At 41.5% G+C, this 144,179-nt stretch overlaps 6 protein-coding genes across 8 annotated transcripts; 3 read left to right on the top strand and 3 right to left on the bottom strand.

Moving 5' to 3' along the window:
- Positions 1-5,012: 5,012 nt before the first annotated feature.
- On the bottom strand, positions 5,013-8,550 carry LOC108709047 (olfactory receptor 52D1). Its single transcript, XM_018248675.1, has 2 exons — positions 8,480-8,550; positions 5,013-5,991 (listed from the first exon to the last, which is right to left on the bottom strand). The coding sequence occupies exons 1-2, from the start codon at positions 8,548-8,550 to the stop codon at positions 5,013-5,015; spliced, it is 1,050 nt and encodes a 349-aa protein (XP_018104164.1).
- Positions 8,551-24,932: 16,382 nt separating this feature from the next.
- LOC108709046 (putative gustatory receptor clone PTE03) lies at positions 24,933-25,862 on the bottom strand. Its single transcript, XM_018248674.1, has one exon. The coding sequence runs from the start codon at positions 25,860-25,862 to the stop codon at positions 24,933-24,935; it is 930 nt and encodes a 309-aa protein (XP_018104163.1).
- A 7,751-nt stretch (positions 25,863-33,613) lies between these two features.
- Positions 33,614-34,555, bottom strand: LOC108709045 (putative gustatory receptor clone PTE03). The gene has a single exon (XM_018248673.1). It carries the CDS (start codon positions 34,553-34,555, stop codon positions 33,614-33,616), a length of 942 nt encoding a protein of 313 aa, XP_018104162.1.
- Positions 34,556-49,179: 14,624 nt separating this feature from the next.
- Positions 49,180-50,525, top strand: LOC108705138 (olfactory receptor 51I2). The gene has a single exon (XM_018241939.2). The coding sequence runs from the start codon at positions 49,258-49,260 to the stop codon at positions 50,242-50,244; it is 987 nt and encodes a 328-aa protein (XP_018097428.2). The 5' UTR covers positions 49,180-49,257; the 3' UTR covers positions 50,245-50,525.
- A 15,879-nt stretch (positions 50,526-66,404) lies between these two features.
- LOC108709044 (olfactory receptor 52D1) lies at positions 66,405-67,394 on the top strand. Its single transcript, XM_018248672.2, has one exon. The coding sequence runs from the start codon at positions 66,405-66,407 to the stop codon at positions 67,356-67,358; it is 954 nt and encodes a 317-aa protein (XP_018104161.1). The 3' UTR covers positions 67,359-67,394.
- Positions 67,395-87,815: 20,421 nt separating this feature from the next.
- On the top strand, positions 87,816-141,104 carry slco2b1.S (solute carrier organic anion transporter family member 2B1 S homeolog). 3 transcript variants are annotated; one of them, XM_018250456.2, is made up of 16 exons: positions 87,816-87,896; positions 94,549-94,688; positions 107,210-107,313; positions 116,531-116,668; positions 119,139-119,301; positions 120,953-121,174; positions 122,318-122,416; positions 124,945-125,075; positions 132,287-132,389; positions 135,287-135,451; positions 136,206-136,404; positions 136,864-137,023; positions 138,212-138,372; positions 138,458-138,522; positions 139,228-139,348; positions 140,560-141,104. In XM_018250456.2, the coding sequence occupies exons 2-16, from the start codon at positions 94,685-94,687 to the stop codon at positions 140,714-140,716; spliced, it is 1,992 nt and encodes a 663-aa protein (XP_018105945.1). In that variant the 5' UTR covers positions 87,816-87,896; positions 94,549-94,684; the 3' UTR covers positions 140,717-141,104. The 3 variants fall into 3 exon arrangements, with proteins under 3 accessions (XP_018105945.1, XP_041440588.1, XP_018105946.1); XM_041584654.1 differs by lacking the exon at positions 87,816-87,896 and having other exon boundaries at positions 94,439-94,688; XM_018250457.2 differs by lacking the exons at positions 87,816-87,896; positions 94,549-94,688 and adding an exon at positions 100,346-100,478.
- Positions 141,105-144,179: the final 3,075 nt, after the last annotated feature.

The following is a 144,179-nucleotide window of genomic DNA, read 5'->3' as shown; positions in this document are numbered from 1 at the left end:
GATGAAGGGGTTTGATACTGGGGATGAACTATAGGGAGCCCTATACATATGTCCTGGCTTAGGTGCCATACTAGGTGCAATTAGTAAATGGTCACTGGTGTTATTATAAATGAGGGAAAGTTGACTCAAGCGCATTGTGCATGGAATTTCAATGGACATAACTCTGCAATGTCAGTGTCAAACAACCTATATGAATTTAAAGGTATTATGATCATATAGTGGCACCCAAAATATCCAGTGTGCCATAACCCTAAACCCATGTCATACCTTGGGGTAATATAGTTACATAGTTACATAGTTAAGTTGGATTGAAAATAGACCAAAGTCTATCAAGTTCAGCCCCTCCAAATGAAGCCCAGCCCCATACACACACCCCTCCATACACTCACATAACTATATATATATATTCATACACCAACTATAGAGTTTAGTATCACAATAGCCTTTGTATTATGTCTGTCCAAGAAATCATCCAAGTCCCTCTTATAGTCATTAACTCAGTGATCCCCAACCAGTAGCTCGTGAGTAACATGTTGCTCTCCAACCCCTTGGATGTTGCTCCCAGTGGCCTCAAAGCAGGTGATTATTTTTGAATTACAGACTTTGAGGCAAGTTTTGGTTGTATAAAAACCAGGTGCACTGCCAAACAGAGCCTTGGTGTTAGCTGACAATCCACATAGGAGCTACTTAATGGCCAATCACAGCCCTTATTTTGCACCCAGGAACATTTTTCATACTAGTGGTGCTCCCCAACTCCTTTTACTTCTGAATGTTGCTCACGGGTTCTAAAGGTTGGGGATCCCTGCATTAACTGAATCATCACCCGGCAGTGCATTCCCCAACCTCACTTTCCTCACTGTGATGAACCCCCTACTCTGCTTCTACTGAAAGTTCTCTTGCTATAGTCTACGAATAAATGTCCCCCGCTATTGGTCTATAATGCCCTCTAATGTACTCAGGGGTGATTCTGGCGTTTATGTTGCCTGAGGCGAAAGCATGACAATGCGCCCCCTTGCCACGCCCCAAGCCACACCCCCATGTCACGCCCCCACACACCATGCCTTATAAACTACATTACACTACACAAGACTGGGAAACATTCATTAAATAAAATAGAAGTCTTATATTGCCCTACACATGTGCCCACTGTTTAGTTTAGGTGCCATATGTTAGGAAATGTAGGGGGGGGGAGGGTACCCCAAAAAATTTATAAGAGCCAGTGACATCATCGGCGTCACGTAAGCAGCCAGGGAGCAGGGGAGTGCAGCGCAGAATGTTACACACGTCGTCACGTGACACACTGACTGGCACCGCACTCCGCACATCCCAGCGGACAAGTCAGGGCCAGGGGCAGCAGCCAGTAGGAGGGAACTGACTGGAAGGTGAAGGCACAAGAGCATTTTGCCGCCTCAGGCGAGATTCTCTGTCGGCCTCATTATAGCAGCGCCCCTGAATGTACTTGTATAGAGTAATCGTGTCCCCTCGCAAGGGCGCCATCTTCTCGTTTGTAATTTTCGGGAAGAGAGCGGCGTTTTGGGGGATGCGCAGTTGGTGCAATGTGCCAGCCCTGAACAACTGTGCATATGCCGAAAGCCACTGAAATTGCTGAAGCACCAGAAGAAGACCCGGAGATTACAAAGAGAAAAAGATGGTGCCCTGAATCTGCAACGAGGGGTAAATAAAGAGTTAGGGGCATTTACCCAGGGTAACACCTAGGCTGGGGGGGGGGGGCAGGGAGGGGGTCTATGTAGGGTAGGGGATTTTAATAAAAAAAGGTTTGGTTATCCTTTAAGGACTGGAGCCAAAACTGCCCCCATACTCCAGATGAGACCTTACAATGGGACCTATAAAGAGACAGAATTATGTTTCATCCCTTGAGTTAATGCCCTTTTTTTATACAAGAACTTTATTTGCTTTAGTAGCCACAGAATGACACTGCCCAGAATTAGACAACTTGTTATCTACAAAGACCCCAAGATCCTTCTCATTTAAGGAAACTCCCAACACACTGCCATTTAGTGTATAACTTGCATTTATACCCCCTTGACTGTCTCTTCTCCAGTGTAACCAATCACAACTTGCCTTTCCCCATAACTGATCCTTTCCATTCCCTTTATCAGCTTAGTCGCTCTTCTCTGTACTTTCTCTATTTCATTACTGTCCCGCCTTATATATTCTTATTCCCCTTATATATTTATATATAGTGAGCATATCCCCTTATATATTTATATATAGTGAGCATATCCCCTTATATATTTATATATAGTGATCATATCCCCCTTATATATTTATATATAGTGATCATACCCCCTTATATATTTATATATAGTGATCATATCCCCCTTATATATTTATATATAGTGATCATATCCCCGTTATATATTTATATATAGTGATTATATCCCCTTATATATTTATATATAGTGATCATATCCCCTTATATATTTATATATAGTGAGCATTTCCAATTTTCCAGTTTAACCAATCCCAACTTGGCCAGACTTTTAGGCGCTTTTCCTTGGATGCTCTCTGGTGCTTAATAATGGCCAGTGGCATTGCAGCAATTTATTAGGCTTATGGTCAGTGTACCTATAGCTATTCAATAGGAGCACTTAAACATTGTTTGTAGTAACATTCCATATATGGTATGATTAGCTCATCATGCTGTTTTTAAATGTCATTCTCATGGAGCTCTTTGGCCCAGTTCAACCCAAATTAATTATATACAGTAACTACATATGGGGGAAAGGAAAACTCTCGTTCTGAGGCTGTTAATTTTCCCAAATCTCCCTAATCTGTGCAAAACTCAACAATTTTTCATATCATATGAAGAATAGGTTTTTCGGAGGAAAAAACTATACCAGTGTCTGTCTACTAGTGATGGGCGAATTTGCGCCGTTTCGCCGGAAAATTCGCGAATTTCGCGCGAAATTCGCGAAACGGCGAAAAATTCGCGAAACGGCGCCGGCGTCTCGTTTTTGACGCCGGCGCCCGTTTTTGACGCCGGCGACCGTTTTTCCGACGCCGGCGCCCGTTTTTGACGCCGGCGTCCGTTTTTCGAAAAAAAAATTTGACGCCGGCGAATTTTTTTCCGCGAATTTTCGCGGGAGATTCGCGAATTTATTCGCTGGCGGCGAATCGCGCAAATTCGCCGCGAATTCGCGCCTGGCGAATAAATTCGCCCATCACTACTGTCTACTCATTATAAATGAAAAGAGGTCACAAAGTAAACTCACCAAGTATAGGAGGAGGTTTAGGTGCAAAGCCCTGAGCAGATCCAAAGCGTAATGTAGTTGAGCAGGCACTCAAATGACCATTCCTCCACACAGACATAATAAAAGTCAAGTTTATTTATTTGGTTCTTTGGTTTCGGTTCGTATCTCAGCAGATACTTAATCATAGCCTATTAAATATCTGCTGAGATACGAAAGGCCTTGCCTTAATAGAATCTAATAATCTGTCTACCGATCATCATCATCATCATCACATGTGAAACATTAAACACCAAATAAAATGTTACTGATAATAATATCTATTGTTCTAATTAATTCAGATGGGAAATTATACATTAATGCTAATAGTCTTGTAAGCCTTGTTAATTACTGTGATGGATTGATAATGATCAAACATGAGATTTAGGGCTAGTCCACACGGGGAGATAGCGACGCGTTTGCGGTCGCGGCGACAAAGCGCCGCGACCGGCGCAGGCGACAGTTTTGTATGGGCGCCTATGTAAATACGCCTGTGCTAACCACACGAGGCGATGCGCTTTTCAACAGTCGCCTGAAAAAGCTTGGCGAGGCATTTTCAGGCGACTGTTGAAAAGCGCATCGCCTCGTGTGGTTAGCACAGGCGTTTTTACATAGGCGCCCATACAAAACTGTCGCCTGCGCCGGTGGCGGCGACTGTCGCGGCGCTTTGTCGCCGCGACCGCAAACGCGTCGCTATCTCCCCGTGTGGAATAGCCCTTAATGCTCAGGTTCCTTTGTCAAATGACATAAAAACATCAAACACAGGACAGTGTCAATATGTTATAAACAGGGAAAGGGGCAGTTGCACAGGTCCCACCATTAGACCTATTATCTGCTATAACTTTTGTCTAAAGCAGCCCCCACAAATCGCTCTCGTGGCCTTCCATCAACTGGAGCAGTACTCGTTTAAACTAAACAGTGGGCACATGTGTAGGGCAATATAAGACTTCTATTTTATTTAATGAATGTTTCCCAGTCTTGTGTAGTGTAATGTAGTTTATAAGGCATGGTGTGTGGGGGTGTGACATGGGGGTGTGGCTTGGGGTGTGGCAAGGGGGCTGTAGGGATGCACCGAATCCACTATTTTGGATTCGGCCGAACCCCCGAATCCTTGGCGAAGGATTCGGCCGAAAAGGGGAAGGGGAAAACATTTTTTACTTCCTTGTTTTGTAACAAAAAGTCACGCGATTTCCCTCCCCGCCCCTAATTTGAATATGTAAATTAGGGTTCGGATTCAGTTCGGCCCGGGCAGAAGGATTCTGCTGAATCCGAATCCTGCTGAAAAAGGCCGAATCCTGGCCGAATCCCGAACCGAATCCTGGATTCGGTGCATCCCTACTCGTTTCCAAGTAGCACTGTCTTGAGAATTACAAGTAAAATATTGGACACATAGTTCAATAGTTGCTTTCTTTTGGAAATCAGAGGCCCCTTTCTCTTTCTAATGGTCACTGGAACTTCACGAAACACCCTGTGAGGTTTTTACTTATAAAGGTCCAATAAAGAGTCTCCCACCAGTGACCTCATCTCCTTCTGCTCCTCATTGATTTTTTTATCTTTCACTCGTTCAGTGTAATATTGGTGCCACATCTCGGATGGGACAAATACCCTATGGCCAACAATGTATATATCCCATTATTTCTGTGTTCTTATCCTTGCTTTTAAATGGTTTGTCTTAAGCAATGCAACGGAGATCAAAAAAACTGAATAAAAAGATACCCAGTAGCTGTTGTCATCCAAACAGTCCCTTGAGGGTCATCACATTCATAGATTATTTTTTAAATCTGTGATTTGTTTTGCACCAAGCATCTGGAGCACCCTTAGTCTAATCTCCCTTAGTTTATAGCCATAGATAAGGGGGTGAAGAATGGGTGCTATGACAAAGTTCTGCACTGACATGAGGATCCTGAGTCCATAGGGCAACATGGTACTTGGAAATCGAGGCAGTAGTATCTCAAAAAGTATGTCAGCTACAAAATAGGCGAGAGTTATGAGATGTGGGGTGCAAGTCTGCAAAGCTTTGGCTCTGAAAACCTTAGAGGACTGCATGCACACCCACAGAATCCGAGCATAGGAGACCAAGATAAGCACTGGTATTATGCCAATAATAGCTCCTGTAATAAGAAGCCCATATACATTGTTGACTGTTGTGTCTATGCAGGAGAGTCTCACCACTGACCAGTTGTCACAGTAGATCTTCTGTATGACTGAGCTACACAGGGGCAGGCGGATGGTCAACATCACGAGGATAGTAATGAGGATGATCACATACAACCAGGCTGCACTAATCAGCTTTAAAACTGTGGCTAATGACATGATGCTGTTGTATCTCAGAGGGTTACAGATGCACACGTACCGGTCAAATGACATGACCGCCAGAATTGTGAGCTCACAGCCAATGTAAGTGTGATTGCAGAACACCTGTATTATACAACCGACATAGGAAATCACTTGGGTTTTGGAGAGAAGGTTTACAAAGAGAATAGGGTAAAAAATCAGGCTCCCGTAGAGTCCATTGAAACACAGAAAAGCAACGAAGATGAACATTGGTTCCTGCAAACTCCTGTGCATCATTATGGCACTGATTACTGCACTGTTGGACACAACAATCACCACAAAACAAAGTAAAACCAAAGCACTGTAGAAATACTTGATTTCCATCATTTGCCCAAAACCGAGGGTCAGCAGCGAAGGGTGCGAGTATGAGGAGTTCTCCATATTGGTACCTCTCCGGTGTTGGCTGCTGCATAAAGATAGGAAAATGCATTAGTCCTATTGATGATGATTATTTTTTTCTATATGAGCGCTAGACACAGCTCACTTATGTTTCCATTACTACAGAGTAGATACTCAAGAGTATTATTATTTCTTCTGTGTTTACAGGGAAATGTTTTGGAGGAAGGTGCCTACTTGTTACTTTCTCAATATACCTTTCCAGCTTCATTCTCCATCAGTTTGTAGATATAGAGGGTGCCATGTATTACAAAGGCAAATTAATCTATTTCTACATCATCCATCCTTTTGGGGGAGGAGATTTGTTTGGGGGTACTGTTAAGGGCAGGGAGGGCCACATGTCATATGTTCAATATGGTACCAGTATTAAATGTATGTTTACAAATGCAATGAGTCTGACTGGTAAAATGGGAGAGCTGGAGCTGCTGGTGATGGAAGGAAAATATGATGTGATTGGCTGAAACATGTCAGAATGAGTCACATGACTGGGCAGTAAATATCAGTGGCTATACTTTGTTTCCCAGGGACAGAGGCAATAGAAAAGGAGGAGGGGTATGTCTGTTTGTTAGGCAGGATTTAAAAGCTCATATAAAGGAGGAGGTTATGTTAGATAATTTTATTGGAGGAGTCGCTTTAGACCCCCTAATGTAAGTGAGGAGAAGGAGGCGAAGCTCCCGTTGCAACTAGAAAAGGCTGATAGTTTGGCTAAAGTAATGAAAATGTGGGATTTTAATTAGCCAGATATTGACTGGAGCAACAGTACTGCCAGATCAGTTAATGGGAACAAGTTTATAAACTGTTACATGACAATTTTATGGCACAGGTTGTTGAGGAGCCAACCAGAAAAAATGCTATTCTGGATCTAGTGATCTCTAATGAGCCAGAACTTATAGCAAATGTGCAAGTCATTGAACCCCTGGGTAATAGTGACCATAATGTTATATCATTTAATGTTTGGTGCAAAAAACAAAAATATACTGGGGCAACAAAAACCAAGAATTTCAGAAAAACTAATTTTAGTACCTTAAGGGTTGCCCTTCAGAGCATTGATTGGGGCATTAAGTTTTCAGCTAAAAACACAGAGCAGAAATGGTTGTCAAGAAGCACCCTATGTGGCTTAATATAGAAGTACATAAGTTAATAGGAAAGAAGAGAAAGGCATTTAATAACTACAAGTCTGTTGGGACAGAAGCTGCATTTAATGAATATAAACACTATAATAAATGTTGTAAATCAGCAATTCGGAAGGCAAAGATAGGAAATTAGGAGCACATTGCAGCAGAGGCTAAGACTAACCCCAAAAAGTAAAAAGATGTGGGTTGAGAGTTTAGCGCCTTTAAATACTGATACCAGAATACAGAAACAGAATACAGAAAAAGGCAAATGTGCTAAATCAGTTATTTTCTTCAGTGTATACAACAGAGGAGTCAGAGTTCCCAGATTCACTTCTTAGCTGCAATGTTGGCTCAGATCAATCTAGTGGCTAACTCAAGATATGATTCATAAACCTTTAATAAATACACCCCCAGGTTCTAAGAGAGCTTGGTTTAGTTTTAGACTGGCTTCTATTTCTGATTTTCTAAGATTCACTTTCATCTGGTATGGTACATATGGATTGGAGGACACTTGATGTCATTCCAATATTTAAAAACGGATTATAATCTCAGCCTGCCAATTATAGGCCAGTGAGTTTGACATCTGTGGTGGGCAGATTATTTGAAGGCTTGTTAAGGGATCACATTCAAAATGTTGTCCTAGTGAATGGCATTATGAGCAGCAATCAGCATGACTTTATGAAGGATAAGTCATGTCAGACAAATTTGAATCAGTGGTACAGGCTGATATATTAAATATTAGGCATTAAGTATAAGAAGGGGTTGGATGGTGTTTAGCAAGTGAGGGAATACAGGGATATGGGAGAGAGCTCATAGTACAAGTTGATCCAGGGACTGGTCCCATTACCATTATGGAGTCAGGAAGGAATTTTTCCCCCTCTGAGGCAAATTGAAGAGGTTTCAAATGTTTTTTTTGCCTTCCTCTGGATCAACTGGCAGTTAGGCAGGTTATATATAGACTTAAAGGGTTGAACTTGATGGGTATGTGTCTTTTTTCAACCTAACTAACTATGTTACATTACTTTATCTCCATTTAATGGGAAAAGCAAGTAAACTATAGCGTGTATGAAAACGTATTGTATAATTAGGAAGGTCTCCTATCAGCCCATTTGGTGGAAGTTGGAGAAGTCATTAGATTTTTGGACAACTACTGTAGGAAGGAAATAGTAGAAAAGGAAGGAAGACTATCACAAAGAAAAGACATTGAGCAGAATGTTAGACTGTAAAGGTTGGAAATTCCTTGTATAATCATGTATACTATGCTGAGATAGTGTAATGGCATCTCTCTGTATGTAAACCACTGTACATAGTGATCTTCCGAAGCTCCATCATGACTCATGAGTACTTATTCAGCTGGTCCTTTCTTGAATGACACTAGGATACAAGCCATATTCGGGCTTCTTGAAGGAGAATATAACTTCAGGATGGTCATGAGCAAGGATGTGGCCAGACATCCAGATTTGATAAATTAGGGCACTTATTGTGTAAAAGTTTTAGGACCACTTATAAAAATAGTGTCTGCAGCACAATGTAGGTATGTGGAAAAGCTTGAAAGTCAAAGAGATATATCGCTTTCTGCTTAGTGTGGCTGTCTCTTCTACCAGCAGGAAAATCATTTACTAATTTCATGAGGATGAGAGATCCATGCGAACTTGTAGGACTCTTGGGCCCTTAATCTGACCCTAAATGCATCGATCAGGAACAATCACTAACAAAATAACTGTACAGACCATTGACCACAGAACACTGACCACCTAATATCTCCATTAGTCAAATACCAAGAAGAAGTTGAGAAAATGTCAATCTATAATTTATATGCATTTTACATACAACATTTTAGTTCAACATTCATAACAACACCAAACCCATCATCATTTCCCCTATTTAGTGAGTCTCATTGCCTAGAACATTCCAGATCAGGAAAAAGAAGACATGACCAGAGGATATATATATATATATAGGTTGTATAATGCACCGATGAGCTTTTCCTTTTCTGCATTTATGGACAGAGCCCTTGGTTCTCATTTAGCTGAGATTTTACATTTAAAGAAGAACAAATGAAATTTACTGTATAATTTGTGGAACAATCCCAGGGAATCATCAATGAAATCAGTAATTGTAATGAAACTGCTGGAAACGCAAAATACTCACTGATAGAATCTGTTACTGTGGTCCCACTGACTGGCCACAGAGTCCTCTAATTTGTAAGGGGTTTTATAGTTCTGTGCTGGGTTCTCAGCTGAATTTTTCAGTTATAATTAAAGACCAATCATAATCCAGCTTGGTGCCACAATGCTATTACCTATGGAATTACACATGAATGGGAATTAAGAATTTAGTACCAAAGGACCAATTATTGTTACTGATGTGTCTGTTAGAGGCCATTAGGAGTGTTTTTGGGAAATGGAAGGCAGGACATTTGCCCTGAGACCTAAACATCCGTGGTCTGTCAGAAGGAAAAATACATATAATTGTTACACATTTTAAATTTATACTTCAGTAGCTGTATGTAGTTCATCACATCTGATGTCTTGCAGGTTGGGCACAACTGATTGATGTCATATTTTGGTGCAAATGCATGATTGCTCACTTTTTCATTATGGGGCCCACAAATGCACCACCTTCTAATGAAGCTTCCCAAGCTTTCACTTTCTGCCTCAGCCAAGACCCATCATTTTTATCTTATTTCCTGACAGTCCTAATAATGTTTGATTAAACCAACCCCATGTAGGGTTAGAGCTGAAGGTTAGCACTAATGGTTAGTATTGACGGCTTATGAGTGTTAGAGCTGAAGGTTAGGGCTGAGGGTTAGGGCTGATTGTTAGAGCTGAAGGTCAGTAATGGTGGTCCAGATCGATATTATACTTCTATCTGTTGAAATAACTAGAACAAGTGGAGAATGTTCAGTGAACCCTGTACAAATGATCTACTGTGCAGAATATTGCATTAAATCAGTGTGTATATGTAGATATCTAGGGGCCCATTCACTAAGTTTGAGTGAAGGAATAGAAGAAAAAAAAACGTCGAATTTCGAAATGTTTTTTTTGGCTACTTCGACCATCGAATGGGCTACTTCGACCTTCGACTATGACTTCGACTTCTAATCGAACGATTCGAACTTAAAATCGTTCGACTATTCGATAGTCGAAGTACTGTCTCTTTAAGAAAAAACTTCGACCCCTAAAAGCTACCGAAGTCCATGTTAGCCTATAGGGAAGGTCCCCATAGGCTTTCCAAGTTTTTTCTGATCGAAGGATAATCCTTCGATCGATGGATTAAAATCCTTCGAATCGTTCGATTCGAAGGATTTAATCATTCGATCGAACGATTATTCCTTTGAACGTTCGATTGAACGAATTGCGCAAAATCCTTCGACTTCGATATTCGAAGTCGAAGGATTTTAATTCGCCAGTCGAATATCGAGGGGTAACTAACCCTCGATATTTGACCCTTAATACATCTGCCCCTTAGTGTCTACTTCCCATAATATAGAAGCATAGAAAAGTTTTAAAGTTAACTTTAAAAAAACGGAGCTTTTTCCATTGCGCAACTTGTATAAATGGGACTGAGCAGTACAGGTGGGGAGGGCAGTGCAATAAATTAAAGTACAAAAGCCAAAGCAGTAGGTCCCCAACCTATTTTACCCATGAGCCATCCTCAAATGTAAAAAAGAGTTGGGGAGCAACACAAGCATGAAAACGTTCCTGGAGGTGCCAAATAAGGACTGTGATTGGCTATTTGGTAGCCCCTATGTGGATTGGAAGCAGGAGGTTCTCTTTGGCAGTAGTTTTTTGCCTCCAAATCATGAATTCAAAAATAAGCACCGGATTTGAGGTCACTGGGAGCAACATCCGAGGGGTTGGTGAACAACATGTTTTGGTTGGGGTCTTCTGTCACAGAGCTTACAATTTATCTGTAATCTGAACGGTAAAATCTCCACCTGGAGGAATCAACATCATATCAAACTCCACCTAACAAAAACTAAACTCATCTTTCCACCATGCCCTTTCAAGTTGGTATATTGTCTGGGGTAACCTTTCACTCCTCTCTCTCCTTCTCTGACCATAGCAAAGAATAACTTACAAACTACTTCTCATAACCTTCCCTTCATTGCTCTGCACCTCACTCCATTTCTTCTCTTGCATCTCCCCAATGTTCTTGGCCGACTCCTCCGCTCCTCTCAGTGCAACCACTTGGTTACCCCCCTAAACTACTGCTGCTTCCCACCTCAACTCTCTCTGCCTTGCTGCTCCTTACATTGGGAATTAAATTCATGAATTCTTTTGGAGAGATTCCTCCCTCAGTCTGTCCAGAACTAAACTCAAAGACTCCCTCTTGGGGCCCTCACATACTGAACTGGGAACTGGCACTTGTCTTACAGTGACCTCCAGCATTTAATATCCTCCAATTTCTGTCTGTATGTTACCCATCCACTTAGATTGTAAGCTCTATAGGACAGGGACCTTCTTCTTGTTTCTTTTACACTTAGTACTTAATCTTTTATGTAACTATACTTTGTATTTATTATTGTAATAACCCCTCTTTGTTCTTTCATTTATCCTTCTGCTGCACAATGCTGCGATATATAAATAACAATATACACATATACAAGTAGAGGTGGCATAGAAGTGACTAATCCTGTTGGCATCTGAGATTTTAAACGTTTAAAAAACATTTTAAACGTTTAAAAAACAGCAACCAATCGGATGATAGCTTTTGAACAGCATACTTTTTAATCATCCTATGGAACTGGGGCAAACCAGGAATCTGTTATGTTATCTCCACATCCAGATGCTAATGAGGTCAATCTACATAAAGGGAGAAGTGGAAGGAGAAGACCTAATTTTCAAGCCTGAACCTTGAATCCTTTGGATGAATCTTTTTAGCACATTGTACATGGAACATTTCTCTTGCACTGATATGCACCAGTCCAATGACCCAGAACAGCCAATCAGATATTTTCCTACAATTTCCTACATGCAATAAATAAAATGTGAATTGATAACTAGTTGTGTCTGTTACATTTTTCTATGTGTAAGTTTTGACCAATTAGTTGCTATGAATAATCTGTAGTATAAGGAGGTTTGCTCTAAGCCTATAGCGTTTGCCCAGTATGGCACAAATCTGCTTGGCCCTGTAGGAGAAAAGTGTTATTAGGGGCCATATGGAGGCAAATTCCGTGCTAGCAAGTTATCCAGCATGCCATTCATATAGTATTTACATCATACTTTGCAGTAATTAGAGGCTGCCTGCCTTTGAGTATATCAGGGAAAAATAATTTGAGGTCTACACTTTAGATTGCAAGCTCTAATAAGCAGGTCCCTCTTTGTCTATTGTATTGGTTATTGGCTGTATGTTTGCATGTAATCTGTGTTTCCATTGTATAAACTAGTGATGGGTCAGGAAAAATTCAACCCGCAACTAACCCTGACCCGCAAAACCTTAACCCGCACTCAACCCTCAATTTCAAGACAAACCAGTTCAACCGGTGGTCAACACATGGATCCCCACGAGTTTTGGGCCAACCTGCACATCACTACTATAAACCTTTCTACAACACTTCTGAATATGTTGGTGCTTTATAAATACATGTTAATAATAATATTAGACAAAAAAAGCATTTCTTCATCACAGTGGCCATCATACCCATAACTAACTTAGTCACCCCAACTGCCATTGGATTAACCTCATGTAGGGACCCTGAGATTTGGGTTAAATCACTCAGGCAGTTCCCCTTTAGTATTTGGACACCGAAGGGTCCTTTAGTTAACTCAGGCAGCTATGTCCCTTGCTGGGTCCACATTAGTTCACAGAGATTGTCCACTAGATGGCACTGTTTGTCAATATAAAGGGGTTTAGCACCATGCGGTCTGGGTCTGTCCTGGGACTTTGCCTCACTGAGAGGTACTACAGGTCCAGGTCTGCCGGTGATGTTAGTTAAGTGTGGGTTAGTGATAGTGAATACAGTAATAGTCGCTCTAGGAGTGAGAGTCAGCACAGGGTAGCTAGTGAGCAGATGTGGCTCCAACGAGGAGAAATAGTGGGGTTGAACCACTTGAGCAGGGACTACAGTGGGTGAGTTGAGGACCAGATAGGGCACCAAGACTCCAGGCTGAATACAGTGGGTGAGGTGAGGACCAAGTCTGGTGCCAAGATACAAGACCCCAGGCTGAGAAACCCATGCCTTAGTGCTTCACCAGAGGGATAGTGCCCAGTGAGAGTGGTAACTATTCCCCAAGTCTATTGTTGCTGTAACTTTGAGATATATTGAATACCAGCCTGTTTGCTGTACCTTGTACCCCCTGGAGGCAATATTGCTGTTTGAAGCTATTATATGATATATATGTTGTGAACATCAAAGTGCTTGTGAACTACTACCTTGCCACTGTTCTCTGTTTAATAAACAAGTTTATTTTACTGCAAAGAGACTGTCTGGCTGAATATCCTGCTGTATTTATTCACACCAGGTACCGGGAGTTGCAGGGAGTTGCACGGGTACACTGGGGGTCTGGGCACACTACAAGCAGTTTTGGCCTGGTCACACACAGCCTTAATACACAGCAAAAGTACACTCAAGGGTGTGCCACACTCATATAAAGAGATTCATCTTTGTAAAGAACCCTGATTGTCCCATTCATTCCTATTTGCCAGATTATACCCCGTGTAATGCAGTTCCAGGCCTCTCTAATAACCCAGCAGTTATAATGATATTAAACCCTACATTAAGATATTAGGATGGAGAATTGAATCGTTAAGTGATTTATCATTTTGTAATCACTGCATTCAGACGTACGTGCGTTATTATTTCATCCGATTAAAGACTTTCATTTCAGTATTACAGTACATGTGTCAGTAGGCAGAGCCGTTCATAGATCAAAGCTTATCCTTTTCTGGCTTATGAATGATTAGGGACATCAGTAATTGCTGCGCTAATTAAGGCAAACGCTAATGATGATCTTTTTCTTTTTTATTACAAGTAAACAGCTCTAATGAGTTTGCTGAATGTGCATCATGGCTGGTAAGTGGGAATCATTAACAATTGCTTCATTCAGACCTATGAAATAAATGCTGGGGATGGTTTATGTCTCCTGCTAATTGTCTGGATATACAACAATACCCCCAGGTACTCAGGGACTCAGAGGATTGAGGTGGCACTTACTGCTTGGCATAAGCTAATTAACCCACTGAGTCCTTGTGTCACACATGATACTGTAATCAGCTGCTTAATTGTTCTGCTAATTAGCACTAAATGATGACATGTAAAGTTCTCTTAGAAATTGTTCATAGTAATAGGATAAAAGGAAAGGTTTCCCATGTGGGAGTAAGAGGCTTGTTATGTTGAGAAGCATTTAGTGTATCTCTAATTAGGATCATCCTGGGAGAAATAAGACAATATTCTAAGCTACAGATCTAAATGCATCTATCTATGTACATGTCCCTTCCAAGTAACCTTTGCATCTGAAATTAAAGCACATTATTAGAGATGTAGTAAATTAAAAAAATGTATGTATTAAACTGTTTAACGCATTTGCAAATCCACCCCTAATAATTAGTGATGGTCGAATTTATTCGGCAGGCGCAAATAAATAAATAAATTTGCGAAATGCCCACGAAAATTCGCCGGCGTCAAAAACATTTTTCGCCGGCGTCGGAAAAAACGGCGCCAGCGTCAAAAACGAGACGCCGGCGCCGTTTCGCAAATTCGCAAATTCACCCATCACTACTAATAATTATAAAACCCAAACTAACCTAAGAGTTAGGGTTTGTGAAAAGCATTAGAGTCAGTGGCATTTCCAGAAACACATTGGCACCGACTGAGCTGGAGGAGGCAGAGGATCCAGGGGATGGATATATTTATTTATTCATATTTATGTATCTTGGCACGTTCATAAGGAAAAGCAATAATAACTACTCCAGCTCATCTGGATGGTTGGAAATGATTATGCCCACCTTAAAGACATGACCCAGGGTTATGGAGAAGTCAAAGCCTGCAGAAAATGTTAGTGTTATACATGGGACCTGTTATCCAGAATGCTGGATACCTGGGGGTTGTAATCTGGATCTTCAAGGCTACTAGAAAATCATATAAACATGAAATAAAGCCAATAGGCTGGTTTTGCCTCCAATAAGGATTAATTATATCTTAGTTGGGATCAAGTAAAAGCGACTGTTTTATTATTACAGAGAAAAAGGAAATTATTTTTAAAATTTTGGATTATTTGATTTTAATGGAGTCTATGGGAGGCGACCTTTCCATAATTCAGAGTTTTGTGGATTTTGGGTTTCCAGATAATGGATCCCATACCTGTACTGGGATAAAGGACATGTCATATGGTTGATATGAATGTACCATTAAATCCTGTTCTTTCTACATATACAGTATAAAGTAAGTTGGCTTCATCTCAGGAACACAGTTCCATTGCTAAATACTGATTCAGGGATTTACTGTCCCCTGTTTCTTAATAAAACTCAACCATGGGGCATGAAGGACTACATTGGCTTTTGTGTACAGGAGTTCTGTGCATGTATGACCACCTTAAAGGCATAAACTAGAATTATGGAGAAGTGAAAACCTGCAGAAAAGGGTTTTACTGGGATAAAAGGATATGTCTTTAAGCTGTGAATTTGTGGAATTCTCTTCCTGAATCAGTGGTAGAGGCTGACACATTAGATAGGTATAAGGAAGGGTCGGATGGTGTTTAGCAAGTGAGTACAAGCTCATAGTACAAGTTGATCCAGGGACTGGTCCCATTGCATCTTGAAGTTAGGAAGAAATTTTCCCCCTCTGAGGCAAATTGGAGAGGCTTCAAATGGGGATTTTCGCCTTCCCCTGGATCAACAGACAGTTAGGCAGGTTATATATAGACTTAAACGGTTGAACTTGATGGACGTGTGTCTTTTTTTAATCTAACTTACTATGTTACATGTGGTTGAACGAGGGGGAGTTGCGGCCACTTCTGATAGAGCAGATTACAAAACTGATCCTCTGGCCAAAGGGCTTGCAGCTATGGAGCCCAAGTATTTTGGGCATCAGGATTTGCACCCCTGGGGTGCAGCAAAACCATGGTAATTGCACTGTGATTCTTTAATCCAGCCTGTTGGGCACTGAGGTTGTACAGTTGTACTTTTACAAAGACATTTACTTACCGTATATACTCGAGTATAAGCCGTCCCGAGTATAAGCCGAGGTACCTAATTTTACCTCCAAAAACTGGGAAAGCTTATTGACTCGAGTATAAGCCTAGGGTGAGAAATGCAGCAGGTTCTGGTAAGTTTCACTCAAAAAATTGAGGGTTTCTGCTCCCATTGGAGGTGCAGGCGTATCGTTTTTGGATGCCGGCGACCATTCTAGGACGCCGGCGAATATACTTGGAGACTATTTTTGGACACTGGCGACTATTCTTGGATGCCGGTGACTATTCTCGGACGCCGGCGACTATTCTTGGGCGCCGGCGACTGTTCTTGGGCACCGGCGACTATTCTTAGATGCTGGCGACCGTTTTTGCGCTTGACCCGAGTATAAGCCGAGGTGGAGTTTTTCAGCATATTTTGGGGGCTGAAAAACTCGGCTTATACGCAAGTATATACGGTATTCATTCTTTGAACTTTATTAGGAGTCACTTTGGCACTTTGATACAATGGTGCAATAGATCTCCGGGTCAAAGCACAGATCTAAGGGGGGATGTATTATCATTAGGCTCCTTTCCCCTGAAGCCTGGTTCAGCAGTGGGTGAATTTGTTGTTGTGACCACTTTGTTTATCCTATTGCCTTATAAGTCTTAGGGCTGGAGGGGGAAGGACAAATTGACCCATAGTCTTGCAGCAAGAAGACCATTGACTCCTGCAGGCCTTTTTGCCCAGGGCTTGGGGATAAATGGGCCTGCCCTAGTTGTTGGACAAAGACAGGTCCAAAGACTCATTTCTGTGCCTTTTGGTCAGGTGGCCACAGACATTTTGGCCTTTTTAAAGGGCAAGTCACTGCACCCTAGATTAAGTTACCGTACCCTAATGCATTTTTTGCACATGGGAGATGGAGCTCACTTGAGCTTCAGTTAAATAAAAAATAATGTGTATGATCAGTAATTTGGAGGCATCATAATAATGCTGAGAAGAGTGTGGGGCCACGTTGGTACAAACTGCCCCCCCATAGAGCATCATAGTAGATCTGTAGATCAGTAGATCTGGCTCTGTGTCTCTTGTTTTGGTCAGTATGAAATGTATGGTCTCTAACTCTTCTATTGTAAGCAAGAAAAATATGGGCACTATTTACATGAAAAATCACAATGTTTTTTGAAAAAGGTTTTCGCAAAATTCCACCATAATTGCAGACATGCATTAATTAGAGGCTACTGTTATGTGCCAGTATTGGTGCAAAGTGGTTGTGGTCCACGCGTGTGTCACTTCTGGTACACCAATGTGTTGGGGTGCTGTTAATAATGGTATTAGCGCCCAATTCAGCTGGCATTAAGAATTTATATCTGGGCATGGCACCCACTAAGGAAAAACTTGTTTCCTAGTGTTAGTGTGTTATTGCACAACTGATCAGAGCAGTTAGAGGGGGGTTTCACTCCTTGTACAAGTTTCTATTAGTGTGCTTAGACACAAGAAGCTTTGGAAACTCAGTTGTATTTCCATTATTAACTTTCTGATTTTGATTAATGTGTATAAACCCTATGATTAAAGGCCCCAATAATAAAAGCTGTGAGTTTTGCGGTCAGGGCATCTTTTGATCTAGATCCAACCTAGCTGAGAGACCCCCAATGTGGGATTGGAGAAAATTGTAGACGCATGAAATAAATAAACTTAATATCAAGATTTGTAAGAAATTGCAGGATTATTATACACACCTACCCGATGGCTAACACTGACCAATCTTTCGTTAGGAGCACAGACTTGAAACTATGCAAATAACGGCAATATCTGTTTCTCACAATCAATGAGAAGAACCAAGCATGGAGTCTGCAGGCATCAGAGGGGAAGAAGGGGGCAACATTGTATAAAGAATTGGCTTCCGATGGCACCCCTTCATGCAACCCCCTTGTAGTAACCAAGTATAGCAATGGCTCAGATACAGTCACATGTCCTGTCTTCGATACATTGCAGAATTCGTGGACTTTGAGACCAAGGAATTGACTAATAATGAGGCAAATCCATAACCTAAATGTCTGGACCAGGACCTGGGTATTTATATCCCCAACATGTACCAAAGATGCTCAGGAAATAGAGCCAACATGGCAGCACGGTGTTCTTGAAAAAAGTTCCCCAGGCAGGTGCAAGGTTTGTGGAAGAAATTTGGACTTGCCACAAGATTAACAATTTGCCTTACTAGAAGGTACCCAACATATTGGTTCCCCAATGATTTAACATTTAGTTTTTCTTTAATGGAGGCCAAAGATGTTTTACCAATTTTCAGGCCCAGTTCTACTACCAGAATTTAAACTCTTTTTCATTGTTTATGAAAAAGTCTACCCCTTTTGAATACCCACAAATTTAAGGTTCTTTGTTCCACAGTTTCATTTTTAGGGGCTTTAAACAGATACTCATCTTTTTTTAGGCATTGAAACTATGTCTGCCAACCCCCCCACCAACATTGTTTCTTCAGTGACTACAGAAATAACTTGGTCAACAGAGAAAGTCAATCTCATCAGTTTTGTTTGTTGGCGCCAATGAAAAAAGCAGATACATTTCTAGATACTTCAAGTCCCAAGTTCTAGATAATTCAAGTCCCAAGTTCTAGATACTTCAAGTCCCAACATTTAATATGAAAAATTTGAAACAAGAAGCTGAGCCAAATTTACTCCTGGCTTTATATTAATGTCCCTTAGAAAACTTCTATTGTCTTCCCACCAGATTAAGGATAATGGCACTAAGAGTATTATGTCTTCATCTCAACAGAACCCTGAATTACCCTTCCAGAGACAGAAATGGTGCAATTGGGATATCCATTATTTTCTTTAGAATGTTATGTGGGAGGTTGTAATACGTTTTCGCAGATGGATGTAAAAGATTTTCAAATTTTAGTTCTTTCTCTTGAGTCTGAGTTGAGACTTTGCCCAATCGGAACCCAATGAATGTTTAGTGCAGCCGCTGCTTCAGAGAAATGGGAAATTCACTTAAGAAATCAACTTTTATATGATTAATACTAAGGGGCAGATTTATAAAAGGTCAAGGTGAATTTTCTAATTCAAAAAATTAGAATTTTGAGCTATTTTTTGTGTACTTCGATCAGGGAATAGTCCAAATTCTATTCGAATTTGAAAAAATGCAAACATCGAAATTTATCATGTACTGTCTCTTTAAAAATTTGACTCCGACCATTCGCCATCTAAAACCACCCGAATTGCTGTTTTAGCCTATGGGGGGGGCTCCTAGAACCCATTTGGAGTCAATTGGTGGACTTTGAAAAATCGAAGTTGTCATTGGGAAAAACTTCTATTCGAATTCGATCCTCGATTCGTACAATTCTAATTCGGCCGAATACAGACCTATTCGATCGAAAACCTTTGACTTCATTTTGGTTGGTCTTTTTGAATTCGAATTTCTTCGTTCTGCGACAGGAGGGCGTGCAAAGAATATAGAATCTAGCTTTACGTGCTAATAAATCAGACAATTTCTGCATCATTTCTTGTGTGGTGCACTGCTTGTCTCCTGGAGATCTCTGGATCCTATGTGAGGAGCTCCAATGGCGTGGCAACTAAAGGGCGGTCAAGAACCCAAACCCAACAGCATAAGAACCATGATTTTAAGCATATTCCTACAATTATTCATGTTAAATGAATGTCAAATGCTTAATCCAAGGAATGTTTCCGATCGCCACTGGGGTTAGGAAGGATTTTTTCATAATTGGCAGTGGCTTCAGGCTGGGTTTTTTGCCTTTGTCTGGATCAAAACAGTGGATATATGAGAATGTATTTTAAGTTTTTATTTGTCAGCGGTAGGACCTTGCCAGAGTTCTGCACAGGTAAATTTAGAAGAGGGAGAAAGGAGGCTCTCACCTGTGACTGCACAGTGAGTTGATTGATACAGACGCTACTACTGCTTGTACTAGAGAGTTTGGGGCCATCCTCTCTGTAGGCAGAGACAGCCTAATACTCAGTGGTGGATATAATGACATAGTGCTGATCTCAAGTGAGGAGCGGCAGAGCATAGTATCGATCCCTTATGGAATTCTGGCTTTGAATATTGCCTTGGGGTGAGGCTGGCAAAGTCCTATTTATTTGATAAAATATGTCTGGCTCCTGGTGTTTCATTACGGTATGTAACAATGGGGTTCAATGGGAAGGCTGAAGGTGAAGGGTCAATTGAGGAGTCCCCTTGTCAAAGGGTGTCACCTTATTTTATACAGATCTAGGCCCTCTGTAGCCCCCCTTTTTTTATTATTTTGAAAGTGATGAATATTTTTAAATATATTAGATGTTGTCTTGAAAACAAGAATTGAAAAGCTCTGACTTTTTCATTGGAGGTTTATGCTTTTAAAGGGGACCCATCACCAAAAAAAATTATTCAAAATCCTATTTTATCACATTAGTCAAGCAAAATGAACTTTAATTACACTATTTAAGTTATTTGAATCTTGTTTCCTTCAGTCTGGGAATTCATAATTATAACAAGCAGGCAGGAGCCATTTTGTGGACACTGTTATTAAGACAAATCTTGTATCATCTCAGAATCTTGTTTGTGCACCAGAATGGGGGACCTGATGTCCATCCCCATGTCCTGGCTACACAAATAAATGGTGAAGAGATTGGGGGGGATGTGGGGAGAGCAGTGACATGTAGGAAGTGCTGAATGGAAAGTGAAAGTAATTGCCTAAGGCATAGAGGAGGGGCAGATCATATTTGATTGACAGCTGAGATTTCTAAATGAGCTTACAACAGCTATGAATGCTTTAATTAAAAATAGAAATCGGATTTCTTGTTTAATTTTTAAAGGACTTTTATTATACAGATTTTTGTGTCTGGGTGACGGGTCCACTTTAATAAATCTTGAAAATGCCTTCCTTTCATTCCTTCTTACCTTCTTTTATTTCCCTTTCCATTTCCTTCCTTTCCTTCCTCCCTTCCGGCTGAGCTGATGGTATAGTTTGTCTGGACTTGCTCAGGGCCACTTTAAAGAAAAACTTTGCCCCCAAACAATGCAGGTCTCTAAGAAATATATCACATAAAACAGCTTATATGTAAAACCCGGTTTTATGTAAATAAACAATTTTCATAAAAATGTACTTTTTACTAATATGTGCCATGGGTAATCCTAAATAGAAAACTGCCAACTAAGGGCCACCCCTTGGAATTCCCACACAGACAAACCAAGGGCACAAATACATGTTTGGTCACATGAGACAATTACTGGACAAAGTTCTGTCTTTTGTTCCCCAAAGATATTGTCAATTTCACTAAGTATTAAAGGATATGTGGCCTAAGGAGATGTAAGATCACTACATCCCTGTGTATCACATGATAATTCATTATCTGCTGAATAGTGATGGGCGAATTTATTCGCCAGGCGCGAATAAATTCGCGAAACGCCCGCGAAAATTTGCGGCAAAAACGGGCACCAGCGTCAAAAACGGGCGCCGGCGCCGTTTCGCGAATTTCTCGTGAAATTCGCAAATTTTTCAGCAAATTTTTCAGCAAAGCGAAACGGAGCAAATTCGCCCATCCCTACTGCTGAACTGTTCTGCTAATTTCCCCTAAATAAGAACCTGTACAGTGACCTCACATTTGTTCTTTATAAAGGGCCTTCTATGGGGAACAAACACTGTCTGGTCTTTCATAATAATTAATTTAATTTCATAATATTGCTATTTGATCCATTTGTCTTAAATATATGGAATTGGATTGTAGCTTCTTATGGAAACTATTAAACCAGAATAGTGTTTTTTAATATAAAAAACACTTTGCACAAGCAGGGTGACTGTTACCCCAATGTTTCTATATATCTGTAACCTTGTTATGAGCTAAGGGGGCCCAGTCTGAAGGTCAGTTAGGGGGAGATTTGGGGTGAGTGATTATTTGTACCCTGGGTACCCCTGGAACTATAGCAGGGTGACACCCCAATGTTTCTATATATCTGTAACCTTGTTATGAGCTAAGGGGGCCCAGTCTGAAGGTCAGTTAGGGGGAGATTTGGGGTGAGTGATTATTTGTACCCTGGGTACCCCTGGAACTATAGCAGGGTGACTGTTACCCCAATGTTTCTATATATCTGTAACCTTGTTATGAGCTAAGGGGGCCCAGTCTGAAGGTCAGTTAGGGGGAGATTTGGGGTGAGTGATTATTTGTACCCTGGGTACCCCTGGAACTATAGCAGGGTGACACCCCAATGTTTCTATATATCTGTAACCTTGTTATGAGCTAAGGGGGCCCAGTCTGAAGGTCAGTTAGGGGGAGATTTGGGGTGAGCAGGGCCGGCCTTAGGCCTATTGGACCAATTTGGCCCAATAGGGCCCCGCACCTCTGGGGGCCCCGCACCACAGGGCAGCACAGATAATATTTCCCTCAGCACATGATGCTGCCTGGCCTGCCCCCAACTTTGAGAGTCCAGCCCATCCCCAAATCCATAGGTCCAGCCCACCCCCAACTCTGATAAGCCAGCCTATCCCCCAACTCCATAGGTCTAGCCTGCCCCCAACTCTCATAGGCCCAGCTTTCCTCCAACCTTGATAGGCCCTGCCTGCCCCCAATCCAACCAAACCTGCTCCCAAGCTGAATCGGCCCAGCCTGCCCCAAACTAATTGGCCCAGTCCACTCTCCTATTTCCTCCCTCTCTCTCTTACCCTGTGTGCCCCTATTATGTGCCCCTATTTCATCCCTCTCACTCTCTTACCTTGTCTGCACCTTTCCTTTCTATTTTGTGCCTGTATGCCCTTATTTTCCTAAATACTTGGTGTGTCAGTAGCCAGCAACACTTTGTCTAGGGGCCCCGCCAAAATGGTCCCAATTGGGCCCCACATTTGATAGGATCAGCCCTGGGGGTGAGTGTTTATTTGTACCCTGGGTACCCCTGGAACTATAGCAGGGTGACACCCCAATGTTTCTATATATCTGTAACCTTGTTATGAGCTAAGGGGGCCCAGTCTGAAGGTCAGTTAGGGGGAGATTTGGGGTGAGTGATTATTTGTACCCTGGGTACCCCTGGAACTATAGCAGGGTGATACCCCAATGTTTCTATATATCTGTAACCTTGTTATGAGCTAAGGGGGCCCAGCTTGAAGGCCGTGCTACCTATATACATATAATTAACATAATAAATAAATTTTTCATAACTTTGGAAAGTGGTTTGTTTTGTTATACTTTAACCAAGATCAAATACAGTCTGGCCATGCTCATGTTATTTACTCCTATGATTCTAAATATTCTCAAACTAAATATACCATAATCATTGGTGAACCACGAAATACTGCAAATTATAAATATCTTATACCTTACAAGTGCCTCTGTACTTTTTTATTTGTATTAATTTTTTTGTGTAACAGTAGAATATGAAGATACCTGATTTCTGGTAATGATGTGGGCCATACATATATAAATAACATTATGTATGTTTATTAGTACAGGTCTGATGGTTTGCTCATCCCAATCTATACATTTACTATGGATGTCAATCAGTTTGGGGATTAAGTTTTGTCTTGTGATGCACCATGTTGGGCAGTTGATGGGACATTCACAGATGAGGAGCTGTGGCATCGCTTCAATTCCGATTGTTTGGGCTTGTTGCCTGAAAAAGCAGAACAATAAAAAGTTGGCCTTATTGTGTGTGGCCCCTTATCCACTCTCAGACCCTTCAGCCAATAGGGCTGTGTATGGCCACCTTTACATGTGTGGGGCTCGGATATTAACAGTGTTAATTGTATGAGGCCTTAAACAAGAACTAAACCCCCTAAGCAAAGCCCCAAACCACTGTCCTCCATTGCCTCCCCTCTCTGCAGAATCTATTACATGAAAAAGTGCAACTTTTTGTAAAGTTGACCTATTGATGCACGGTAGAACAGCAGAATTTTTAGGCCCCATATTTGTGGATCCTCTTCTTACACTTTGTAAATCTACAGAGCTTTTTGGCGAGTGGACAGTTGGTATTAATCCTCGACTGGCTCCAATAGCTCAGAGGCGATTGGCAAACCCTTAGACAAAAAAATCTGAAGATTCAGAGGATGGCGTCTGAGAACTCTGCTTTGCTATTCTCAATCTATTGGTCAGCTTTACTAACAGGGACACTTTTCAATTCAATAGATTCTGTGGGGAGGGGTATAAAGGAGGGCAGTGGATAGGGGCTTTTGTCAGTAGGGTGGGCTTGATTCTACAAAGTTTAGAAAATCAGAGTGAATGAGTATACATAAGCTGATCAATGGCCCACCATTGCCCCTAGTTAGGCTTAGCAGACCAGAGGTGAGGTGAGGAGAGAGAGGTGAAGTTTACTAGAATTTTTCTGAGGCATGTGGATGGCACAGGGTGATGGCTGGGTGTGGCCTGTGGTGTTGTGATTTTCTTTTTCATTTAATTATGTGATCTTGACCAATATTTCACCAAAACTACCATCAATTCCCTGAGATGGTCGATGAAATCAGTAATTAGACTGAGGAGTCTCTTAGTCATGCCAAAGAAGACCATCAGCTGATTGCAAATTACTTTCTGAAGAATCAAAACTGAAGCAAATTCATCAATATCAAAACTATGAGTTGGGGGGCACTGAACAGCATTAGCTGACCAATGACCAGTCAGACCAGGGACCAGTCATTCTTTGTCAGAAGGAGTCATCAGCAAATCATAACGGATTCTCCGTCTGGCTATTTTCTTCTACAGAACCCTTTGATATTCAGTGGTCCCACTCTTTCTGTCTCTTAACTTTTTTTAATATAAAATATATGACCTATTTTTACTCTTATTTCTCTCATTTTCAGTCCATACATTAGGGGGTTTAGAAGAGGGGCTAAAACATAAGCTTGCACAGATATGATAATCTTTAGTTCATACGGCATGGTATTAACAGGGAAACGAAGCAGAAGTATCTCACAGAGGATATTTGTTGCAAAGTAGGTGAGAGATACAAGGTGGGGGGTGCAGGTCTGCAAGGCTTTAGCTCTGACATCTTTAGAAGACTTCGTGCACACCATTAGAATCTTCACATATGAGATAAAGATGCACCCTGGCAGCAAGCTAGTGACTGATGTTATAAGTAGGCCAAATATATTATTCAGGGTGGTGTCTATGCAGGAGAGTCTGACCACTGACCAGTTGTCACAGTAGATCTTCTCTATGACTGAGCCACACAAGGGCAGGCGGATGGTCAGTATCACGTGGATTGTGATTATGATAATAATGTACAACCAGGCGGCACCAATGAGCTTGAACACATTGCTTGAGGTCATCAAGCTGTTGTATCTCAGAGGGTTACAGATACACACGTACCGGTCAAATGCCATGGCAGCCAGGACTGTTATCTCACACCCAATATAAGTATGGATACCAAATATCTGGATTAAGCAGCTGATATAAGAAATGGTTTGGATTTGGGAAACAAGGTTAACAAAGAGAGCGGGAAAGAAGCAAATGCTGCCATAGAGTCCATTCATGCACAGAGCGGCAATAAAGATGTACATTGGCTCGTGCAAAGTCCGGTGCAAGATGATGGTGCCGATCACGGTGCTGCTGGACACAGCGATCATCAGGAATATGAGAAAGACAATGGCTCCATAGAGATACTTCACCTCCGTCATTTGCCCAAAGCTGAGCGCCAGCACTGATGGGTGTGAGTACGTGGAATTGGGCATCTTTATTCTTGGGCTGTAATACTGGGTCCTGCAAGGACAAGTCAGGGGAACCCCATTATATTGCTCTGTGCTGCTGATACTGTTACACTTTAACCAAACCACATGCACAGATACTTCTAGTTTTATATTTCTGTACAGAATATTGATATATTCTAAAATCCTTCCTTTCATCATTTACTGGTTTCCCCTGCCCAGTAAGGTGCCATCAGAAAGCTCATTTTGGCCTAATACAGGTATGGGATCCATTTTCTGGAAAACAGTTATCCAGAAAGATCAAAATTACAGAAAGTCTCCCATAGAGTCAATTTCCCTTTTCACTGTAAACATCCAACAGAACCTTGTCCTTGATCCTGTAGTTCAGTATTCTGATGAATATTTTTATAGAGGATTCAGTATTTGGCTAAATCTAAAAGTTGTGGAGTCAGTGTATCCCTGAATCACATGTAACTGTAATATGAGTGTGTGCCAAGTCCTACCCATGTGCCACCATCACAACTGTATTTAAAGCCTGTTTGGGCCCAACTGGGCCAATCTTGGATCCTTCTGTATCTGGTGCAGAATTACACTGAAACTCTAAGAAGGAATTTTGCATTATGGGTAAACCAATGTATAGTGTATTGTGCCAATTTCAATCTGCCCCTTTAGTAAAGGAGGCCTTTTAAAGTGATATGAACAGATACCATGATCCTGTGATAGACACCCAGCAATACAGCCAGGGGCAATTAAATCAATATATTCATAACATTAATTTACTGTAGGTACAAGGGCTATTCTGTGTTTCATTTGTTAAGAGACATATATACAATACAATGAGAAAAGGAAATCTAATTCTAATAGTCAGTGGGTACAAACTACAGATTTCCCCTTGGTGCCAGATACTACAAATTCCTTATAATGTAACTCTCTATACCTGGAGCAACAATTCTTACATTGACAGCTCTACAGAATGAGTTTTGGGGCAAATACTTACAGAGATGTGAACAAGTGTCTCAGTGCCGTGCAGGGAATCTGCTATTTATTGTTGGTTTCATCAGTTTATATAGTTGGATTTCCCGGCAGTCTCCAAGGGACCACAGTTTGGAAAGTACAGTGAGTAATAATGATGCTGTTTATAGACAGATTTCCGATGGGAACCCGACTGGTATCCTGAGGCTCCGATGGAAAGGGCTAAATTGTATTGAGTAAAGGAGTTGTGACTCTAGTAAGTTCCAAAGGTCTAAATGCTTATTGTTGACAAATAACAAATGAGCAGCTTTCTGGCTTCACCTCAAAATGTGTTCTCTTCCACCATGAACTCCACAAATGAATTTACTGTGAATACACCCCACATCCAGATCTTTGCCTCCTGTGTGGGTCAGTTGGTATGTATTGTATGTCCTCTGACTACTGGAAACTCTTGGAAAGCAGTAGAAGTTTAAAGGTGGCCATACATGGGCTGATAAAAGCTGCTGACAGACCGAGTCAGTAGCTTATTGGCCTGTGTATGGGGCCCCCCGACGGGCTTCCCCGATCTAGATCTGGCCGAAAGTTGGCCAGATCTCGATCGGATGGGACTAAAAATCCCATCAGATCGCGGCTGCATCTGTTCGTTGATGTGGTCCCGCGTTCCAACTGCCCATTACAATGTAAAATCCATGAATTCAAAATTCGTTGAGTAAAAGCTGTCAAGGTTATGTAGCAATCAATGGAAGCCGTCCATCTTCTTGCAAAGATCTTTCTTTTGTTGGTGATTGTAGAGGTTGTCTTAGATCCTAATGTTTTCCTACAAACATTATTCTTAAGATTTACTCTTGGTCACATCTTGGTGAGCACTGGGGAGATACTTCATAGTTGTGCTAATCTGGAATTTGTTCACATGTATGACATTGAAATCAAAACCAAGGGGTTAACATGCTATAAAAGATGTCAGCCAACAGAATCAAAAAAAAAAAAAAAGAGATGCATATTTTGTACTTGCTCCCCACTGATGTCCAACTCAAGAGAGTCCACCAGATTTCATGTGAAGAACCTTCTATATTTGTTGTCTCATCTGTATATGTGTTTTCTGCCAGGGGCCCACCAGAAAACCTTAGACCGTGGGCCCACTTTCCAAACTATTACTCTTCTTCTCCTCACTCAACCTCTTTATTCTCCTAGTCTTTTATATATACTTTCAATATTCTTCCATTATTACGCATTTGTTCCCATAAAGAAATAGGGATTGACCATGAAATAGGCCAAATGGTTAGAAGCAAAAGGTCCCACTGACACCTGGGCCCATGGGAGTTTTCCTGGTATCCCGGTGGGCCAGTCAGACACTGTGCACTACTGAAGTATTCTTAGAAAAAAAACATTTGATCTGCTTTAACCCTTATATCCCTTAATCAGCCCATAAATTAATTGTTTTGGAATTGGTAAAAAAAAATAAAGCTTAGGATATAATAATTCTCATTTGAAAGGAAAGTGTTAATGGGGAAGCAATTCAGAATGAAATTGCTTAGGCTGATGATATTAGACGGGAAGAGCGGGGCTGAAAGGCTTTGGCTCTAAAATCAGTTCATGGATACTGTGAGTATCTAATTTCAATAAGTTTTTTATTGGGGTTTTTTCAAGTTAAATTACAGCTTTTGGTAAAAGCCTAATAAATACTTTAAGTAAAAGTTTTTACATTAACACATAATGACATTAATAATCACATTAATTATTAAAGTTTGTATAGAATTGGTCACAAACAATATGTTTATACAGTATTCTAGTAATATACTGTGAGTATCTAAAAATATGAGAGCAAGATAAATCCAGGCAAAAAAAAACAAAAAAACAAAAAAACATGCAGCCATACATGGATACAGCCAGGCTCCTCTGGCAATGAGTTTGAATTTGGGATTATTAAAAAAAACAAATAAACTCAATCTCTTAAAAAAAACTTGAAATTTTAAAATGCAACCCTCAATTAGTTTCACCTGAACTCATCAGTTCTTGCCTTACCTATTTGCCATCTTCCATTCCTCCTTCCATGTTTCACTGCCTTCCTCCCCTCCCTCACTCAATCCCTTCCTTCCTACAACAGCATTGAGGTAAGTGTTGGGTAAATGGGTAAGTTAAAGGGATAATGTCATGGGGAAAATTTTTTTTTTCAAAATGAATCAGTTAATAGTGCTGCTCCAGCAGAATTCTGCACTGAAATCCATTTCTCAAAAGAGCACAAAGATTTTTTTTATATTCAATTTTAAAATCTGACATGAGGCTAGACATTTTGTCAATTTCCCAGCTGCCCCCAGTCATGTGACTTGTGCCTGCTCTTTAGGAGAGAAATTCTTTCTGGCAGGCTGCTGTTTTTCCTTCTCAATGTAACTGAATGTGTCTCAGTGGGACCTGGTTTTTACTATTGAGTGCTGTTCTTAGATCTACCAGGCAGTTGTTATCTTGTGTTAGGGAGCTGTTATCTGGTTACCTTCCCATTGTTCTGTTGTTTGGCTGCTGGGGGGAAAAGGGAGGAGGGTGATATCACTCCAACTTGTAGTACAGCAGTAAAGAGTGATTGAAGTTTATCAGAGCACAAGTCACATGACTTGGGGCAGCTGGGAAATTGACAATATGTCTAGCCCCATGTCAGATTTCAAAATTGAATATAAACAAATCCATTTGCTCTTTTGAGAAATGGATTTCAGTGCAGAATTCTACTGGAGCAGCACTATTAACTGATTCATTTTGAAATTTTTTTTTTTCCCATGATAGTATCCCTTTAAGGGCAAAGCATAAAACAGGTCAAGCTGAGCTAATGCTAAAGTTTAGTTGGACTTGGCGAAGCCTTTATTGGGTCCACACACTCATCAGGGCCACTTTAATTCTGACTGGAAGTCTAAGATATCAGAACACCAAACTGCAAGCCAGACTGACTAATTATTACAGTGATTAAAAGGATTCTGCAGTTAATTCACAGGAAAAGTACAGTAATTTGTCTCTTAAAATGATACAATACAGCACAGTGTCTTGGAATCCATTAGTCTTATATAGTGGATCAGACAAGTCCTTCCCCCTGTTTGTCTGTCTGTGACATCATCCAGCCCGGTTACAGGCAGAAGAGCAATCCGATTGGCTGGGTGCCCCAGTGCATCCTTGGGAGAGGAGGAGGAGCCAGGGGAGTGCCTGACTTCAAAGCCAAATGCACAGGGTTACAGACAGAGCTGATGAAAGAGACCCTGTTGCAGTAGCCAGAGAGAGGCTGAGACAGACAGCAGGGAGAAACAGGGAGAGTGCAGCATATAGTGTGACAGAGCTGCAGTACTAAGTGAGACTGTGTTTGTATTCAGCGGGACAGATCTGAGTTTCATCCGAGAAGGAAAGGTTTCCATTCAGGGTTGGATGCCAGTTGCACCCCTGTGTGTCCCCTGTGTGAAGACAGGGTGACTGTTACCCCAATGTTTCTATATATCTGTAACCTTGTTATGAGCTAAGGGGGCCCAGTCTGAAGGTCAGTTAGGGAGAGATTTGGGGTGAGTGCTTATTTGTACCCTGGGTACCCCTGGAACTATAGCAGGGTGACACCCCAATGTTTCTATATATCTGTAACCTTGTTATGAGCTAAGGGGGCCCAGTCTGAAGGTCAGTTAGGGGGAGATTTGGGGTGAGTGTTTATTTGTAAAGGTCAAAGGTCAAAATGTCTTCATACAATATAAATATATATATAAATGATAAAATGGATTGCAGGTCTTTCTATTTTATATATATATATACGCTCTCAAATGAATCAGCAACACAGGGATATTTTTCATGTTCGGCTGGAACATGCTTCACTAAATACACTTTTTTACGTTGAAAAATATCCCTGTGTTGCTGGTTCATTTGAGAGTGCATATGTGATACTTTAACTGTGCAACTGGGTGAAGTTGAGAAGCGGAGTGCTACCCACCCTACCACTATATATATATTGTAACAAAGCAGCTGGGTTAGTTATAGATGGTGCGATATGTTTCTCCCAGGGTGTTATATATAATACAACACCCTGGAACATGGATTAATTAATACAGACCAAAGTTGCAAGGTAATTGCTGCAGCTAAAGTACCTGACTGACCTTGGGAGGAGGGACCCCTCACACCTGAGAGTGAGAGCAGGAGCTGCACTGCACAGGGAAGGTACTGATTATCAGATGTTTGTATTATACAGGTATAGGATCCCTTATCCGGAAACCCGATATCCAGAAAGCTCCGCATTATGGAAAGGGCTGTCTCCCATAGACTCCATTTTTTCCGAATAATCCAAATTTTTAAAAATGATTTCCTTTTTCTGTGTAATAATAAAACAGTGCTTTGTACTTGATCCCAACTAAGATATAATTAATCCTTATTGGAAGCAAAGCCAGCCTATTGGCTTTATTTAATGTTTATATGATTTTCTAGTAGACTTAAGGCATGATGACCCAAATTACGGAAAGATCCGTTATCTGGAAAACCCCAGGTCCCGAGCATTCTGGATAAGGGGTCCCATACTTGTATTTTGATTCTTTTGTTTTAAGTTGGTGTTGGGAAAGTCGCCCAACTGTAGTTAGGCTGCCAACTGTGTTTAGCCAGCGCTCTGGTGAAAGGGTTTATTTTTCCTTGTATTGATTTCTTGGTGTGTTTGTTACTAAAGACTGTGTAACAGAATAAACTGCAGGCCCTTGCCTTTAAGAGGAGCGACTACTGTCACTGTTTTTACCCTAAAAGACTGTGGAAAGTGGCCCCAAGACACTGACCCAGGTACCCCTACAGGTCTAGTTGTCACAATATATATATATATATATATATATATATATATATATATATATATATATATATATATATATATATATTGTATTAAAATAATAATAGATTGTTTCATAACTAGGCAATGCACTTTGTTTATTTACTTTAACCAAGATCAAATATAGTCTGGCCATGCTCATGTCATTCATCCTATGGTTGTGCATATTCATCGATGAACAACTTAATACTTCAAATTACGAATAACTTATATGAAACTGGTGCACCTGTACTTTTTACATTTTTTATTTATATATTTTTTATGAGTTTGTGTAACAGTCGCATATGAAGGTAAATGGTATCTGGTAATGATGTTTGTCATACACATATAAATAACATTGTGTGATCTGTAGCATACCTCCCAACATTTTGGAAGTAAAAAGAGGGACAAAAAAATTTTTTCAGCACATAGCGCAGCATTTTTTTTTGACCACACCCCTTTATGTGGCCACACCCCCTAATTACCATGTTTGTTTTACAAAATTTGGCAGGTTATGAAAGTTTGAAATATTTGAAAAGATTTCTCCTTATCTAAACTGTGTTTTTGTGTCTCAAAATTGTTACAAAGTATCTTATTTGCACCTGTTAGCTGTTCTGGGCTCTCTGCTAAAAGCCAATGAAGTGAGAAACTTTGTTTCTTTTTCTGGCTGTTCAGTGCAGAGAAAAGAAGGACTTTCCAGTACAAATGAGGGACTGCGGGTTGAGCTGTCAAAAGAGGGACTGTCCCTCCAAAAAAGGGACAGTTTGGGGATAAGGAAAGATTTGTCTTCTGATGCACCATGTTGGGCAGTTGATGGTTTATCCACAGATGAGGAAATAAAGAGGAGCTGTGGTTTCTATTCATTTCTTTCTGTTCCAATTGTTTGGGCTGGTTCTCTAAATGATCAGAACAATAAAAAGTTGGCCTTACTATGTGTGGCCCATCTCCGCTCTCAGTTCCTTCAGGCAATAGGTCTATTGTTCTGACACCCTACACAATCATCTTGTATATGGCCGTTTTTAGATGTGTGAGGCTGGGATGTTAACAGTGATACTGTGAGGCCTTAAAGGAGAACCAAACCCCTTCATGCAAAGCCCCCATCCACTGTCCTCCATTGCCCCCTCCCTGCAGAGTCTATACATGGACAAGTGCTCTTTTTTGTAAAGTTGACCTATTGATGCCGAGTAGCAGCAGAGCTCATAGACGCCATCTTCATATCCTCTTTGTACACTTTGTAGATGTACAGAGCTTTCTGGTGTGTGGCCAGTTGGAACTAATCCTGGACTGACTCCTATTGCACATATAGTACCAGAAAGCTCAGATTTGGGGAACCATTATAAAAAAATATAAAGATACATAGGAGGGCTTCTGAGAACTCCGCTGCACTATTCTCCATCTATTGGTCAGCTTCACAAACAGGGACACTTTTCCATTTTATAGATTCTGAGGGGAGGGGATATAATGGAGGGGCTTTTTTCAGTGTGGGGGGGGCAAAGTTTAGAAAACTTGTTGATGAGTATACATAAGCTGGTCAATGGCCTATCCCATATCCCACTATTGCCCCTAGTTAGGCTTAGGAGACCATAAGAGGTGACGTTTACTTGAATTTTGTTGAGGCTTGTGGTTGGGACAGGGGGTGGCCTGTGGTTTTGTGAATTTCTTTTTCATTTGATAATGTGATCTTTACCAACATGACAATATTTCACCAAAACTACCATCAATTCTCTGAGATGATTGGTGGATCCATTCATTTGATTGAGAAGGATTCCCTTACACATGCCAAAGAAGACCATCAGTTGATTGCATATTACTTTCTGAAGGATCAACACTGAAGCAAATTCATCCGATTCAAAACTATGAGTTGGGGGGCACTGAACAGCACTGGCTGACCAATGACCAGTCAGACCAGGGACCATTCATTCTTTGTCAGAAGGAGTCATCAGCAAATCATAACAGATTCTCAGTCTGGCTATTTTCTTCTAGAGAACCCTTTGATATTCAGTGGTCCTGCTCATTCCCACATCTTTCTGCCACTTAATTGATTGATCTGACTGATTTTTACACTTATTTCTCTCATTTTCAGACCATACATTAGGGGGTTTAGAAGAGGAGCAAAGACATAAGCTTGCACAGATATGATAATCTTTAGTTCATACGGCATGGTATTAACAGGGAAACGAAGCAGAATTATCTCACAGAGGATATTTGCTGCAAAGTAGGTGAGAGATACAAGGTGAGGGGTGCAGGTCTGCAAGGCTTTAGCTTTGACATTCTTAGAAGACTTCATGCACACCATTAGAATCTTCACATATGAGATAAAGATGTACACAAACAGCAAGCTAGTGACTGATGTTATTAGTATGCCAAATATATTATTCACGGTGGTGTCTATGCAGGAGAGTCTGACCACTGACCAGTTGTCACAGTAGATCTTCTCTATGACTGAGCCACACAAGGGCAGGCGGATGGTCAGTATCACGTGGATTGTGATTATGATAATAATGTACAACCAGGCGGCACCAATGATCTTAAACACGTTGCTGAAGGTCATCAAGCTGTTGTATCTCAGAGGGTTACAGATACACACGTACCGGTCAAATGCCATGGCAGCCAGGACTGTTATCTCACACCCAATATAAGTATGGATACCAAATATCTGGATTAAGCAGCTGATATAGGAAATGGTTTGGATTTGGGAAACAAGGTTAACAAAGAGAGCAGGAAAGAAGCAAATGCTGCCATAGAGTCCATTCATGCACAGAGCGGCAATAAAGATGTACATTGGCTCGTGCAAAGTCCTGTGCAAGATGATGGTGCAGATCACGGTGCTGCTGGACACAGCGATCATCAGGAATATGAGAAAAACAATGGCTCCATAGAGATACTTCACCTCCGTCATTTGCCCAAAGCTGAGCGCCAGCACTGATGGGTGTGAGTACGTGGAATTGGGCATCTTTATTCTTGGGCTGTAATGCTGGGTCCTGCAAAGACAAGTCAGGGGAACCCCATTATATTGCTCTGTGCTGCTGATACTGTTACACTTTAACCAAACCACATGCACAGATACTTCTAGTTTTATATTTCTGTACAGAATATTGATATATTGTAAAATCCTTCCTTTCATCATTTACTGGTTTCCCCTGCCCAGTAAGGTGCCATCAGAAAGTTCTAATTGGTAAGAGAGACATATACAATACAATGAGAAAATTACATTTAAATTGATAGTCAGTGGGTACAAACTATGGATTTCCCCTTGGTGCCAGATACTACAAATTCATAATAATGTAACTCTCTATACCTGGAGCAACAGCGTTTAGATTGACAGCTCTACAGAATGAGTTTTGGGGCAAATAATAACAGAGATGTGTTGCAGTGCCGTGCAGGGAATCTGCTATTAATTGGTCGTTTCATCAGTTTATATAGACTGGAGTTGGATTTCCCAGCAGTCTCCTGGGGCCACAGTTTGGAAAGTACAGTGAGTAATAATGATGCTGTTTATAGACAGATCTCCGATGGGAACCCGACTAAGAAGAACTGGTATCCTGAGGCTCCGATGGAAAGGACTAAATTGCATGGTGGGAAGGAGTCTTGACTCTAGTGGGTTCCAAAGGCCTAAATGCTCCTTATTGACAAAAACAAGCTGCCTTCACCTCAAAATTTGTCCTATTCCACCATGAACTTAACAAATTAATTTATTGTGAATACACCCCACATCCAGATCTTTGCCTCCTGTGTGGGTCAGTTGGTATGTATTGTATTTCCTCTGACTTCTGGAAAGCAGTAGAACTCTAAGGGGCTGATTTAAGAAGTTCTTTTTACAGATTTGGGCTGCGAATTTTTTGCCAGACACTGTCAAAGTTTTCTAAACTTTGCAGAGCTAACCCCCCCACTAACAAAAGCCCCTCCATTATACCCCTTCCCCGCTGAATCTATAAAATGGAAAAGTGTCCCTGCTTGTGAAGCTGACCAATAGATGGAGAATAGAACAGGGTCCTCAGGCGCCATCCTCTTCAGATTTTTTTGTAAGGGTTCACCAACTCTGAGCTTTCTGGTATGTGCAATTGGAGTCAGTCCATGATTAGTTCCAACTGCCCATGCACCAAAAAGCTCTATACATCTACAACGTGCATGAAGAGGATCTGAAGATACAAAAGATTGAGTCTATGAGCTTTGCTGTGCTACTCGGCATCAATAGGTCCGTTTTACAAAAAAAAGTGCACTTTTCCATGTAACAGACTCTGCAGGGAGGGGGGCAATGGAGGACAGTGGATGGGGGCTTTGAATGCAGAGGTTTAGTTCTCCTTTAAAGCCTCACACCATTATCACTGTAAACATCTCAGCCTCACACATCTAAAGGCGGCAGTGTCAGAACAATCAACCTATTGCCTGAAGGGACTGAGAGTGGAGAAGGGGCCACACATAGTAAGGCCAACTTTTTATTGTTCTGATCATTCAGAGAACCATCTCAAACAATCAGAACAGAAATAAATTAATAGAAGCCACATCTCCTCTTTATTTCCTCATCTGTGGATATACCATCAACTGCCCAACATGGTGCATCAGAAGAAAAATCTTTCCTTATCCCCAAACTGATTGACATACAGATCACATGATGTTTATATGTGTATGACAAACTTCATTCCCAGATATCAGGTACCTTCATATACTACTGTTACACAAACTCATAAAAAATAAATAAACAAAAATAAAAAAAGATGCACCAGATTCATATAAGTTATTAATAATTTGCAGTATTTAGTTGTTCACCAATGAATATGTACAACCATATGAGTAAATGACATGAACATGGCCAGACTATATTTGATCTTGGTAAATAAAAAAACACAAGGCCTAGTTATGAAACAATTTATTTGATATATTAATACATTATGTATATATAATCTGCCCCTTTGGACTGGTTGTTAAAAGTTAAGATCTGATGGCTACCTCTTGTCTGGTCTATCCTCAACCCTGCTCATCTTTAATATACATTTTAATGAAATTCAATTAGTAAGCATAAATAATCCTTGTGTGGTATGTAGGTTTTTATGTAAGACATTTTGTAGGTACCTTGGTTCTCAATTTTCATTCATTTTCCCCTCTAAAAAACCCAATGGTTAGCTCTTTAGAACATACTTTGGAAGGTCTCCTGGTTTTAGCGATCTCTGAGTTCCAATTATCCCATCATGGACTCCATTTAAAATGTGCTGGCACTTTATGGGCCTTTGAAGTCCATGATTTGGACCACTAGGATGATGTTGTGCGTATAAAATTGTGATCAGCAGATTGACAGTATGGAATTACCCTTGTGATGGAGTATGGCCACCAAAACATATGAAATCCTATGAGCACTGGAATTTTTTTATCAATAGTTTCTTGATTGATGTATAATGTATTAATGTCTCTTAATGATTTTGCCCCACAGTTTAGGAATAAAAGTCTCCAGAAAGATTTTTCAGTATCTGCCTTTTATACTTGTTATACCTTTTAGTAACATAGATATATCATTGGCTTTCATCCGTCCTACATGGTTTATATGATCAAAACTGCCAGTTACATTAGATCTTTGTATTCTAACTGCCATCTCTTCCATGAAAATTAATCTGTTTTGGGGGAAAACTGTCCACAAGGCATGGGACATTGTAATGGCACTAGGGAAGTTAGCTAATATTAAATATCTCCGTCAATATGACATACCCTGAAATCTATGTAGCCCACATGGAGTCAATGCCTTGAAACTGAAAGGCCTCCTGTTGGGCATCTCTGCTTTAATGGGCTCCCTGATGCTAATCTTTCTAACAACGTTTGTAATTTAGTATTGGCACACTGCTATCCCTTTGAAAATAAGAAGGAATTAAGATACTAGGGATTAAGGAACAGCCAACAGTCCAGTAGATATCAGGCACAGGTCTAGGCAAGCAATGATCAAGAAAGTGAGGAACAAACCATGAGTCCATATCTAGAACATCAAATAACATATACAGAAAATAGGAACTTAAAGTAAAACATTCTATGAACCTGGACGTTTATATTAATTTAATCACAAAGCACCAATACACTTTTTTTTTGGCTATTATTCGTCTTTCTCTCTTTTCCCTACCTTTGCTGTTGACCCTAACCTATTAAAACAAACCACCTCAACAAACTCCATGCCAATAGAATGATAACATGTAAGACATTTCATGATAGCATCTGGGGTACGGCAGAATAAAAACAAATATGGCAGACGTGGATAATTATCTTCACGATGGCATGGAAAAGTGTGTAAATTGACTTATTTGGAGATTTTGAATAAAACTTTTGGTTCCACTTTTGGGATAAGGCCACTATGATATAAGATTAACTACACATGGCAGCTCTTCAACTGGGAAAGAGTATTGAGCTTTACTCACACTTACACGAGTGCAGATACTCATGGGTGGTGCTGTTTTCTAGATGAACGGCCAAATCACAGTAATCCAGTAAACTTCTTGCTGTGCAATTCTTGTTTTATTGTGACAGTTTTACCATCATGTCTCAAGAGGTCTACAATTGATGAAGGGAGGTGTAAAGCCCCCAAAACAAGTATTGCACAGCAAGAAGTGCTGTTTTCTGGAAGCATACTGAATTATTCTGGTTTGACACTAAACCCGTTGGTCCTAAGCCGCAATTGTTACAAGTCTCTGTTTCAGTAAAACCTGCTCCATCAGGTTAGGGTAATGGTGGCCATAGATGCAAAGACGCACAAATCGAGGATTCGTGCGATTTTTGGACCGTGTGTGGAGAGTCCTGACATTTTTCGTCTGGCGGAGATCGGTCGTTTGGTCGAACGGACAGGTTTTGTCCCGACCGATCCCGCCGTAGCCCATTTCGCTTTCATCATAATCTGATCGTTTGGCCATAGGGCCGAACGTTCAGATTACCCCCAATATAGCCATGCCCGTTAGTGGCATATTGGGGGAAAGATCGGCTCGTTTGGTGATGTCGCCAAACGAGTTGATCTTTTCGTCTATGGCCACCTTTAGGGTTAGTACGGTTTGGCAGATAATGACCAATTTGATCATCTTTTGTGGATGTTTTACAAACAGCTTCACATATAAAATAAAAGAAAACATTTAAAGATTAATACACAATATATCAAGACTGTAATAGGCAATAGCAACGATTCATCCCTTACTTTAGTTATTAAATACAGTACAGTAACTGAAGATGATACAACGTTTTACTTTTGTTTTACATTTGTTCACATTCAATTTGTTGTTGCTGAAATACTAGAAAAGGCAAACTGTAATTTTACACATTTTGTAATTGGATCTCAGTGATGATGCTTTTTTTTATTTGTGTTTACTCAAGAGCTTACATCTCTAGTCAGTCTGTTTCTTTGTTCTTCGTAAGTGACTGGGAACCACTCGTTCAAGCATTAAATCAATATTCATGGGGATAATTTATTTGTACTGTAGTCAACTGTGTTTTGATATCCCTAATGTAACTTTACCCAGGAGATCTACATCTGACACACTCTAATTACCCCCCAGGGTCCTTGTGTCACACATTCTACTGTCATCCCCTACTTAATTGTTCTTCTAATTAGCACTAAATGATGACATGTACAGTTTCCCTACACAATATTCAGTGTAATCATTTTGGAAGGGAAAGGTTTTTCTCCTGGGAAACATCAAGAGATGAGATCTTTACTTTGGCTAAAATAAATGATATGATATAGAGAAACATCTGCAGAAACCACGAAGTGATAGAAAAATATGATATTATACAGAATTGCATTGTACATTATAAATAATAAGAAAATGGATACATGAAGGCATAATTGATAAGTGAGTGTTATTAACCACAGGTGCTTTTATTTCTCCCCCAAATCTTTTTTTCAAAAACGAGATTCAAGATTTGAATTAAGATGTGTTCAACCCTCCAAAATGAATTTACTGCTATGTGCGTGTTTCCCCCTTAGCTTATAACAAGGTTACATATCTATAAACATTGGGGTAACAGTCACCCTGCTATAGCTCCAGGGGTACTCAGGGTACAAATAAACACTCACCCCAAATCTCCCCCTATCTGGCCTTCAGGCTGGGCCCCCTTAGCTCATAGCAAGGTTACAGATATATAGAAACATTGGGGTGTCACCCTGCTATAGTTTCAGGGGTACCGAGGGTACAAATAAGCACTCACCCCAAATCTCCCCCTAACTGACCTTCAGACTGGGCCCCCTTAGCTCATAACAAGGTTACAGATATATAGAAACATTGGGGTAACAGTCACCCTGCTATAGTTCCAGGGGTACCCAGGGTACAAATAATCACTCACCCCAAATCTCCCCCTAACTGACCTTCAGACTGGGCCCCCTTAGCTCATAACAAGGTTACAGATATATAGAAACATTGGGGTAACAGTCACCCTGCTATAGTTCCAGGGGTACCCAGGGTACAAATAATCACTCACCCCAAATCTCCCCCTAACTGACCTTCAGACTGGGCCCCCTTAGCTCATAACAAGGTTACAGATATATAGAAACATTGGGGTGTCATCCTGCTATAGTTCCAGGGGTACCCAGGGTACAAATAAGCACTCACCCCAAATCTCCCCCTAACTGGCCTTCAGACTGGACCCCCCTTAGCTCATAACAAGGTTACAGATATATAGAAACATTGGGGTGTCACCCTGCTATAGTTCCAGGGGTACCGAGGGTACAAATAAGCACTCACCCCAAATCTCCCCCTAACTGACCTTCAGACTGGGCCCCTTAGCTCATAACTAGGTTACAGATATATAGAAACATTGGGGTGTCACCCTGCTATAGTTCCAGGGGTACCCAGGGTACAAATAATCATTCACCCCAAATCTCCCCCTAACTGACCTTCAGACTGGGCCCCCTTAGCTCATAACTAGGTTACAGATATATAGAAACATTGGGGTGTCACCCTGCTATAGTTCCAGGGGTACCCAGGGTACAAATAATCATTCACCCCAAATCTCCCCCTAACTGACCTTTAGACTGGGCCCCCTTAGCTCATAACAAGGTTACAGATATATAGAAACATTGGGGTAACAGTCACCCTGCTATAGTTCCAGGGGTACCCAGGGTACAAATAATCACTCACCCCAAATCTCCCCCTAACTGACCTTCAGACTGGGCCCCCTTAGCTCATAACAAGGTTACAGATATATAGAAACATTGGGGTGTCACCCTGCTATAGTTCCAGGGGTACCGAGGGTACAAATAAGCACTCACCCCAAATCTCCCCCTAACTGACCTTCAGACTGGGCCCCTTAGCTCATAACTAGGTTACAGATATATAGAAACATTGGGGTGTCACCCTGCTATAGTTCCAGGGGTACCCAGGGTACAAATAATCATTCACCCCAAATCTCCCCCTAACTGACCTTCAGACTGGGCCCCCTTAGCTCATAACAAGGTTACAGATATATAGAAACATTGGGGTGTCACCCTGCTATAGTCCAGGGGTACCCAGGGTACAAATAAGCACTCACCCCAAATCTCCCCCTAACTGACCTTCAGACTGGGCCCCCTTAGCTCATAACAAGGTTACAGATATATAGAAACATTGGGGTGTCACCCTGCTATAGTTCCAGGGGTACCGAGGGTACAAATAAGCACTCACCCCAAATCTCCCCCTAACTGACCTTCAGACTGGGCCCCTTAGCTCATAACTAGGTTACAGATATATAGAAACATTGGGGTGTCACCCTGCTATAGTTCCAGGGGTACCCAGGGTACAAATAATCATTCACCCCAAATCTCCCCCTAACTGACCTTCAGACTGGGCCCCCTTAGCTCATAACAAGGTTACAGATATATAGAAACATTGGGGTAACAGTCACCCTGCTATAGTTCCAGGGGTACCCAGGGTACAAATAATCACTCACCCCAAATCTCCCCCTAACTGACCTTCAGACTGGGCCCCCTTAGCTCATAACAAGGTTACAGATATATAGAAACATTGGGGTGTCACCCTGCTATAGTTCCAGGGGTACCCAGGGTACAAATAAGCACTCACCCCAAATCTCCCCCTAACTGGCCTTCAGACTGGGCCCTCTTAGCTCATAACAAGGTTACAGATATATAGAAACATTGGGGTGTCACCCTGCTATAGTTCCAGGGGTACCCAGGGCACAAATAAACACTCACCCCAAATCTCCCCCTAACTGACCTTCAGACTGGGCCCCCTTAGCTCATAACAAGGTTACAGATATATAGAAACATTGGGGTGTCACCCTGCTATAGTTCCAGGGGTACCCAGGGCACAAATAAGCACTCACCCCAAATCTCCCCCTAACTGACCTTCAGACTGGGCCCCCTTAGCTCATAACAAGGTTACAGATATATAGAAACATTGGGGTGTCACCCTGCTATAGTTCCAGGGGTACCCAGGGCACAAATAAGCACTCACCCCAAATCTCCCCATAACTGACCTGGGCCACCTTAGCTCATAAGGTTACAGATATATAGAAACATTGGGGTAACAGTCAACCTGTTATAGTTCCAGGGGTACCCAGGGCACAAATATACACTCACCCCAAATCTCCACCTAACTGACCTTCAGACTGAGCCCCCTTAGCTCATAACAAGGTTATAGAAACATTGGGTGTCACCCTGCTATAGTTCCAGGGGTACCCAGGGTACAAATAAGCACTCACCCCAAATCTCCCCCTAACTGACATTCAAGCTGGGCCCCCTTAGCTCATAATAAGGTTAGAGATGTAAAGAAACATTTAGGTCTCATTTTTCGTAGCCTTACATTTGTCCTTGTTCCAACTCTACGCCCATCAACCTACAGTAGAGGCACATTCTGGGTGCCATAGATGACTCTACAGTTGGCATTTACCTGCCCTATACCCCAAGTACTCAGCTTTCTTTATAGACAGGAGCAGTGAAGTATGGCTTCTGGAATGACTCTCCAAATTTAAGCTTATTGGAGGATATAAAGTGTGATAACCTGCCTGGAGTTGCACCTGGGACTTGGTGTTCCTGTACTGTCTGTATTACCACTGTTTCACTCCTATGTCTATGTTTGGTGATTGCTAGTAAGCATGGCTTGTTTCACCTGTTGCCAATCTCGTCACAGGTGATGTGTGTAAGCCAATTGACTGGCTATAAAACCCCTTACTCTGCTGTAACGCATTGCCCAGTATAGGTCTATGTTCCATAGTTCCTGGGTGCGATATATTGTCTGATCCTTTTATTGACCACTGCCTGACCATGACCATGCCAATCTGCTGCCTGAACTGACCCCTGCCTTTGTTTGACTATTTTTCGGATTCTGATTCCTTAGGGCGCTTCTAATCTGTCTATGACCTTGGCCTGTGACCTCGACTACACTTCAGCTTCCCGATTCGGTACTGTACTGTCCGTTTGGTTTTGACCCAGCCAGTTTGGTTTTGCACCCTAACCAAACTCCTTGTTCTCCATTCCAGTTATACGTTACGGTTCCCTCACCTGCCCAGAGCTTTCCCTTTGGTCCACTCGCCTTAAGTCCTGGCGGCATCTGAGTAGCGGAGGGCTGCTCCCGAAGCCAAAGGTGGCTACTATAGGCAGAAGTGAGAGCTGTGACCGGGACTTTGGGGTTTATTCTGGGTTTTTGGATACCAGACATTACATTATACCATGCCAGACATAAACAATGAAGGAGCAGCTGCTTCCTCTGCTGGCCGAAAGGCTGGATGTTATTCAGCAGCAATCGACTGCTCCAGTCTCGCCAGGCACTCCTGCTCCCCTCCCGGGTAACTACGCAGTAGAACCCAAGATTCCTTTCCCCGAAAGTTCACAGGGGATCATAACAAGTTTTTTGCTTTCTGGCTGGCATGCAAGTTACATTTTGGGTTCCTACACCACTCCTTTCCCACTGAGGAATCCCGAGTAAATTTTGTTATCACCCTGCTCTAGGGGTATCCTCAGCTATGGGCATTTAGTCTGTCCCCTGCTGACCCAGCCCGTCTCTCTCTGGAGGCCGTCTTCAAGGCAATGGTAATTAATTATGATGATCCTGCACGTGCCGCCTCTGCTGATGCAGCAATCCATAACCTCAGGCAAGGCAAATGGCGGGTTGAGGTTTATTGTACTGAATTCTGCAGTTGGGCGGTAGAGACGGGCTGGAACAATACTAACTTACGCAGTCAGTTAAGAGTGGGCCTTTCAGATATTATCAAAGATAACCTTGTTAACTTTCCTGCTCCGTCCTCCCGTGATTCACTAATGTACCTTGTTATTCAAATTGATAGGAGGCATAGGGAGAGGCACCAGGAGAGAACGCTCTTTTCTGCCCCTCATGATATCCCCTAAGAATTAGCAATTAAACCTGAAGTCTTAGCCCCTAGGCCTTCCGAGGAACCTATGCAATTGGGCTCTACCCGTTTGTCCTCTGCAGAAAAGGTACATAGGTGGGCTAATGGGTTGTGCTTATATTGTGGGGCATTTTCGTGATACCTGTCCCAAGAGACCGGGAACATGGGGAAACCTAATCAGTTCTGGGAAGTTCTGTTTCGGTCCTGCTGGGTTTCTACTCCCTGATCACTTTCCTCTAAAGCATTTTTCCTGGTCGTCTTACAGTGGGTAAGGGTTACATAGAAAGTTCTGCCTTCTTAGATTCTGGGGCAGAGGGAGGAACTTTCTAGATATTAATTTTGCCCAAAGACCCACACTACCCCTGGTCCCATCAGTCAAAGTATTTATTATTGATGGAAGCTCCGTAGGATGTGGGTTAGTGCCTTAAAGTCTGAAAATCTCGCTATGTACATGGGTTCTAATCACTTAGAACAAATTTTCCCTGGTTACAGAAACACAATCCCCAAGTGGATTGGGTTGATAATAAGATACTTCAATGGGTAGATGACTGTGAGGCTTCTTGTCTAAAACCTTGGTCTGTAGAAGGGTTATCTTCATGCTATTCAGGCTCTCCCTGGTTACCCAAACACAACCACCAAGTGGATTGTGTTATTAACAAAACCTTTAGGCCGAGGAAAAGGAATCTTAAGGCAGATACCCTTCCCGGGAGTTTTATCTCTAGTCTCAGGAGAAATCTGTGTCTGAGGGAGTAATGGTGGCAGCACTGAGCCCAGAGTTGTCTGAAGCCCAGGCTAATTTACCACCTAATGTGCCTCTAGGCAGGGGCGTAACTAGAGAGGAATCTTGCAACTGCAGGGGGGGCCCAGGATGGATTGGGGCCCCATGAGGTCCTAATTCATACAAATTTCAATTAATATTGGTAAAACAGGTCAACCTACAGATATTTTGGGGGCCTGAAAAGTAATTTGCTGTAGGGTCCAGTATTATCTATGCCACTGCCTCCAGGCAAGCTCTTTGTTCGGGGCCACAGTAAATTTTCTAAGATTTGTCAGAAGGTTCAAAGCTCCTTTCCGTCTGCAGTAGCTGCCCAAAACAGAGCAGATGGTAAGCATCTTAAAGCATCTCAGAATAACCCGGGAGGCAAGGGTCAGGATACAGAGTTCAGAATAGTCAGGCAAGGCAAGGGTCAATAACCAGAATTATAACCAGATCAGCAGAATTCAGTTAGAAATAGCACCAGGAACAAACTAATTGAACCTAACAACGTGCCATGTGCAGAACACTGAATTCCCTTTATTTAGAGTTTGAATTACGCACCAAGCGTGATGACGTCATCAATCATGCCGGCACATAAAACCCCATGCGCGCCATAGAGAAACCGGCACACTCTAGACCACCAGGGTAACGTATCGTTACACAGAGTTTTGGTAAGTGATTTCTTTATAAAGACTCAGCGATTTAAAAGTTTCATTTGTCTTTGTGTTTTTTTTTTTTGTTCTATACTAACAAATTTAAAAACAAATTCATGTCATTGGTCCTTTGATTTTTCAGGTTATATTTTCAGCCAGTAAAAGGGGTTTGAACTCTTGGACCCACGTTGATTAAAACCAATTCATTCCCAAGAGAAGACATTCCGTTATGAATCGTCTTCGTGCAGATCTAAAAGACGCAATCTCAGCAGTTATTCGGAGGAAACGATCCATCACTGCCATTGGTTTGTTACTCCTGTGATTTGGAAATGATATAAATACTCTCAGCCCAGTCTGCCTCTGTCCAACTGCCGTCTCCCAAGGTGAGTAAGTCACACTGACACTTTCATACCTTTCTTACCAAATGTTTCTTTCAGTATCAAATCATTGTTTTCACCATCCAGGAGTGAAAAGAGATTTAATGAGCTTTAAAACCATATACTGTATATACTGTATATTCATATATATAGATGTACAAACTGGAGTAGGGCCATGTACCAGTTTCGTTGTAAGATTCGAATTCGGCCGAATACGGACCTATTCGATAGAAAACGAACCTATTTCACCAAAAAAAAATTTCGGTTGGTGTTTTTGAATTCAAATTTCGAAGTTTTTTCAATTCGAAATTTGACCCTTGATAAATATGCCCCTAAATGTTCATCAACTGGTTTGTTTTTATGGATTCATTAATCTGAAAGTAAAGGCTGATTTTAATAAATTTAATTCGATGAATTAAAAACATGAAACTTGCCTTCCAATTTAAAATGAAAATACATACAAATGTATCTGGGAGCCCTAAATTCTTATTCTTTTTCTTTTGAGGGTTTTTTTTTTTAATTAGCATTTTCTGAAATGAGGGTTGAGCCCTATCAGCCCTTCGTACTGCTCATTTACATCTCATATCTATTTCAGTAGGAAATGCTTATATTTACAGAATAGTAACATGTAATACACAGAAAAGAGGGGCTTTCTTTCTGACCTTAATGGTTTTTGAAAGGTTCTACAATAAAAAAGAATCTTTGGAATAACCCTAGTATAAGTACAGGCATGGGATCTGTTATCCAGAAACCCATTTTTCAGAAAGCTCTGGATTACGGAAAGGCCATCTCCCATAGACTCCATTTTATTCAAATAATCCAAATTTCTAAAAATAATTTAAAAATGATCTCCTTGTTCTGTGTAATAATAAAACAGTAGCTTGTACTTGATCCCAACTAAGATTAAAAAATTAGTTTAGAGTTTGGAGTGAATTTTTTTTAGTACATGTAGTCCATTATCCGGAAACCCATTATCCAGAAAGCTAAGAATTACAAAAAGGCCACCTCACATAGACTCCATTTTATAAAAATAATTCAAATTTTTAAAAATGATTTTCTTTTTCTTTGTAATAATAAAATAGTACTTTGTACTAGATCCAAACTAAGTTAATCCCGTTTTCCAGTTTTTCATGGTTTTTATACTTAATAAAGCATGACATTTTTGAGTTTTAGGGGAAGATTTTCATACAATTTTTCAGCGCGTTCAACGTGTTCAGCGTGTTCAGTGAAAACACCTTCATAAATCCTGAAAATAACACATGAAAAAAATTACAAGTTTCTAAAAAATTTGGTGTAAATGTAATGTAAAAATGACATGCTTTATTAAGTATAAAAACCATGAAAAACTGGACAACGGGATTAATTTAGTACTAAAAAAATTCACCTAAACTCACGTGATATTACAATCATGAGAATTTTAATAAATCATGAAAAGTTGTATTTTCTTGTAAGAAAATAAAAAATGTTCGAGAAATTTCCATGAAAAACATGAACATTTCATAATAAAAGCAAAAAAAATTAGTGTTCAGTGAAAACACCTTCATAAATCCCGAAAATAACACATGAAAAAAATTACAACTTTCTAAGAAAATTTTTGTAAATCGTCCCCTAAAACTCAAAAATTTAATGTTTTATTAAGTATAAAAACCATGAAAAACTGCACCAAGTATAAGCTGTCAAGGTCCCTTAAACATCAATGGGAGCTGTGCTGATCCTACTGGACCATTTTTAATCAATTTGGACTTTTTGGTTTTTGGGGGTTTTTTTTCCCCAATAATTGTCCGAAAAACTCAAATGTTTAGAGGTTTTCATATTTTCCAGCTATTTTTTAGTTTGTACTTTCATGGCATTTGTGATTTTAAAGAAATAGAGTTTATACCACCAAAATTCAACCTTTGATAAATGTGCCCTCTAGGAGTTATTAGTTATGTAAGGATTCCAACTGAGTTACCCCTCCGACCTTCTGTTAAACAATTCCCAAATAATGAATAAAAATAATGAATTTATTAAAATAAAATGATAGAGGTTTCTTCTACTTTGAATAAACTCCCATTTTAAAAAAAACAAAAAACAAATGTTTGCTTATTTATTAAAAAAAAGAAAACTGTGAAAAAGAATTTGAAAACCTTTTGCTTGATATATCCTTTTCAGTGGCTCAAAAAATTCCAAAAACTTGCATTGAAAAATGCCTTATATTTTCCATAAATGGCTTATATTAACTTATACATGAACTTTGGAATACAATTTTACATTCAAGGTTTACAAATGTGTTGCTCTTAATAAATATCATACACATGAGTTTATAGAGGACAATTCAAATGCCTGAAATTAGCACCAAAAAACTAAAAACAACTAGCCTGACAAATCACCCCTAAACTACCTTCTTGACTGTAGTGATAGGCGAATTTGTTCTGTTTCGGTTTGCTGAAAAATTTGCAAAACAGCATAAAAATTGTGAAAAAGATTCATGAAACGCATTGAAGTCAATTGTGATAAAAAAAAAAATTTTTACGTGCAACAATTTGTTCTCACTCCAAATGCATTAAAGTCAAATGGCGTTTTTCATGTGGCAAATGTATTGTCTCTGTGACTTTTTGTCTTGGTGAATTTTTTGTCTCACCAAATTTTTGTCCAAATGTGTTTTTTCTTCGGCGACTTTTTTGTCATGGCGGAATTTTGCTGCATAAAAAATTCACAGATGACAAAGTGCTGAATTTTGCCACAAATCCATGCCTCAGCTACAAAGGCCCCATCTTTACCCCATACAAAAGCAAAAAAACAAACAGATAGGGGTATATTTATCAAGGGTCGAAATTCGAATTCAAAAAATCCAAAAGAAATTAGTTTTTTTTTTTGATCAAATAGGTCCGTTTTCGATCAAATAGGTCTGTAGTCAGCCAAATTTGAATAGTTCAAATCGAATTAATAGTTCATTCGATCGAATTCAATTCAAAGTTTTTCCCAAAAAAACCTTTGATTTTTCATAGTCCACCAATTGACTCCAAATGGGTTCTAGGAGGTCCCCCATATGTTAAAACTGTAATTTTGCAGGTTTAAATGGCAAATGATCGAAGTCAAATTTTAAAGAGACAGTACATGATAAATTTCGATATTGGAATTTTCGAATTTTTTTCAAATTTGAATCGAATTTGGACTATTCCCTAGTTGAAGTACACAAAAAATAGCTCAAAATCTGATTTTTTTTTCATTCGAAAATTCACCTCTACCTATGATCTGCCCCATAGTGGCTTGGACATGGCATCTTAACTTGAAGGTGTAGGCTGAGATGTTTGGTTAGATGTGAAGTCTAACCTGCTAAATCTGCTCTGCTTTACACTGATAAAGAGTTTATTTTTCAATAAAAGTGTTGGATTACTTGTCCTGTAAATCCTGGCTCAACAATTAGGGTACAAGCTAAAACATGTTGAGTTAATCTATAGGTACATTCAGTGCATGGATTTGAATTAACATCCCTATTCAGGACGTTGCATATTTAAATCCTTATATAAAATACTGGATTTCGTAAATTGTCTAAAACAAATTCCTCTTTCACCAGGAAGCAACATTAACGATGATGCAAAATTCCACAGACCCCCACCCACCATTTTTCACCCTTGGCTACGGGCGGCTCACATCTATACGATACTTCTACTGTTTACTGGTGTTGGTGGGATACTTGTTGAACATTGTGTCCAACAGTTTGATTATCGCTGCTGTGATTATACACAACTCGTTACATGAACCAGTTTATATTTTTATTAGTGCTTTGTGCGTCAATGGAATATTTGAAAATATGCTCGTTTACCCCAGTATTTTTGCCGCCTTGCTCTACAAAGTCCAGACGATCTCCTACTCATTTTGTTGGCTGCAGGCATTTTTACTTCATCTCTATGGATGCTTTGAGATGACGACACTATCAGCCATGGCGTTTGACCGTTACGTGTGCATCTGTAACCCTCTGAGATACAACAACATCATGTCCCTCTCAACGGTGTTCAAGATAATTGGGGGAAGTTGGACTTATTCCATTGTAGCCTTTGGTACTCACATGCTATTGACCTACAGGCTCCCTTTGTGTGGAACAGAAATATTAAAGATCTACTGTGACAACTGGTCAATAGTGAGACTTTCTTGCATTGATACCACTGTCAATAATATGTTTGGGCTTTTTATTGTTTCTACATTTGAGGGTTTGCTCCTAATGTTAATAATGTGCTCCTATATTAAGATTCTCAGGGTTTGTGCACGATCTTCACAAGCTGTTATTGCTAAAGCCTTGCAGACCTGCACTCCTCAACTGATAACCACCTTCAACTTTGTGGCAAGTTCACTTTTTGATATATTTCTCTACAGGTATATCCCTACTATTGTCCCTTATGAATTTCGCCTCTTCATGTCATTGCAATTCCTTGTGGTGTCCCCCATTCTGAATGCATTTGTTTATGGGCTAAAAATGACAGACTTGAGAAAAAAGATACTTCAGTCCTTCAATCTCAAGAGGATTACAGGGAATGCCTTAAACATGCAGAAGTCAGACGTAGTACAACAGAGAGAATAGGTGGAAACCAAGATGAAGAAGAAACATGTCCCACCAGAGGCATCTAGATCAACAAGACAATCCTCATCTCAGCAACCACTCATATCTTACATCCACTTGTCATTAGGGAGCCATGTTGCATGGTAATATCTTAGTTAAGGCCTATGTGTAGAGTTCTTCCAGTGATCAATATAGGAGCTCCTTCACAGGATAAGTCATCAACCCCATGACTGAATACAACATATCATTGTATATGCCCAACATGCAGACCTACAGTTCATTAACTTGCTGTAGGTGGCCGGTAACCCATTTTCTACCTAAGGGGTCATACCCACTTGCAGCATCTATTACAACCATCAACTTTAAAGAGTAATAAAGGGAGATTTCATAGCTATGTGCATTAATACTTTATCATGTTTATGGCCTTAATTTATAACAGGGGTCTCCAGATGTAAAAAGAATTGGGGAGCAACGGAAGCATAAAAAATGTTTCTGGGTGGTGCAAACTAAGTGATGTGATTGGACTGGAAGCCTACAGGAGAAAACTTGCCTCCAAACCATGATTTCAAAAATAAACATCAGCTCTGAGGCCACTGGGAGCAACATCCAAGGGGTCGGTGATTAACATGTTGCTCATAAGCCACCGGTTGTGGACCACTGGTTTATAACAATACTTCCATATTTTATTGTTTGTCACCATATACTGTAGAAGTGGTACAGCTGCCGGTCACTGAGAGCTCAAAATTAGTGATGGGTGAATAAATTCGACTGGCATGAATTTGCCTCAAATTTCCGTGTTTCGCTGCCGGCAAATAAATTTGCAGATCTCCCGCAAAGATTTGCCGGTGTCAATTTACAAGATTTTTTGTGAAAAGGTTCGAATTGCTCAATTTTTTTTTGAAGACGTTTGAATTGCTTGTTTTTTTAGTGAAAACTTTCAAATTGCTTGATTTTAACGTGAAAACTTCGAATTGCTCAAATTTTTTGTGAAAACGTTCGAATTGCTTAATTTTTTTGTGAAAACGTTCGAATTGCACTATTTTTCCTGAAAACATTCGAATTTCACTATTTTTTCGTGAAACGTTTGAATTTCAAGATTTTTCCATGAACTTTCCAATTTCACGATTTTTAGTGAATTTTTCGCTGTTTTCTTCCGTTTCGCCAGAAAATTTGCAAATTTTTCCCGCAATGGGAGGAATTCGCCCATCACTATTCAAAATGGTACAATAGCAATTTATTAACAATATGCCCAGGAGGAATATAGAGCTATGTTCCCATCCAAAAACAATATTATATCATTCCAACCAGTTATTATTTAGTGCAAAAATTAATCTACTCCTATTCTTATTCTAGTGACCTTAATTTTGGTTCACCAAATGGCTATGGGCCAAAGCCAATATAAAAATGTGAGAACATTGAACTCCTTTGGGAATAATGTGTCCACCAAGATTACTTTTCTAGGATTCATTGGTCCCTATTCCTACCCCTTTGTGGGATAAACTATCTAGCTTATGGATTTTTCAATAGTCATTTCCAATATTCCTTTTAGATTCAAGTTTTCGGCAGCTTCTAGGTGCTGAAGAATTTCTTTGTAAAAAAAAATCCTTATGAAAACTCATGAAAGCCCAAGAGAATGTGTGTGTCTCAGACGCTCCTAACTATATCCAAGACGGCAAACAACTTTGAAGCCCTGGATCATTACTACTATAGAGATGCTGATGCTTTAGGCGGGTTCAATATTATACATAATATAATAGATGATATTGGGAATATTTAGGAAACCAGGCAAGTAAGACCACCACAGGTGTCTCTGTGCAGCAGTTTTCATAGTTTTAGGTCACAGGTGTGTAAAAATCATGGCGCCTACAAACCAACCCTTTGCTTCTTTTAAACTGGTCTTATATGAGAGACAAAACTGTTTTAAAATATTTGTATATCTTTTGTAAAAAGCTTCATTAAAAAGTTAACTTATTTCATTATAAAACCCATGATCAGTTGCAGGGGTACCCACCTTCCAGTTTTATGAAAATTTTATACAAATGTATGTGCCTACCCCAAATCCTTGCTCTTCTTATTGTCTACATATCCATTGCCAGATCCAGGTCCTAGCGCCTGCCCACATACCCCCCTTCGGTGCGCGCCTAAACCGGAGCGCTGGGCGGCATGCCTCCCCTAACATTCTGCTGCCCTAGGCAACGCCACAAATCCGGGCCTGTACATATCTTGCATTTTTTTAAAAAAAAGTCTCAGCCCATAATGTGATATTTTACACTGCTAATTTTCCTTTCACATCTACTTTCATATATGGTGGAACCACGATTTTATGTTCTCCCTGGGACCACAAAAAAATTACAAAAGTTCCAGGAATGTTTATTCTTCTGCTGCATGTGACGTATGATACAGTTGATGGAATCTTTTCTGACTTTCTTGCTTAATATTAAACACAGTTATAGGATCTTGATGCAGAATGCTTGGCTTGGCTTTAATTTCATTATGGCTGTAAAAATGGCGACAGAAATAAAGTAAAAATTTACTATAAATTTGTTTGCTTTTTTATGAAAAAATCAGAATGTAAAAAACTTCATTGAATACAATCGTAAAAATTTTTTAAATTTTTTTAAGTTTACAGGATTTAGAAACTCGAAGTTGCAAGTTTACAAACTCAAAAACTAGAATTAAAACTCACATTTAAAAATGGCTTAAATTTTGCCTAGGACAACTCCCAATGACTTCTATATAAACTGACCAGCTTTTAGATGCCGATTTTTTACATTCGAGTTTTTCTGCCAGATATTTGAGTTTTTGAAAATATAATTTGAATTTGTGAGTTTTTGTGCAAAAACATTCGAATTGTACCAAAAATTCATTGTTGAACTTTGATAAATCACCACTGAAGTGTACATTTTCATTCTTACATTTTTTGCATTAGATTTATATGTTTCTTTTCTGGAGGTTGGACTTTTGAAACACCCTAAATAGTGGCCAAAGCCTAGTAGAACTATTGCTCAGCCATACCATTACACCGAATCATTATAACTAAAATCAAATTGTATTGATTAGTGATGGGCGAATATATTCACCAGGCATGAATTTGTTGCGAATTTCACCACCGGCGTATAAATTCGCAAAACTGCAGTGAAAATTCGCCGGCGTTGAAAAATTTTGGACTCGCGTCGGAAAAGTTGCTTGCGTCAAAACCTTAGCGCGTCAACATTTACACCCATCGACTTTAACACTGGCATCAAAATTGACACGAGCGTCAGAATTGATGAGGTCGTCAAAAGCCGGATTACAAAAATTTTCAATGTTTCAAGAATTTCGCTGGAAATTCACAAATTTTTCTGCAAAGCGAAACGGGACAACTTTGCCCATCACTAGTATTGATTTTGGAGGTACAGGGTTGGGGCACACATTTCAAATGTAAAGATACAGCAAATACACAAATACATTTGCTAAACTGTAAAACATTATTCGCCTTATTTTATATGGTTCCCATATATTATATATAAAAATGAGGAAAGTATCCATATTAGTTGCTGCTCCAATGTAGTCTCCCTATCACACACACTAAGATGAATTTCAAGATGAGGAAACTCTTTACAGTATATTTCCAACTGTGGAAAGAAACCAGAACAGCGGGAGAAAACTCACAGAAACTTCCATCATTTTATCTCTCTGTACAAGCGATGAGTAATTTTCTCTTATTTTAAGTAATATTTATCAATTTGTTTTGCATTTCTGAATCGTAACAGTCTTTACCAGTTTTTTGGTACAAATTTCTTTTCCTGCAGGAACCAAAATTAACAACAATGCAAAATTCCACAGATCAGTCATGGAGCTTGACCGTTACATTTGCATCTTGTAATCGTCTGAGATACAACAACATCATGTCCCTCTCAACGGTGTTCAAGATGATTGTGGGAAGTTGGACTTATTCCATTGTAGCCTTTGGTACTCACATGCTATTGACCTACAGGCTCCCTTTGTGCCTGTTCTGTGACAACTGGTCAATAGTGAGACTTTCTTGCATTGAAACCACCATTAATAATGTCTTTGGACTTTTTATTGTCTCTACATTTGTTGGTTTGCTTCTAATGGTAATAATGTGTTCCTATTTAGAGATTCTCAGCGTTTGTGCAAGATCTACACAAGTTGTCATTGCTAAAGCTTTGCACGCCTGTACTCCTCAGTAGTGATGAGCGAATAAATTGGTGGCGAATTGCCACACTTCGCTGCCGGCAAATAAATTAGTGAAACTGCCGCGAAAAGTGCGTCAAAAAATTTTGGACGAGCGTCAGAAAAGTCTATCATGTCAAAACCGTTGCGCATCAACATTATTCAGACGCTCTTTGACTTTAATGCCGGCGTCAAAATTGACAAGGGCATCAGAATTGACGCGCGTCTAAATTGACGTGGGCGTCAAAATTTGCGTTTTGGCGAATATTTCACCATTTCTCTCATTGCATGCGCAATATCCGAAGTTTTCTCCAAAGCGAAACTGGACAAATTTGCCTATCACAACTCCTCAGCTGATAACCACCTTCAACTTTGTGACAAGTTCACTGTTTGATATATTTCTCTATAGGTATATCCCTACTATTATTCCTTATGAGTTTAGTCTGTTCTAATACCTATAAGTTGCCTCCAGGCTCACAATTATGAGGTTTAAGCCTCTTCCCGGGAATTTGTCTGAGGCACAATCACAACTCTGGGGTATATAATATTTATACACACACTGGTGCATAAAGCAGTGATTTCATACAACTTGCCTCACTTCTGATCTGCTGGGTACCAATTAAAATGCAGCACCTTCAGGGGCCATTGAGAAACTCCCTTTACTTCTCCTCATCCCTGGCACATCCCAGAATCATCCTTGTCTGCCTCTCCTTCCTGCACTTCCTCTTCCTCCCCACAACCCTTCCTTCCTGCACTTCCTCTTCCTCCCCACAACCCTACCTTCCTGCACTTCCTCTTCCTCCCCATAACCATTCCTTCCTGCACTTCCTCTTCCTCCCCACAACCCTTCCTTCCTGCACTTCCTCCCCACAACCCTACCTTCCTGCACTTCCTCCCGACAACCATTCCTTCCTGCACTTCCTCTTCCTCCCCACAACCCTTCCTTCCTGCACTTCCTCTTACTCCCCACACCCTTCCTTCCTGCACTTCCTCTTCCTCCCCACAACCCTTCTTCCTGCACTTCTGCTTCCTCCCCACAACCCTTCCTTCCTGCACTTCTGCTTCCTCCCCACAACCTTTCCTTTCTGTCAACTTCCTGTCAGCTCAGAAGAGATGGGGACTCTGCCACCCTCCATGCACAGAAGCAACACAGACAGAGAAGTCAGGGCTGGGACTCCCCCAAATAAAAAAAAAAACCTAAATATAAAGATGAATTTTCTTGGTCAGTGATTCAGCTCCAGTGAGCAAAGTCCCCTGCCTGTGTTATACATGTCACCCCTAACAATATCAGGAGACATCAGTAGAGGCCGGCACAAGACTGAACCCACAAAATAGTAGAGCCAGAGTCAAATTGTAAAAGTTTAAAAAGCTTACATTTTATTCTCCATAATTAAGAACCAAGGCCTGAGCCTATGACTAAGTGTCCCCGGTAGACACAAAACGCGTCAGGCCTTGGTGACATCGAGGGGCGGAAGCGTGACATCTAGGGGTGGGGCTATGATGCGGTGATTGGCCGATCAACATGTCAATCATGGGGAATCCTGCCCGGTTTTCCTTATTTGGAAAACCGGATGGGAGGTTTTTTTTATTTGATTTTCACAATAATCAATAAAACCGGACAGATGGCAACCCTATCTAAAGTGTCTGTGCTTGGCTTCCCAGTGCAAAGAGCTGCATTTGTCCCTGATATATACAGAGCTACGTGTAGTGTTCATGAGGGGCAGGAGATGGGACGGCATGTAGGGCTACCATATAGCTGGTGTACGGTGAAAATAGTTTTCAAAATACCCAATGCTTTTGTTTGTTTGACTCCAAAATATAAAATCTTTAAAGGAGAAGGAAAGGCTTTGTGCATTTGGGGGTGCCAAATGTTAGGCACCCCTAAGTGATTGTGGTGCTCACTGGTATAACCCCGGGCCGGTGCAGTTTTCTGCTGATAGGAGAACCGACCCCGACCCGGGGTTTCAGGTAAGTCAATACAATCACTTGGGGTGCCTAACATTTGCAACCCAAGTGCACTAAGCCTTTCCTTATCCTTTGAGGGGAAAAAGAACAGAATAATTTGTGTGTGTGCATGTTTGTGTGTGTGCATGTTTGTGTGTGTGCATGTTTGTGTGTGCATGCTGACAGTTAGTGGCAGTTACTGGCAGTTTATACACAGCTTATAGTGATCATGAGTATCAACTGGTGGGACGTTTCCACAGAAGGAAATGTAAGTCCGGAATCACTTTTGTCCCAGGCAGATAAGACGGCAGAGGCTCCTGTTCCTCCTCATCTGATTTCAGCTGATTTGTTTTAGGACATAAATCGATTAAGAATCAATGTGTTGCTCTCACATCACCACTAGAGGGCACAACATACCAAGTAGATTTTATTTGCACTATTTGTTAAGGATAAAAGGATATAAAGTAGAAACCAAGTGCAAAGTACTGTTCATACAAGTGATTGAGGTGAAGCAGCTATTCACACAAACAACCCCAGCTGCCTGTGTATTGCACTTTACTGGGACAAGCAATTATACAGACACGTCTCTATTTTTGCTGATGAAGATGATATTAATTGTGCAAAGTTATAGGCTCCATATGTGATCGCCGAATAAATTTGCCTGGCACGAATTTGAGGTGAATTTCCCCTTTTGCCACCGGCGTATAAATTTGCGAACCCCCCACGACTTTTCGGACGTGCGTCCGTGTAGACCCGGGCGTCAATTTTTGATTTTCACAATTTTTTCGCAGTTTTGCACATTTTTTGGGAAATTAAGATTTCCTCTATGTGATTATAAAGTCCAGCGAATTTCCGCCGTCTAATGAGAGATAGAGAGACTAGATGGGTAAATTGAGTGGAAGAATAAAACTAGGAGAAGCTTATCAAGGTTGAAATTGGTTTAGCGAGGGGACATGATTACTCTTTACAAGTATATTAGCGGACTTTATATTCACATAGCGGGGATCTTATTTTCCCATAGAAAAGAACAAGAGTTATAGACTTGAGGGTTACTTTAAAGGGATACTGTCATGGGGAAAAAATTTTTTTTCAAAATGAATCAGTTAATAGTGCTGCTCCAGCAGAATTCTGCACTGAAAGAGAGGTATGGGGACGGCTGGTTGGCGGAAGTTACATTCCGCGACGTCTGTGCATGTGACGTCAGGCGCAAGACGCGCTGACATCACATGCGTCACGTAGGGGCGTGTTTGGGTCCGGTGCCTAGGGCAGCATCGGACCTAAATCCAGTCCTGATTTCAGGGTCAAAGCCTTCCAGACCTGCCCTCGTCATCTTATTGCTATTGCAACCTTTCTCATCAATGTACTTTTTGAGATATTTCTCTACCGCTACTCACCTACAACTCTCCCTCATGCTCTGAAAGTTTTTATGTCAATACATTTTCTGGCGGTGCCTCCGCTTCTTAATCCTCTGATTTATGGTTTGAAATTAAGAATTAAAACAATTCAAGTTCTTCAGAAGAAGCCGGTTCCTCTTAAAGAGTCAAAGAAATATAACTGAAAAGGGTGTAGGAATTTACATCAGTTGTTAGAGTCATAAAATTACCCACCAAGCCAAATTCCTAAAATGAAAGGATTTAGAAGGATGTCGAAAGACCAAATAGAACATTTGGGGGAGTTTAACATGAACCTCTCCTTGGTTATGGAGTGATTGGAACTGAAATATTTAGGTTTTTAAAGTGTTATATAACCTTGCCCCTGGTTGTATTGGAGCAGGTCCCATCTGAAGTACATTCTTAGAGTACAGCAAGTCTTAAATCATTAATTTACTTATTTATCTATCATTTTATCTTTAACACGATAAAATGGATTCTGTATTGGCTCAGGAAAAGTTGGTAACATGGTTTGTTGAGAGTAGCACCTGTTTTTACTACCATACTTTCTCTTTAAACATCAGCAATTTTGTGAAGATCTAAAGAGCATAGACATCAAGAGAAACCAAGAGCTGTCTGAGTATTAAAGACCAAAGTCCCATCAGTAGACTCAAGAATTGTGTATGACAGTCACATACCACTAACTAAATATGAGTAAACTTTATCTTATACCAGAATGACAAGATGCTACAAGCACAAACGGGAGTCTTAACTCATATCCACAAGCTCAAGTTGATCTCAACACAGTATGGAGTTTTTTTGTGAAGACCTCAGAACGTTGACTAACTGGGAAGGAACGCAAGTTGGTCAGTGACAACATTGATCTGTGGATCTTGACTCTGTACAGGTTCATTGCTCTTATCTTTTGGCTCTGTGACTAAATATTTATATCAGTCCACTTCAAAAAAAAAATATTTATATCAGTCCAATTTGGCCAAATTAGGCAAAAAACTTTTTGTTTGATGAGTCTGTCAAACTAGCAGATCTTCCTGAGAATGGTAAGCTTTACACCATTGATACTAAGCTCTTACCTGGATTAAATGAATACCCTGAACCAATGATATGTGAAAAGATTTAGGACCGGTTTGTGTTAAAAATGCTACAGTTTCTAAAAAAATTGTTGATCTTGAGATGGGAAACAAATAAAAATAATTATGAGAATGAGTTATTGTCCAGCTCTATAACATTAACGGAATTTTTTTTTTAATTTGAGTTTACTGAACGCAAATGTTTGAGATTTATTAATTGAAAAAATAATCTCAAATAAAAGAAACAATAAACGGCTAAAACTTGTCATGCTTTTACTGTTTACCGGTATGGGATCTGTTATTGGGAAAACTCTGAATTATGGAAAGCCATCTCCTGTCAGGTTGAGCCACAGGTGAATGGCTGGAACGTAGGAGCCTATGTGCTGTGTAACGTGGATAATAGAAATGCTTGAAAGGCAGCTGACACGTTGTAAGAATGTGAAGATGTATTTAAGCAATACAGCAGTAATTAATGCAGAGTCAAGTAAAAAAAAAACACAAGTCCTTTACCAGGCCAATGGTCGAAGGAAGGTGGCTGGCAAGGAAAGTCCAATTGGCAGGCCGAGGTCAATACCAGGAGATCCAACAAGCAATAAGAAACACAAGCACAGAGCAGGAACAGGGAACCCAAATCTCTTGATTTTTTTCAGACTTTTTCTCCGAAAAGCCGGAATTTTATGGAATTTTACCCAAAAAGTCTGAAATAGTTGGATTTTCAGGACTAATTCCAACGCAGACCACAGAATCTTTCAAATAGGATAGGGACTTTTCCCATTGACTTACTGTATCTACAACCTCAGTAGGTCGGAGATTTTCGGATTCTGACTTTTTCAATCCTCTGGGTATAATAAAGAAGCTGGGAAGAGAGTGACCCATGACCATCAGGATACCTGCCCGCATACAATTGGAAAACTCCCAGTTGCTGAGAGGGTTAAGGCAGGAATAGTTCATCAAGCAGACCAGGGTTCAAGAACAGAACAAGAAGTCCTGCCATCTTGGAGAGACACTATAGACAGTGCCTAACAAGTCATACATGCATAATCAGGTTGTATCAATTGGGCCATTATCTAGAAACCCATTATCCAGAGAATTATGGGAAGCTTGTCTCCCTCAGACTCCATTTTATCCAAATTTTTTAAAATTTAAATAATGATTTCCTTTTCTGTGAAATAATAAAATAGTACCCCAACTAAGATATAATTAATCCTTATTGGAAGCAAAAACAGTCTATAGTCTAATGTTTACGTGATTTTTTTTAGTAGACTGTATTAAGATCCAAATTACGGAAAGATCCATTATCCAGTAAACCCCAGGTCCCATAACAGATCCCATACCTGTACCATTAACTTCTGGATATGGGGAGGTCAGCGAGTATGAGTCAAGTGTACAGTGTTATTCGTGGGGTGCAGGTCTGGGTCACCGGGGCCCACTTGGTTTTTTCGCAGTTTCCCACCAGCCCAGTTCAATCCTGAATAAGCCCTTCCACTACCTCTAGCTTAGGCAATATCTATATTGCAGCTACGATAAAACTCTTACATGATAGAAACACTTACAATGATAACCTGTTGTACACAGTATGGCAACTGAATTCCGCACCCCATCCTGTTACCCACGTTTTATTGGGTTGCTCATAATATTATTTTAATGTTATAACCTGGTGATATACTGTGTTAATAGTGGTGACCTACAATTAAATGTCTTATATATTAACCTTGGAGTAGTGAGAGTGTAGAATTATAGCCGTGTGTCTGGGGTACATTGAGAATCTATCAAAAAACTGATGCATTTTATCTCACATTTGTGGGGCCAAGTGAGCAATCAAATGGTAAATGCTAAATAGATTCCTCGTAGCTCATTGTGTCCCAGAGTAAAAATCTAAAACACCGTGAAACAGCTCTTCCTCGAGGAAGCTCAGGAAAAAGAGAAAAAGAGAGAAAAAAAGAGAAAAAGATCCGAATATAGTGTAGTAGATTATGTTAATTTTGTTAATTTTAATTATGTTAATTTTTTCACCACCTCTTTGTGTGAAATCTCTCTACTATTCACTTACCCGTGATGACCAACTCCTTCATTCAACTGAACCCAAATGGCACTTGCTCTTAGCTTTTGTGATCCACCACAATGCATCATATAGTTCCCTATGTGACTAGTCAATAATAATTCAACACAAAGTGCAAATAACATGGTGGATTACACCCCTTGAGTGTTTAATTACCCCCACCCACAAATGAAGCACTCGGGGCCCAGTCATGCCCAGTAGCCCAAGCCCCACACTGGAATGACCAGCAGGGCCACTGGATCAATATTTAAAGCATAAACTAGGGGGGAGTAGACTGTCAAAAAGACTAGGTTAACCTCCGTAAATTCGCCAGCGACGGTTTCGCTCACATCGCAACACCTCGCCAGGCGTAGATTCTCCAGGACAACGCTAATTCACTAAAATCCGAAGTTGCGTCCAGGACTCCGAACTCTAACAAAGTTGCGCTAGCGTTTGCTAATACAACGGGAAGTTAAAGTACAATGGACGTATATGTTGCAGCAAATACATTGCATTACACAAGGCCAGGGAACCTTAATAAAGAAAATAAATAGTGAATAAAGTACCCCCTCTTGTAAAATATAAGGATATTATTAGTTACCGAGGAGTTTCATGACCATATAAAAGTACGAGGCCGAAGGCGGAGTGTTTTTATACAGGTCATGGAACTCCGAGGTAACTTCTAATTTCCTCATATTTTGCAACTGGGGTACTTTATTTATTATAATACTCAAATTTTAGTGAGTCATGTGACAGAAATGACATCACTACTCACCGTTTATAACTGATGACATCAGAACTCACCGTTTATAAGGATATAATTTACAGGATATTCATGGCTTTTGTGTATTATAGTTGTATATTGCCCTACACATGAGCCCACTGTATAGTTTATGTGCCATATGTTAGGAAATGTAGGGGGGGAGCCCGGGTACCAAAAAATTATTTGACGTAGTTTTGCAGCCTATCACCCTGAAAAAACGAAAAGACGCCAGAGTTTTTTTTTTTTCAACTAAAATTTGAAGAAGCCCTATACACTCCATCGCACTTTGGCTGGTCTGAGGTGGTGAAGGCAAGTCTGGCAGAACAGGTAACGTTCTGTAAAATCCACATCTTAGTGAATTTGCAAAGTAACGCTCTTTCGCCAGAGTGAAACTTCTTCTGGCGTAAGAGTGCAAAGTAGCGCTAGAGTCTATCTCTTTGCTAGCGAAGTTACACCTGCGCCCGTTAGTAAATTGGTGAAGTGCCTGAAAGCGGAAACTCTGGCAAATTTTCACTAACGTTATTCACTCTGCGCTTTATTAAATTAGCCCCTAGAAGTCTTGCAGTAAGAGAGTTTATTTAGCCAACATAAAGTAACTGAATTCTATAGTAATGAAACAGGCAGGATAATGAAATATATAACTTACTGGCTCAGCAACTCAAGGCAAACAAAAGTCCAAGGACAGGCTTACACTAGCCAAAAAGGGAAACAGGAACAAGAACCAGGAAATACCAGAAACAGGGTCAGACTGGAAGTTGGGAAGTAGAGGGGGGCCCAAGGGAAGTGTAAGGGTTTGCTGGGAGTGGAGGTTGTTTGGTGACCTCAGTTAGTACTAAATAGGAATAAACACTTTTATTGTGCAATAATTATAAGTAAATGTACCTTCATTCAAGTAAAGGCGACAGGTGGCTATAATATGTCTGAACCAACAGCTCCTGTTAGGGTTTAAGGCTACAACTTGTTAAACATTAATTCATGGGTTCACCACAATAGAGGGTATTTCATGTGAATTGGGTGACCCATGGGCAGGGTTTTTGGCATAAAGAGAAGTGGTCAGGGTACATCAGAAGTGAAGCCATGCAAGTGTAGGGATTTTATATATATTGGATCCCCATTCTACTTGTTGGCAGGAGCCATTGCCCAGGGACTCAGTTGACTAGTAACAGTTCCCTCTGGGGTCGGACCATACACAGGGCAACCTTCCAGGTCACTGAACAATGTGTCCACTGGTCAAACAGATGTAATTTGTCGAATTTGATGATTCTTGTGGATTTTCACATTGTCCCCTGATCTGACTGTGGCTTCACTCACCTTCTCATTTGCCCAATCTATAACCTGTGTGACATCAGCAGGTAACATTTCCATTTAATACATTATGGGCATCCCACGCCCATAGTAAATTGTCACCGGCCTCCATTATTCACTATATCAATTATACACAAGGTTCAGTGAATCACAATATAAATAGTTTTAATTAAAATTCTAATGGGACAAATAACCCGGTTCAATTCCCGGTGCGACGCAGATCCAGCATCACCTAATGAGCAGCTCGTCATTTACTTCAATGCAACAGAAAAGAGATAAAACTGCGTGAAAATCACATCCGTGGGGGAGAAGAAGGCAGCCCAGTCTGCACCTTACTCTGACCTTACTTGGTGAGTATGACTTAGCTACTCTTATTGGGGTGAGGGTTTTCTGTATACCAGAAGGAGCAGCAATGAGAAATGGAGACGGTATTAAATAAGTAAGACGCATTAGTACATTTATTTATTTTCTATGTATGACCAGGTAGGTGTTTGGTAATGGTCCAATGTTGTGTTTGACTTCAGGTTCAATAGGAAGCAGACATAAGTCAAGAACAACTAATACATTGCAGAGGGCGGGAGCAGCAGTGCACGGAGGTACATCTTGTGTTTTGTGTGTCTGGTGAACTCACCACTGTTCTTGCAGAATCCACAATGTCATGTACAAGTATCAGTCCATTACCGGCTTCTCATGCAAAATCCTTTCTACTTCACCACCGACCCCCAACCTCTGCTCTCACTGTGCCTTTATGGCAGAGACACACGGTCAGATTCGGGGAGATTAGTTGCCTGCAAATTCACTGCAGTTCCGACAATTTTGAAGCCGGCGACAGTTAAACGGATGCCCATTGACTTCAATGTGCGTCAAATGTCGTCGGTGTCAAAATTGTTTGCAGCATCCATTTATAGGGACAAATTCACCCAACTCTTATCTCCTCTTCTTTGAGGCGACTAATCTCCCCGAACTGCCTCCCGTCGGCTAGAATGTAAATAACCAGTGGGATGTCACTCGGAATGCTTTGTTTTCTGAAATCGCCCGAAGTTGCCTCACAAGGAAACTTGGGGAGATTTCTGGAATCATAGCATTCCAAGTGTCATCCCGCTGGTGATTTACATTCTAGCCGGCTGGAAGGCAGTTCGGGGAGATTAGTCGCCTCAAAGATGAGGAGATTTGTCGCCGGGCCACTAATCTCCCCGAATCTGACCGTGTGTCTCTGCCCTTAATCTCTGTTTGTTTGCATGTGATGCCCCTAATAGTACTAATAGCAGATCCGCCACTTCTCACTATGTACTTTTAGTTTGTTAAAGGAAACCTGTATAAGCAAATGGGTCAGTACCTAATGGGGCTCAGACACAAAGAAGAAATGTGGGATGCTGCACCTATTTGTAGATATAGGGGTTCAGCAGTTTCGTCAATGGTTTCTTTTACCCTGGCAGGTAAAATGGCAAAATAGCATTTGTACAATGACAGTGAATTAAGATGGTGAGAGAGCCCCCAGTATAGAAAAGAAGAGATTGATCACTGCTCATTCCCTGGCCCCAAGGTTTATCAGCCATTCAGTATCTGTACAGTCTGACAGTTTCAAGTCTATAATTGTGAAATTGTCAAGACATCATATCATTTCCAGTTTAGCCCCATATGGTGGTCCTATTTAACTCTGATCATTTCTTGTGACATACAACAGTACATCCATGTGCCTTTATATGGTCAAGTACCCCTCAGTGACTTCTAATATCCTTATCATTTACAGTAGGGGGTACATTATCCCTTATAATACATGAGTGATACTCAGAGTTCCCTGTATAACTCAGCCTGCAGCCTTGTGTCTTTATATGGTCACAGAACAACCCCTCAGTGACTTCTAATATCCTTATCATTTACAGTAGGGGGTACATTATCCCTTATAATACATGAGTGATACTCAGAGTTCCCTGTATAACTCAGCCTGCAGCCTTGTGTCTTTATATGGTCACAGAACAACCCCTCAGTGACTTCTAATATCCTTATCATTTACAGTAGGGGGTACATTATCCCTTATAATACATGAGTGATACTCAGAGTTCCCTGTATAACTCAGCCTGCAGCCTTGTGTCTTTATATGGTCACAGAACAACCCCTCAGTGACTTCTAATATCCTTATCATTTACAGTAGGGGGTACATTATCCCTTATAATACATGAGTGATACTCAGAGTTCCCTGTATAACTCAGACTGCAGCCTTGTGTCTTTATATGGTCACAGAACAACCCCTCAGTGATTCTAATATCCTTATCATTTACAGTAGGGGGTACAGTATCCCTTATAATACATGAGTGATTGTCAGAGTTCCCTGTATAACTCAGCCTGCAGCCTTGTGCCTTTATATGGTCACAGAACAACCCCTCAGTGACGTCTAATATCCTTATCATTTACAGTAGGGGGTACATTATCCCTTATAATACATGAGTGATACTCAGAGTTCCCTGTATAACTCAGCCTGCAGCCTTGTGCCTTTATATGGTCACAGAACAACCCCTCAGTGACTTCTAATATCCTTATCATTTACAGTAGGGGACACATTAGCCATTATAATACATGAGTGATACTCAGAGTTCCCTGTATAACTCAGCCTGCAGCCTTGTGCCTTTATATGGTCACAGAACAACCCCTCGGTGACTTCTAATATCCTTATCATTTACAGTAGGGGGTACATTATCCCTTATAATACATGAGTGATACTCAGAGTTCCCTGTATAACTCAGCCTGCAGCCTTGTGTCTTTATATGGTCACAGAACAACCCCTCAGTGACTTCTAATATCCTTATCATTTACAGTAGGGGACACATTAGCCATTATAATACATGAGTGATTGCAAGTTTCAACCTTGAACCGAGGACTTTGCTTAATTCCTTAATGTGAGGTGACCTGGTGTCACTCATTTTTTTGTGACATTGAGGGGCAGATTTATTAAGGGTTGAATTGAAATTTTGAATTGAAATTTTCCCATTTTATTTTTTGTCAAAACGCTCAAATTCGAATTGATAATTATCCAAACTCGATTCGAGTTTTAATTCGAATCTTGCAATTTATCATACTCTGGCCCTTTGGGTACTCAAATTCAACTATTAGCCACCTTACACCTGCCAAATTCATGTATAAGCCAATGGGAGAGGTCCAGTGATCCATTTGAAGATGTTTGCAGCCTTCCTGACATTCAGGTTTTTTTCAGAGAAAAAACTTGATTCGTGTTTGGTCAAATTTGAATTCGATTCAAGTCTTCTGGTCTGTAAAATTAGTTCGAGTTTTAGATATTCCATTTTTAATGAATAGTCGAATATTCGAATTTCGAGCGAAATTGAATTCATGTGAGCTAAAAAAAAATGAATATGAAATTCAACCCTTGATAAATGTGCCCCTAACTGTAATATAAGGAGAAGATTAATTATAGCAGCTCTTTTCATTCAATCCTGAAATGATAAACTGATTGTTCTTTTATTTCCTATAGGAAGATAAATACAATGTTAAATGAAACATCCGCTCATCCTGAGTTTCTGACCCTTGGATTCGGGGAACTTAATTCAATAAAATATCTTTACAGTTCATTGGTGTTTGTAGGCTTTCTGCTGACCATCCTGCTGAACAGTCTGGTGGTCACGGCCGTGGCTCTGCACCAGAGTTTACAGGAGCCCGTGTACATGTTCATCTGCGCATTGTCTATTAATGGAATCTATGGAAGTATTATCTTCTACCCGGGTATTTTTGTTACTTTGCTTTACCAAGTGCAAAAAATCTCCTATGGAAGTTGCTTGGCCCAAGTCTTCTTTATTCATACCTACGGAAGCTTTGAGTTGGCCACACTAGCGGGCATGGCGATTGACCGTTATATCTGCATCTGCAACCCTCTCAGATACAACAGCCTCATGTCCCATGCAACAGTTTTCAAAATAATTGCAGCAGGTTGGCTGAACTCTATTTCATTTATCGGCGTAAACCTCGTATTGACTTACAGACTTCCATTGTGTGACACGGTGGTACTCAAGATCTACTGTGACAACTGGTCCGTAGTCAGACTTTCTTGCATTGATACCACTGTGAACAATATTTTTGGAAATTTTGTTTCAGCCAGCGTCATTTATGTCCCTATTTTAATAATAGTATTCTCCTATGTAGAGATTCTAACAGTGTGTGTCCAATCTTCAAAAGAGGTCATCTCCAAAGCTTTGCAGACCTGCAGCCCTCAACTGATCATTTCTATTAACTTTGTGACTGGGGCTCTCTTTGAAATGTTTCTCTACAGGTACATGCCCACCAGCATTCCATATCAGATACGGCTTTTTATGTCACTGGAGTTCCTTGTGCTATCTCCAATTCTTAATTCTTTTATATATGGGTTGAAAATGAAGGAGATGAGATCAAAGATATTTAAGCTTCTTCATTTGGAGGCCAGCAAAGTTCATGAAATCCACAAGTAGGTACAGAAGCTTGAGGAACTGGTAATTTACTGGTTATTGTAGGGATTCCGTGAATAACTATCCATATTTTAGTTCTCCAAACTAAACATGGGATGGAACCTACCTTTCAGTAAACGTTTACCTGGGGTAGAGGTGTGGAATGTGTAAGAGGTGTGTGTCCCTACATTTTTTTATGTATTAGGTCAGGTGTATTAAAGGAAAGGGATTAGTCACAATTGGTATGGTAGAGGAACATTAATGCAAGATAGTCTATAAGCATGGGACACTGTCAGAAGGTCAATATTCCACCAAGGACAGTGAGAGTACCCCCATGATACCCATCAACCAAAGAGCTCCAAGGTTAGTAAGGCAGGCCTGGTTGAGGATATATCCTGCAACTAATGAAGGTTGCACTGTGTATTAATACTGCATTCAACATTAGCTTTCTATTTTCCCATTTCTGTTCTTCCAGTATATGCAAGGTCTCCGTTTTGAACACATGGGCCTGAAATGTAGACCATGTTCTGCTGGAGTAAGCCAGTGTTAGAGTTAGGGTTAAGGCAGTAGTTCCCAGAGTCCAGCTTGAAGGTTAGTTAGGGTGATATTTGGGCTTTTCTTGTCATGACCCTGATTGGTGACAGCACTTCAGTGACATAAAAGACACTTCTTGTTATTCTAGACCCTCATCCCTATTTCCTGTGAGCGCTACTATAACATTCTAGAGAAATATGTTGGAGCTCTCATTTGGTGTAAGAACTACTTTTAGGAGACTTTCCTTTTCTTATTTCCTTTTTATCTTAGATCCAGCTATAGTGCCATCATAAATCATACAGGCAGATTAACTGACACCTGATAAAACTGACACTACTGTGTGTGACTGTGAAAGGGACTGTAGATTGTAAGATCACTGGGGCAGGGACTGATGGGAATGTGATAGGGACTGTAGATTGTAAGCTCACTGGGGCAGGGACTGATGGGAATGTGATAGGGATCTTAGATTGTAAGCTCCATTGGGGCAGGGACTGATGGGAATGTGATGGGGACTGTAGATTGTAAGCTCACTGGGGCAGGGACTGATGGGAATGTGATAGGGATCTTAGATTGTAAGCTCCATTGGGACAGGGACTGTTGGGAATGATGAATAATCTTTGCAAAGCACTGTGTAAATGTGTCAGCACTATATGAACAACATTACAAACATATGAATACAAATATGACAAGTCCCAAAAAACGCTGGCCTCTTTTCCTTTTTTCAGAGTAATAAGCTGTAAAAGTCCTTACATTTCCTTACATATGGCACATAAACTATACACTGGGCTCATGTGTAGGACAATATAACAACTCTATTTTTTTTATTAAGGTTCCCTGGACTTAATAATGTAATGTATTTGCTGCAACATATACGTCCATTCAACTTTAAATTTCCTGACGTATGCAAATTAGCCTGAGCGAAGACCGCTAACAAAGCTGCGCTAGGCAGAACTGAACGCAAGCTCATCTTCTTCATCTTTTAAGAAGACACAACTTCACATTAATAAGTTAGCGTTGTCTGAGCGAATCTTCATCTGGAGAAGTGTTGCGATGGCTGCGAAGCTGTCGCTGGCGAATTTTCACCGCTGAATAAATTTACCCCTATGGCTGGAGTAAGTCGCACAATGTCACTGCTGGGATTACAGACAGTATTAATGTGTCAGCCAAGTATTACACATCATAGTGTAGTTATGTCATACTCAATGTATCTTCCCAGAGTCCAATTTACTCCAATTTATTTTCAATTAAAATTGCTTTTAATTATCACATTTCTTTCCAGCAAAGGACGCAACGTTTCCAGTGACACTCCACTCTTTATCAAGCATAAAATTCCATATAATCACATGACCTTATATACCCTAGGGCAGGGGTCCCCAACCTTTTTAGTAACATGTTACTCACCAATCTCTTGGATGTTGCTCCAAGTGGTCTCAAAGCAGGTGCTTATTTTCGAATGATTGGCTTGGAGGCAAGTTTTGGTTGAATAAAAACCAGGTGTAGAGCCAAGCAAAGCCTTCTGTTGGCTGCCAGTCCACATAGGGACAACCAATAGCCAATCACAGCCCTTATTTGGCACTCCCAGGAACAGATTCATTCTTGTGTTGCTCCCCAACTCTGTTTACATTTGAAAGTGTCAGGGAAAAAGGTTGGGGACCCCTTCCCTAAAGCATACCGTCCCCTAGTGTCACTACATACTTGATTTAAATGTCAATTGTTAAATATTAATCGGACCTCAAAGCATATAATTATATCCATATAAAGTAGCCACTTATCTGAACGTGCAACTCTCCAACCAATGATATGTCTTATTCCTGTAGAAAGAGTCTCGTTTAATTCTGTGACAACTTACAAAAAAAAATAAGATCAATACAAAAATTAAAACCAACGGATTTAAACAATATTCTTGGTTAAATCCATTGTGCCTCCTTATCTCAGTCTCCCCCACATCTCTTTCTTGGTACAGATTCTAAAATCTGAAATTTGCAAATTCGAGGTGTGACCACTAGTGATGGGCGAATTTATTCTCCAGGCGCGAATTCGTATCAAATTTGCGCGTTTCGCCGCCAGCGAATAAATTTGCGAAACGCCCGCAAAAATTCGCAGCAAAAATTCGCCGGCGTCAAAGATTTTTTTTTCGAAAAAACGGGCGCCGGCGTCAAAAACGAGACGCCAGCGCCGTTTCGCAATTTTTTTGCCGTTTCGCAAAATTCGCGATTTTTTCGGCAAAGCGAAAAGGCGCAAATTCGCCCATCACTAGTGACCACTTTCATTAACATGCTTAGCAACTCTTTACTCAATGTTACTCAATGGACATACTCCCACCAGTGTAGAAGGAAAGGAAGAGTTGAGCACCTATAAAGATACTAGTCTTGATTAAGGCCATGGGTGTCCAAAGAAAAATTTCCAGGGGGGTGGCAACAATGCAAAGGAATTGCACAAATTACTAATATTTTGGTTCCAGAATCTACAAAGCTTTTCTATAATACATAAAGTAGCACAAATTGCATACATAAAGCATTCTCATTCTGTTATTGACACTTTACCATCAATTGGATCATTCCAATTTGGCCCAGAATGTGGGTGGTCTCAGGTCTGCTCGTTTAATGACCTCTCCAAGCGAGCGGATATTGCAGTTTCTGGCCAGCTTAACTGTATTCAGTTGTACATTCACAGGGTTTGCACAAGAGACCAAACAACACACAGTTTACAAGGTTATATTGAATAACTGCTAGCCAGCCACAATACCTACACTCACATAATTCTGCACTACTGCAGCCATCAGTACCTTTGGAAATTTAGCAAGGTGGGTCTGTCCATCAGATAAAATAGCCAGCTTGCTAGTCTGTGCATAACCAAAGCCTTATATTGAAGAGAAATATTGAAGAGAAATAAAAATGTTCATGTGGACTGAGAGCGGACAAACTGATTATTAATCAACTTTTTAAAGCAACGAAAAACGTGTACAACAAATGTCCTTTACTTTGGCTGCCAACAACCTACTTTCTAGGTGGTTGGCGAAGGGGTAACATAATAACAAGAGTGTAGAATTGATGTTTAAGCATTCTGTTAAAGGGATAATGTCATGGGAAAAAAATGTTTTCAAAATGAATCAGTTAATAGTGCTGCTCCAGCAGAATTCTGCACTGAAATCCATTTCTCAAAAGAGCAAACAGATTTTTTATATTTAATTTTGAAATCTGACATGGGGCTAGACATTTTGTCAATTTCCCAGCTGCCCTTGGTCATGTGACTTGTGCTTGATCATGTGACTTGTGCCTGCACTTTAGGAGAGAAATGCTTTCTGGCAGGCTGCTGTTTTTCCTTCTCAATGTAACTGAATGTGTCTCAGTGGGACCTGGTTTTTACTATTGAGTGTTGTTCTTAGATCTACCAGGCAGCTGTTATCTTGTGTTAGGGAGATGCTATCTGGTTACCTTCCCATTGTTCTTTTGTTTGGCTGCTGGGGGGGGGGAAAGGGAGGGGGTGATATCACTCCAACTTGCAGTACAGCAGTAAAGAGTGATTGAAGTTTATCAGAGCACAAGTCACATGACCAGGGGCAGCTGGGAAATTGACAATATGTCTAACCTCATGTCAGATTTCAAAATTGAATATAAAAAAATCTGTTTGCTCTTTTGAGAAATGGATTTCAGTGCAGAATTCTGCTGGAGCAGCACTATTAACTGATTCATTTTGGAAAAAAAAATGTTTTCCCATGACAGTATCCTTTTAATTAGGGGTAAGCTGCATTATTACCAGAGTGGTGGTTTAGAATGGAAAGGGTTAAAAGATAAGAGTCATCCAAATAGAAGGAATGATAGTTCAGTACTTACACTGTGAAAAGGAATCGGCAAAGGCAGACTTTAAGCAGAAACAAAGAGGTAGAAGGAAAGGAGAGGGACTGAGGTTTAAATATATAGATCTATTAATATAAATCTAATATAGATATTTATAGCTATACAAATATATAGATATATTAAAGGGGAACTCCGGCTTCTAAACCAAAATTTGATAAAGAGGCCACATAATATAGAAACCCCTAATATACCCATCACAGTTACCTTCAAAAAGTATAAATAAATGGCATTTTCTATGCTGAAATCCAGCTGTGTAACAGTTCTTCTCTTTCTGCATCATTTGAAATCCTGGCAGGGAAGGAGGGACTAAACAAAATTGTAACAAATTCTCCACAGCTTACAGACAGCATGCAGGAACTACATAACCCACAATGCATTGCACTGCCATGTTCCTTTCCTTATTGAAATCACATGTGCAGGGAATTGTGGGGTTTGGAGGATGCAGGCTGGGGACAGATGCTGTTCATACAAAGTAACAGTAGTCAGACAGCTCAGCAAAGTAGTCAGACAGATCAGCAGGAGAGCAGGGGGCTGGGCTTAGGGAACTGTCAGAAACCATTAAAATCATGAAACGTCTTCATATTTTTTAATTGATGTATATTGCAAAGTTGCTGGAAATTATGTTTATTTTTCAATAAGCTTAAAGGAACAGTTCAGTGTGAAAATAAATTCACACTGAATAAATCCATAAAGAACGCTACTTCCAGCTCTCTAACTCTGAGTTAGTCAGTGACTCAGCATTCAGCTCAGATTCAAAAGCAACAGTTATGTCCCATGTGGCCCCCTCAAGTTACCAATCAGTGGAAAGCAAGAGAGCTGAAAAGCAGGAAGTAGTGTTCTGGCTATTATGTTACACATCCACTCACTCCAGCCTTTATACATTACATTTTTGCCTAACTAACTATATTAGATACATTTTCAGCCTATCTATTTACCCAGTTTTTATTTTTATACTGAACTGTTCCTTTAAGTTATGTTTTTGTGGAGTTCCCCTTTAATATTACAAATCTAGTATTAGAGATATAGCTATACAAATATATAGAGCAGTGAGGAGAAATAGGGATATTAGAAACTGAGAGGTGATTGTGGAGTAAATCATCAGAGAGAAAATATCAATATAAACATGAGAAGTGAATAGAGTTAAAAGAGTCAATGAGACAGTGGGACAAGGAACTGAAGGGGTCAATCTGCTTTGTGGCAAATGCCCTGGAGAAAATGGCTGTAGTATTTACACAACTATCTATTCAAAAGTTCCTTTATACTCTCTATCAGACACACAACACAAACACTTTGTCACATGCCCACCTGCTCTCATTTTCTTCTTCCTCACACAGAGGAGATGCAGAAAGTTTCCTGAGGGAAGGGGCAGAGCAGGATGTTTACTGAGGGAAAGGGTGGAGCAGGAAGTTTACCAATGGAAGGGGTGGAGCAGGAAGTTTACTGGGGGAAGGGGCAGAGCAGTTTGTTTACTGAAGGAAGGGAAGGAGCCAGGAGTTTACTAATGGAAGGGGTGGAGCAGGAAGTTTACTGAGGGAAGGGGTGGAGCAGGAAGTTTACTGAGGGAAGGGGCAGAGGAGAAAGTTTACTGAGGGAAGGGGCAAAGCAGGACATTTACTGAGGGAAGGGGCGGGGGTAAGACAGAACTGCACGAGAATAGGCAGCAAACTTGGCTGAATAGCTTTGGGATGGTCCATTTTTGAAGGGGTGCTAACTTCAGGATTTAAGCCTTGTGGCAGCTCTTCAATGGAAATCTTATAACAAAGAAAAAACAAAATGATAAGCCTTTGTGGGAATCAGTTGGCGTAGGGTCACCTCAATGCTTCAGGAGTGGCCTTCAGGATTTTCTAACCTCCCAGAAATACCTTACCAAAAACAAGCCAGACCAGCTATACAAATATGAGGAGAGGGAAGACAAGTTTTATACAGGGGCAAGACACTGACCCAAACACAGTGCTGCTTCCAGGCTCTTATAAGCATGAATAGTCCAGGACTTCTTTATAACTCAGCAATGGCTCCCTTGAAGCCATCACTCACCCCATACAATTCATTATTCCTTTCAGAGACCTGCAACTAGCATGAAGCATTGTTTTGTACTACAGGGAATTAAAAGTACAGCACCTTTTTGCCATAAAATTGCCTTTATTCCAAACACATGGCAAGACCTCAGATTATAGAGATGTTTCAAGCAGCTCTTGGCCTTTTGTCAAACTAAACTGGATTAAAGCTTTGTAAAAGGCCAAGAGTGACCTAAAACATCGTTGTAATCCAAGCTCTTGCCATGTGTTCAGAATAAAGGCAATTTTATGGGAATAAGGTGCTGTATGTTTTACTTTCTTTGGTCATTAGAATGGATTGTGGCCATTAGCAGTACATGCACCTCATATACAGGAGCATAATAGAGGGATATTAGAGCTGACACCAGGGGCAGAGAATTATAGAAGTTGATTGGCAGAAACAATGATGATAAATAAAAATGTAAGGACTAAGCTAAGAGGTGATATTGGTAACTTACTGTTGCACACATGAGCACATTATATGGGAACGCGAGTCATGGGTCTTGGGACTTGGATCCGATTGTGACCACCCTTGAAGTTTCACTTCTAAATACTGAGGATTTACCATCCCTGTGCCACACATTTTGTAAATGTATCTGTTTAGCATCAGTCTCCTTAACCCAGCGCTGATTTGCTCAATGCCAAATTTATTGTTTTTTTAACAAAATGACATGAGTGCTGCAGAGCATAGAGCTATTCCCAACATTATTTTACACATTCAAAGGAAAAAGAGTTGGAGAGCAACACAGTCATGCAAAAAGTTCCTGGGGTGCCAATTATGGACTATGACTGGCTATGTGGACTGGCAGCCTACCGGAGACTCTGTTTAACATTAACCTAGTTTTTATAGGACCAAAACTTGCCTCCAAGCCAAGAATCCAAAAATAAGCACCTGCTTTGAGGTCCTTGGGAGCAACATCCAAAGGGTTGGGGAGCAACATGTTCACAAGCCACCGGTTAGGGATCACTGGCATAAAGCCTTTGTGCTGAGTAGTGAGTCTTGGATTTGCGGTGATATTCCGAATTTCGCCATGTGCACCCATAAGAAAAAAGGCCAATTGACCCCTTAATGCATTTGAAGAGAAAAAGTCGCCATAAGAAAAAAAAAACCCCATTGACTTTAATGCATTAGGACAAAAAAGTTGCCATAAGAAAAAACTTCCATTGACTTTAATGCATTTGGAGAAAAAAGACGCCATAATAAAAAACGCCCATTGACTTTAAAGGAACAGTTCAGTATAAAAATAAAAACTAGGTAAATAAATAGGCTGTGCAAAATAAAAAATGTATCTAATATAGTTAGTTAGTCAAAAATATAATGTATAAAGGCTGGAGTGACTGGATGTGTAACATAATAGCCAGAACACTACTTCCTGCTTTTCAGCTCTCTAACTCTGAGTTAGTCAGTGACTATAAGGGGGGCCACATGGGACATAACTGTTCAGTGAGTTTGTAATTGATCCTCAGCATTCAGCTCAGATTCAAAAGCAACAGATATGACCCCTCAAGTCTCTGATTGGTTACTGCCTGGTAACCAGGGTCACCAGCCAGTGGAAAGCAAGAGAGCTGAAAAGCAGGAAGTAGTGTTCTGTTATGTGAGACATCCAGTCACTCCAGCCTTTATACATTACATTTTTGACTAACTAACTATATTAGATACATTTTTTATTTTGCACAGCCTATTTATTTACCCAGTTTTTATTTTTATACTGAACTGTTCCTTTAAAGTCAATTGGCGTTTTTTTCTTATGGCGTGTTTATTTTTATACTGAACAATTCCTTTAATGCATTTGGAGAAAAAAGAGACCAACCCCCAGTGCTCTATACAGAGGGCTAAAAGTGCATCTTTTTGGAATCAAGCACATCCCCCCTGTTTCACCCCTCATTGAGTTACTGTCTGACTGTTTGGCCTGTGGACTAAGTGTTCAGATCACCCAAGTTCAACTGTGAAATGTGAGAAGCCGTTGGCATAACTAAGACATGTATGGGATAAAATAGGGAAACTAGTAGAACCAGATTTCTATTATGTTTCCAGGAACCATTGCCAAATGAGAGAAACCAGTTGGACCAGTGGGACATGATTGTATGGAAATAGCACATGAAAGTGAGACATTAATTATTAGATTCACCTTCACTGGCAAATCAACTTGCGGTTTGATTCAGTGCCAGACTCAGTAATGGCGCTACTAATTGGCTTCCCTCCCATCCTTTTGTATGTGTTTTTACCTACAGCACCTATAGTACCCCATTAGAACAGCCTACAGCACTGTATGGCCAACAGGACTTGGGGGATTTCCCCATTAGGAGTCACTGCCAGGCTGCTGAGTTTGGATAGAGGGAAACCAGGAAGGGATCAGTGATCGATCATCAATAGGAATAAACAGGCCAGAAGGTCAGGGTGGGCACCATGGATCCACCAGTTTTGGTTCCATACAGTTTGTGTCATAACTTTATCCTAATGTGTCACAGTGACAATAATGGGAATGGCGTCTTCTTTGTCCCCGTGTTACTGTAACATCGTCACACCTTGAGGAGATGCCCAAAGCCTTGTTGAAGGAGAATACAGATCTGTGTCCTTAAAGTTACCCACAACGAACCTTCTAGAAATAACCCCAAGGGGCTCAGCTTACTGCCCTATCCACCCTACATGGTTAAACCTTGGTGAATCTCACCCTCCTAAATTTGAAAGAAGGGTTAATTCAGGAAAAGTGATTTTTATACCCTATTTAACAATTGCGGTGGGGACAACGTGTGGGAGATATGTGTCCTCTGACATGCCCCTAGTTTGTATGTGTAAGGGACCCTGAGTTCTAGGTGTAGCAACTCCCCTTTGTATTTGGACACCTTAGTTGTCCTTTAATTAACCCATGCAGCTAGATCCCTTTGCCTGGGTCCATATGTTTTAAGGTTTGCCCACTAGATGGCAGCATGTAAAAGTATGAAAGGGTTTAGCCCCATGTGCTAAAGGTCTTTCCTGCAGGGTTTCTACGTTGGAGGTTTTCCAGACAAATTGGGCTAATAATTTAAGGCCCAGGCGGTTTTTGAAACTAAAAACTAGATTTGTACAGATTTGAGTCTTTGGCTAGTTTGTAGTTTAGAAACCGGCCAATGTTTTGTCTCCCAATGCATGTTGGGTAATGTCATTTTTGTGTCACAATTTGCCAACTGTAATGTAAGACTACAATACCCAGCATGCAATGGGACTGACTTGTGTAGAAGTCGGGAGTTACCAGATTTTGGGCTCTGTACCCCAGTCTCCCGTTCCTCTTAAGCATTCTCACATTTTCCTCAACTTTTTCCTTAATTTCAGACAATTTTGGGGCAAACCAGATGTCATATTGTACTATTTTCGGGCTAATTTTGAAAAGCCTTTTGGCTAGTTTTGGCCTGGTTTTGAGGTTATATGTACGAACATAGAATTGGAAAAGCAAAGAACACTCGCTATTCCTTTAATCTTGCACTAACACCCAGATAGACCAAATCTGGTCAAATTTCTCCGGAGAGCCTCTTTAGTAGTATGTAATCTTATATAAAGGAAGATATTGACTGACTAGATGAAGCCATTGACGGGCTCTGAGTGCTAAGCTTGATTTCCATCTCATTGCTATTAATCTTTTGGCCTGTATGAACAAAAAGGTCAGTAAATGCTTTTCAGCTATAGAGGGAGCAATGTCTCCAATTTGGTTAAAGGGATACTGTCATGGGGATAATTTTTTTTCAAAATGAATCAGTTAATAGCGCTGCTCCAGCAGAATTCTGCACTGAAATCCATTTATCAAAAGAGCAAACAGATTTTTTATATTCAATTTTGAAATCTGACATTTTGTCAATTTCCCAGCTGCCCCTGGTCATGTGACTTGTGCCTGCACTTTAGGAGAGAAATGCTTTCTGGCAGGCTGCTGTTTTTCCTTCTCAATGTAACTGAATGTGTCTCAGTGAGACCTGGATTGTACTATTGAGTGTTGTTCTTAGATCTACCAGGCAGCTGTTATCTTGTGTTAGGGAGCTGCTATCTGGTTACCTTCCCATTGTTCTGTTGTTTGGCTGCTGGGGGGAAAGGGAGGGGGTGATATCAGTCCAACTTGCAGTACAGCAGTAAAGAGAGACTGAAGTTTATCAGATCACAAGCCCCATGTCAGATTTCAAAATTGAATATAAAAAAATCAGTTTGCTCTTTTGAGAATTGGATTTCAGTGCAGAATTCTGCTGGAGCAGCACTATTAACTGATTCATTTGGAAAAAAAATGTTTTTCCCATGTTTTTTTTTACTGATTTAGTTTGGGCCAACTGAAGTGTTGTTTGAGTGGCTCAGCAAGTCCAGTTGTTTTAGATTGACCTATATTAGATATACCATGGCCTGGATGAATGAAAATCTTCATAGTCATGCGCCAGTCACAGAGAAAATGAGAAATAAAGGATTCTGGGAGTTGCACAGGTGGAGCCAAATGTGACTGTCCACTTATATTAGTATTGCAAGGGTTAAAACAGCCACCCATAGTGGAAGAGTTGCTGCACAGGGATAACAGGGCTTCCCCCATATACACTTGTATATATATATATCATATAAATATATATTCTTGGAAACCAAAGGGCTGAGCCATGAATCAAATAACCTGCGTATAATCTAATTACCTGCTTATAATCTAATAGCTATGCAGCCAAGGAGAAGCTGGAGGAAAGGGGTTAAAGAAGGATAAAGAAGATAAATGAATACGGGGGGGGAGGGGGAGAAGGTTGATTAGGAGAAAGGGACAGATACAAACAAGAGGGGGTTCAGGCTTCCCCCCAGTAATAGGGTTAGATGTGCTATTTAAGGAAGTCTATGAATCATGAGAGAAACAGCAGAGGACTCCGATGGGACGTCATTGAGGGAAAATACAATAAATCCAACAAGGTCAGAATGAGTAGAAATCTAACAGAGAAGCCCCTTGGGGACCACTGTATTCTGGAAAGGGTTTTTCTACTGCTGAGAGATTCCATCTCCTTAAAGGGCACCTATCCCATTTAATATATTTCCCCAAGCAGAGGTTCAGGCTCAGATCTGGGCCGGCAGGGCCCTTAAGAGCCTGGGGCCCACCCTGTTCAGGCTAATAGTACAGTTTTTTAGAATGCTGAGCCCCCCAAATCAGGATGGAGCTCTTGGTAGAGTCCTGCACAGGTCCAATTGGAAGGACTGGTGCCGACCCAGACCATAACCTGACCAAAACCCACCACCCAACCCCAACCCAGAGCCACTACCCGACACCGACCCTATAAGTTAAACTTACCTTCCGACTCGGTACCTGTGAAGTGGAAAGTGACATCACTCCAGTGCCCATTCATCCGGATACGTTCCTGGACTACCCACATGATCAGGGAATCAGGAATTCTCTACCCAGAACCTGACTGCTTTATGGGTATTCTGTATGCACCCAACCCAATGCAGGGCTTTAGCTCTTGGTGTGCTGGGGGCACACATGCATATAATGTCATAAAGTCACCCTGCTATAGTTCCAGGGGTACCCAGGGTACAAATAATCACTCACCCCAAATCTCCCCCTAACTGACCTTCAGACTGGGCCCCCTTAGCTCATAACAAGGTTACAGATATATAGAAACATTGGGGTGTCACCCTGCTATAGTTCCAGGGGTACCCAGGGTACAAATAATCACTCACCCCAAATCTCCCCCTAACTGACCTTCAGACTGGGCCCCCTTAGCTCATAACAAGGTTACAGATATATAGAAACATTGGGGTGTCACCCTGCTATAGTTCCAGGGGTACCCAGGGTACAAATAAGCACTCACCCCAAATCTCCCTCTAACTGACCTTCAGACTGGGCCCCCTTAGCTCATAACAAGGTTACAGATATATAGAAACATTGGGGTGTCACCCTGCTATAGTTCCAGGGGTACCCAGGGTACAAATAAACACTCACCCCAAATCTCCCCCTAACTGACCTTCAGACTGGGCCCCCTTAGCTCATAACAAGGTTACAGATATATAGAAACATTGGGGTAACAGTCACCCTGCTATAGTTCCAGGGGTACCCAGGGTACAAATAAACACTCACCCAAAATCTCCCCCTAACTGACCTTCAGACTGGGCCCCCTTAGCTCATAACAAGGTTACAGATATATAGAAACATTGGGGTGTCACCCTGCTATAGTTCCAGGGGTACCCAGGGTACAAATAAGCACTCACCCCAAATCTCCCCCTAACTGACCTTCAGACTGGACCCCCTTAGCTCATAACAAGGTTACAGATATATAGAAACATTGGGGTAACAGTCACCCTGCTATAGTTCCAGGGGTACCCAGGGTACAAATAAACACTCACCCCAAATCTCCTCCAAACTGACCTTCAGACTGGGCCCCCTTAGCTCATAACAAGGTTACAGATATATAGAAACATTGGGGTGTCACCCTGCTATAGTTCCAGGGGTACCCAGGGTACAAATAAACACTCACCCCAAATCTCCTCCAAACTGACCTTCAGGCTGGGCCCCCTTGCCACTGTTTTAAGCCCCTAGAGAGTTCCACCCAACAGTTTGGAGACCACCATGTGACATTTTACGGGTTACTTAATGCCCATAAGTTCGCTCACTTGCTGTTCATGGGATCAGGCTGGATGGGGATATTGAAGTTCCAGGCAGAATGAATAAATTCAAATACCTTTTGTGAATGATTTTGCACCCAGACTAGGACTTGGCATAAATAAGACCTAAAGTGTTGAAATTGGATGTAATGGTTTGGCAGAAGGGTGAAACATTTATCATTTATTATTAAATCATAAAGTGCTAAAAATGTTGCCTTCACACTGTGGAGTGTGGAACGTGCCAGGCTACACTCTATAATAAAGGGGCAGACATGTAGCCCTCCCATCCCTAATTTGTGCATCTCCAGATACTTCTCTCTGCCCAGAGAACTTTATTTCTAATGCAGCACAAATGTCCCCTGTTGTCTCTCTGTGGATCCGTCTCTTTTACTCAGTGATGCAGTTCCTCTGTCACTCACCAGATGGTGTTCTCTCTCTCTCTCTCTCTCTCACTACATTTATCATGAATCACTATTTCTGATCTCTATACAACACCATCACATTGCACTTTATTAAGATTAATATCAGTCCTTTGCACTAGGGTCCATTTACCAGGAGCCATTAGCCCTGTCGGTATGTATTTGGGGCGCAGGATGAACCCAGAGAAAACCCAAACAGCCACAAAACATTTGCACCCCTTGCAGACAATTGGAATTGAACTAAGGAGCCCAATTCTGTGAAGCAGAGGTGCTACTCCCAGAGCCACTGTGCTGCTTAGGGTTCCCCTCTGATATATGTGAATCTTAATAATACATAGAATTCTCATCCCAGTTTAATAACATTCCCTGTATGAGCCTGGTTACCCACTAGGGACTTGCCTAGAGCCCTCCTAGTTTCAAGAGTTGTCCACTCTGCTTGCAGCTTTTTTGTTGCCATTGTCTGTTCCAAGGCTGCCTCTTATGTTACCAAATTGCTACAACTGAGCAAAACATAAATAAAAACTTTGATTCTCATCTGGCTTCAAAATAACTGTAAAGGGTCTGGGACTGTCTGACTGGGTCTGGGAGGGAGTGAATGAGGGAAGGCGGCAGGACCAAGGCTACGACTAAGCTGAGCAAATCAGTAGCTACTACTCTCTAGTCAACTCATCATTACTGCATTGATCTTACTGGCAAGTCTGGGGTTAATGGAGCACTCATTGGTCACTTCTACAGTGATTTACTGGCATGTCTGGGGTTAATGGCATGCTCATAATTACGCCCCTGCCCAAAAGTACAGCTTTGCCTTAGTCTTAATCCAGCTCGTGTATCATGTGCTGCAAAAGTGTCCTAATCAACTGTCAGACAGGGACAGACACAATGACAGTTACACAGAACTATAAACCCAGTGAGAATGAGGAATGAATGGATATTGGGAAGTTGTATCAGGAGTCAGAGGCAGCAGTGCAGAGAAGAGAAAGGGACAGACACAATGACAGTTACACAGAACTATAAACCCAGTGAGAATGAGGAATGAATGGATATTGGGAAGTTGTATCAGGAGTCAGAGGCAGCAGTGCAGAGAAAGGGACAGACACAATGACAGTTACACAGAACTATAAACCCAGTGAGAATGAGGAATGAATGGATATTGGGAAGTTGTATCAGGAGTCAGAGGCAGCAGTGCAGAGAAAGGGACAGACACAATGACAGTTACACAGAACTATAAACCCAGTGAGAATGAGGAATGAATGGATATTGGGAAGTTGTATCAGGAGTCAGAAGCAGCAGTGCAGAGAAGAGAAAGGGACAGACACAATGACAGTTACACAGAACTATAAACCCAGTGAGAATGAGGAATGAATGGATATTGGGAAGTTGTATCAGGAGTCAGAGGCAGCAGTGCAGAGAAGAGAAAGGGACAGGCACAATGACAGTTACACAGAACTATAAACCCAGTGAGAATGAGGAATGAATGGATATTGGGAAGTTGTATCAGGAGTCAGAAGCAGCAGTGCAGAGAAGAGAAAGGGACAGACACAATGACAGTTACACAGAACTATAAACCCAGTGAGAATGAGGAATGAATGGATATTGGGAAGTTGTATCAGGAGTCAGAGGCAGCAGTGCAGAGAAAGGGACAGACACAATGACAGTTACACAGAACTATAAACCCAGTGAGAATGAGGAATGAATGGATATTGGGAAGTTGTATCAGGAGTCAGAGGCAGCAGTGCAGAGAAGAGAAAGGGACAGGCACAATGACAGTTACACAGAACTATAAACCCAGTGAGAATGAGGAATGAATGGATATTGGGAAGTTGTATCAGGAGTCAGAAGCAGCAGTGCAGAGAAGAGAAAGGGACAGACACAATGACAGTTACACAGAACTATAAACCCAGTGAGAATGAGGAATGAATGGATATTGGGAAGTTGTATCAGGAGTCAGAAGCAGCAGTGCAGAGAAGAGAAAGGGACAGACACAATGACAGTTACACAGAACTATAAACCCAGTGAGAATGAGGAATGAATGGATATTGGGAAGTTGTATCAGGAGTCAGAAGCAGCAGTGCAGAGAAGAGAAAGGGACAGACACAATGACAGTTACACAGAACTATAAACCCAGTGAGAATGAGGAATGAATGGATATTGGGAAGTTGTATCAGGAGTCAGAAGCAGCAGTGCAGAGAAAGGGACAGACACAATGACAGTTACACAGAACTATAAACCCAGTGAGAATGAGGAATGAATGGATATTGGGAAGTTGTATCAGGAGTCAGAGGCAGCAGTGCAGAGAAGAGAAAGGGACAGACACAATGACAGTTACACAGAACTATAAACCCAGTGAGAATGAGGAATGAATGGATATTGGGAAGTTGTATCAGGAGTCAGAAGCAGCAGTGCAGAGTAGAGAAAGGGACAGACACAATGACAGTTACACAGAACTATAAACCCAGTGAGAATGAGGAATGAATGGATATTGGGAAGTTGTATCAGGAGTCAGAGGCAGCAGTGCAGAGAAAGGGACAGACACAATGACAGTTACACAGAACTATAAACCCAGTGAGAATGAGGAATGAATGGATATTGGGAAGTTGTATCAGGAGTCAGAGGCAGCAGTGCAGAGAAAGGGACAGACACAATGACAGTTACACAGAACTATAAACCCAGTGAGAATGAGGAATGAATGGATATTGGGAAGTTGTATCAGGAGTCAGAAGCAGCAGTGCAGAGAAGAGAAAGGGACAGACACAATGACAGTTACACAGAACTATAAACCCAGTGAGAATGAGGAATGAATGGATATTGGGAAGTTGTATCAGGAGTCAGAAGCAGCAGTGCAGAGAAAGGGACAGACACAATGACAGTTACACAGAACTATAAACCCAGTGAGAATGAGGAATGAATGGATATTGGGAAGTTGTATCAGGAGTCAGAGGCGAATTGGGGGGGCAGAGAATAAATTCAAAATACTGAACACAATTGAAAAAAGGGATTATTTGTGGTTTTCAGATTGAGGATTTGTGAAGGCAAACTTTCCCTTTAATCAATACATTAAACAGACTTTCCAGTGATGGAAAGGAATTGTGTGATTTATTTCTCTGCTTAGTCAGACAAGCTCTGGTCATTGATCATGGGCTGTAATTTATGTCAGGAGTCAGGTTTGCCGGTGGATGAGGAATAATTACAGTGACTGGCGATTATTTCTGTGTCAGTTGGAGATTCTCCTGCGGGGGCACAAGTGATATCCCAGTGGTGCTGAGGGTGTTGCACTGACACTTGATCCCACTTCTACCCAAAATCATGGGGTGGCAGAAGAGGCTCAGGATTTGGGGGGGGGGGGTCTTTAGGCTCCAAAAGTCATGCCCTTGTTAACAGACACAAATAACTTACAATCTAAATGGGAACATCTAACTGCTGCCACTCAAAATATCTGATACATAAATGTCAAGATTGGAACACAGACCATTTTCATTGGAGAATTCACTGTTATACAGATAGCTAGAATCTCAGCTGCCATAAAGCAGGACAGGACTGCTGCTTACAATGTGGATCAGATAGGATCTGTGCAGCCACTGGGACAGAATGTTCTGTTATACAGATAGAATCTCAGCTGCCATAAAGCAGGACAGGACTGCTGCTTACAATGGGGATCAGATAGGATCTGTGCAGTCACTGGGACAGAATGTTCTGTTATACAGATAGCTAGAATCTCAGCTGCCATAAAGCAGGACAGGACTGCTGCTTACAATGGGGATCAGATAGGATCTGTGCAGCCACTGGGACAGAATGTTCTGTTATACAGATAGCTAGAATCTCAGCTGCCATAAAGCAGGACAGGACTGCTGCTTACAATGGGGATCAGATAGGATCTGTGCAGTCACTGGGACAGAATGTTCTGTTATACAGATAGCTAGAATCTCAGCTGCCATAAAGCAGGACAGGAGTGCTGCTTACAATGGGGATCAGATAGGAACTGTGCAGCCACTGGGACAGAATGTTCTGTTATACAGATAGCTAGAATCTCAGCTGCCATAAAGCAGGACAGGACTGCTGCTTCCAATGGGGATCAGATAGGATCTGTGCAGCCACTGGGACAGAATGTTCTGTTATACAGATAGCTAGAATCTCAGCTGCCATAAAGCAGGACAGGACTGCTGCTTACAATGGGGATCAGATAGGATCTGTGCAGCCACTGGGACAGAATGTTCTGTTATACAGATAGCTAGAATCTCAGCTGCCATAAAGCAGGACAGGACTGCTGCTTACAATGGGGATCAGATAGGATCTGTGCAGCCACTGGGACAGAATGTTCTGTTATACAGATAGCTAGAATCTCAGCTGCCATAAAGCAGGACAGGACTGCTGCTTACAATGGGGATCAGATAGGATCTATGCAGCCACTGGGACAGAATGTTCTGTTATACAGATAGCTAGAATCTCAGCTGCCATAAAGCAGGACAGGACTGCTGCTTACAATGGGGGATCAGATAGGATCTGTGCAGCCACTGGGACAGAATGTTCTGTTATACAGATAGCTAGAATCTCAGCTGCCATAAAGCAGGACAGGACTGCTGCTTCCAATGGGGATCAGATAGGATCTGTGCAGCCACTGGGACAGAATGTTCTGTTATACAGATAGCTAGAATCTCAGCTGCCATAAAGCAGGACAGGACTGCTGCTTACAATGGGGATCAGATAGGATCTGTGCAGCCACTGGGACAGAATGTTCTGTTATACAGATAGCTAGAATCTCAGCTGCCATAAAGCAGGACAGGACTGCTGCTTACAATGGGGATCAGATAGGATCTGTGCAGCCACTGGGACAGAATGTTCTGTTATACAGATAGCTAGAATCTCAGCTGCCATAAAGCAGGACAGGACTGCTGCTTACAATGGGGATCAGATAGGATCTATGCAGCCACTGGGACAGAATGTTCTGTTATACAGATAGCTAGAATCTCAGCTGCCATAAAGCAGGACAGGACTGCTGCTTACAATGGGGGATCAGATAGGATCTGTGCAGCCACTGGGACAGAATGTTCTGTTATACAGATAGCTAGAATCTCAGCTGCCATAAAGCAGGACAGGACTGCTGCTTACAATGGGGATCAGATAGGATCTGTGCAGCCACTGGGACAGAATGTTGTGTTATACAGATAGCTAGAATCTCAGCTGCCATAAAGCAGGACAGGACTGCTGCTTACAATGGGGATCAGATAGGATCTGTGCAGCCACTGGGACAGAATGCTCTGTTATACAGATAGCTAGAATCTCAGCTGCCATAAAGCAGGACAGGACTGCTGCTTACAATGGGGATCAGATAGGATCTATGCAGCCACTGGGACAGAATGTTCTGTTATACAGATAGCTAGAATCTCAGCTGCCATAAAGCAGGACAGGACTGCTGCTTACAATGGGGGATCAGATAGGATCTGTGCAGCCACTGGGACAGAATGTTCTGTTATACAGATAGCTAGAATCTCAGCTGCCATAAAGCAGGACAGGACTGCTGCTTACAATGGGGATCAGATAGGATCTGTGCAGCCACTGGGACAGAATGTTGTGTTATACAGATAGCTAGAATCTCAGCTGCCATAAAGCAGGACAGGACTGCTGCTTACAATGGGGATCAGATAGGATCTGTGCAGCCACTGGGACAGAATGCTCTGTTATACAGATAGCTAGAATCTCAGCTGCCATAAAGCAGGACAGGACTGCTGCTTACAATGGGGATCAGATAGGATCTGTGCAGCCACTGGGACAGAATAAAACGACTAAATCATTTCATCCCAATTCCTTATGTCAGGAAACATGTCTAGATTATGATCCTATATAAGAAAGTTTCCCTTTAACACTAAGTGGAACAAATGATATGGAGCAGTTGTATGATTGTCAGCCCACCAGGACCAGGAGTGAGTCACATGTTCTCCTTCCCCAGTTTTTGTGCCATTTAGGAAAATGTGACGATCGTATAGATCAGTGTATGTGAGTAACACCCAATGGTTAGTGCTGCGCAGGGAATTAACAACAGTGGAATAAAATGTTGATTTTTGCCAGTAAATGATCACATTTCAAATACACAAATGTCTCGCGTCAGTTTCTGATTTGTTTGGAATAACAGAGTTTCCTACAGTTCAGTTTATTCCATATTTCGCCAATTTTGGGAATAAGCCCCATTGCCGAGTTTATACATATACACATACACACACATATATATACACACATATATACATATATACACACACACACACATATATACACACACACACACACACACACACACACACACATATACACACACACATATATACACACACACACATATACACATACACACACACATATATACACAGACACACACATATACACACATATAAACACACACATATATAAACACACACATATACACACACACACATTTATACACACACATATATATATACACACAGACACACATTTATACACACACATATATATATACACACAGACACACATTTATACACACACACATATATATATATATATACACAGACACACAGTGCAGAAAGTGCAATAAGGAGAGGAAAGATTTGATTGGCTGCTGTGGAGTAAAAGCGCAGTTTCACCCCTATAATAATAATAATAATAATAATAATAATAATAATAATAATAATAATCTATTGGTTCCGCTGCCCCTTGAGAGTATTAGCCCATGTTTATGTGGTTTGGTGCCAGTAGGGTTCCCTCCTTTTTTGGGAATAAAATACCGGCCTTCCTATATATTAAGATTTTTCCCTATTAATAACATTGGGGTCAAACATAATTTTTACCGGTCAGGCCAGTAAAATACCGGCCAGGTGGCAACCCTAAGTGCTAGTCCCTGGTCTCACAAAGTCCCGGCTTGTTCCATATTAAGGCAGTCACACACACACACACACACACAGCGACATGGGGTCGATATAAAAATAAAATCAAAGTGCTCCAGTCATATCCACACCCACAGATACCATGTAATTATCTGCTCCTAAACTGTCGGCTCCTCCTCACACAATGAAAAGAGAAACTTCACTTTCAGTTCAGAGTTCAGGGCAGCAGGGAGTTATTGACGGGAGATCACGGGAGTCTCTAACCTGCAGACTGTGAGTATCACTGACACCAGAACCATCACATGTGGATCCCCAGCAGAACCTGGGGCCTGTGTATGGAATCAGCTCTATACCTTGTGTCAGTCTTGTATTTGGACCTGTAATTGCTCTGACTGCCAGTTTATATTCTCTGCTCTCCTGAAACAATGAAGCAGCAGCTGATTATAGACCTGGAGGGAACTGAGCTGCTACTTTGTTTCAATAGTCAGAACCAGAGAACAGACAGTGACCACCGACACAATGACAGTATCACATAGACCCATTGAGAAATGAATAGATATTGAGAAGTTGCACAGAATTAGATTGTCCCCTTTAATTTAATTGACTGATCTCGTTTTACCTTTTTTATTAAGATGTGTTTCTCCTGCTATTCTATTTATTCTGATTTCATTGTAAAAGCCACTGGGGCAGGGACTGATGAGAATGTGATAGTGACCTTAGATTGTAAGCTCACTGGGGCAGGGACTGAAGGGAATGTGATAGGGACCTTAGATTGTAAGCTCACTGGGGCAGGGACTGAAGGGAATGTGATAGGGACCTTAGATTGTAAGCTCACTGGGGCAGGGACTGAAGGGAATGTGATAGGGACCTTAGATTGTAAGCTCACTGGGGCAGGGACTGATGGGAATGTGATAGGGACCTTAGATTGTAAGCTCACTGGGGCAGGGACTGATGGGAATGTTATAGGGACCTTTGATTGTAAACTCACTGGGGCAGGGACTGATGGGAATGTGATAGGGACCTTAAATTGTACAATCACCAGGGCAGGGACTGATGGGAATGTGATAGGGACCTTTGATTGTAAGCTCACTGGGACAGGGACTGATGGGAATATGATAGGGACCTTAGATTGTAAGATCACTGGGGGAGGGACTGATGGGAATGTGATAGTGACCTTAGATTGTAAGCTCACTGGGGCAGGGACTGATAGGAATGTGATAGGGACCTTAGATTGTAAGATCACTGGGGCAGTAAAATAGTAACAATTAGTGATGGGCAAATAAATTTGCCTAGCACGAATTTGCGGTGAATTTCAGCGTTTCGCTGCAGCAAATCTCCCACGAAAAATCCGCTGGCAACATTTTTTTTGGATGCATGTCCAAAAATCGTCAAAATCGTTGCGCAAATCTCCCACGAAAAATCCGCTGGCAACATTTTTTTTGGATGCATGTCCAAAAATCGTCAAAATCGTTGCGCGTCAACACTATTCAGACAACCATTGACTTTAACACCATCGTCAGCTTGGACGCGGGCGCCAATTTCTGATTTTCGCGATTTTTCATGAAAATTTCCGATTTTCACTTTTTTTGTAAAAATGTCAGATTTTCAAGTTTTTGGTGAAAATTTCAGAATTTCACGATTTTTTCGTGAAACTTTTCAATTTCACGATTTTTCCAAGATTTTTTTGCCGTTTTGTGGATTTCGCGGATTTTGTGGGAAATGCGTGATTTTTTTGGCGAATCGAAACAGGAGAAATTGACCCATCACTAGTGACAATTTAGTTTTTCAAACAGGTGTAATTTGCCATTGTTTCTACTATACACTGATACATCATCACACGATACAGTTACAGTGACACATTGTTACACTGATATATTGTTACAACAATACAATGATACACAACATTTCGAGGGATATATTGTTACAACAATATAGTGATACACAACATTTCCGGCTACACTAAAACCACCTGCAGCTTCCCCCCATTGGATCAGCCGCTTTCTTTTGGGGGACACAAAGTTTTGGATAAGGGAATAAATTCCTGCCATTCAGCCGAATAATCACGGGAGCAGCTACAAAGGATAAAGGAAATGTGGGTACAGACAAGATATAAAGTCATGTAAAGTTAAAGGCTCCGCTATCCAAGTTAGTGGTTCTGAACCAAACCAAATCTTCCCACCAGAGCACAGAAGCCCCTTGAAGTGGCCTCTGTGCTGCTGCCTTCCCTCCCCCATTCTCACCTTTTCAGAGCTTGAAGGGGTCTAGGGGGGTCCACATCACTAGTGCAGGGAGTACATGTGGTCTCTGCATTAGAGTTCAATTTTCATATTGAAATTTGTTTCTTAAAGGACCAGTAATGTAAAAAAAAAAATTTAAACGCATATTTAAATTTAAAATCGCAAAGTCTTTATTAAAAAATAACTTAACGAAACTCTGCTTGTGCTCCTCTTCGGAAAAGGCGATCTAACGATCCATCGTGTGGCGCTCGATTTTGCCTCCCTGTCTTCCTTATAGGACATAGCCCCTTCCTTATAGGAGATAGCCCCTTCCTTATAGGAGATAGTCCCTTCCTTATAGGAGATAGTCCCTTCCTTATAGGAGATAGCCCCTTCCTTATAGGACATAGCCCCTTCCTTATAGGAGATAGCCCCTTCCTTATAGGAGATAGTCCCTTCCTTATAGGAGATAGTCCCTTCCTTATAGGAGATAGTCCCTTCCTTATAGGAGATAGCCCCTTCCTTATAGGAGATAGCCCCTTCCTTATAGGAGATAGTCCCTTCCTTATAGGAGATAGTCCCTTCCTTATAGGAGATAGTCCCTTCCTTATAGGAGATAGTCCCTTCCTTATAGGAGATAGTCCCTTCCTTATAGGAGATAGCCCCTTCCTTATAGGAGATAGCCCCTTCCTTATAGGAGATAGCCCCTTCCTTATAGGACATAGTCCCTTCCTTATAGGAGATAGCCCCTTCCTTATAGGAGATAGTCCCTTCCTTATAGGAGATAGCCCCTCCCTTATAGGAGATAGCCCCTTCCTTATAGGAGATAGCCCCTTCCTTATAGGAGATAGCCCCTTCATTATAGGAGATAGTCTCTTCCTTATAGGAGATAGTCCCTTCCTTATAGGAGATAGTCCCTTCCTTATAGGACATAGTCCCTTCCTTATAGGAGATAGTCCCTTCCTTATAGGACATAGTCCCTTCCTTATAGGACATAGTCCCTTCCTTATAGGAGATTGTCCGTTCCTTATAGGAGATAGTCCCTTCCTTATAGGAGATTGTCCCTTCCTTATAGGAGATAGCCAGGGAGGAGAAATCGTGCGCCGCACGATGGATCGTCGCCCTGTTTCGGTAAGTTATTTTTTAATAAGGACTTTGCAATTTTAAAGTTAAATATGTATTGGTGTATTTTTTTTCGTTATATACAAAGAATTGTTTTAAAAAAAATTTGACGTTACTGGTCTTTTAAAGTTACCAGGAGCAGCTTCTGTCCCCTACCTTCCACCGTACCAACTGCACCTTCTCCAATATCCCCCCCACCTTAACTGCCCCAAATGCACTTGCCTCTCCTGCTCACCCCTAGTTCCAGCCTTTTCACTACATTTGTCTCTATGTTTCCTCTGCTTCTGGTTAGTATTTCCCACAACTGTATTGTGCTTCTAGTTTCAGGGTCTCTTTTTGGTTGTAGATTTCTATAGAATCCCATTGTTTGTGTATATATATATATATAAGTTTGTGCCACCAGGGTTTCACCTTTTTTGTTAACCAGACTCACTATGTGTAAAAGGACAATAAACCTTTTTTAATCATTTCCCCATTGTCATTCTCTAATGGGAATATAAAGAATAACAGACTTCACTATATTGTCACATGTACTGGGACACTTTAAATAAATGTCATGTCCAGAAGCAGAGATGTTGGACAGACAGAGTTCCAGATACTTTGGGCCATATAGTCTATAAATGCATTTAATAAGGGATTCTGTCATGATTTTTATGGTTCAGTTTTCACTATTTCCACTGCAAATAATTCACTGTACAATATAAAATGTCATTCCTGAAGCAGCAAGTGTATTTAATTATAATATTGGTGTGTAGGTGCATCTCAGCTCATTTTGCCTGGTCATGTGATTTCAGAAAGAGCCAGCACTTTAGGATGGAACTGCTTTCTGGCAGCCTGTTGTTTCTCCTACTCAATGACCTGGATTTTACTATTGAGTGTTGTTCTTAGATCTACCAGGCAGCTGTTATCTTGTGTTAGGGAGCTGCTATCTGGTTACCTTCCCATTGTTCTGTTGTTAGGCTGCTGTGGGGGAGGGGGTGATATCACTCCAACTTGCAGTACAGCAGTAAAGAGTGACTGAGGGCAGCATGACTGAGGGCAGCTGGGAAACTGACAATATGTCTAGACCCATGTCAGATTTTAAAAATTAAATATAAAAACCCCATTTGCTCTTTTAAAAAATGGATTTCAGTGCAGTGCAGCACTATTAACTGATCTGTATTGAAAAAAACAGGTTTTTCCATGACAGTATCCCTTTAATGTGCCCGCACATTAAGTATATCCAGTAGCAACCATAGCAATCAGATCTTGTTTCCAAACAACTGCCCTGCAAATGCTGCATGCTGATTGGTTGCTATGGGTTACTAGACAATTAGCAATCTTAAGATCATTTATTACATTACCCCCAATATTCCTACTTCTATCAGCTGGAGCCCCCCATAAAAGTGATCTCATCAGGGTACTGACCCCAAAACCCACATGCATTGGGACTTTAAGTATATATTACAGGTATGGGACCTATTATCCAAAATGTTCGGGACCTGGGGCTTTCCGGATAATGGATCTTTCTGTAAGTTAGATCTTCATACCTTAAAGGGATCCTGTCATCAGAAAACATGTTTTTTTTCAAAACGCATCAGTTAATAGTGCTACTCCAGCAGAATTCTGCACTGAAATCCATTTCTCAAAAGAGCAAACAGATTTTTTTATATTCAATTTTGAAATCTGACATGGGGCTAGACATATTGTCAGTTGCCCAGCTGCCCCTGGTCATGTGAATTGTGCCTGCACTTTAGGAGAGAACTGCTTTCTGGCAGGCTGCTGTTTTTCCTTCTCAATGTAACTGAATGTGTCTCAGTGGGACATGGGTTTTTACTATTGAGTGTTGTTCTTAGATCTACCAGGCAGCTGTTATCTTGTGTTAGGGAGCTGCTATCTGGTTACCTTCCCATTGTTCTTTTGTTTGGCTGCTGGGGGGGGGTGATATCACTCCAACTTGCTGTACAGCAGTAAAGAGTGATTGAAGTTTATCAGAGCACAAGTCACATGACTTGGGGCAGCTGGGAAATTGACAATATGTCTAGCCCCATGTCAGATTTCAAAATTGAATATAAAAAAATCTGTTTGCTCTTTTGAGAAATGGATTTCAGCGCAGAATTCTGCTGGAGCAGCACTATTAACTGATTCATTTTGCATTTTTTTTTCCCCATGACAGTATCCCTTTATGTCTACTAAAAAAATCATGCAAACGCGAAATAAACCCAATAGGCTGCTTTTGCTTCCAATAAGGATTAATTATATCTTAGTTGGGATCAAGTACAAGCGACTGTTTTATTATTACAGAGAAAAAGGTAATCATTTTAAAAAATCTGGATTATTTGGATAAAATTGAGTCTATGGGAGACTGCCTTTCCGTAATTTGGAGCTTTCTGGATAATGGGCTTCCGGATAGCGGATTCCATACCTGTATTTAGTATAATGCACACTCGGAACTAAACTTTCTCCTTCGCTTATATACCTAAGAGTGTTTTTGAGGTTGCCCAAGCTCTTGCAGCAGTTACAGTAGGATCTTCTGTTGGGAGACCAACTGTGGTCCAATTGGATCTTTTGGGGATTTGGCTGAATCTCTAACCTTTCATGAAGAATTCTTACAAATCTGAATCCCAAAATGCACCTGCAAATTAGCATTCCCATTGCTTTTGTATTCCGCTTGATTGTTGTGCTCTTTTTAGAGTTTGGATTCAGTTTGACTGGGAACTTGGATTCACCTAAATAAGTGAATGTGCCCTGATTGTATCCGTACTTAACCCTTACATGATATTCAGCGAATGAGACGGGGAAGTGAAAGCCCCTCAGCACATCACGTTTCCTCTTTGGACGTTTCCTTCTTTTTTTTTTCTTCTTTTTTTCTATTTAGCAACAAAAAAAAAAAGTGAGAAATAAGCAAAACATCTGGTTTTAAGGAAAACTAAAAATATAAATTCCCAGCAAATTATTTCAATCGTAAGTGAAGTCACCAAAAAAAATGAAATGTAATGTGTCGGCTCCAGGGGCGTAACTATAGAGGAAGCAGACCCTGCGGCTGCAGGGGGGCCCAGGAGGTATAGGGGCCCCACGAGGCCCTAATTCATATACAATTTCAATAAATATTGGAGAAACAAGTCAACCTCTAAACATTTTGGGGGCCTGAAAAATAATTTGCTGTGGGGCCCAGTGATATCTAGTTGCGCCACTGGTCGGCTCCGAGAGAAAAGGGGTAAATAACGGGGTTCACTGATTATCCTGGAGCCACAATTTGTCAGTCGGCAGTTAGACTAACTAGTAAGGAATATTTATGAATTTCCTATGGAAAACCTATGGAGCAGCATTCAGGCTTCATTCAGTGCTGGGAATTGTAATCTGACTACATATGGTATGTTGAAAGTTGCCCAAATTTCTGCATTTTCAGCTGAAAGCATTTTTGTTTTGTTTACACAATGAAATTCTTACATCATTACATTCGGCTGAAAGAATCAGACTAGAGGTCACTGGCTCAGGAGCTTCACACATTCACGGCTCATGATCTCTGGGTGCTTTGATTTATCTCTACTGAGTTACAGTTACTTTGTATTTGTCTCTATTCTCACCATCTCATTCTGACTTTTCAGGGGCCAGACTACAATATTTGTATGTCTTCTCTGTGGGTTTATCTCAAGGCAAAGCTCTGCTGGGAAACATGAGGATTCTGGCTGCAACCATAAGAACATAAAGTACCTCCCTCAGAACATTCTCTAGACAGAAGTCATGGGTGAGTAAATGTTAATAAAGATCATTACCTAGGTTACTCTGAATTAACTATATGTACTGTATATCTCAATCACTCCTATACAATTACTCCTATAAGTGTGAGATGCCATATTGTTACACATGTGGAGAAGCCAGTTTAACTCTGTGACCAAATGTATGGGGACACCTGTCTGTCCAACATTTTATTCCCAACTAAAGGGAATTAATAGTGGCCCCTCGTGTTGCTGCAATAAATGCCCCTACTCTTCTTGAAAGGTCCCCTTAAGATGTTGGAGCATTGTTGCTGGGAGTTGCTTCCATTCACCACAAGAGCATTAGTGAGGTTGGGCACTGATGTTGGGGATCACACTCACAGTTGGGGTGCCATCCTATAGGGTTTAGTTGGGTTGCCCCTTGCATTACTGCTATAACTGCCCCTACTCTTCCAGGAAGGTTCCACTAGATGTTGGAACATTCTTGCTGGGAGTTGCTTCCATTCAGCCAAAAGAACATTAGTGAGGTTGGGCACTGATGTTGAGGATCACACGCAGTTGGGGTTCCAGTTCAACCCACAGGGGTTCAGTTGGGTTGCCCGTTCCCCTTGCTGCTATAACTGCCCCATCTCTTCTGGGAAGGTTCCCATTAGATGTTGAAACATTGTTGCTGGGAGTTGCTTCCATTCAGACAAAAGAGCATTAGTGAGGTTGGGCACTGATGTTGGGGATCACACTCACAGTTGGGGTGCCATCCCACAGGGGTTTAGTTGGGCTGCCCTTTGTGTTCCTGCTATAACTGCCCCTACTCTTCCAGGAAGGTTCCACTAGATGTTAAAACATTCTTGCTGGGAGTTGCTTCCATTCAGCCAAAAGAACATTAGTGAGGTTGGGCACTGATGTTGGGGATCAGGCTCACAGTTGGGGTTCCAGTTCAACCCACAGGAGTTCAGTTGGGTTGCCCCTCTCCTTGCTGCTATAATTGCCCCTACTCTTTTGGGAAGGTCCCACTAGATGTTGGAACATTGTTGCTGGAATTGCTTCCATTCAGCCACAAGAACATTAGTGAGGTTGGACACTGATGTTGGGGATCAGGTCTGGCTAACAGTTGGGGTTTTGATTCATCCCTCAAGGGTTCAGCTAGGTTGAAGTCAGGGCTCTGTTCAGGCCAGGGAAGAATGGCATTGTATGATATAGTGGCGCCATGTAGGGTGTTGCTTAAATTACTTATTCCTATAATTAATGGGATGTCTATATACCTTTGGCCACATAGTATAAAGTGCAAACCTTTAGTGAAACAATGGCCAAATATACATGAATAACTGGAGTACTTGCTTACTTTTCCTTGTATTTAAGGCCTATTGCACACCTGGCATTTTGGCTATTGCATGGCTGGCAGGGAGAGCTCATGGATGGGGGGGGGGTAAGCTGAGCAAACAAGCAAATATATAATTTAATGACTCAAAAACATCAAGGAAAATGATTATTATTGAACCACAACATTCTGGATGCATTACTTACAGCTCTAAAAATTCTGCTTTAGGATTCTATTTTTATTCCAGACCACAAACTGCTGGTTTCGCCCAGGAGAAGCCAAAAAAAAATTCAGGCAATTCTACAATGTTTAGTACTGTCGGTTCCAGCTAAAAAGCTGCATTGATTCCATTAGAGTTTACAGGGCCTTGCTATAAACAATTTAGAAAAAGGACCGATGGTTCACATTGAAGTTATTGGACCTTAAATGAACATTGTAAAGGTTTCTTTCCATCCCTGAAAACCTTGTAATAGAAATCTGTAGCAATACAAAGAAATATATTGGCTGCTGACTCCCCACTCACTTGGCAGTTCATTAGAGCAAAAGGTTCCACTCCATGACCGAGGTGGGATGAGACCATTTCGGATGTTATTAGGGTAGGGTGGAAAATGTTATTGGCCGAGGACTGGTTGGAGCTATAGATGGATTCTGCAACCAACAGCTCCCTGTGTGATCCTATTATATACAGCTCAATGTAAATGCAGGTCCTGCATCAGTCAATCAGCCAATCCACTGGCCTCCACTAGCCACTGCATCTTACCTGAGAGTCATTGCATTGGCCTGGTTGCAAGCCCCACAGAGCGGATTTTGGTGCAGAAAACCATAATTATGCATTTTTGCACCAAAGCAGTAGATTTACAGGATGGGTTTTGCACTGTCTATTGGTTGACTCGGCAGAGCACAGTCACCCTATGAATTCCCATATAGCTCCCTCCATCCTGATAACCCCAATTTCTTTGGAACCATGCAGAAAATTATTTTGTTCTCACCTGCACTGGAAGAAGTGAATGTCAGCTCTTGGAAACAGAGAGGTTCATACTCCCTCTTGACAGGTGATAAGATTTGATGTTCCTCAAATAGGATTTTCAGTCCCCTGAGATAAAACCAAGTCAAACCCTCATGGAAATAACTAGAGAGAGCCCTAACTGGACAGGTATAACTAAAAGAAAAAAGCAATGAAATAACAGAGAAAATGTAGGGACAGTGTTTCCATTGAAGACAGGGTTCATGTCAGGCTCATAAAATCTCTCATTGATCAAACCAAGAGCATATTGGCTTATTACTTAACACATCAACAGTGGTTGCAAAATACTGCAGAGCAGTGACTTATTCTATTTATACTGGAACTCTGTTCCTCTATCTGCTGATAGGAAACTTTGTATTGACCTCAGACAAGAACAAACGTGTATGTCCAGGTATGGGTCACTCACAGTCATTCACTCTTCCAAAAACTAAACTCCTTCTGGCACTGAAAAGACTATTTGCAAGTCGCAAGAAATGTGGGAGGCTAAAAATAAGGCAAAAGAGGTATACAGTATGTATAAATGTGTATAGTTTTTATTATTATTTTTAGCACAAGGTTCTTCGTTGTTCCCATTTCTTGCTTTGCCTTTAAATCTCAGCTAGGGACTTCCTGTTATGCCAGAACACATGAAACGCGTGAGGCTTCCTTCTTGTACTTTGTAAGCTTCTCAGCCCTTGTCAGGAATGTCATTGTAACCTGTAGCCTTAAGGTTTTACTGGAACCAGAGGCACAAACCATGAGAACAGCCCCAGCCCATTAATCCTCCTCTACCAAACAATATATTGGTATTATGCATTCAGGCAGGTAGTTTCATCCTCCAGAGTCAGACTTTTCCATCAAATGGTGAAAAGCCAATGCTCCAGGGTCTAATTTACACCATTCCAGCCAAAGCTTGGCACTGAGGCTGGTCGTTGGAGTCACAAAACCCAAGCTTACTAGGAATAGTTCTTGTGCTGGTTTTGCTTCCAGGAATAGATTGGAGGGGTATCTGGAGGCCAGAAGTCTTGGTTCTGATATTTTGAGGAGTATTAGTGCTATATTGTGCTAGTGCTACACAGTCCCTGCATGGCAGGTAAAAGCAGAACAGGTTGTATCCATTCCATAACTCACTCCATACAATACCCAATAGCACAGAAGGAACAAGTTAGGGTTCCTTGTACAAGTTGACTTTGGGTTGTCTCTTCTGAATGATGGACTCAGATTGTGATCATTCACAATATTTAGACAGTTAAAGATGTCCTTAGATGTTGGTGGATTGGAAGGCCATCAGCCCATCAAGGGCTCGTCACTCTTGGCTTTATCAGCACATGGACGGCCAAAGCAGGCAGTGACCATATATTTCCATGGATGGTTGGTGAGGTCACCAACTGGGACTGTTTCTTCACCCCCAAGTGTTGGACCAGTTCAGTCTGATCGATTTAGTGTCAATAGACAAATCACATGATTAGATAGAGTACATTAGGAGATTTAATTTTCCACCCTTCTTAATCAATGTCTGATCACTCAAGGCAGCAATGGTCCCCATGACTTGGTAAAGAACATTGAGTCATCGGACTATATGGCCCTGTGAATGGGCAGCCTAAACGAAACACATCTTTGCTGAACATCATTGCACTGGTGATTAAGCCCACCCTGTATCTACCCAACAAACAGTAACTGCTGTCATTGATCTATTGACATACTAATGGAATTCCTCTTTGTCTTTACTAATGCTAGGCCTTCAGCATTCAATGAAAGGAACACAATGGACAAGGGGGGTGATCACTCTAGGAAAATCCTTTTGGGCTGACATGACTTTTCTGTATTTACTGTGGGGCATTGTGTTTTGGGATCACCTGGGGAGTTAATCTTTCTCACATGGCCCTTGAGTCAACTGATTAGGAACATTTACACATCTTCTTAACATTGGAAAGAAATCAATTGGCTAATGGAATACACTACGGGTCTGGCACCATTGTGATTGATCTGCACTGACACCAACACTCATTGCAGGGTATGTGAAAATGAGAATACAGGCAATGTTTCCATCATTTCTATTGAAAAGGTGCACTAGATATAATTTAGATAGGGTGCATATTTTTGAGAGTTTGTTACATGTTTGCACCCACTGGCTCTTGTACAGACTTTCTTTCATTGGTTTCTGTACATGATTCCTTCCATTGGCCACTATACAGGCATGCATCCATGGGCCCCTTTATAGGTTTCCTCCCACTGGCTCCTGTTCAAGTTTTTTGAAATTGGCCAGGGTACAGACTTGCTTCCAAGGGCCTCTCTATAGCCTTGCTCCTACTGACCCCTCTACAGATTTGCTCCAATCAGACTCTACACAAGCTTGCTCCTATATTCCCATCAGCTCCTAGATAGGGTTGCTTCTACTGTCCCCTCTGTGGTCTTCCTCATATTAATTGCTCTGCAGACTGACTCCTACTGGGCCCTGTTTAGGCAAGCTTCCTTGTATTCCTCTACAGAAGAGGCTCCCAAACTTTGGGTCTGTCCCCTCTGGAAGGGGCTTGGAATAGGGGGCTGAACATGAAGTCCAGTTATAGTGAGAATGGTCCTTTGCTCCCCTAGATACACCTGAAAGCCCAGCTTGAAGGTCAGTTAGGATTATATATTTGGGGTGAATAAGTATTTGCTGCCCTAGATATTCTATGGAACTATGACAATATTTTGGTATATATATTCTCATTTCATGGGTTGAGGAGGCCCTGACCAAAGGGTGGACCTTTAATTGAGGCTTGAACTGAAAAGCCTTTGATCTACAGGCTATATTTTATATATTATCCAGATGTAATAAGGTTAATATTAAGGTGACCTTTATATTGGGGCCGGTATAGAATTTATTGATGGTCGCATCCCATTACCTGAGCCTGGAGCTGTGCGACCCCATTGATTGGGCCTCTTCCCTTTGTTTCCCTCTCATTGTAGAACTTTGCTTTGTTCTCATTATCTTAGTTTCATTTTTATTCCACAGATTGGGAGACTTTTCTTTGGCTGATTAGTTCCAGAGATGCATAAGATAAACTGCCCCAATCACCATAACAATGGACTCTCCTCTCCCTGCCCCGAACCTAAAAACCTGCCCCCTTCTCACTGCAGAGCCAAGAATCCAACTGCCGACTCGGTGTCACTGTCATTTAATTCTGTATGTGCAACTCACAACTTTCCTCTGTTCTTCTTCTTAAATGACACGTTCAGATTTATTAGCCCCAGGCACCAAATCTCCAGCCATTTAATACATGAATGTTCATAACAGTCACAAAGTGACCGTGTCCCCTCTCCCAGCCCTCACTTTGTGCCCCGGGGAGGCATTCACTGCTGCGGAATGCAGGTATGAATGCAGCAGGTCTGGTTTAGTCTCTGTCTAAAGGTTACAAGTCCTCAAACAAATTACAGAGACAGAGCTGGGACCTTTCATAAGAGGAGTTGTCTGCCTCCTGGTCTCCTGCTCTGAGTCACAAGCCATTGAGTGAGCGGCCGGTAAGATTCTGATTTCATTTGCCCCCCTTGGTATGTGGGTCTTTTCTGATATAATAAGATTGTAGGCAGAGCCGGGGAACAGAAATTCCATTTAATTTTTCCAAAGTAACTGTAACTCCCTGCAACACAGATCCAATCTGATCCCCATTGTAAGCAGCAGTCCTGTCCTGCTTTATGGCAGCTGAGATTCTAGCTATCTGTATAACAGAACATTCTGTCCCAGTGGCTGCACAGATCCTATCTGATCCCCATTGTAAGCAGCAGTCCTGTCCTGCTTTATGGCAGCTGAGATTCTAGCTATCTGTATAACAGAACATTCTGTCCCAGTGGCTGCACAGATCCTATCTGATCCCCATTGTAAGCAGCAGTCCTGTCCTGCTTTATGGCAGCTGAGATTCTAGCTATCTGTATAACAGAACATTCTGTCCCAGTGGCTGCACAGATCCTATCTGATCCCCATTGTAAGCAGCAGTCCTGTCCTGCTTTATGGCAGCTGAAATTCTAGCTATCTGTATAACAGAACATTCTGTCCCAGTGGCTGCACAGATCCTATCTGATCCCCATTGTAAGCAGCAGTCCTGTCCTGCTTTATGGCAGCTGAGATTCTAGCTATCTGTATAACAGAACATTCTGTCCCAGTGGCTGCACAGATCCTATCTGATCCCCATTGTAAGCAGCAGTCCTGTCCTGCTTTATGGCAGCTGAGATTCTAGCTATCTGTATAACAGAACATTCTGTCCCAGTGGCTGCACAGATCCTATCTGATCCCCATTGTAAGCAGCAGTCCTGCCCTGCTTTATGGCAGCTGAGATTCTAGCTATCTGTATAACAGAACATTCTGTCCCAGTGGCTGCACAGATCCTATCTGATCCCCATTGTAAGCAGCAGTCCTGTCCTGCTTTATGGCAGCTGAGATTTTATCTATCTGTATAACAGAACATTCTGTCCCAGTGGCTGCACAGATCCTATCTGATCCCCATTGTAAGCAGCAGTCCTGTCCTGCTTTATGGCAGCTGAGATTCTAGCTATCTGTATAACAGAACATTCAGTCCCAGTGGCTGCACAGATCCCATCTGATCCCCATTGTAAGCAACAGTCCTGTCCTGCTTTATGGCAGCTGAGATTCTAGCTATCTGTATAACAGAACATTCTGTCCCAGTGGCTGCACAGATCCTATCTGATCCCCATTGTAAGCAGCAGTCCTGTCCTGCTTTATGGCAGCTGAGATTCTAGCTATCTGTATAACAGAACATTCTGTCCCAGTGGCTGCACAGATCCTATCTGATCCCCATTGTAAGCAGCAGTCCTGTCCTGCTTTATGGCAGCTGAGATTTTATCTATCTGTATAACAGAACATTCTGTCCCAGTGGCTGCACAGATCCTATCTGATCCCCATTGTAAGCAGCAGTCCTGTCCTGCTTTATGGCAGCTGAGATTCTAGCTATCTGTATAACAGAACATTCAGTCCCAGTGGCTGCACAGATCCCATCTGATCCCCATTGTAAGCAACAGTCCTGTCCTGCTTTATGGCAGCTGAGATTCTAGCTATCTGTATAACAGAACATTCTGTCCCAGTGGCTGCACAGATCCTATCTGATCCCCATTGTAAGCAGCAGTCCTGTCCTGCTTTATGGCAGCTGAGATTCTAGCTATCTGTATAACAGAACATTCTGTCCCAGTGGCTGCACAGATCCTATCTGATCCCCATTGTAAGCAGCAGTCCTGTCCTGCTTTATGGCAGCTGAGATTCTAGCTATCTGTATAAAAGAACATTCTGTCCCAGTGGCTGCACAGATCCTATCTGATCCCCATTGTAAGCAGCAGTCCTGTCCTGCTTTATGGCAGCTGAGATTTTATCTATCTGTATAACAGAACATTCTGTCCCAGTGGCTGCACAGATCCTATCTGATCCCCATTGTAAGCAGCAGTCCTGTCCTGCTTTATGGCAGCTGAGATTCTAGCTATCTGTATAACAGAACATTCAGTCCCAGTGGCTGCACAGATCCCATCTGATCCCCATTGTAAGCAACAGTCCTGTCCTGCTTTATGGCAGCTGAGATTCTAGCTATCTGTATAACAGAACATTCTGTCCCAGTGGCTGCACAGATCCTATCTGATCCCCATTGTAAGCAGCAGTCCTGTCCTGCTTTATGGCAGCTGAGATTCTAGCTATCTGTATAACAGAACATTCTGTCCCAGTGGCTGCACAGATCCTATCTGATCCCCATTGTAAGCAGCAGTCCTGTCCTGCTTTATGGCAGCTGAGATTCTAGCTATCTGTATAAAAGAACATTCTGTCCCAGTGGCTGCACAGATCCGCAGTTAATAAAACTAAGAGTATAAAGTCCAGTAGCAAAAGTACAGTGACTATTGGCTGTATGATGCTGCAGTACATTCAGGTTCAGCTGAATGAGAGCTTTATATTTAAAAGAAAGGGTTTATATATATATATATTAATAGGTGTTACAACACTTTAAATAATAATTTCCATCACAAGAGAATGACCTTTCTGGCCTTATATAAAGACTCGTTCCATTTCCATAATCCAATCCAACTGAATGATTGTACATTTCCATACAAGCTGCAAACAGTTGAACTAATATATATATATATATTCTCATCATTCTTTGGGACATACATTATTAATTAGTGCCACAGGATCATCTGAGCATTTTCCAAACAACCTGCGCCACTTTGCAGAAGCCACAATTAATTCAGAGCATTTTATTACTGGACTTTTTGAGTTTTCTTAAAGAAACATTTTGTTCTCTTGGCCTCCACCCATTGCACAAGATCCGGGAATAGAAGTTCCGCTGTGGCCTGAGCAATTTGCTTGTATCTTCCATGTTCATCCCTGGTGGATCTGCTAATGGATTAGATGGGGTATAACACAGGCAGGTGGCAGTATGGGAAACTCACACTTTTGTTGTGAAATGAGAATTTTTTACTTAGATGATTGCTATGATTCATTTAATTGGGAGCCACCTTTAGCAGTGATGCGGTCTACCAGCACTTGGAATATATAGATATCTTGTCCAACAGTCACTGTCTTTCCTAACTGTCACATTCTTGTCCTTCCCTAACCATATAGCTCACTTGCCTCTTAACACCATCTTGTCCAACTGTCACCATACTTTTTTACTGTCTCCATCATAGCCTGCTGTACTGTATCTTGACCCACTGTCTTCATTTTGTCTTACTGTCTCCATCTTGTTCTACAGTCACCATCTTGCCTTAGTAACCCCATATTGCCCTACTGTCTCCATTTGGTCCTACTGTCTCATATTGGCCTACTTTCTCCACCTTGAACTATTGTCATTATCTCTTTCTACTGTCAATGGCTTACTGTACTGTCTCCATCTTTCTTACTGTTTCCATCTTGCCCAACTGTCTCCATCTTTCTTACTGTCTCCATCTTGCCTTCGAGTCTGCATGTTACCTTGCTGTCTTATTCTTGTTCTTCTCTAACCATTTAGCCCTATTGTCTCATTTTGCCCTGTTGGCACCATCTTGTCCTACAGTCACCATTTTGTTTTGCTATCTCCATCTTCCTTGCTGTCTACTCTCTCTCAATATTATCTTACTGCCTCAATTTTGTTCTACTGTCTCAATCTTGTCTAACTGTCTTACTACTGTATCTATCTTATATTTTTTCCATTTTGCCCTCCTATCTACATCTTGTCCTACTGTCTCCACCTTGTATTTCTTTATCTTGCCCTACAGTCTATACAGTATGTTGCCTTGATGTCTTATTCTTGTTCTTCTCTAACCAAATAACCCCATTGTCTCATCTTCTCCTGTTGATACCATCTTATTCCTGCAGTCACTATTTTGTTTTACTATCTCCATCTTACCCTGCTGTTTACTCTCTCTCTCTTTCTCTCTCTCTCTCTCTCTCTCTCTCTCTCTCTCTCTCTCTCTCAATCTTCTCCTACTGTCTCCATCTGGTCTTACTATATCAATCTTGCACTACAATTGTCTTATTCTTCTCCAACCATATAGTCAATTTGTTTTTAATCATATATGATATCACCCTATGATGACACATCTTGTCCTACAGTGACCTGTGATTCATCTTACATCTTACCCTACTATGTACTGTCTTTAATCTTGTTTTACTGCATACTTTCTCCCCTGAATGATACCCACTATAGTTAGTTTGTCTTTTGTATAAACACATGGGAACATTCAGCATGCACCAATGTGTCACATGAGGACTGATAAAAGTATGGAAGACATATTTCCCAAATGAAAGTCAAACAATATGGTTATTGATTGGATTAAATGAAACAAGATCAGACTATAAGAAACCCCCAAGGTAGAAAACTGGGATGATATTTTTTTATCTTGGCCGAGGCAGAGTAAAGGTGGTCATACATGTACAGATTTTTTGTGCGATATTCGTTGTGTGGTCGAGCCAACCGATATCAGCAAAAGATGGAAAATTTTGACCTACAAAGGTGCCCAAACATGGACCAGGATTTACTGCTGAATCATTACAAGGTTTTCCTGTAACATTTTTACTGGCTAACCCGGTGCAGCAACTTTACCTGCAATTACCACTGAATCGACAAATAGAGAAATAATTCTCGTGATTCTACCTGTATGTCTGACGATTAAGCTCTTATTGTTTGTTGTGAAAACTTAAACTAACAATCTTTACTGTGACCAACGACTGTTACATGAAAGTCCACCTTAAGTTGCCACATTTAACTACATAAATCTTTATAATTTGATCTAATTGGATCATAAAGTGATATTTGTACCTAGATCTGGAAACATCAGAAACTCCAGAAACTTTCATAGTAAGACTTTCAGAACAACTGGACTTTGATCCTTTCAGTACAAACTGTTTCTTGAATCACAAGCCAAGAGGCCGCTCTCATGCTCCATATAAACAGCTTCATTCTCTGCCTGAGCCTTTATTGTGCCGTAAATCTGACACCAACCGGAGTTTTATGATGAAACCCTGGCCAGGGTCAATATTTCACTGGTGATAAAACTGAGGTACAGGCGTAAAACACTTTCTGCTGCCAGATAATAATTTCCCTGTTTCCAAACAGAATAATGTGTGTGAGAGACTTGATAATCAATAGAACCGCTCAGTGTTGAGATTTACACAACTTCATTGTTTGATAAGAAACAATTCAGGAAAGCACCTTAGGGCCCAGTCCTTTATCTGCGTTCTAGATAAACTCCCACCTGGGCTACTGTAGAGGCTTAAGGGTAAGGCCACACTGGGCGTTTTGGGGAGATTTGGTCGCCTGGCGACTAATCGCCTCGTCTTTGCGGCGACCAATCTCCCCAAAAGCCTTCCCTAACACTGCGCCAGCTGAAATGAAAAAAACGCCGGTGCTAACCACACGCGGCGATTCATTTTCTGAAGTCGCCTGAAGTTTCAGCTTTGGGCGACTTCGGAAAACGAATTGCTGCATGTGATTAGAGCCGGCGTTTTTTCATTTTAGCCAGTTCAGGGAAGGCGTTTGGGGAGATTGGTCACCGCAAAGACGAGGCGATTAATCGCCAGGCGACCAAATCTCCCCAAAACGCCCAGTGTGGCCTTACCCTAAAGTAGCAATATCTCACCTTCTTGGGGTGAGTGTTTATTTGTGCCCTGGGTACCCCTGTAACTATAGCAGGGTGACACCCCAATGTTTCTATATATCTGTAACCTTGTTATGAGCTAAGGGGGCCCAGTCTGAAGGTCAGTTAGGGGGAGATTTGGGTGAGTATTTGTACCCTGGGTACCCCTGGAACTATAGCAGGGTGACTGTTACCCCAATGTTTCTATATATCTGTAACCTTGTTATGAGCTAAGGGGGCCCAGTCTGAAGGTCAGTTAGGGGGAGATTTGGGGTGAGTGCTTATTTGTACCCTGGGTACCCCTGGAACTATAGCAGGGTGACTGTTACCCCAATGTTTCTATATATCTATAACCTTGTTATAAGCTAAAGGGGCCCAGTCTGAAGGTCAGTTAGGGGGAGATTTGGGGTGAGTGTTTATTTGTACCCTGGGTACCCCTGGAACTATATCAGGGTGACTGTTACCCCAATGTTTCTATATACTGTAACCTTGTTATGAGCTAAGGGGCCCAGTCTGAAGGTCAGTTAGGGGGAGATTTGGGGTGAGTGCTTATTTGTGCCCTGGGTACCCCTGGAACTATAGCAGGGTGACACCCCAATGTTTCTATATATCTGTAACCTTGTTATGAGCTAAGGGGGCCCAGTCTAAAGGTCAGTTAGGGGGAGATTTGGGGTGAGTGTTTATTTGTACCCTGGGTACCCCTGGAACTATAGCAGGGTGACACCCCAATGTTTCTATATATCTGTAACCTTGTTATGAGCTAAGGGAGCCCAGTCTGAAGGTCAGTTAGGGGGAGATTTGGGGTGAGTGCTTATTTGTGCCCTGGGTACCCCTGGAACTATAGCAGGGTGACTGTTACCCCAATGTTTCTATATATCTGTAACCTTGTTATGAGCTAAGGGGGCCCAGTCTGAAGGTCAGTTAGGGGGAGATTTGGGGTGAGTGCTTATTTGTACCCTGGGTACACCTGGAACTATAGCAAGGTGACTGTTACCCCAATGTTTCTATATATCTATAACCTTGTTATGAGCTAAGGGGGCCCAGTCTGAAGGTCAGTTAGGGGGAGATTTGGGGTGAGTGCTTATTTGTACCCTGGGTACCCCTGGAACTATATCAGAGTGTCTAATCTTCTATTCCTCTTCTCATAGGGATATACAGAGAGATCACCATGACCGCAACAAGTGCAGACAATAAACGTGAGGGTCCAAATCAGAAATCTGCTCGCTGCTGTCATCCATTCAATAACATTAAGGTAAGAACAATCAAATGTGTTAGCAAAGGATAAAAAAAAGGCTTTGCACTCGGACCACACAGGCACATAAATAAATATTGATACTGTATATACATAGAGATAGTAAAAACATTACAATATCAACTCTACATATTCTTCATGGGTCTCCCTGATTTCTGTAAAGGGGCTTGGACAGAGTGGGCACTTCCTATCACTTCCTGTTTCAAAGAACTTCAAAAGGGGCTGATAAAACCAATACCAGTCCACTGAGAACCCCCTGATAATGAGCCAATCTGATTCTGTTACATGGAGAAGCGAGGGGTTTGTCACGTTGATTCAGAGCTCATTATAAATACAAAGATGAGCACTTTGCATCAGTTCGTGCAGATTACACTAAAGCTTTATAAATAAACCATAATTGTTTTTACACCAACATTTAATTCTTGCTTAAGGCAAAGCATTTTTTCTGCAGCTTTATAAATATGCCCCAGGGGAAACCTTTCGAGATGCGTCTGAGTCACATTAATATTAAATTATGTCTGTTGGGTCTGAGCAAATACAATCACAGTCATTTTAGAAATCTGTATGTAAATATTATTTCCCTGGGAACGAGAGCGAGTGACTCAACACTGTTTTGTACTCAGCGGGGCTATAAAAAAACATAACTCTATTCAAGGGCAATATCATAAAGAAATGTTCTTGAACCTGTGCACCTTGACTATAGTGCTGAAATCTCTTAGAAAAATATTGTTTCTTGGTTTAAAGGACCAGTGACTTTTAAAAGAAAAATAAATCCCGTTCAAAAATTGTGAGAAGGTTTTCTTTGGATCTCTAGATAGAATTTTCCATTCTCTTTGTATTCTGAAGCATGGGGTTGGAATATTATTCTTGTTGCTCAACTGCTGACACTGATTGTGATTTGCTATTGAGTTTTATATAATTTAATGCAGGAAAGGTGTTTAACCTGATGCAAGAGGTTGAGCTTATAGACATTTGGGTCAACTAGAGGGCTTCCCTTCCATGAAATAGCATTTCAGAATACAGGGAAAAGGCTCCACGATGATCAGGGCAGTATAAATGGTTGTATTGTTTGCTCATACCTGACCTCTAAGACAGTAGCCAATTTCTATTTAGAGAGGGACAGTTGAGATGGAGCCTGTACCTGGTCAGGGGTTGGGTTACTCTTGAAGGTTCTTCATTGCTACAATATAGGGCTCATTTATCACTCAATGTTCATTATAGGGTACTGAGGATGAACCACTGTGGAGTAGTTTGCCCAGGATGGTTAGTTGGTAGTTGGTCTTAAGCAGTAGGACTAATGCAGGGGTCGCCAACCTTTTTTTTACCCCCGAACCACACTCAAATGTAAAAACTGTTGACGAGCCACACAAGGAAGAAAAAATTCTTTGCCAAATGACTAAGCCCCACGTGGACTGCTAGCCTGTATGAGACATAAACCTGTGCCATTATACCTCCAAACTTGAATTTAAGTCAGAAGTTTCAAAGCAGGCATTTACTATGAGGCCACACTGGGAGTAACATCAGTGGGAGTGAAGAGCAACATGTTACTCATGAGCCACTGGTTGGGGAATTGCTGCTGTAATGGGTTGTACATTGGGCATTAGGTGGACGGTGAGAAGTTCTCCATGGGTGGAGAGTGTCAGAAAGAGCCACAGGAATTCTTTGCTGTGAAATTACCAGGGTGTGTCTGATTGGAGTTAATATGTTAAGAAAGTTTGCAGAGTCTTTTTAAACTCTGCTTCTTATAATAAATAAACCTTAACATTTCATAATACTCTCAATTCAGTTCCATTCACGCATGGGATCTCAACCTGCAGAACTGGTTAGGGCACTGAAGTTCACTGGAATCCAGTGCAATGGAATCCAATATTTGTGCTTGTACCGTGGCGATGATCAAACCATTGACCAATACAATACATATTTTTGTGGATGATAACGCCATAATGTCCATTTGTAGGTAGATATTTCATATATTTCCAAATATGCCTGAATATTGGGGTTATTATAGATGGCACAGTTAAACATTACTATGTCCACTGCTCAAAATATCAGTATAATTGTCTATAACCATAATGCACCCAAGAGTAATGAAATGAAGGCTCTCTGCAATTATTATAGTTATTGCTGTTTATTTTTCTTCTCATTATTATTAGGGATGAGTGATTTTTGGACTTTTTTGATTTATGCTCCCCTATGAGGTCCAATATTTATCAACTATTGAGCCATAAACCCAAGAATATGTAGGGCAGCAGCAAAATGTTTTCACCCTAGATCTCACCATAAATGACCTTCAAGTTGAGTTTCACATCTAGGAGAGCAAAAATGCTATTGTAAATGCTACTCCTAGCTTTTCTTAAGGCTGGGACACCCAACCTCTGCTCCTAACCCCTCAAACACAGTTTGAGAACCACTTATTGTATTCCTAAATATAAGATGTAACCATGTCTTGACTGAGATTTAAAAAAGGCCCTGGCAGAGAGAAAAAACACCCACTGACTCTAATGCATTTTGTGCATGACAAATAAATTACTCAAAGGATCGCTTCATACATACATCTTCTTCTCAAGTCAATTTTGACTCCTGTTGACCATACGGATAGAATTTCTCCAGAATTTCCTTGTTCTTCTTGCAGGTTCCATCCATTCCTCTTTTTGTCTTCCTCCTTTTTCTTTAACTCTTTTGATCCTCCTTGTCTCTTCCAGTGAACTGGGTCTTCTCATATGTCCAAGACGAGACAGTTTCAGTCTGACCATTGTGCTTCAAGTGGAAGGTCAGGTTTGATCTAGTCAAAGATTGTTTCCATGCCAACCATAGTACTTGCAAAAAGTCTTTGACACTCAAATGTTCAAGGGCATTAAAACTTTATATGTCCTTCTTCTCCATCACCTAGACAGTCTTATTGCTTCTTATTCGTACTATTATTCCTGAGATTCTTGCCTGAGCTCTGTAAAATTATGAATTAACCAAGACGCAACTAAAAACGAAAATAAAATGTAGGAGAAGGAGTTTTAAACTTTGTATCCAAAGGATATTTAATCACCAGTGGGTTATAAAAAAATCAAATTGCAGAATTACTTGTGACTCTTAGTGATGGGATTTCCCGTTAAATTCGCAAAACGGCAATTTGATGCGCATTAAAGGCAATGGGTGCCTTTAATTGTTGTCGGGGTCAGAATTGTCGCCGGCAAATCAAAAATCAAAAAAAAATCAAAAATCAATATCAAAAATGTCGGCGTCAAAAAATTTTTGTCTGTGAATTTTTGCTCCAATTTCGCGAAACGCAGAGAGTTCGCCACAAATTCGCGTCTGGCGAATAAATTCACCCATCACTAGTAACTCTTTATGTTTGTGTGTAAAAACAGAATAAATATTGATTTGGGACCAGTCTAATTACAAATTTAACAAACCCAGATGAGAAACATAAGAGCAATATTAAAGATGTTCGTCAAAGGCAAGCTCAGAATATTTATGAGGAGATACAGATACTGTATACTTGTGGAGGAGATGTGCAAGTTATTGGACTGAAAACATTTTTTGTATGTAGGAAACTAAAAGGTACTGGGTGAAAGGATGTGCCACTGGCTTAAAGGGGAGGTTCCCCTCTAATTAATTTTTAGTATGTTATAAAATGGCTGATTCTCTGCAACTTTTCAGTTGGTCTTCATTCATTATTTTTTTTATAGGTTTTGAATTATTTGCCTTCTCCTTCTGACTCTTTCTTGGTACTAAGACAGATTGGGCTGATTCAGTTTTATAATGATCCAAGGACAAAATCTTAATAGACCTGTTGGGAGAGGACGGTATCGGTAGCTTGATGGGATTTTGATGGAACCTGCCCAACATATATCTGGCTGTGTTTTTGTCCCCATACCCAATACACTGCCAAAATGGTCTGGAGTTGCCCAGGCAGCATATGTATGGCTATCCTAAGTCATGCAGGGTGGCCCACCTTTATAGAGGTAGTTTATGTAGAGCTCCAGGCATGGGTGCTGGGTGGAGGAGCTGGTTATGGTGTTGAACCATGTGGTATCACTCAAGAAACTTTGACACTGTTGTTTTTGTCAGAAAATCTTTTCCCATTACTCAAACAGTAAGAACATGTTTGGCCACTAAAGCTGACAGGTTCATCAAGTGCTCAGGGCCTTAAAGGCAGCAGAATGATTAATAGCATTTGTTACCTTTCTGACCTACAGCCCATGTTGTATTGGTTTAAAAAACAGTAAAGATATATTCTTGTGTAATGTTTTTGGACCCCAAAAACTTACGTTTATGGCTTGCTCCAGAGTAACATGGGCTACATTCCAAACTCATTAATTTTATTGATGAACCCTTAAATATCATGGAGACTCTGTATGTTTGGTTCAATGTCCAGGAACAAAGCTCAGCAGCAACAGGGCACTCAAAAAAGAACTTGATTCCAGTAGGCAGACTCCTTCAACTGTTGAGGCTGTAATCTCAAGCATACCACAGGCAATAAGCTGTACCTTTAGACTAAGCACTTAGGCCACTAGGACTCCTTGGTAGAGCTTCAGATCTCTCACTCTGTAAAGGAGGCTGAAATTAAAAAATAATGCAATTTGTTCAGTTCCAGCGATAATTATTCTGTTTGAAAAGCTTTTCACTATTTCTAAATCACCGAAAGTTCAAGTTGCCTTGAAAAATCAATAGTTGCCTAGTGCAATCGAATTGCTTAAATTATGACATGTTCTGCCCCATGGCCTCCTTGGTAGAGCTTCAGATCTCTCACTCTGTAAAGAGATTTTTGGACTTTTTTGGTTTTTATGTATGTAGGGCAGCAGCAAAAATGGGTTCACCCCAGATCTCAACCTAAATGACCTTCACATTGAGTTTCACTTTATATCTAAACGAGCAAAAAATGTGTTTATACCCAATGCTAATTCCAGCTGGTCTTAAGGCTGGAACATCTGCTACTGGCTTCTCAAACACAGTACGAGAACCACTAATTATATTCCTAAATACGTGTTGTAAATATGTCTGGACTGAGATTTAAATGAGGCACTAGCATTTCAAGTAGCCAAATGCCCAAACATCCCAACACCATCCCAAAGGGACCTAATATAAAGCACCAATGTACTGTATGGCTGTTCACTAACTTCTCTAACTGCCAGTTTTAAGATTGCCAGTTGGGGCCTGTATGTAGGCTTGGGTCAGACTAATTCTCCACTATAGGATGCCCTGCCCTGACTTGCCACACCACTTTCTACCTTCTGTGATGGGTCTTTTTTAAGACACTTGGGGTACTGGAACACAGTGAGATTTGGCTCCTCCAGGCCGTGTCAGCAGCTTATTAGTCTATGTATGGGGGGCCTTCCCAACAGATTGTCCATCTGTATCTACTGTAGCTGAAAATTGTCCAGATATCTGTACTGAGCAAGTCACGACTGTTTCGGCCTCCTGAAAGGGTTTGCATAGGCCTGAGCCAGGGGCCAAAGGATGATTCTGATTTGGTCTTGTAAGTCAGATCTGCACATTTGGAAACCTCCCGGCATAACCTAACGGTCACAAATGATGTAGAGATGGATAAATCCACTGTTTTGGCAAAGCCATCAAAGGAGTTCAGTTCCAGCGATAATTATTCTGTTTGCAAAGCTTTTCACTCTGTTGTATTTAGACATAAAGGGGCAAATTCACTAACAATCGTAGTTTCGCCAGGCGCAACTTCGCAGCGCTTCGCCGCACTTCGCCACACTTCGCCAGCGCTTCGCAAATTCACTAATATCCGAAGTTGCGCACAGGGGTAGCGTAAGGTTGCGAAGTTGCGCTAGCGTTGATTCGCTAAGTAAAGCAAAGTTACGCTAGCGAAGGCTAATTTGCATAGGGCGCCAAATTCAAATTTCAATGTAGGAATACGTATCAGCACTACAAATGGCTAGAAAACCTTCAATTCATCAAATAAAATTTTTATTTTGCCCTACACATGTGCCCACTGTCTAGGTAAGTTGCCATGAGTCAGGAAATGTAGGGGGGAAGGAGGGGAGCCCCAAAAATTTTTTCGATCTTTTTCAGCCTATCACCCGTAATGTAGAAAACACGCCAGCGTTTTTTGGGACTTAGAAAAATTTTTGACTTTTTTTGAAACAATCCCTATCTACTCTATTGCACTTCGCCAGGTCTGAGGTGGCGAAGGAAGTCTAGCGTAAAAGGTAGCGTTCAGTACACTGCGCGCGTTAGTGAATTTGCGTAGTTACGTCGCTAGCGAAACTTCGCCAGGCGTAAGGGTGCAAAGTAACACTAGCGAAACTACGCCAGCGTTCGTTAGTGAATTTGCGCAGTAACGAAAATGACAAACGCTAGCAAAGTAACGCTAGCGTTCGGCGCTTCGGCGCTTAGTGAATTTGCCCCAAAGAATGTGGCAATTAGAATTTAATGTCCATAGACATATAATGAACAAGAGGAAATTTGAGGGGTTCCTCATTTAATGTTTTTTTTGCCTTCACTAATTGAATTATACCATGGGACACATACAAATAGTGTGAGGGGTAAGTGGGTGGGTCTGTAAGAAGTAGTTTATAGCAGTTGTTGCTCATATTGTGGGACATATTATGGAAAGATGTGTTTGGGTGGAGCCCATTTAATACAATAGTGTCACTCCTAAATAACCTGAATTTGGAACCCCCAAAAGGGCTCCTTCCAATCCTCAGACCAAAGCGGCATCAGAAGCAGCATCATGGGGCCAGGGGACAGAAATAGGGGTATCATGTAGCATCGGACATTGGCTGGAAGCTCATTAGAGGAGTGAACCGTATCGAGAAGCCAAATCTAGAATTACATCACGTTGGTTCTATTCTTTCCAACCCTTTGTTATCCAGATACCGGCACATCCCTACTCAGAGTCTCCTGACTGGTAGAATATGCTGAGCCAATAGGTACTTGTTTCCTGGCTAATTGGTTTATTGGGATGTTGATTTTGGGTTCTGCTGTGGCTTATTGGCCAAGTCCCTAGGGGTGGATACTGAGGGCAGAATGGGGTGTCACCAGGGCTGGAACTAGGGGTAGGCAGAGCCTAGGGCATAACAATGAGAGGGGGGGCTGAGGAGGTAACTCTTGATGAGTCTTCTTCTTACCCCAAGTCACAACTCTCTTGCCCCCACTGCCGCTCATCTCTGCTTCTCACTGCACTCTCTACTCTAGGGCACCTTGTGTACACTACATAAATTATATATATTGATAATAAATACATTTGTGCTGCAAAAAGACCCATTCAGGAAGGTTTACATTATTTTTCCTGTGCTTGTTTTCCATTCCTGTGTGTTTTGCTCACTCCTGAGCAACTGAAATGCAGAGCCATGTCCAAAATGCGTTTCCAAACATTTCCAAACTGCACCAATCATTGCATGGACATACAGGTCGCTTATTTGTAACTTGTTGGTTTTCCTGTTGCTCCTCTATGGGCACAAATTGGGGGAATCACTGCGTAACTTGTCGGTGCGATATAAATAAATGATGATGATGATCAGCAGATGATTTCAGAATTTGATTTGTTTGGTGTGAGCCATTGGCACAACGTGCTAGGGGGACCCTGAAAGTATCCACAGGTCCAGGCTGGCAGTAATTCTAGGGCATTACACATGTATGTCTATGTAAGAGTTGCACAAACCACATCCAACCAGAACCAACTGGTATTTCAACTCTCATGAATTGGCACATTTCTGTGTCATCATCATTAGCAAAATGTCTTCATTTCCAAGTGACAGGTCCTCGTCCGTGTAACAAACTCTACACACGCGCTGGTGTTAGACACCACAGACCCTTCCCCAACACAAATTCCACTTCAGTTCTATGAAAGGAAAGGCTGACGGGCGACATTCCTCAGATATCGTGCAGAGTTGAACACGAACGGTCGCAATGAAAACAAATTCTGCGCTTTCCTTGGGAATAAAGTGTGTTTAAGACTTTGCTAGAGACAGACTTGTGTATTGCCCATAACTCTCTGGTGTGTTGGGTCATTTAGTACAAGAGGTGCCACAGACAACCCCAGTAAAGGCCAGAAATACTCTGTTTAGGGGAACTGAAAACGCCAAAGGGAGAAGCAGACCCTGCGGCTGCAAAGGGGCCCAGGAGGTATAGGGGGTACCAAATCAACATATATTGGAATACAAAGGACAACCTCAGTATATGGTAGGGACCCTAGAATTTATTTGCTGTGGGCCCTATAATATCTAGTTACACCACTGTCCAAAGCCTTAAAGTTAAGTTAAAGGAAACTAACCCCTAAAAACTAATGTGGATAAAAATACCATATTTGATATAGTGAACTTATTGCACGAGGCTAAAGTTTGAGCTTGTCAATAGCAGCAATGATCCAGGACTTCAAACTTGTCACAGGGGGTCACCATCTTGGAAAGTGTCTGTGACACTCACATGCTCAGTGGGCTCTGATTGGCTGTTGAGAAGCTAAGCTTAGGGCTCGTCACTAATTATCCAGCAGAAAATGAGCTTCCCTGGCTGTAATATAAGCTGATGCTACAGGTTTGCTGATTATTCAATTCTGATGCAGGGGGTCCAGGGTGCAATTGTGCTTTCTGCGCTAGAAGAGCCATATTTTTGAAAAATTAATTTGTCATTACCAATTAAGGGGTGTAAGTCCCAGTGAGACTGGCAAGCAAACTCTCTGCAGTCAGAGCCAATAGGAAACAAGTAGATGTGGTGCAAAGAAAGGCGCAGAGATGTGATGGTGCAATGGAGGGTGCAGAGAGGTGATGGTGCAGGTGCCAACTATGCTGATTTGAGTAGGATCAGAGATGGGGGTGTCGGAGGCATCTGGGTGAATTGGGGGTTGTTTTCCTCCATTTAGATCAATATAATGTCTTATTTTAGCCTTAGCTACTATGTAACTGTATCCAGGGTCAGAATGAGATCCACTCCCTGCCCAAATCTACCACAGTTGCCTCTGACCCCCCCATCTGCCCTGGTCACCGAAAGAAACAAGGTACGAATGTGCGATGGGGGGAGGCAGGTTGTGACAGGGGCGGGGGGCCCTTGAGACAGCAGCCCCAGTGGGCCCCAGGCCGCCCAGTTCAACCTTGGCTGTAGCAGGTAATGCTGGGAGTTGTTTCGAAGGAGTTCAAGGGCCAATCCCTGGGCTCACTTGATCTATTGTGAGACACTGGGGAAGGGAATTACAGCTGGAGGGCCCCCAGTTGTAGAATATTGTAAAAGACAAGGAATTGTAAGAAATCTATTGTTTGTCCCTCAGGTGTTTGTGCTGTGCCACGGCTTCCTCCAGCTCTCCCAGCTCCTGCTCTCGGGGTACCTGCGCAGCTCCATCTCCACCATTGAGAAACGATTCGGCATCTCCAGCCAGACTTCCGGAATTCTCTCTTCCTTTAATGAGGTACAATTGGGAATGTTCAGCGGTGCTTCCAGGGCTTCCTATTGTCTGGCCTTAATATTTACTCAGCCCCCCGCAATGTCCATGTTGGGGATGTCGTGTTGGTACAAGTGAAACAATATGGTGGAAGCTCCCCACAAAAACAATATTAATAACGACTTTTTTGTCAGTAACTGAACTGCACTTCCCCCCGAGGGACGTAACTAGAGGCGGGCCCAGGAGGTATAGGGGCCCCATGAGACCCTTATTCATATCAAATCCACTATTTTGGATTCGGCTGAACCCCCGTATCCTTTGCGAAAGTTTCGGCTGAATACCGGACCAAATCCTAATTTGCATATGCAAATTAGGATTTGGTTCAGCTGGGCAGAAGGATTCAACTGAATCCAAATCCTGCTGAAAATGGTCGAATCCCTAATTCATATACAATTTCAATAAATATTGGTAAAAAAAAATTCAACCTCTAAACATTTTGGGGACCTGAAAAATGATTTTCTGTGGGGCCCAGTGATATCGAGTTACTCCATTGTCTGGTGCAATTACAGCCCCTGTTTATTGTGTGTGAGGTTGTACAGTCTGACTGCTGCACTGTTGTCTCTGCGGGATTAAAGGGGTGGTTCACCTTTAAAGGGATCCTGTCATCGGAAAACATGTTTTTTTCAAAATGAATCAGTTAATAGTGCTACTCCAGCAGAATTCTGCACTGAAATCCATTTCTCAAAAGAGCAAACAGATTTTTTTATATTCAATTTTGAAATCTGACATGGGGCTAGACATATTGTCAATTTCCCAGCTGCCCCTGGTCATGTGACTTGTGCCTGCACTTTAGGAAAGAAATGCTTTCTGGCAGGCTGCTGTTTTTCCTTCTCAATGTAACTGAATGTGTCTCAGTGGGACATGGGTTTTTACTATTGAGTGTTGTTCTTAGATCTACCAGGCAGCTGTTATCTTGTGTTAGGGAGCTGCTATCTGGTTACCTTCCCATTGTTCTTTTGTTTGGCTGCTGGGGGGGAAAAGGGAGGGGGTGATATCACTCCAACTTGCAGTACAGCAGTAAATAGAGACTGAAGTTTATCAGAGCACACAAGTCACATGACTTGGGGCAGCTGGGAAACTGACAATATGTCTAGCCCCATGTCAGATTTCAAAATTGAATATAAAAAAATCTGTTTGCTCTTTTGAGAAATGGATTTCAGTGCAGAATTCCACTGGAGTAGCACTATTAACTTCTGCAGTTTGAAACAAACATGTTTTCTGATGACAGTATCCCTTTAAGTTAATGTTACAAAATGGCATTTCAATTGCTCTTCATTATTTATTTTTTATAGTTTTTTTTTTAACTATTTGCATTCTTCTTCTGACTCTTTTCAGCTTTCAAATGGGGGTCGCTGACCCCATCTAAAAACCAAATGCTCTGTAAGGCTACAAATGTATTGTTATTGCTACTTTTTATTCCTCATCTTTCTATTCAGGTCTCTCCTATTCATATTCCAGTTATTCCAATCAGTGCATGGTTGCTAGGGGAATTTGGACCCCTAGCAACCAGATGGCTGAACTTACAAACTGGAGAGCTGCTGAATAAAAAGCTAAATAACTCAAAAACCGCAAATAATAAAAAATAAAAACCAATTGCAAATTATCTCAGAATATCCCTCTCTACATCATACTAACAGTTAATTTAAAGGTGAACGACCCCCTTTAACTGCAGGTGGCAGGTAGGAAGCAGAGCAGGCAGTGGCAAACTGACATTGCAGGTGGCACTTGTATGGTTAATGACTGGCAGAGACAAGGGCACACATGAGATTCCATCCCAGGAGGAGCTGGGGTTCCTGCAGGAAACTAGAGGCAATAATGGATAGAAAAAGTAGGCCAAGGATAAACAGACTGTCATAAGAACTAGAGAATATGAATCTATTGGGAGTTACAAACCCTTCCCATACGCTCAGTTATTTTATATCAGCTGGAACAGCACAAGGGGAGAACCAGCCCAGGGCAAGAAATGCTGAGGATTTTCCACTGGAACAGAAATAGAGGCTTTCCCTGCATTACACACAATTCAGCAAGTGTATTGGCCCAAATCCGCTCAGTGGAACTGCACCTTTAAATTAACTGTTAGTATAATGTAGAGAGGGATATTCTGAGATAATTTGCAATTGGTTTTCATTTTTTATTATTTGTAGTTTCTGAATTATTTAGCTTTTTATTCAGCAGCTCTCCAATTTGTCATTTCAGCCATCTGGTTGCTAGGGTCCAAATTCACCTAGCAACCCTTTATTGGTGTGAATAAGAGACTGGAATATGAATAGGAGAGGCCTGAATACATTTGTAGCCTTACAGAGCATTTGTTTTCAGATGGGGTCAGAAGAAGAAGGCAAATAATTCAAAAACTATAAAAAATAAAAAGCTAAAGGCCAATTGAAGAGTAGCTGGGAAGTAATATGCTGTAACACTTGCCCTTTGTTTCTCCCTGCAGATCGGCAACACTGTACTGATCGTGTTTGTCAGTTACTTCGGGAGTCGGGTGCACAGGCCCCGGTTCATCGGCGTCGGAGCTCTGATCGTGTGCGCGGCCGGATTTCTCATGTCTCTGCCGCACTTTATCATGGGAGCTTATGAGTACGACAAGTCTGTGGCAAGTACGTCGCTTTGTGGCAAGTGCAGGAAATGCGAGCGCAACATTGTATCACTGCAGCAAGTGTTGGACAATGCTGGGAAACCTTAAATTTAATGGGTTGTGTAAAGCACTATGTTTACCTGGGGTAGCCACCCATAGCAACCAATCAGCAGGTAGAATTTACTGGTCTCCTGTTTAAAGGATAAAAAAACCTTTAAAACAAGTGAATGAAATATTGATGAGGGGTGTATTCTAAGCACTTTTATAATTTACATTCATTATTTATTTTGTTTTAATTCCAAGATATTAAAGGAATACTGTCATGGGAAAAACATTTTTTTTCAAAATGCATCAGTTAATAGTGCTGCTCCAGCAGATTTCTGCATTTCTCAAAAGAGTAAACAGATTTTTTTTATATTCAGTTTTGAAATCTGACATGGGGCTAGACATATTGTCAATTTCCCAGCTGCCCCAAGTCATGTGACTTGTGCTCTGATAAACTTCAATCACTCTTTACTGCTGTACTGCAAGTTGGACTGATATCACCCCCTCCCTTCCCCCCCCCCAGCAGCCAAACAACAGAACAATGGGAAGGTAACCAGATAGCAGCTCCCTAACACAAGATAACAGCTGCCTGGTAGATCTAAGAACAACACTCAATAGTAAAAACCCATGTCCCACTGAGACACATTCAGTTACATTGAGAAGGAAAAACAGCAGCCTGCCAGAAAGCATTTCTCTCCTAAAGTGCAGGCACAAGTCACATGACCAGGGGCAGCTGGGAAATTGACTAAATGTCTAGCCCATGTCAGATTTTAAAATTGAATATAAAAAAATCTGTTTGCTCTTTTGAGAAATGGATTTCAGTGCAGAAATCTGCTGGTGCAGCACTATTAACTGATGCGTTTTGAAAAAAAAAAATTCCCATGACAGTATCCCTTTAAGGGATACATGTGCTGTTAATTTGAATGAATTTAGTTACAACAGCGCCACCTGCTGGTCATTTTCCCACCAGTCTGACCAGCAAGTAGTCAAGGAAGTTGTCAGGAGAAAGAAAGAGGCTGATGTTCTTCTGCTTAGGAATAAAATTAGAAACCTTTCTCACATCTTTCCTAAGCAGAAGAACATCAGCCTCTTTCTTTCTCCTGACAACTTCCTTGACTACTTGCTGGTCAGACTGGTGGGAAACTGACCAGCAGGTGGCGCTGTTGTAACATCAGATGAAGAACATCAGAGCAGCCTCTTTCTCCTGACAAAGAAAGAGATTCTCAAACCTGCAATGGTCAATCCCCAACCAGCCTGAACAAGCCAAGTAGTCATTTGAGGGTCTCTAAACTTCTGAATGAGCAGAGTCAGCGGCCAATGACAGCCCTCGTATGGGCAGATTAAGTGTCATAACAAAGAATCTCTCCCCATGTGACCTTCATCACTCCTGATTTGATAACAATTATTTAAAGGGGATATTCGCCCAAGCTCTGTTTTTCTGTATAATGAAAGAATTTGTAAGTTTAAGCAATTGTCACTGGTATATGATTTACATATTATTTAATGAACTGGCTTCAGCTACATCATTTCACTAGTCACATAATTCAGTGCAGAGAATATAAACAAGCAAAGTCAGTTCCATCCATAAAGTCATTTGCTGATTGGCAGCTGTTTTTTTTTATTCCCAGGTCTTTACAGCAACGTCACTGATATTTGTCAGCCCAACGGACCAATCAGAAGCCTTGCCAATGACCAATGTGTGGAGAGTGTCCAGAAGGAGAATAAGAATGTTCTGTTTATTCTGTTCCTGGGGCAGATTCTGCTCGGCATCGGCAGTGTCCCCATCCAGCCATTCGGCATTTCCTACATCGACGACTTCGCCAGTAAAAGAAACTCTCCCCTTTATATCGGTAAGAAGCAAAACTGCTGCAGAACCTCGTCTGAGGCTGCGGACCCAATGCTGCCCCCCTGCACCCCTGTACTGGACTAGGCGGTGGGGTTGGGTTATTAAAGGACCTCAGAAAAAATCAAAAGAAACTGGACAAATAATAGGAAAAGAGATTGGGATTTGGGAGATGCAGGAACTGGATCGTACCATGTACAGTACAGAGGCTTTGTAGGGGTTCCCTGATATAGTGAAGGTGGAACAGGGGGAGCAGACAGTAACATGTCAACAATATCACTTCCTGGACACAATGGGGTGATATTATATCATAAGCATTTAATAATCATTATTTGTTATAATAAATCATTATAGTTCATTCCCCTGGTGTTTGTACCTAAGAGACAGCACCCAGCTCCCTACATATCACCCTACTTCCACTAACAGGGATCTCATTATTGTAGTGACACTTTGCTGTTTGTCCAGACTGAGTAATGACACTGCAGCCTTTCCCTGGGTCCGACTCAAACACACACACTCATTCACACACTCACTGACACACTCACTGACACACACTTACACACACACACTCACTGACACACACACACACACACTCACTGACACACACTTACACACACACTTACACACTCACTGACACACACTTACATACACAAACACACACTCACACACTAACACTCATACACTCTCACACTGACACACACAAACACACACACTCACACACACAGACTAACACTCACACAAACACTCATACATTCAACAAACACTCACACTAACACACACACACTCACCCACACAACCACACACTCACAAACAGACACGTACACTCACACTAACACACTCACACTAACACACTCACACAGACTAACACACACACTCACTAAAAACACACACATTCACACTCACACACACAAACACACAGACTCACACACACACACACACTCACAAACAAACACACACTCACACTAACACACATACACTCACAAACTCACACAGAGGGCTCAGTGCCCTGGCTGAAATTATATGCATTTCCAGTTTTTTTATTTGAACCTCTGCTTGGTTGCCAGGGGCATCGACCTTAGCAACACGATAGCAAATGTAAATAAATGAAAAGGCCTGTGCAGACTGATTGAGAAAGTTGTCCTTGTTGCAGGGATCCTGTTTGCCGTGACCGTGATGGGCCCAGGAGTGGCGTTTATTCTGGGATCTGCCATGTTGCGCTTCTATGTTGACATTGACAAGCTCTCTGCCGGTGAGTCTGACCCTGTGAACTTTCCACTTGAGCAGCGCAGCTTTATGTGCCCTGAGCTTCTCACGCAACACAAACAGCATCACAGCGGGGCCCCTGAACTGCAGCCATCCTGCGGATAAACCTACCTGCTGGGGGCTCCCGGCTCACGGCTATTATTAGCCCAGCGAGGAGTCAGGGGCCACACAGGCTGCCGACCTTCCCTGTTATATAACCAGCCGCTTGGCTTCGACAGGGAATTCTCCGGAAAATAAAACATCAAATTGTAACAAGATTAGAGCACGTCTTGCCCCCCCCCCTTGGGCCCAATATTAAATTAGTAACCCCCTATTTACTACTCCTGCACTCAGGCTGGTTTATTGGGGTTAATGAATAGAACACATGGCCTTTAAAAAGACCAGGGGCAAAATGGCACCCACCCAGGACAATTACACTTAAAGGGGTAGTTCACCTTAAGTTAACGTTTAATATGTTAAAAAATTGCCAATTCTAAGCAACTTTTCGATTGGTCTTCATATTCAAACTAAATGATCATTTAAAGCTGGACAACCCCTTTAACCGTTAGTATGATACAGAGAGTGATATTCTGAGATCATTTGCAATTGGTTTTGCTTTTTATTATTTGTGGGGGGTTTTTTTTTTAGTTATTTTGCTTTCTTTCCAACATCTTTCCAGTTTGCATTTACAAAAATATGGTTGCTAGGGTCCACATTGCCCTAGCAACCATGCACTGATATGAATAAGAGACTGGACTATGAATAGGAGAGGCCTGAATAGAAAGTAATAAAAAAGTAGCAGTAACAATACATTTGTAGCCTTACAGAACATTTGTTTTTTTTAGATGGGGTCGGTGACCCCCATTGGAAAACTGGAAAGGGTCAGAAGAAGAAGGCAAATGGTTTAAAAGCTACCAAAATTAAATAATGAAGACCAATTGAAAAGTTTCTTAGAATTGGCCATTCTATAACATATTAATAGTTAACTTAAAGGTGAACCACCCCTTTAATTATAAAATGGCCCTTTTTTGGCCAAGCCACAGGCAAACAGTGAAAGGCCAGACAAGAGGTTCTTGTTGCTTCCAGTACTGAGCCCGACAAGGACAGAGCCCAATGCCCATGGTAGCCGTGCCCTTGTCTCCATTCCCCGAGGCTCATACACCGTAACCTCTATGGGCTGTAGCTTGTTACACTCCTATAGCTCCCAGCTCTCCTCTGATTGGCTCCAGCGCCCACCCATATTTCCCCCATCAAAGTAACATTTTTATTACTAGTGACACTGCCATTGTGTGTTGGCATTTAAAGGGTTAAGTACATCTTATAAAAAAACATCCTCAATTGAAATAATTTGGCCGAGACCCCAGGGAAACAGATGCAGGAAGCGCCGGAGCAGATTCCGGTAACACATCAAAAGTAGAAATATTTTGGGTAAATTTCAGGATAACAATTGGTTTGTTTCCTGTCCCACAGGGGCCACATGCCGTGTGTTTTATTATTGGCTGCCAACCTACCCCACCCCCTGCCCTAACTGCACAAAGGGTAGTAACCATGGCAACCATTGCCCAAATAGGACCATTCAATGAAATGCTGCTCTTTCCTCCAGCGCTCATATATCAGTACTAAGTATTCATTAGGATAAGTAAACCTTTAAAATAAGTGAATGTAAAACTGATGAGGGGGCTATTCTAAGCACTTTTGTAATGTACATTCATTATTTATTTATGTTTAATTCCAAGATATTAAGGGATACATGTACTGTTAATATGAATGAATTTTGTTACAACAGCGCCACCTGCTGGTCAGTTTCCCACCAGTCTGACCAGCAAGTAGTCAAGGAAGTTGTCAGGAGAAAGAAAGAGGCTGATGTTCTTCTGCTTAGAAAAAAACGTGAGAAAGGTTTCTAATTTTATTCCTAAGCAGAAGAACATCAGCCTCTTTTTTTCTCCTGACAACTTCCTTGACTACTTGCTGGTCAGACTGGTGGGAAACTGACCAGCAGGTGGCGCTGTTGTAACAAAATTCATTCATATTAACAGTACATGTATCCCTTAATATCTTGGAATAAAAACATAATAAATAATGAATGTACATTGCAAAAGTGCTTAGCATAGTCCCCTCATCAATTTTACATTCACTTATTTTAAAGGTTTACTTATCCATTACGGGTTGGTAACTGTTGGCTGCCCTGGATGTTCCCTTCCCTGACCCATTATTCTGCCCAATTACCCCTTATAAGGACAGGCCCATTCTGCGTCCTTGTGATGCCATCACCCACCCCCCAAGTGACATCATCACCTGCCCCAGACCCAAAGGCCAGTATTCAGCAATGAAAAAGGTGGGAGCCCTTAGCCAGAGAATGAGAGGGACACATGAGGGTACAAGAAGGAACGGGATATTGTAGTTTTAGTGAAACTTCACTGCCCACATAGTGATTGGCACATTTTATTAATTATGGCTGTGACTATACCATGATGGTGCTATGCTGACATTTCATATGACACTGGACAGTCGTTTGACTCTATGATGTTTTTGCAGATGAAATAATCCTCACACCCAAGGACCCCCGCTGGATTGGTGCTTGGTGGCTTGGCTACTTGGTGGCCGGAAGTGTTGTTGCCATCGCTTCGATACCCTACTTTATATTTCCAAGGGAAATGACAAAACAGGTATGGGGATTCTTCTCTACAATGTCCTTATAGACATGATAGCTATGGACTGTCCTACAGTCTCACCCCACACTCACCTGCAGCCCAGAGTTCCACCAGGGAGAGAAGGTGGGGTCCACCAGCCGTGGGGCTATTAACTGAAAATATGAAAATATTTTTTTTGCATCTTGATTTGCTTCCCTTGATGTCACCCTCCTGGGACATTCTCTATGAGCCATCCTGTCACTTACTGCAGCCCTTCATTCATGGGATTGACTTCCACTACAGTGCCCAGCCCACTGTAAGGTCCAGGCTTCTCCTTAATGAGGCCTCTTGTTTTAAGCTTCTAATGGGACCTCCTGCCTCAGGCTTCTAATGGGGCCTCCTGTCTCAGGCTTCTAATGGGGCCTCATGTCTCAGGCTTCTAATGGAGCCTTCTGCTTCAGACTACTAATGAGGTCTCCTGTCTCAGGCTTCTAATGGAGCCTCCTGCCTCAGACTACTAATGGGGTCTCCTGTCTCAGGCTTCTAATGGGGCCTCCAGTCTCAGGCTTCTAATGGGGCCTCCAGCCTCAGGCTTCTAATGGGGTCTCCTGTCTTAGGCTTCTAATGGGGCCTCCTGCCTCAGGCTTCTAATGGGGTCTCCTGTCTTAGGCATCTAATGGGGCCTCCTGCCTCAGGCTTCTAATAGGGGCTCCTGTCTCAAGCTTCTAATGGGTCCTCCTATCTCAGGCTTCTAAGGGGGGTCACCTATCTCAGGCCCTTTAGCAACCTCTAAACTCTCAAAAGTGTGGTGTCCAAAGAATTATAACTATGGGGTTATTCATATAGTGGGCCATTTATTCACTATAATACAGATTGAGATTATAATTAAATGATTATATAATCCTATGGAGAGTTTAAACAGTTTTTGGGACCATAAAAATCTCTAGAAGTGTCACATCCTTCCCATGAACCTCCATCTGGACAGCACTGGTCACTACAGCAATTTCCCACCGTAGGGGAGGTTTACTCACAGTAGCGTTCAGGTAGGTTTTCCATGCAATGTCACGATTAGTACTCAAACACCTCATATTGATATAAAGCCCCTGTTTGTGTTTCCCTCCAAGTAAATAGATAAAGCTGTAAGTAACTGGCAGTCAGTAACATGTCAGGTATTCCCCAACCTCTTCATCTCGAGTGCAGGATCGATGATCTCAGGAGCCAAGACCCTTGGTGATTTAACAACCTCATCTCATTGTAATGTTTCAATTGCTCAATTTATCCTAAGGAAGAATCCGTCTAATAAATCAATAGATCATTAGGGATTCTCTCCACTAAACTGCTTCTTAAATGAAGAGAACATTCTGCCCTGTCAGACATTTTATAACCCCACAACATGCTCTTCTGTGTAAATCTCCAATAAATACTAAATATGTCTTCTTTTCTTTTAACCCACATAGATTTACATATAATAACATGCAGAATAGGATTTGTTTTTAAATACTCTGTAATCTCTTCTTCCTCTTGAACAGAGGGTTTTAAAGGGCCCCCTTTCATCCAGCTATAGTTCCAGGGGTACCCAGGGTACAAATAAACACTCACCCCAAATCTCCCCCTAACTGACCTTCAGACTGGGCCCCCTTAGCTCATAACAAGGTTACAGATATATAGAAACATTGGGGTGTCACCCTGCTATAGTTCCAGGGGTACCCAGGGTACAAATAATCACTCACCCCAAATCTCCCCCTAACTGACCTTCAGACTGGGCCCCCTTAGCTCATAACAAGGTTACAGATATATAGAAACATTGGGGTAACAGTCACCCTGCTATAGTTCCAGGGGTACCCAGGGTACAAATAAACACTCACCCCAAATCTCCCCCTAACTGACCTTCAGACTGGGCCCCCTTAGCTCATAACAAGGTAACAGATATATAGAAACATTGGGGTGTCACCCTGCTATAGTTCCAGGGGTACCCAGGGTACAAATACACACTCACCCCAAATCTCCTCCTAACTGACCTTCAGACTGGGCCCCCTTAGCTCATAACAAGGTTACAGATATATAGAAACATTGGGGTGTCACCCTGCTATAGTTCCAGGGGTACCCAGGACACAAATAAACACTCACCCCAAATCTCCCCCTAACTGACCTTCAGACTGGGCCCCCTTAGCTCATAACAAGGTTACAGATATATAGAAACATTAGGGTAACAGTCACCCTGCTATAGTTCCAGGGGTACCCAGGGCACAAATAAACATTCACCCCAAATCTCCCCCTAACTGGCCTTCAGACTGGGCCCCCTTAGCTCATAACAAGGTTACAGATATATAGAAACATTGGGGTGTCACCCTGCTATAGTTCCAGGGGTACCCAGGGGACAAATAAACACTCACCCCAAATCTCCCCCTAACTGACCTTCAGACTGGGCCCCCTTAGCTCATAACAAGGTTACAGATATATAGAAACATTGGGGTGTCACCCTGCTATAGTTCCAGGGGTACCCAGGGGACAAATAAACACTCACCCCAAATCTCCCCCTAACTGACCTTCAGACTGGGCCCCCTTAGCTCATAACAAGGTTACAGATATATAGAAACATTGGGGTGTCACCCTGCTATAGTTCCAGGGGTACCCAGGGTACAAATAAACACACACCCCAAATCTCCCCCTAACTGGCCTTCAGTGAGGGTACACTGGGGTACATACTATAGCTAGTGCTGTAAAGGGGGGGGGGGGCAGTGGGTTCCAGATGTTGAGGTGCAGCTAATAGGGAAGTGGCTATTTATAATTTGCTGGTGTCGGCACTTTCAGTCAGCAGCCAGTGTGATCATTGCACAGTGAAAATAACAATATAAACAGGCTCAGTATAAAGGGCCAGAGGAATAACTTATTATATTGGATATGGCAGTATAATGCAGCAGATTGTCCTTGGCCTCGATTATAACAAGGTAGCGCCCAGTGAGCTGTCATTATCGACATAATTGATAATTATTTTTGCTACAAATAAAGGGTCTGTCATGAGGACACATGCGACATCAATCGTTCAGTAAATTACCTACTTTTCACAGGAGGCTTTTGGGTACAGTTTACTCAATTTGGTTCCATTGGTTCATTAAAGAGCAATATGGAAATTCAGGTACCACAGGTGAATTCAGTAAAATCACATCCCTCCAGTAGCTTTTTTGAGTAATCACACTTGAGCTCTAAGAGCCCCCCACCTTAGAGGACTGTTAATCTATTAATTTAAATCCTTGTTCTGTTGGATTGCTCACCCAGGGTACTGACCCATTCACACTTCTCCAAGCAGATAATTATAACCCCAATTATCTTATGCTTCTTATGCCTGGGATCCACTTGCCTCCTGTGAGCTTTTCCATCCCAGATCATTCTTTGTTGGAATTTTGTGTCTGTCCTGGGGTATTATACATGGAATTGGCCCTGTATTTATCTGCCGTGTGTTCTGGGTATTATACATGGAATTGGCCCTGTATTTATCTGCTGTGTGTTCTGGGGTATTATACATGGAATTGGTCCTGTATTTATCTGCTGTGTGTTCTGGGGTATTATACATGGAATTGACACTGTATTTATCTGCTGTGTGTTCTGGGGTATTATACATGGAATTGGCCCTGTATTTATCTGCTGTGTGTTCTGGGGTATTATACATGGAATTAGCCCTGTATTTATCTGCTGTGTGTTCTGGGGTATTATACATGGAATTGGTACTGTATTTATCCTGCTGTGTGTTCTGGGGTATTATACATGGAATTGGTCCTGTATTTATCTGCTGTGTGTTCTGGGGTATTATACATGGAATTGGCCCTGTATTTATCCTGCTGTGTGTTCTGGGGTATTATACATGGAATTGGCCCTGTATTTATCTGCTGTGTGTTCTGGGGTATTATACATGGAATTGGCACTGTATTTATCTGCCGTGTGTTCTGGGGTATTATACATGGAATTGGTACTGTATTTATCTGCCGTGTGTTCTGGGGTATTATACATGGAATTGGCACTGTATTTATCTGCTGTGTGTTCTGGGGTATTATACATGGAATTGGCCCTGTATTTATCTGCTGTGTGTTCTGGGGTATTATACATGGAATTGGCACTGTATTTATCTGCTGTGTGTTCTGGGGTATTATACATGGAATTGGCACTGTATTTATCTGCCGTGTGTTCTGGGGTATTATACATGGAATTGGCACTGTATTTATCTGCCGTGTGTTCTCGGGTATTATACATGGAATTGGCACTGTATTTATCTGCCGTGTGTTCTCGGGTATTATACATGGAATTGGCACTGTATTTATCTGCCGTGTGTTCTCGGGTATTATACATGGAATTGGCACTGTATTTATCTGCCGTGTGTTCTCGGGTATTATACATGGAATTGGCCCTGTATTTATCTGCCGTGTGTTCTGGGGTATTATACATGGAATTGGCCCTGTATTTATCTGCTGTGTGTTCTGGGGTATTATACATGGAATTGACACTGTATTTATCTGCCGTGTGTTCTGGGGTATTATACATGGAATTGGCACTGTATTTATCTGCCGTGTGTTCTGGGGTATTATACATGGAATTGGCACTGTATTTATCTGCCGTGTGTTCTGGGGTATTATACATGGAATTGGCCCTGTATTTATCTGCTGTGTGTTCTGGGGTATTATACATGGAATTGACACTGTATTTATCTGCCGTGTGTTCTGGGGTATTATACATGGAATTGGCACTGTATTTATCTGGTGTGTGTTCTGGGTATTATACATGGAATTGGCCCTGTATTTATCTGCCGTGTGTTCTGGGGTATTATACATGGAATTGGCCCTGTATTTATCTGCCGTGTGTTCTGGGGTATTATACATGGAATTGGCCCTGTATTTATCTGCCGTGTGTTCTGGGGTATTATACATGGAATTGGCCCTGTATTTATCCTGCTGTGTGTTCTGGGGTATTATACATGGAATTGGCCCTGTATTTATCTGCTGTGTGTTCTGGGGTATTATACATGGAATTGGCCCTGTATTTATCTGCTGTGTGTTCTGGGGTATTATACATGGAATTGGCACTGTATTTATCGTGCTGTGTGTTCTGGGGTATTATACATGGAATTGGCCCTGTATTTATCTGCTGTGTGTTCTGGGGTATTATACATGGAATTAGCCCTGTATTTATCTGCTGTGTGTTCTGGGGTATTATACATGGAATTGGCACTGTATTTATCTGCTGTGTGTTCTGGGGTATTATACATGGAATTGGCCCTGTATTTATCTGCTGTGTGTTCTGGGGTATTATACATGGAATTGGCCCTGTATTTATCCTGCTGTGGGTTCTGGGGTATTATACATGGAATTGGCCCTGTATTTATCGTGCTGTGTGTTCTGGGGTATTATACATGGAATTGGCCCTGTATTTATCCTGCTGTGGGTTCTGGGGTATTATACATGGAATTGGCCCTGTATTTATCTGCTGAGTTTTATGGGGAATTATACATGGAATTGGCCTTACTATGTAGGAATCTGTTTAAAACTCATAGTTAAATAACCCCCCAAACCAAAATCCCCCTCTACTATACCGATTACATTGTAACTCTTTGCTTTCGCATAGAAAGTGCTTGAACCTTGATCTTAACTATATATATTTATCCTTCTTCTGGGGGTGCAGTCTCCTCAGACAATTAACTGTATTTTATTCCTTACTGTTCTGAAGGCAAATCTGTTTCCCAATAATATGACGGGAGGATCTATCCCTCAGCACAAACCTGTGACTAATGAATAATTGATAGTGACCTTGGCTGTGTTTGTACAAACAGCATTTTACTCGCTTGCACCACCTCGTCTTAATACAAACTCAGCTCTGGATTCACTGGGTTTATTTCACTCGGCTTTTCAGTGGATTGCTGGGGCTGAAAAAGGAACTTTGTACGTCATGTATTTCATGTAGCCTTTAGGTAGTTAAATAGTGGCTGTTATTCTTCCCCTTTTATTAGGGGTTTTTTGAATCCATCGGGTGAAACAAGGATAATCTCTGCTCTGGCTTCTCTGCCTGGTAATTCAAGGGAAGGAAGTATGAAGAATCCAAGTCCCCCGGTTTTACTAACCGATCATTTTATAAAAGGCAGCAAATAAAGATCTTTTTTTTTTGACATCCAAAAACTGCACCTTCTTTAGATCGAACTTGTTTTAGATGGTATAACAAAGTCCAGTCCATCATTCTGTATGATCCTACTTAGTCCTATGCTGACCAGTGTTGGTTGTTGACTCTTGATAATGTTGCACAAAGCTGGGCACCACCATATGCGATTCCAAATGTTTTCTGAATGGGGCACGGCCATTGGATTCTGGAGAAGTGGAAATGTGTCCTCTGCAGGGAAAAAGGGGTATTTCACGATCTGATGGAATATTTTGGGTTGGGCAGATGCCAGGAGACTCTTATCTGCCTGAATGTGTAATGTCAACAGTGAAGTTTGATTGAGGAGGAATAATGGGCTAAGCCTGTTTCCATGGTTTGCACCCCTGGTTACAAGGTACATTCCTGATATTTCTGTGCTTCTTATTTTGTGGATCAGTTTGGGGAAGGCCCTGTCCTGTTTCTGGACAATAATGTCCCCATGTACAAAGCCATGGCTTGCAGAATGGGTTTGCTGAGATGGGATGAACTTGACTTCACAGAACCCTGACCTCAACTCAACTGAACCCCTGTGGGATGAAGTGGAACCCCGACTGTGAGCCTGATCCCCAACATCAGTGCCCAACCTCACTAATAATGTTGTGGCTGAATGGAAACAACTCCCAGCAACAATGTTCCAACATCTAGTGGGACCTTCCCAGAAGAGATGGGTCAGTTATAGCAGCAAAGGGAAGGAGAACTCAACTGAACATCTGTGGGATGAATTGGAACCCAACTGTGGGCCTGAGCTGTTTAACAACAGCTGGTAGAGGGTAGTACAAGAATCCCACATCATTTACTAAAACAGAGTTAATTTGCATCAGGGCAATGAGCTGCAATGACCAATCAGGATTTTGCTTTGATCTGATTAATTGATGTGGGTTTTGACGGGGGTCCCTGTACAGGTTCCACATTTGAGGCCCCTGTGATAGTAATGTACTGCATTAAATGGTGTTTTTAAATGATTTGTACATGTTTCTTTACCTCCCACCAGTGGTGGCATCAAACTGGATTGTCCCAGGATTATCTTTCATTGACCTTTTTTATTTTAATGTTTGCATTTTATTTCCATTCAGGGCCCCGGTGAGAATCCAGAGGAGCCAAAGTCCACTCTGAAGGATGAGGTCAAAAATAAAACAGAAGAAAAAGAGAAGCTGACGCTCTCGCAGTTTATTAAAGGTGGGTCCTGAGCAGAGATTGGCGTGTTCATTTCATAGGAGTTTCTATTTCCATCCAGTAGGTGGCGCTAGACTTGTAATGTCTATGGGAAATGTAGAGACACATGCTGGACATGCCTGATTTATATTCTAACATAGAGCAATTGCTACACATACAAATGTGCCTTTTTTTACCTGCATCTTTCATGCGAAAGGGCCAAATGTCCTTGCTGTCCTACATTAAAGGGGTAGTTCACCTTTAAATGAACTGTTAGTATGATTGGTTTTCATTTCTTATTAATTGTGGTTTTTGACTTATTTCAATTTTTATTCAGCAGTTCTGCAGTCTGCAGTATCAGCCATCTGGTTGCTAGAGCCCAAAATACCCTAGCAACTATGCGTTTATTTGATTAAGCAACTGAATAGACAGATGAGTAATAATGAGTACCAATAACAATACATTTGTAGCCTTACAGAGCATTTGTTTTTAGATGGGCTCAGCAACCCCCAATTGAAAGCTGGAAAGAATCAGAAGAATGCAAATAATTAAAAAAAACTATAAAAAAAAAAAGAAAAAGAAAAAATGAAGACCAATTGAAAAGTTGCTTAGAATTAGCCATTCTATAATATACTAAACATTAACTTAAAAGGTGAAGCACCCCTTTAAGACCTGGCTTGTCAATTCCCTCTCCCATTGACAGAAGGACGAGTCCCAGTGATTTAGATATAGGGAGTGAGCAGAGGATCTGAAATGTCCTATCTGTCTCCCATAGATCCCTGTACACTGCCCCCTAGTGTCACCAAGCAGCATAGCAGGGGGTATTGTGAGTTCCAGGCATGGGGGTCTCTTTGCTGTAACTTTTCTGCATCCGTATAAACATCTCAGCCCAATGGAAATGTCACAGCTGAATCCCATTTATCATTGTCTGATCCCCCCATGTAACGTCTGTGTACAACAGATACAAGGGAGGTAATGAGAGTGAGAGTGGAGCAGGGAAGGAAAGTCCCTCTGGTGTTCTGGATAAACACTTTATTGATCAGACTGATGTACAAAAGCAGAGCTCCAGGCCCGGGAATGAGTTTTGGCAGCAAATAAAGTGCTGTTTGTCTGATCCTCATCTCTAGGAAATCCCCACCCGATGGTGCCAGAAACGTCATAATCCACCAATAGCCTTACTTGTTTCTTGGGGAGTAAACCACCAACAAAAGCTTTGTTCTCTAATCCTGCCCAAACAATCCATACATTAAATAATACAGATATATAGTGTCCCCGTATATAAGGTACCAATCCCTATTTCTGTAGGGAAATGAGAGAGAGCAGACAGTAACCCTTCCAACACTTTCCTCATGTCTCTATATATTAGGTACCTATCTAGTGTTACCAATCCCTATTTCTGTAGGGAAATGAGAGAGAGCAGACAGTAACCCTTCCAACACTTTCCTCTTGTCTCTATATATTAGGTACCTGTCTAGTGTTACCAATCCCTATTTCTGTAGGGAAATGAGAGAGAGCAGACAGTAACCCTTCCAACACTTTCCTCTTGTCTCTATATATTAGGTACCTATCTAGTGTTACCAATCCCTATTTCTGTAGGGAAATGAGAGAGAGCAGACAGTAACCCTTCCAACACTTTCCTCTTGTCTCTATATATTAGGTACCTATCTAGTGTTACCAATCCCTATTTGTGTAGGGAAATGAGAGAGAGCAGACAGTAACCCTTCCAACACTTTCCTCTTGTCTCTATATATTAGGTACCTATCTAGTGTTACCAATCCCTATTTCTGTAGGGAAATGAGAGAGAGCAGACAGTAACCCTTCCAACATTTTCCTCTTGTCTCTATATATTAGGTACCTATCTAGTGTTACCAATCCCTATTTCTGTAGGGAAATGAGAGAGAGCAGACAGTAACCCTTCCAACACTTTCCTCTTGTCTCTATATATTAGGTACCTATCTAGTGTTACCAATCCCTATTTCTGTAGGGAAATGAGAGAGAGCAGACAGTAACCCTTCCAACACTCTCCTCTTGTCTCTATATATTAGGTACCTATCTAGTGTTACCAATCCCTATTTCTGTAGGGAAACGAGAGCAGACAGTAACCCTTCCAACACTTTCCTCTTGTCTCTGTATATTGGTACCTATCTAGTGCTGTGATACTGAGTCAGACATCTCTGCCCCATAAAGCAGACATACTGAAGGTTACCTCTGCACACGACTGTCCTTATGTCGTTTCCAGAAGCAATTCTATGTGCCGAGCTCGTCTGGGTTCTGACACTTCAGATGTGACTGATATTTACTGAAGCCCCTCGGGGAGAGATGTGAGAACACATTGTGATGGTTTTAGCAACTTTTGTGCCTGCTAATGGAGTGGAACCATTTTTAAATACAGAGTCCGTCACTGTAAAAAATTCCACTTCACACCTACTTTGTGCTGACCCGCGGGATGGGGGTGCAAAGAATTCGAAATGCTGGTGGGTCAGGGTATTGATCCCTTAGTAAATGAGTCCTGCGTGACCCAGTCCAGAAATACCTTCCTCTGCCCTGTAGCGATGAGACTTGTGATGTGAAATTCTGGCCAGGGGTACTGATACTAATTAGTTCTAGGTATCTGCATCCTTGTTATATGCTAAAGAGAGTCAATCGAACGTTGGGGCAAAAGGGGAACCTCTGAACCCCGAAACTCTGTTTTAACTATTTCCCAGACTCAAGAACCCCACATCCAACATTCATTCCTTCACACCGTATCTAAGCTCTTTAGGGCCCCAGGAGACCATTTAGACCAGCTATGTTATCACACTGAACAATGAAGAGTTCTGGCCAAGGCAAATTGTAGGCAAGTTCTTCGGTTCTACCAGAGTCCCAACACCAGTCAGAGGGTATATCAATAAAGTGACATGTTCTGTGCTCTTCTCTTTCAGTATTTCCTAAGGTTCTCTTAAGGACGGTGAAAAATCCAGTCTTCATCCTTGTAGTTCTTGCCCAAGCCAACTTGTCAGCCATGGTGTGTGGGCTGGCGACGTTCATGGCTAAATTCCTGGAGAGGCAATTCTCTGTCACAGCCTCTTTCGCTAACCTGTTAATAGGTAAGTGATTTAGTCAAACAATGTGTCCGGCCACGCGACTTTTAATTGAATTGACCAACTTGATAGTTGTTCAGATGATAAATAGAGATGAAGAGGAAACTAACCGACTTTTCCCTCCAAGACTCAGAATGGCACCATTTATGACTCCTACACCTACACACAACCATTGGAGCATGTTGGTCCAGTCAACAACCAATGTCACTGGTCACTGTAAGAACAACCTAATGGCAGATTTAGGGCATTCTAACTGGCATGTCCTTCACATAACCATAACAAGTAGCCGCCATATTGATTAGATATATAGTGATACCAACATAATGGAAATATCTGTGCCAATGTCATTCCTCATGTGACTCCTGAGTTAATACAACATTTAACATGTCCAATGTTCTACCTACCATGTATAGAAGGGAATTCGGTGACTGCAGAAGATGGGGGTTTGTTGAGTGCAAGTCTGGAAGGAGGTACAGCGAGGAAATAGTTGGCTACCATGGGTAGAAGAAGGAATTGTGTGGCAGTAACTGTAAGAGAGGGTGAAAGTTGCAGGTTTGAAAGGAAATACAATGAGGATGATGTCCAGCTTGGTGATGGAACCATGATTTGAAGACATCTCCAAGTAGATATGAGTCATACTAGGAGAAATAACTGAACTGATGGTCTGGAAATATTGGAGAATCCATAGGGTTCCAATGGAGGGCAAGTAAGAAGGGTGATCATGAATTCAACACGTCCCATTTTTATGGTTTGTTCTTAGGTTCTGCTAACATTCCGGCCGCCATGTCTGGCATTGTGTTGGGAGGGATAATAATGAAGAGGTTCCGCTTGACTCCCAAACAGTGCGGATTGATGTGCGTCTCTGGGTTGGTCGTCTGCATTTTCGCCGCCACTCCTCTAATTTTTCTTGGATGCTCCACACAGCAGTTTGCAAGTCCTCATAGTGACCAACAGGACAGGTACATGTGAATCCCCTGGAGATATGTTCCTCATATTCATATCCTCGAGTTACTCTAGACCTACGTATGTCCTAAGGCCTTTTATCCATCCAGACACATCAAACCATTGGCCATTGCTAATCCCACCATGATTAGGTTTGTTAACCAAATGCCAAAAGACTAAGGTGACTTTTTGGTCGTTCCTCCCCTTCATATGTGGCCATTTTGGCTCTTGAATCTGCCCCATGTCCCCGGCATTATCCTGCCCTTCTCTGTTACAGTATTGCCCCCAATGCTCTGGAACAAAGGTTCTCTGCCAGTTGCCTTGCCCTTCCCACTGGTGCTTTTCACTATTCTCCAGTGGGGACTTTTGGCTTTGTTGTCATGGGATTATATGGGGCCCTGTGTACCCCCTTTCCCCATATATTTAGAGGTGGGAGGAGGCCTCTAATAATGATGTTCTGTATTGTTGGTCCTCAGCTCTGGAATATGGCAGAACGTGGGTGAATGTAGCAGCGACTGCCAATGTTCCAGTACGGCATTTAACCCCGTGTGCGGCGCTGATGGGGTGGAATACATATCTCCGTGTTATGCCGGCTGCAGGGTTGTACAGTTTGGGGAGTCGGCGAATGAAGTGCTGGTAAGTAGTATATTAGAGTAGATATTAGTATATACTATAGTAGAATATAGTCGATAGTCTACCAGATTTAAACATTTGAAGTTATCGGTTAATATTACTGAAAGCATCTGATTATTCCTCTCTGCATGACTGATTCAGACTCTTGAAAGAATGTAGCAGAAGTCATTTTGCCTCCAGGTTTGTTCATCGGCTAGCTTCTGCTACATTGTTAGAGGAGTCTGAACCAGCTGTGCAGAGGACATAAACTGCAAGACACATATATGCCAGCATGGAAAGGGTTAATTGCCCCATTGCTTTATTTCATGGAAGGGATTAGATATTTCTGTTTCTCTGGGATTTCCTATGCTGAGATAAACATAGATTGGAAGCAGCAGTCCTGTCCTGCTTTATGGCAGCTGAGATTCTAGCTATCTGTATAACAGAACATTCTGTCCCAGTGGCTGCACAGATCCTATCTGATCCCCATTGTAAGCAGCAGTCCTGTCCTGCTTTATGGCAGCTGAGATTCTAGCTATCTGTATAACAGAACATTCTGTTCCAGTGACTGCACAGATCCTATCTGATCCCCATCGTAAGCAGCAGTCCTGTCCTGCTTTATGGCAGCTGAGATTCTAGCTATCTGTATAACAGAACATTCTGTCCCAGTGGCTGCACAGATCCTATCTGATCCCCATTGTAAGCAGCAGTCCTGTCCTGCTTTATGGCAGCTGAGATTCTAGCTATCTGTATAACAGAACATTCTGTCCCAGTGGCTGCACAGATCCTATCTGATCCCCATTGTAAGCAGCAGTCCTGTCCTGCTTTATGGCAGCTGAGATTCTAGCTATCTGTATAACAGAACATTCTGTCCCAGTGGCTGCACAGATCCTATCTGATCCCCATTGTAAGCAGCAGTCCTGTCCTGCTTTATGGCAGCTGAGATTCTAGCTATCTGTATAACAGAACATTCTGTCCCAGTGGCTGCACAGATCTATCTGATCCCCATTGTAAGCAGCAGTCCTGTCCTGCTTTATGGCAGCTGAGATTCTAGCTATCTGTATAACAGAACATTCTGTCCCAGTGGCTGCACAGATCCTATCTGATCCCCATTGTAAGCAGCAGTCCTGTCCTGCTTTATGGCAGCTGAGATTCTAGCTATAGAATATAATGGCTATAGTGTGAAATACTCTACATATTTATTCCCCGCAGAACTACACAAGGTGCAGTTGTATCCATGAAGGCAGTTCAGCCAAACCTGGTTCGTGTGGCTCTGGGTGTTATCATCTGTTCAAGATATTTATGGTGCTGTCGTGCCTGGCGGGGGGACTGGCTAGTATGGCTCAGACTCCGTCCTTCATGCTCATCCTCAGGTAAGGACAGGACTTGATACTCCAGCATTGTAGCATTGATACCCCTGGTGCAGTCAAACCCTTACAGTTTCCTTTGCTTTTGTAGGAGTGTGGAAGCTACAGACAAGTCTCTGGCTATTGGGATACAGTTTATGCTACTGAGGATTCTGGGTAAGATTTCATAAGTGAATAGGGTAGAATAGCTGGGGTCCATGGTCTGTCCACATGTATGAGAGGAAAACTGTCAGTCAAAAGGTTGTGGTCATGGGATTACTGGTGATTGCCAATTTGCCATAGAAGGGAATAGTGGGGGTCATCTTCTGGGCCAAGTCATACTCCCCAGTGGTCCTGATTTAGGGGGACACTCCTGAATTGCACACCCCAAAAAGGGCAGGACTGAAAGTGGGAGGGGACATTAGTGGATTAGCCTATTTACACTCTGGGGTGACTATACTGTGCTATGAGCCTGGATTAAATTCTAGTGATGGGCGAATTTATTCGCCAGGCGCAGATTAGTGGAAAATTCCCGCGATTCCCTGCCAGTCAATAAATACACGAAACCGCAGCGAAAATTCGCCAAAATCAAAAAAAAATAGACGCCGGCGCCCTTTTTTTTGGACGCCGGTGCAATTTCGCCAAAATTACGCTGGCGTCAAAAAACGGACGCTGGCGTCAAAAACGAGACGCTGGCGCCGTTTCATGCCGCAAAATTCGCCCATCACTATTAAATTGCCCTGCATTCAAAAACGTAAATAATAATTTAAATGATAATGAAATGAACATCTAGAGATATAGTATTGTACACGAGTAATGACTAAACCTGAGTGTCTCTACCTGAGATAACTGAATTCCCTGACTCTTCCCCTCCCCCCTCAGCCTGGCTCCCGGGCCCCGTAATGTACGGCAGTGTGATTGACAGCACCTGTATCCTCTGGGGGCAGAAGTGCGGCAAGAAAACCTCCTGTCTGTATTATGATAATAATCGCCTGAGACAAAGGTAATTGGCCCGAGCTTTTCGTTTTCCTCTGATTTGCTGAATTCAAGACGTTTATGCAATAGAAACTAGATTTGTTGGTAATGGGGATTAGAGTGTAAGCTCTGCCCCTTCCTTCTGCGTCTCTTGCTGCGTTGCAGACCCTGTGGCTGCAGGGGGCAGTGATAACATGCATGACCCGTGACATACATGAAGTCGAGGGGACCCACAATTTCACAGGGGGGGCCTGGCCATTAAAGTTACTCTACTGCGTCATGTGGTTTTTAAAGGGGTGGTTCACCTTTAAATTACTGTTAGTATGTTATAGAATGACTTATTCTAAGCAATTGGTCTTCATTTTTTCCTTTTATTAATTTTAATTATTTGCCTTCTTCTTCTGACTCTTTGCAGCTTTCAAATGGGGGTCACTGACACCCCATTTAAAAACAAATGCTCTGTAAGGCTACACATGTATTGTTACTGCTAATTTTCTATTACTCATCTTTCTATTCAGGCCTCTCCTATTGATATTCCAGTCTCTCATTCGAATCAGTGCATGGTTGCTAGGGGAATTTGGACCCTAGCAACCATATTGCTGATATTGCAAACGGGAGAGCTGCTGAATAAAAAGCTAAATAACTCAAAACCTACAAATAATAAAACATTTAAACCAATTGCAAATAGTCTCAGAATATCCCTCCCTACATCATACTAACAGTTAATTTAAAGGTGAACAACCCCTTTAAGTTAACTTTTAGTATGGTCAATTCTAAGCAACTTTCTGATAGTTCTTTTTTTTATATAGTTTTTCCATTATTTGCATTTTTCTTCTTTTTCTCTTTCCAGCCTTCAAAATGGGGTCACCGACCCCATCTAAAAAAACAAATGCTCTGTAAGGCTACAAATGTATCGTTATTGCTGCTTTTTACTTCTCATTTTTCTATTCAGACCTCTCCTATTCATATTCCAGTCTCTTATTTCAATCAGTTTGTGGTTGCTAGGGGAATTTGGACCCTAGCAACCAGACGGCTGAAATTGCAAACTGGAGAGCTGCTGAATAAAAAGCTAAATAACTCAAAAACGACAAATAATAAAAAATGAAAACCAATTGCAAATGGTCTCAGAATTTCCCTCTCTACATCATAATAAATGGTCTCTAATACATATTTGGGGGACACATGAACGTATGTAATGAACGTACCTTTCCCAAGTAACCTGCTGTTTCATTACTCCAGGTACATTGGGCTACAAGTCCTCTTTGAGATCGTGGCGCTGATATTTTTCATTGCCCTATTCTTTGTGTTACGGCGAAAAGAAAAGGAGAACGTGGACCAATCAGCAGCAGAGAACCCGGAGATGCACGTTCTGACACAAGAGAGCACAAATGCCTGAGATGACCCATCTGGTGTGATGGAATTATACGTGGAGCTGACGCAGTCACAGCCAAGATGGCTTCTTCCGTTGACCTCCATGTTGCTCCTGTTGCCTCAGGAGATATTGATGGACACTTCTGTTCAGTAAAACCCTATAATAAGCTCCAGAAGTACCGACTGTGACTGGGAGACCTGAGCGGCCAATGAAATTCCCTATGAATGTGACTTATCGTCGCCCCCTGGTCACAGGGCCACATTCACAACCCAGACTTATAATGGACTGACTCCTGGTGGAAGGATGCACTTCTTTGTATAATGAGCGGGATTTTATATTGAAATTACTGGAAATATTTTTTCTTTAAATGTATTGGTATAAAGAGTAAATATTTGTAAATAAGTTGATAAAACCAAACGGGTTCTGGTGGGTCATGTGTTCATTCCATATGGATCAGTTATATCATAGCCGCATGCGTTTTGTGCAGCACCGACCCCAACACTCACCAGCGCCTTCATGAAACACATATATATACCCCCACCTCCTTTCTACTCTGCTAAGAAATGAATGGAAGTGGTTGTCCATCTTCATAACCACAATGTATTCTGGGAAAAGCAGAATCTTGAATCTGGAGGCATCAAGACAAAGGTCAGAACTAAGGTCTCCACTGCTCCTTCTTATTCCCACAGTAATAGATATTTACACAAGCATCAAAATCACTGCTGAGCCTGAGGTGTAAGTGTCAGAGGAACTTGCCCTACTGCTCTTACTCTTCTATTGCTCCCCACCGGGCATCACTTAGCCAAGCCTACTGTTCAGGTGTCCAGCCATGTCTTTTATAAGGCAGGACAACAAGTCTCTAATGGTTTGTAACTGGTAGGTCAGGAAAGGGGATGGAAAACCTGAAGGTCAATTAGGATGAAATTTGAAGGCTATTGACTAGGAAGACTCTCCTGATCTGGAGCATCAACTGTATTTAGCTATGACCATGACCAGGGTCACCTTCAGGGAGTAGTGCAGGAGGACGATCAACGGGACAGGGATTTACAGTGGAATGGGTGCCTTTTGGGCCAATCATGGGTGGACTTTTGGTATAATTGGGACGTTTCCAAGGCTGGTAGGGGCATTGTGATGTATGTGAGGGGTATTTCCTTTTAAGTGGGGCCCCATCTTAATTGTTAATAGGGCCAACCACCCAGGGGGCCCAGGTGACCAATGTGAGCTAATTATTGGGACAGTGCTAAATTAGTAGTTTGTGGCCCAATGGTTACTGATGGTGGCCCTTGCCATGGCTTTGTAATGAGTGACCAAATACAGGGCTAAAAATAGAAGTCTAGGATGTTTTGTAACCAATGTAATACTTATGTGTATATATATATATATATATATTATCGGCACTCACCACATCTTCAATCAAGGGCCGGGTGCTCACCATTTATCTCACAGTTCCATAGCAGAAAAGCCCTCATGGCAAATCACTTTCTTAAACGCTGTAGTAAAAAAAGGCTTTATTCATCCATTACATCATATCCATAGGTATCCATCAGATATAATGGACAGAAAAAGGCCTTTTTTACTACAGCACTTAAGCTAGTGATTTGCTGTGAGTGCATATATATATATATTCAGTATATCACTGGCCTGTAGGCCATGTGACCTAGAACTAGAGGCAAGTATATGCCCACGGTGCCAATGCTTAAAGATAGAGCCATTTTAACCAATGGGCATTACTGATATGACTGCACTCGCCCACCGGGGGACAATGCCTGAGAAAATCTCATTAACAATGATAAGTTCCTTCCCAACAATGAATTATTTGAGCAAGATCCAGAGTTTTCAAATGTTTATAAAATTGCCCTCTTTTGGAACAGCAATTACCCAAAAATATCCCGGGAATGTTTCTGGCTATGGATAACCCAGCCCAGGTATATGTGGTGCTGTCCCCTGCCCATGGGAATAAATGAGAGATAAACTCACAGGCATTTCACAAATTGTACTTTTAGCACTTTTGTTTATGGGGCTGTAGTTGATGTTTAATGTTGACACATTTGGGAGAAACAATACAGCAAATTCCTTGCTCAGTCCCCCATAGAAAAACACCTAGGAGTTCCCAGGAGCAGACTAAGCAATAGTGTTCAATGCCAGGCAGTGGCTGCAAAGGCTTCTGTTTCAATAGTGAGTGTAGAAACTGATTGGACTTTCCTTTAAACAGGGAGTTGATTTGGGGGTACAATTTTAAAAACTCACCATTCTGAAAGGGCAAATACATTAATAAATGGAATGTTTTAGGGGAAGGGGCTCCAGAAAGACTTTGCCATAATGATTATTAAAAAGAAGCTTTAGAAGAGACGTCATTAATGAGAGTAAATTAATCTAAGGCTCCTGAATGGATCTCTGAATCCATATACACAGGGTCATCCTTGACCAGTTTGGTTACCGGTCTAATCCATCAGCAAATATTTTTGACCCATTGACTGCTAACCCATACCCACGGCTGACTTTAAGACCATGAAACAGAAAAGCCCATGATGATGTTAGTTTAGTAATTATTTACTCAGTATTTACTCTCTATGTATTCTACTCCATCCCTCCTGTATAACCTGGGCGGCTAATGAAGTGTGTCAGAAGATTATTTGTTCCAGCTTAAAAGAAACTTAAATGCTTTTCCTTAGATCTCAATCCTCCCGTGGCATTGGGTTGGAGAAGTTGCTGAATGATTTAAAAGATTGATTTTAGCTATTTCTCTCCTTTAATCTATTTCCCTATGGATCTTCTCTCCATCGTGATGTATTTTATGCCTTTCATTTGTTATTTTCCTAAAGCCTCATCTATCCTCTCTGTTGGCTCTCATTGATTTTTATGTTCTCCTCCAATGCTTTCCATTCGTCTGGGCAAGAATTAGCCTTCCATTCCGAGCTTAGATCTCATTCTATTGCAGGTCTCTTATCTAGGAGTGTGAGCTTTTCTAGATAATAAGAACATGTAGGAACAGAATAAATATCTCCATCACCTCGGCTAAATGAGGATCTCTATTTTTTCGGTAAACACATAGTCACTTAAAGACATAGAGTCTCCATGTCGGACCAAGAGAGTTGGGGAGGTTGGGCAAAGAAAGTTGCAGTTAAGGTGGTTATACACATGATGATATTGAGTGGGATTTGGCCTTTCTTGACCCTTGCACAGGCTTGAAATGGCCCACCTCTATTATTAGTATCTGTTCCTGCCCTTAAGAACTTTCCAAGGACTGAAGGCCAAAAGTGGAATGCATCTGGAATGGATTTCTCGGCACAGAAAAAATTATGTTGTCTGATGTTTTAGAACCCTGATGTTACCAACTGTTGGGCATGGATGTTCTTCACTCTGAGCAGTTCCAAAACTTCCTACCCAAGGGCAATTATTTTATTGTCATACAGTAGTATATGCACACAGTCTATATCAGGTATATAAAGATATCAGAGCTCTAAGTCTACCTCGTTTGTCTGGGTAT

This window comes from Xenopus laevis, chromosome 2S (genome assembly GCF_017654675.1).
Source record: "Xenopus laevis strain J_2021 chromosome 2S, Xenopus_laevis_v10.1, whole genome shotgun sequence".
Lineage (NCBI taxonomy): Eukaryota > Metazoa > Chordata > Amphibia > Anura > Pipidae > Xenopus > Xenopus laevis.
This window is presented reverse-complemented; position numbering and strand designations above follow the sequence as displayed.

Coding starts and splice junctions, on each gene's coding strand:
- LOC108709046 (XM_018248674.1), bottom strand. CDS start 25,862: ATGCCCAATTCCACGTACTCACACCCATCAGTGCTGGCGCTCAGCTTT.
- slco2b1.S (XM_018250456.2), top strand. Junction 121,175..122,317: donor AAACTCTCCCCTTTATATCG/GTAAGAAGCAAA, acceptor TCCTTGTTGCAG/GGATCCTGTTTGCCGTGACC. Junction 138,523..139,227: donor TATGCTACTGAGGATTCTGG/GTAAGATTTCAT, acceptor CTCCCCCCTCAG/CCTGGCTCCCGGGCCCCGTA.
- LOC108709047 (XM_018248675.1), bottom strand. CDS start 8,550: ATGTCTGGCCACATCCTTGCTCATGACCATCCTGAAGTTATATTCTCC. Junction 5,992..8,479: donor AAGAAGCCCGAATATGGCTT/GTATCCTAGTGT, acceptor ATCTTTATGCAG/CAGCCAACACCGGAGAGGTA.
- LOC108705138 (XM_018241939.2), top strand. CDS start 49,258: ATGATGCAAAATTCCACAGACCCCCACCCACCATTTTTCACCCTTGGC.
- LOC108709044 (XM_018248672.2), top strand. CDS start 66,405: ATGTTAAATGAAACATCCGCTCATCCTGAGTTTCTGACCCTTGGATTC.
- LOC108709045 (XM_018248673.1), bottom strand. CDS start 34,555: ATGCCCAATTCCACGTACTCACACCCATCAGTGCTGGCGCTCAGCTTT.